The 134,485-nt window shown below is 31.6% G+C and overlaps 2 protein-coding genes across 11 annotated transcripts; one reads left to right on the top strand and one right to left on the bottom strand.

The window, feature by feature from the left end:
• The first annotated feature begins 63,771 nt into the window (after window positions 1-63,771).
• LOC124537936 (carbonic anhydrase-related protein 10) lies at window positions 63,772-129,044 on the top strand. Of its 2 annotated transcripts, XM_047114907.1 has the most exons (12): window positions 63,772-63,950; window positions 98,151-98,247; window positions 98,719-98,766; window positions 105,736-105,872; window positions 114,070-114,261; window positions 116,864-116,959; window positions 118,146-118,212; window positions 118,794-118,948; window positions 119,351-119,488; window positions 124,075-124,120; window positions 124,871-124,956; window positions 127,976-129,044. In XM_047114907.1, the coding sequence occupies exons 2-11, from the start codon at window positions 98,199-98,201 to the stop codon at window positions 124,954-124,956; spliced, it is 1,014 nt and encodes a 337-aa protein (XP_046970863.1). In that variant the 5' UTR covers window positions 63,772-63,950; window positions 98,151-98,198; the 3' UTR covers window positions 127,976-129,044. The 2 variants fall into 2 exon arrangements, with proteins under 2 accessions (XP_046970863.1, XP_046970864.1); XM_047114908.1 differs by lacking the exon at window positions 124,871-124,956.
• Window positions 64,939-76,693, bottom strand: LOC124537934 (GATA zinc finger domain-containing protein 15-like). Of its 9 annotated transcripts, XM_047114898.1 has the most exons (25): window positions 76,546-76,690; window positions 75,994-76,035; window positions 75,282-75,323; window positions 74,805-74,855; window positions 73,978-74,022; window positions 73,546-73,569; window positions 73,365-73,406; window positions 72,741-72,788; window positions 72,358-72,495; window positions 71,850-71,900; window positions 71,202-71,252; window positions 70,786-70,860; window positions 70,405-70,473; window positions 69,796-69,864; window positions 69,513-69,581; window positions 69,219-69,287; window positions 68,950-69,018; window positions 68,812-68,868; window positions 68,332-68,394; window positions 68,208-68,252; window positions 67,949-68,107; window positions 67,572-67,788; window positions 66,791-66,930; window positions 65,982-66,107; window positions 64,939-65,123 (listed from the first exon to the last, which is right to left on the bottom strand). In XM_047114898.1, exons 1-25 carry the CDS (start codon window positions 76,625-76,627, stop codon window positions 64,981-64,983), a joined length of 1,986 nt encoding a protein of 661 aa, XP_046970854.1. In that variant the 5' UTR covers window positions 76,628-76,690; the 3' UTR covers window positions 64,939-64,980. The 9 variants fall into 9 exon arrangements, with proteins under 9 accessions (XP_046970854.1, XP_046970855.1, XP_046970856.1 ...); XM_047114899.1 differs by lacking the exon at window positions 75,282-75,323 and having other exon boundaries at window positions 76,546-76,693; XM_047114900.1 differs by lacking the exon at window positions 68,950-69,018 and having other exon boundaries at window positions 76,546-76,689.
• Window positions 129,045-134,485: the final 5,441 nt, after the last annotated feature.

Genomic DNA, 134,485 nt, shown 5'->3' with positions numbered 1-134,485 from the left:
GATGGACTTATTTTACATGACTTTGTTGGTTTACGAAAACATTTTTAAGTGCCATTCTCGTGGCTTTCTTCTACTAGAACTGCCAATATAAGGATTGAATTCGTGGTTATTATCTGGAACCAAGGAGATTTAATAAAATCAAAAGCGATTATATTTCTGTATTGGTCGGAAAAGCGACTAAATTAAACATGCCGTATCATGAGTGATCTCTTGATGAGACTTTTTATACATAGTGATATTTTCGACTAATTATTCATATTTCAATGCTGCTTCAGTTAAAATAATATAAGCAGCTAGAAATGTATTACACTCATCGACCATCAAGTGGTAATACTTTTTGTGTTCCCGATTGGTGTACGAGACAATGTAATTACAGGCTTAGGGAATATACTATGTTTCCTAAAGTCGGTGACGCATTTGTGTTTTAAGAAGTGGTTAATATTTGCCAGTGCCATTTTGTGCCAGACCACAAATCAATCGACTGTTACCACGTCGCCTAACTATCATAAACGAATAGTACTATACTCATATCTTCTTAATAAATATTCAGCTGTCTATATATTTAAAAGCTTTAAATATGAAATATATGTTAGTATATTGGCAATGTTATATATTTCTCTTGAGTGCGGAAAATCCGCACTTGGCTATATTTTATAAAATAGAAGCAAGAATAATTTACGAGAAGTGACTTCCCGCCCAATAACATTGGATCGAATCGTTTTAATACTTTTACAAAGTTAAATAATCATTTAGTAAACAAAATAATGTAATCTGTTTTCTTTACATATAAAAATAGAGCTATATAATAAACGCTGTGTTTTTTTCAAAAGAGCAATCACTATTCAAAATACATTTTTTTGAATAAATTCAACAAATTATAACATGTATCAAAACGAGTTTATTTTCCCTATATTACATAATAATAAAATATTTATACATAATTTTATATACTGAAATTTGTAAATGCTGCGTACATTTTTAATTGGTATATATTTCAGTGAATGTTATGTACATGTTTTTTTTAATTTAGAATAAATTTATATAAACATTTTGTTAATGTTCTTTTTTAAATAAATTAAATTAAAAATCATTTTTGTATCTTCTTATAATATTAATACAGGTTTGACTAAATAATAATGATATATTAAATAATAGAGTTCTAACTAAATCAAAGTATTCATGATGACGAGAATTTTAATTAATTTATAATTAAATTTGATAATTTATATGAAATATAGTCGTTTCATTTTGTTTTCTATTGTAATTATAAATTTGTCGTTGTTCGTTGAAGGAAAACATCCTGAGGATGTGGCTAATTTCCAGCAATTCACATTGGAGCAACATGGTAAAATAAATCTCCAAAACTCCTTCTCAGAGGGAGAGTAGGACTTAGCAGTAGGAAATATACAGTATTATTCAGATATGTGTTATACTAAAATGATAAAAAAAAATCGTTGGGTGGGATTTTACAAAATTAAAACATTCGATTTTTTTTTAGTATCAATATCAAGTTAATAGTATCTATCAAACGTAATTAATGTGATGATTTTTATTTATGTTATTCTGATTTATAGATAATAGCACTGTTGCTTGGTTGGCTGGTAATGCGTTGTCACTGATGACCGCACACATTGTAAGGTGACAGGAGGAAAGGGAAGGAGAAGAAAGGAAAAAGAAAACGGAAGAGCAGACGGTGGTCAGAATCCGGTTTTGACGGGGTTATCTTAAAAATTAAGGGTGATTGATTCTACAACTTGGAATTGTGCCGATTGAACCTATGATGTTAAAATAAAAGTAAATATAAATATCTAATCGAACTGAGTTTGGATTTATAAAATTGGTAAATGAAAAAATATCAAATATCAAGAAATTTATTTGCTCTACATTCGACTGATATGCCTAACGTAGGCGGTCCGCGAGGCGAGATGAAAAATCACAGACGACTTTTTTTATTACACGACCACTAGGGGTGGAATGGGTGTAATTAGGTACAGAAGTGACTATCAAAAAAAAAGTTTTTAAATATGTTTTTGACCATTCAATTCGTTTTATTTTCACGATGTTATAGGATTAATTTTTACACAAATTAGCTTTTGCTTTTCACAGTACAAGTATTTAAAAAATAGAATGACTTAAAGTGATGCAGACGAAAGATTCAAATGTTCTTATCATTTATGCTGGCGACAGTACTTTTAAAATTATGTAAAGTTTTTTGTTCACTGGTAGAGCGTAGCTTTCAATAAAGTATTAATAAGTTTTTTTTTACTTAATACCAAAACACATATCTTACAATATCTTATAATATTTATAAACTAGTTCTCACACGTGACTTCGCCTGTAGCCTATGTCTTCTTGGGGTACTGGTTGTTTAGTTACCCACCATCTTTGTTGTTGAGGCTAAATGTTAGTGCTATTATTGGTTGCGTACAGGACTTAATTCTATGGGACTTATTATCATTATCATTTATATATGTAACGTTATTTTATGACAACGTTACAAATAACGAATCCATATTTTCGTTAAAGACATCCTATAGACACCGGGTGCCACGACACCTGTCACTTTTTTACTGTTTATAACTACTAAACAAAAATCATACCGATATGCCAACGCTTAATATAGTATAGCATGACGGGTTACATTCGAACGCCAGCATTACCACCTTGAGTACAGTTACAGTTCATTTATACAACTTTTCTTTTTAGTATCTGAGAAATGTCGCTTTTCAAATGTCATCGAACTGTGGACGTTTTGTGACAAATGTTGTCCTGATGACTATAAATTATTTCGGTAAGGATCGTTGCTTTGTTTTCTTTATTTTTGTGAATTTTAGCTTACTGTGTATGTCCGATAGAGCTGAGATGGCCCAGTGGTTAGAACGCGTGCATCTTAACCGATGATCGCGGGTTCAAACCCAGGCAAGCACCGCTGATACATGTACTTAATTTGTCTTTATAATACATCTCGTGCTCAGCGGTGAAGGAAAATATCGTGAGGAAATCTGCATGTGTCTAATTTTATCGACCCCGCATTGGAACAGCGTGGTGGAATATGTTCCAATATGTACACGGAGAGGGTTTAATGGAAGAGGTGGCTTTATCCCAGCAGTGGGAAATTTACAGGCTGTTGCTTACTTGCTTACGTTTGTCCGCGATATACACTAACAATATAATAAATTTATGTATACATGAATATAATATTAGCAATCAAAAGCGTTATTACTGAACCACAAAAAGTAGAGTATTGTATTTATGGAATGTGAAAAGCCCGAATTCTTTTAAATACTGTGTATCATTAACTTTATTTTTATTTTAGGATGCAAATAACTATTGGAAAGAGTTTAGCTGTAACATATGGCGGTCAAAGTATGGCGCAGTAAATATATAAATATATCTATCATATTTGACATATATGCTCACAATACGTCTATTTTATTACCTTCGGTCATACTCAAGCGAGGATATTTCTGCAATAAAAATGACATCGCTTGCTCGTCTCAAGAGCTATAACTCCGGCCCGACGATCGAAAACTAAAAGTTATTTGACTATTTGATTTTAAATATTTATACCACTTGATATTGTTTTAGTTACAGCTGTAGTTACTTCGTTTATAATTAAAATTTTATTTTAGTTCAGAACGAAATGAAAACTCGTATGCGCCTGATTTAATATTTAAAGCAATATATTTTATTGTTCAAATTTTAATTTTTTTTTATTGGAGTTAATAATAAATTCTTATCGTCTTTTTTAATATGTGGTTTTTATGAGTAAAGTTTAAATGTTTTATTTTAAAAGATGATTAAAAACATATATTAAAAAATTAAATAAAAGTAAATTCACAATATATCAACTTCCCATAGTTAGGTTAGGTCTGTTGTAAGGCCAGATAATTATATTGATAAACTAAAGTTATTAATTGCGGAATTTTATTCGGTGGAGCTCGATATTTCGACATTATCTACAAATGTCTTGTCCACGAGACTGAAGTTTTGTTTTAAACTATATTAAAAATAAAAAACATGTTAAATATCCCGCAATTAATAACTTTAGTAATAAAAATAACCATGTTAATTCAAAATCTAATATTGATTGAGTATTTAATCCGACACATACAAGTTTCAATTTTTTTCTTCACCGACGATGACTGAGAATTCAGTGATACTTGCCTGGATTTGAACCCAACACAACAACAACTACTACTACTACTACTACTACTACTACAGCCTGTAAATGTCCCACTGCTGGTCTATAGCCTCCTCACCCTTTGAGGAATAAGTTTAGAACATATTCCACCACGATGTTCTACTGCGGGTTGATGGAATACACATGTGGCAGAATTTCTGTGAAGTTAGACACATGCAGGTTTCCTTTTGATGATTTCCTACACCGCCGAGTATGACATTATGAACACAAATTATGCACATAAATATACAGTGGTGCTTGCTTGCCAAATCCATAGATTTGAAACCAACGATTCCCATATTCAAATACCAACATCGCATCCCGGTTTCGCCATATAATGTTCAAGTTGGTAAATTCGTTTCACAGTGTTCAGTGTGAAGGGTTCCAAATAATTCTATTTTATCACCCATGGTCACAGAAACCGGATTTTTCCGCAATAAACCTGACATCGGCTACTCGTCTCAAGAGCAATAACTCCAGTCAGCCGCACGCGGCGTGGACACTTGAAAATGAAAATATATAGCCACTCGGCTTGAGAACTCGACTCTATTTCAAAGAAATATGCAATTAATTTCCTTTATATTTTATTTTGCTTCAATATCGTTATTTTTAAGTTGTTAGCGTTGACATATATCGACTATGGGATGCTTTTAATCAATGGTAAAACTTTATATTAGGTACTACTAGCGTGTAGATAATTATTTATTTAGATTAATATTAGATTAATGTTATATTGCAAGACTTATCTTACACGTATGTAATGGGTACAACAGCATCAATACAAAAAAAAAATGATAATTTTTATGTGTCAAAAAGTTGGTAAATCCAAGTAAGGACTTCTTAGTTTCATGTGCTTTTGTTCTCCATATGCTTAAGTGCATAAAGTTCAATTCAGACGCTTCGCTTAAGTCTGATTGGTTGACGTGAGCTAATTTGAATTTTACGAATAAAATTCCAGCCATTGGTCACGGACAATTTTTTTTCAGTTCATCTCAACAGCCAGCATAAGGAATAAGGAATTATCCATGCTCCTTACCTACCTCCTCTTTATAAAACGTGTGTTAAAATTGGGAACGACAACATTTCAAGTGTTCAACATCGTACCTACACTTTTACATCGCTAGGCTTAAACCATTGCACTTATGGACGCTTCTTTTTTTACTATTTTTTTATTAATTTTTTAATAATGTGTAATTATTATCTATTAAAATGTTATAAATGTGAAAGTACCTCTGTTTGTCTGTCGCTCTTTCACAAACCGCTGAAGCGCATTTGATGAAATTTGGTATGAAGCAAACTCGAACGAAAAAAAAGGACATAGGCTACTTTTTTGCCTGACATATGACAATCAATACCCTAAAATGGGATGGAATCTGCGGACGACTTCTAATTATAACATATAAATGACTATAAACTCTCTCATTCAACTAAACGTTCGCATTACTGAATGTTCTAGTTTGTGAAACACGACGAATTCAAAATAATTTATTTCCCTTCGTAAGCACAAAGCGCCTCGCGTATTAAGTTTAATTTTTAATATTCGCGCTCAACCCGCGTAAAATTGCAATCCACCGCCGAAACAAGCGCAAGAATAAAAAAATACATTAGTGGCATTTATTCGTATATCATCTCGCTTAAGAAAAGGTGACATTATGATACGATTCTTATACCGGTCAATTCAAATTATTGACTACTAGCTGTGGCCGAGACCTTGTACGCGTTTAAATTAACAAAAAAAATAAATATTGTAGCCTAAGTTACTTCTTATTATATCAGTTATCTGTCAGTGAAATTCCCGTCAAAATTGGTCCAGCTGTTCCAGAGATTAGCCGGAACAAACAGACAGAGAGACAAAAATTGTAAAAATGTTATTTCGGTATATGTACCGTGTATACATATATATGCATTGAGTAAAAAGGGGTAAAAAGGGCTATTTTAATATTACAAATAGACACTCCAATTTTATTATGTGTATAGTTGTTATCGTACTTAATTTTTGATAGTAAAAAACCTATCTAGCCTGAGAATAATCTGCGAAGGGACTGAAATGAATTATTGAAACTTTACATTAATATAGTTTAGGCCAGTAGTTCCCAAACTTATTTTTCCCAAAATTTTATTGGTTTCGGTGGACCCCTGCTGCTACATTTCTACCACATTCTTAAAGTCGCCAATAAATAAAAATTGTGTCGCTTCTGTGTTCTGTCCCTATATTCCTATAAGTAAAATAAAAACGAAAAATAGTACAGTTTCTAACACTTTACTTATTAAAAGAAGAGAATTACAAGAAAAAATTAAAAAGGTAATATAACTATGCTTACATTTTTGTTCTTTAATATCAGAAACAGATAAATTTGTGTGGACCCCCATTAACATCTTGTGGACCCCCATTTTTTATTCACGCCTACGTAGACCCCCATCATGTCGCCCTTGGACACCTGGACCACTTTGGGAATCACTGGTTTAGACAATTATATAATTAAAATTAATACATAGAACAAAATTTAATTCTCTCTCGGGTTATTATATATAAAGGAGAAGCATGCCCGAGCCTGTTTTTAATAAACATGACGTCAGCATAGCTGACGTCACGAGTGTCAGGGTGGTATGAAATAAAACTCAGGAAATAATCCTCTCTGATTTATTCCAATATGAGACGGTCCGATCGCTCCGACGGCTCGACTAAGTCTGTCGATACCGGCGGGTGCTTGATATTTTATAACAAAAATAGGTGGGTAGACTTATTCACTCAGCATAACAGCTGTTTACCAATACTAAAATATTTCAGACTAATTTAACATTTCAAAATTCACTAAAAATTATTCATTTAACAATCAAACAGTTTTAAATTATTAAAATAATCATTTCTGGACACGTGTTTTTCTTAAATTCGTGGTTTCGCGCCGACATATATATACTTTCTATATACAATCTTTATTATCGGCAAAGAAATAAAAGTCAAGATAACAAGTTTCGGTTTGTGATTGATACGATTATGGCTTCCCTTATCATAGTAAATTAACTTTATTTACTCTATAATATTTTAAACAAGACGCGTTTATGTAATCCTTATATTACATATAACATCATATGTTTTTCTTGCATTGAGGTTGCTGAAAACCTGAGGTTTGAAGGATGAGTGAGCCAGTGTAACTACAGGCATAGGATCTTAGTTCAAGGTTGGTGGTGCATTGACGGTGTAAGGAATAGTTACTATTTCTTACAGCGTCATCGTCTATGGGTGACACACACACACACCCACACACACACACACAGACACCTGCTCACGCGTATATTGCTGTCTCATTTTGCACCAAACGCTGAGAAAATGTCGCTTAAAAAGTAAACTAGAATTTTATTTTTAACTAAATACATATATCTTCTATGCATGTAATAAAATTGCAGTGTTAGTTTGTAATATTAAAATAAACGCTTTTAATAATGCATTGAAATAATATTTTTTACAAGTTTTGTCTGTATGTATATACAGGTATCATGTTTCACCCTTTACCACCGACTATGAGACGAATTACAAGCACAAATTTAGCACTTATTGACACCGGTGTTTGCTTGGGTTTGAATCTGTTATAATCTATTCAGATGCATCAGTTCTAACCACTCGACCATCTCGTTTCATAATTTCAATAATATACAATTAAATAGTTCTTCATTCAACGAGCGGCTTTAAAACGTTCCGAGTTGAATACAAAAAATTGATTCGAAGGAAACGAAAGAAAAAAATTATACAGGCGTAATTTTTCCGATTCAATTTGCGCGCTTTGAATTAATCTCGAGTTCATTCAGCGCTGCATTAACCAAATGTATTCATGAGGTGTGTGTACACGAAAAAATGTACAATTTCTCACTTATTAATATATTTCCGTGACGAGAATGTCAACATGTTACTCGTGTATCTATGGTTTGGGTGAGAGACTTAAGTCATTTTGTATTTAGTGGGCTTAAAGCTATACCAGTAGTATTCAACAAAAGCAACAACAACATCCTGTAAATTCCCACTGCTGCGCTAAAGGCCTCCTCTCCTTTTGAGGAGAAGGTTTGGAACATATTCCACCACGCTGTTCCAATGCGGGTTAGTGGAATACACATGTGGCAGAATTTCTATGAAATTTGTCACATGCATGTTTCCTCACGATGTTTTTCTTCACCACTGAGCATGAGATGAATTATAAAGACAAATTAAGCACATGAATCAGCGGTGCTTCCCTGGGTTTGAACCCGCAATCATCGGTTAAGATGCATGCGTTCTAACCACTGGGCCATCTCGACTCCTCAATAGTATTCATTTATTTCGTATTTATATCTTTATTCGAAATCGGAAAGAATTTCTAAAAGAAAAATTGTATATGAAGATTCATATATATAGCGAGGAGTTTGGAATATATTTGTTTTCAGACACCATGATATTCCAAATATAAGGCTAGTTGTTTACTTTCGTAATCTTCTTTCAATATATTTTTAAAATTTGTCTTTCGGCTATATAAGATTTTAAATTAACATGGTTATTTTTATTATTACAGTTATTAATTACGGGATATTAACCATGTTTTTTATTTTTATCCGTTGGAGCCTGACATTTCGACAGTATCTACGAATGTCTTGTTCTCGTGAACAAGACATTCTAATAATCTTTCGGCTGTCATTTGTTCTATGTTATACTGACGTCACCAGCATGTGCGATAAAAAAAATCCTAAGTAAATTTGATGCTTCGACATATAAAAAAAATAAATTAAGCTTTTTAATATTGACTAACGAAAAGCTGTAACGATTAAGCAGTGTTTAAACTAACACACTTCGAAAAGACGATGGTCCTGTGTCCTGCGTTAGATCTGCCGTCCATTAATCTTATGAGAGAGAATAAGGAAGAGGAAAAGATATGTGTTCGTGCACAAACTCTCTGTGTACTGCACAGTCAGCTAGACTCGCTTGAAAGTAAAAATTAATAATGTTCTAGAGCTTATTTGGCAGTGTTGTCTTACACATAGTTGGCTATCTTAAAACCAGCGTATTGTGCATCGCTTAGTAAATAACTTATTATTTATGAAATAATCATTTAATGAAAATAGAAATTTGTTAAAAAATACTAGACGGAAGTTATGGAATATTGATAGCGTAATGAAATTCTTTTCATATCTCGACGGAGATAGTAAAATATTATTTTGCTCTGCATTAATGCGAAATCTGTGTATTGTGGTGTTCGTGATGGATCGGCTCCTCGGGCCCGCGAATAAGATGAAGTGATGGAAGATGATGTATCGTTCGTATTGATTTATTCTGATTTTTATTAAAAATATTTGTCAAATTTAACTAAGGTGTAATATGATTTTTATCGAACATAATTTCTTTATTACAAAGTAGAAGCGATATTTACATTCGTTGTTTATATTACTTGGTAGTAGGGCTTTGTGCAAGCCCGTCTGGGTAGGTACCACCCACTCATCAGTTATTCTACCGCTAAACAACAGTACGCAGTGTTGTTGTGTTCCGTTTTGAAGGGTGAGTGAGCCAGTGTAAATACAGGCACAAGGGACATAGCATCTTAGTTCTTAAGGTTGGTGGCGTATTGACGATGTAAGGAATAGTTAATATTTCTTACAGTGTCATTGTCTATGGGTGATGGTGACCACTTACTATCAGGTGGCCCATATGCTCGTCGGCCAACCTATTCCATAGAAAAAAAATGTTTATATATGTATGTAACTAGCGACTCACTCCGGTTTTGCCAATATACTGCAGAATTAAATCATTTGCAAGATCCCAACAGAAACTTTGAAAAATTATCAGTGTTTCTTTACTATATTGTCCATGTATTTAATACAAAAACCATCCTCTCGAATCACTCTATCTATTATAAAAAAACATCAAATGCCGTTGCGTAATTATAAAGATCTAAGAATACACAGACAGCGGTTACCGACTTTGTTTTATACTATGTCATGATAATTATAATGATTAAATAAGTGTAAGTAGTTATGTACCCAACAGTAGCTGGGTATGTGGGAACTACTTTATAGAATTTAATTTTATCTTTTGAGATTTAACATTTTTAACTTTGCCGTTTCGTAAATTCAAATCGTTTATAAAGAATACATTGGTAAAAAAGGCATATTATTCGATTTGATTCTGTAGCTGATAAAAAAGCGTGGAATTAATACCTGTTGACTTCCAGGCAGGATATATTAATTTAAATCATTGTATTAACTAACATGACTAACATGACTTAGTATCTTTTAAATGTTAAAAAGAGTAACTACTGAATTTCTTGCCGGTTCTTCTCGGTAGAATCTACTTTCCGAACCGATGGTAGCTTCACTTAATTGTTAAATGACGATTCAAAAGTGCTTGTAAAATCCTACTTGAATAAAGTTTATTTTGATTTTGAAATAAAGGCTCAAAGTTTCTTAAGCTATTTAATTTGATTGTGTTTCACTATTTTTGCAGTTGTAGCTTCATTTATAACTACTACTTAATCGATGGGACATTTGCAAGCTATAACATATTTGTGATTCATTTCAAGGTAACATTTCAAAGTAATAAAAACAACAGCATATTCGCATTCCATATCAATATAACATCAAACAGTTTGACTTGAAATTACACGTCATTAAATTCGGAATTCTTTATAAATTCTCCTCTCGTAACGCACAAAAGGTCGAAATAACGCTAAGTACGTAACGAGTTACAAAACAAACGCCTTTAATCCGTAAAACCGACAAAATATATTTCAGACTGATGATTAACAGCACTTCCCGCTTCATTTTTATTCATTTTTGTTCATTCTATATTCATGTCGACGCTTGCCGAATGTATTCATAGAGTTTTCCCTTCGAAACTCCGTTGGAAAATTTTTCAACAATTTCACTTGGAAATTTGGTTTGGACACGTCGATGAGCGGCAGCGGAATCGCTTGGAAATTAATTTTATTATGATAGAACATTCAATAATTAATAACTAATAAACTACAATGTATGTTTATTTTATTAGCATAATGTATTTTAGTATAATTAGAATGTTTTTTTTTTAAATATTCTTTTATTCATCACAAAAGTAATTTATAAATATGAACAATATAATATAAATATTAAGAAAATATATGTAGGTACCCATTTATGATGTTTATTAATACTACCAAATAAATAAGTATTTTTAAAAGTTATAATGAAACTGATAAACTATGTTTTAAAATAATATTTATGTACTAATCATAATGTAAAAAATAATATGCAAATATGAATATTGAATACAAATCCGCTTATGCTGTCTCTATAAACTCTGTGTAAGTATTTTCTGCTCTTTTGACACGGGGATGCTGCAGACACGGCTAATCTGTTGATATTGACACGACGACCGTGATAATTTGAGTATTTTTAACGAACATAGGATGTCTTTAACGAATATATGATTTCGTTTTTGTAACGTTATCATAAAATAACGTTACATATATTAATGATAATTAAAAATGAGACCCATTAATAGCACTAACATTTAGTGCGTTAACAACAATGATGGCGGGAATCTAAACTACCAGTATAAATTAAGAAGGTTTTCACAAATTTGAAAATCAGTAAATTATTTGTCCATTCATTTTAATGTACGGAACCAAAAGTAAATATATACATTACTCGGTTGGAACGTAGAGTCTTTATCTATATGTTATATATTAAGTATTATAATGAAATAAATTAGCAAAGTAAGAAAATATAAAAAAAACGACAAGAAGTAAAATTGTTATTAAAAATAACGTTATAAGAAATAACTTTAAATATTAGTATATAAAGCTTTTTATAATACAAAGAGAGACAGAAATAGAGAGAGAACGAGAGAGAAAGGTGGGTTTTTTAAAACGCGGGACGATTTCCAACAGTTTACACTCTGTAAGCCGCGTAAAATAACTTCATTCGAAAGGCTAAAGCAAGCGCAGATAACTTGGTTACAAAGATTGCTTCACATTTTTAATGAATAATAAAATAAAGAACCTTTCTACATGATTTTCCTCAAATGTCACAGTTTATCTTAATGCGATGTTGTGAAAAAGATGCAAGATGATATGAGTACGAAGAAAAAAGATAAAAAAATACAAATAATAATCACGGCACTTGGTGGTAGGTGGTGTGCAAGTCCGTCTGGGTAGGTAACATCCACTCATTAGTTATTCTACCGCCAAATAACAGTACTCAGTATTGTTGTGTTCCGGTTTGAAGGTTGAGTTCGCCAGTGTAACTACAGGCACAAGGGACATAACATCTTAGTTCCCAAGGTTGGTGGCACACTGACGATGGGAATAGTTAATATTTCTTACAGCGTCATTGTCTATGGGTGATGGTGAACACTTTCCATCAGGTGGCCCATATGCTCGTCCGCTAACCTATACCATAAAAAAAATAAAGTTCATATCACTGATGAATATATTCTAATACATACGTGTATACAAAATATATTTTAGGTTTTTATTATTATATTATTTCGCATAATTTTGAATTTCGAACATTATCTCGTTAATAATCAAATTCTAAATTTAAATATATCTCAATTAAAGACATACATTTATGTAACAATAAATGTCAACTGTAGGAATATTCTGTAACAAGAAACTCGAAACTCACCGCAGAGCATACGAGACTGACATTAATAATTATAAATGTATAGAATACACATATACGAATGGCGTATCAATGTAAATCGGTTTATAATATTTCATGAGTTGGGTACGAAGTGAGTTCGTACGTAATATTGGATTAAGATCACTGCTTTGCAAAGGTGTAACATTTTCACCTAATGAGAGACATAATACATTCTTATAATTTTATTTCTATATTAATAAACAAGATATAATGTTTAATCGTGGCTTGCGTTAGTGAGTCGAGATGGCCTAGTGGTTAGAACGCGTGCGTCTTAACCGAAGATTGCTGGTTGAAACCCAGTCAAGCACCGCTGATTTATGTACTTAAGTTGTCTTTATAATTCATCTCGTACTCGGCGATGAAGGAAAACATCGTGAGGAAACCTGCATGTGACAAATTTCATAGAAATTCTGCCACATGTGTATTCCACCAACCCGCATTGGAACAGCGTGGTGGAATATGTTCCAAATCTTCTCCTCTAAGGGAGAGGAGGCCTTTAGCCCAGCAGTGGGAATTTACAGGATGTTGTTCTTTGCGTAAGTGCTGCATATGGAGGATTTTGCCCATAATCACCACACTGGTCAGGCGGGTTGGCAATCGCAGGACGTAGCTTCTCGCACCGGTGACGCTGCTGCCCGTCACCGGCCTGTGGTATTTAGCTACGCCTATTATGTTGATGGTTATACCGCCATCAGTCGGTCGCCAGAGCCTCGTTTGCTTGTCAGCAGGATGCACCACAAGCAGGTGAGGTTGGCTTGGGGCACTAAGGTGTAGTTTGCGCCCCTTTACATCCCAACCACAGTGGCGTGCACTTGGAAAGGTTTATGTCCAGCTGTGGACAAAAACGGGCGGATGATGATGATGTGAATGTTTAATCAACTTAACGATAGATTATTGAATACATATTCTGCTTTCAGAACATCAATCGATGTAGGTTTCCGAAAGGTCAAAATGCAACTTTTACTTATGATATTATTATTTACTCCCGACACAAAGAGGTTATTACAAGTTTAACGCATGTCTGTCCGTGACATTATAACACGTAAGCGGACGAACTGACTTTGAATATTTTTTTTTTGGTTTGAAATTCGACTTGACGGAGGATTTGACTGAGTTCCTTTCGCCGGTTCTTCTCAGGTCAGGGTGTTCCTTTTTGCGAACCGGTGGTAGTGTTTATTTGACAAACAATAAGTAAGTGTAATGCTTCTATATTGAATAAAGGAATTTGAGTTTGAGTTGAGTTTGAGCTGAGGTCAATGACCTCTTCACTCGTTTTTTATTATTTAATTCCTTTGTAGTATTTGAATATATGATAATCTTCGTTTAACGTCTGCTATAAAATCAGCTTCAACTGTTTCAATAGATGATTACTGCAAAATATTCAGAAATAATTACACACTTGCAATTTGGAATACATATACTGCAATCCCAGACCACTGGAGTTTGGAGTGTGGTGGAACAAGTTTGAAATGTTTGAATTATTGAATTTACCAGGTCGGGGAAGTACGTCCCGCGGGCCGGCACTTGAGTAACAATATGCCGAAACTATATATAAAATTACAAATCTGTCTGTACGTGTGTGTTGAAAAACTGACAGTGATACATACATATCCATTTGAATTTAACGAAATGGGATTTATTTTTAAATGCAAAATTAATTGTGGATCATCTTTATGTTTATGTAAGATTTAATTACCTATTAATTTGTTAAGTTGTCTTTATAAAATTTATTTTCAGTAATATTATATTTTAGTTCAGTATCCCTGGTCCAATTTTTCACTTGATTACTCTCATGCTAATGCAAGTAGGGGAATCCTTGATAAAAATAAACATTTTGTAGGAAACATATTGAGATATTTATTTTGAAATTAAAAAAAAAAAACCATTCAGGCGAGAAGGTTTGTACCTTATTCAACCACGATGTTCCAATGCTGGTTTGTGGAATACACATGTGGCAGAATTTATATGAAATTAGACACATGCAGTTTGTTCACGACGTTTTCCTTGCCGAGCACGAGAGGAATTATAAAAATAAATTAAGCTCATGAATATTCAGTGGTGCTTTCCTGGGTTGAACCCGCAATCATAGGTTAATATGCACGCGTTTTAACCACTAGGCTAGCATGGCTCTCAAGTTAGTGATAATTTTTTGAGAATTATCAAATCGACATATACCACGGTGTCTCATCATAGTGACTACTAACGAAACATAAGCTTAATAGTAATCAAGTGGATGATCAATGGATGAATGGACACCGGACTATTTATATTTAATACTAAAAAATAACTATCATCAATTTTTCAACCGTTCGATTCTCTTAAGAAGAATGTTTGCAAATTATCCTACAACGCTGTTCCGATGCAAGTTGATACAACACGAGTATCTGAATTTAGTTTAGTATAATATGCAGACACATAAATAATATACGGGATTTTGCTTCACCGAACATGAGATTGATTATAATCATAATTGAGGTTTATATAAATTCAGCAATTTGTTCGTTTTGATGTTACATGTTCTTCAGATCATATCAGTATTCTGAGACCTTTGGCCCTTAAATATTAATAATATACCAAGGTTATAACAGTCAAATGTCATTGAATATAGCTTAATTATTTTAATATAGATAGTGGTAGTGTTTAATTTGACCATCAATAAGAAAGTGTAATTTGAGTTTGAGTTTGAATACCATTTAAGTACACCTTCTATTTAAAACTAGCTGTGACCGCGACTACGTGCGCTTTTGAATTTAACAAAAAGTTATTGTTTTACTTACATTACTCTTTATTACATAAGCTATCTAGCAATGAAAATCGGTCCAGCCGTTACAGAGATTAGCCGGAAAAAACAGACCGACTGATAAAAATTGAAAAATAAAAGTCTTTTTGGGTATACGTACTGTGTACATACATATTCATTTAGTATAAAGAGGTTATTATAATATTACAAACAGACACACCAATTTTATTATATGTATAGAGTTAAATTAGTACTTTGGAGTTCCATGTAATACTTTTAAAACTCAAGACTCAGTTCCTGTTACTTTTATCTGATCTCGCGGAAGCTGAGTGGCGCGCGATTTATAAGATTAAGCTTGACAAAAAGATACTAAAATTGGATAAAATATTACATTTTCCCTCGAGAATTATTTTATTTTTATTGATGGAGTCGAACAAGTACTTGATTTATATTTTTATTTATTTAATATAAATATTTCTGTTACATATCTAATCATCTGAGTATTATAAAACTAAAACATTTAAATTACACACAAAAAAATAATATTTTATTAAAATATTCAATGTGAGATAGTGGAGTAACTCTTGTGAAAGTTATTAATTTCGGTATATTTACCATGTTTTTTATTTTTGTTCGGTGGAGCTCGATATTTCGACATTGTCTACGAATGTCTTGTTCACGAGAACAGAGAACAGAACGAGATAAATTAATAACTTTAATAATAAAAATAACCATGTTAATTTAAAATCTTATATGGAGTAACTCTTATCATATAATAATTTAGAATTTTAAACTATGTAAGATTAAAGGGAATCAAACATGATAATTTTAAATGAAGACAAGCAGAAAGTGTCCCAAGGAACGAATAGCGAGATAGTGTGAAAATGTAAAAAAAAAGACAAAAAATGAGCCCTGAATCCCGAGTGAATCCGACGGGCGGGAATGAAAATTGGATTTGCCTCTGATTGGATTTTTATTTACTTAAGACAAGAAAAATTCGCTCTCGCGAGTCTACGGCGACGTCTTTATAAATGATTTAGAGATTCGTTCCGGCGTTTCGCTGATTAACGAGAGGGTTGTATCTTTTTGAAAACTTATCTCTATCCTAAAACGGATCGTTGTACTTATCATATAGTAATAAATAGTTTAAGTGCATTATACAATATAATATTAGGTACTATGCATAAGAGTTCTGCTACATGTAAATCCACTAATCCGCATTGGAGGACGGTGGTGGAATATGATCCATATTTTGGAGCTCAACAGGGATGGGTAGTCTTGACCCAGCAGTGGGGAATTGACGGGGTATTATTGTTGTATACATACGTTTTAAAAGATACTTAAGTTACGTTTTATTCTACTTATGCTTTATACGTATTGAAAAGATATGCCTTGCGTCGAAAATAAATAAAAAAAAAAAAAAACAAAACAATTATTTTCAATAAATTAAATATAAACTTTACGTCCTGATTTTCGAGTCTGATTAATTTGCATACATTTATATTAATATTATAAATGTAAAAGTAACTCTGACAGTCTGTCTGACACTCTTTAACGACCAAACCGCTGAACCGAAATTCATGAAATTTGGTATGAGGCACACACAACTCGAAGAAAGGACATAGGTTTCTTTTTTGCCTAACACATGACACTCTTAAAAGCAAGCGAAGCCGCTAGTTCAATAGTTAAAATATAAAACCATTTGCATTTATATTATCATAATAATATTAGCGTGGCTAACAAAGTCGAAATAAATAAATCGACTCTATTTAGTTTAAGAGACGTTAGATTTATATAAGAATATATTTTTAAATTCTCATAAATATACCTATGACAGATATTCGAACGAAGATTCTCAACTTTTCAATACGTATTTAAATAACAATAGGTGACCGGGCGCGGGGAGTGATATCATTTCATACCTAACAACACGGATGTATAAATAAAATGGATTGGTCAAATTAATGCGTTAATTTGTTTATAATTACTTTGGTTGAGATGACGTGTTTTTTCTTCAAGACTATTTTTTTATGACATAGGTGGCAAACGAGCACCTTATGGAAAGTAATTGCCACCGCCCATGGACTTGGTGGACTCATCTGCAACAGCAGGGCGATTGCATCATATTTTTCATTTGAAGTTATTAGTTATTTAATAAATCCCTTGTTAAATAACTGTAATCATTTTAAATAGTCTTGATTAATCATGTTTTTTACTTTTAGTTGGCGGAGCTCGATATTTCGACATTATCTACGAATGTGTTGCCGGCCTTTATGTTATTAGTTATTTTTCATTTGAAGTTAGTAGTTATTTAATACATCCCTTATGAAATAACTGTAATCATTTTAAATATGCATGACTTATCATGTTCTTTACTTTTAGTTGGCGGAGCTCGATATTTCGACATTATCTACGAACTTCGTAAATAAAATATCGCGTAATAAATAACTGTAATAATAAAAATAACCATGTTAATTTAAAATCGTATATTTGAAGTTACTCCCCAATTTGTCAAATTTTCCACCGTGGTGGAAAGTTATTACCAGCCAACGTTGAAACATTAACTATGCTAATAATAATTTGTAGCTGTAGTTACATTAACAATATTAAATATTGTCGATTGGCGGTGGAATAAGTGATGAGTAGGTGGTACCTACAGATGGGCTTGCACAAAGCTCAACTACCATTTTTAATGAGTGGACCAATCTGTATGAAGGATAAACAAACATTAGCGAATAACTATTTCCGGCTACAGGTCAAAATTAAGTTTGAATTCATTATTGTTTCGAAAGAAAATACATATGTACTCGACTATACAAATTGTGTACTATTTTGTTTATTTAATTCTAATTCATACGTATAAATATACGAAAAGTATGAAGCCGTCATTTTGCCTTACACTGGAACTGAGTCGATGTAGTGTGTTTGTTTTAAAATAAATATTTAACAAAAGTAGAAGTTGTGTAAAAATCTTCTAAAAATACTGCCCTTTATTTGCAAATATATTTTTTTCAATCTTATATATTTGAATGTGTTTAGCAGGCGCCAGGCCGACTGTCATTTATATATAAAATAATAATAAATATGAGACAACATCACATACATTACTCTGATCCCAATGTAAGTAGCTAAAGCACTTGTGTTATGGAAAATCAGAAATAACGACGGTACCACAAACACCCAGACACAAGACAACATAGAAAACTAATGATAATCTACATCGAATCGAACCCGGGACCACGGAGTGGCGTAGCCATGAAAACCGGTGCACACACCAATCTCTCTATTCAGCTGTCATTGCTTGCTTTAATTTATTTGACTCATCTGTCACAAGTTTCGACAGCAATAAAAAAGCAACTTTAAAATAAAAACAAATAATGAACATCCAGGGGTAAAGCATCTTTGTCGTCTCACCATAAGCCGCGACGGAATGAGAATCCATTTTGGGTTATTTATTGAGTGCCGCAAAATATTTATCTGCGTCTATAATGCCGCGTGCGCCGGAAATGAAATCGGCCTCCTTACTAAACATTTTTTTTATCGAATTGATAAATTGTTTTTTTATGAATATTGATCGAACTTAAAAAATGTAATTTCTGTTGGCATTGTTACTGAAACATAGGACGCTTTAATACAGTAGCATACACTTTATTCATAGTTAGAATATGATACTATTAATATTAGATATTCATATTATTCTATAATGCATCTATGCATGCATTTTTTATGTCGTGTAATGATAACGATGGGTATATGGACTAGCTTATATGTTATCTGATGTGTGATGTGAATATCCATGATATTGGGACTGTAAGAAATATTGCGAGTAGCCGGAGAAAGACCACAGTGGTGTGCACTTGGTGAGGATTTCCAGCGGTGGACGAAAACGGACTGATGATGATGATGATGATGAAGAAGAAATATTAACCATTCCTTAAATATCCAAGGCGCCACCAACTTCGGGAACTAATGTGTCATGTCGCTTGTACCTGAAACCCACTCAAATCGCACAAATCGCAACACCTAAATATTTATATATATTTTTCAATAATTATTATTTCGTCATTTATAATCTGAATTTTTTTTAAATATATATAATAAAACGTCGAAAAACAATATTTTATTTAATGTATATTACTAACGTAGCCCCATTTAGTAGGGTTTTTATGATTTTGATATATTTAAACCGCACGAGAGCATGATATAGATTCCATATCGGCATTACAGCAGGAAATTAATTCGCTATCTATCGCCTATAAAGCTTTTATGTTGAACACTATCATTTGGCTACGGAGTTTCAAAACCTAGTAGCTGCCATTTACGTCTTTTTTGTTGTGTGTTTTTGTGTTATCAGTAATAAGACACAAAACACACTAGACATATGCATTTACATATTCAAATTCATATAATCCGATGTCTACTTATCACATACTCTATCGTCAATCAGCAAATACTTACAGATCTCATCAATAGCAACACATCAATGTTGGTGACACATTGGTTATGTACGAAATTATTAAAAAAATGACAGTGCCAATCTCTATATACATATATAGACGATTGTTTGACCATTCACTATATAAGTTTTTTTACTAGAGAAACTGATGATTTTCAACCGACTTCCAAAAGGAGGAGGTTATAGACATTTCTAATGTGATATAAAAAACGCAGATATATGTGTGAACTTACTTTACAAACGCTGGCTAAACCCTACAAGATAGATGAAAATAATGCACTGTAGTATTATTCACTTTTAATGGATCTACAAACTTCGTGATGGTATATGTTTATCTATTAAACATAACCCATAATAATATTTTTTATTCCTTACTTTGTACGTGAAATAATGGCTTATTTACGAATAGATTTTAAGTAATAAAATTCTATTTAATATCAGCATTAAATCCGAAAATGGGGCGGGTCGCTAGTATAACTTATACATTTAGTTTAGTTTGTATATTTTAACACATTAATGCAGTAATAAAAACTGTGTAAAGGGTAAATATATCGAAAATAAATCCAGTTACCAGGTTTTTAAGCTGTTCATACCCATTGTTTGGTATAGAGTAATTCGATTAGGTTTTTTAGTCTATTATGATAAAGGTGAATATTCTAATTTAATTTTAATAGTGAAGTATGGGAAACACATTTGTCACTGTCATGCATAATAAGTTATTTATTAAGCGAGAATGAGACAGCACTGCACTCCGTATAAGTATTATTTTATTACAGTAACAGCCCGAAATTACCCACTGCTGGGCCAAGGCCTCCTCTTACATTAAGGAGAGGGTTTGGAACATACATATTTGACCACGCTGTTCCAATGCGGGTTGGTGGAATGCACATGTGACAGATTTTCGATGAAATTAGACATATGCAGGTTTCCTCACGATGTTTTCCTTCACCGCCGAGAACGAGATGAATTATAAACACAAATTAAGCACATATATGTAGTGGTGCTTGATATGATTGATAAAATTATTTTTATAAAACTAGTAACAATTGTCACTAGAATCGAAATTTCAAATCTCTTATCGATAAACGAAATAGTTCACTAGTCATAATGAGGAAACCTGCACGTTTGACACTTTGCCACAGGTGTAACCAACCACAAAGAAAAACTAACCAAGCCATTATAAGAAGAAGAAGTATTTAACCTAAAGGGGATTGGGTAATATTCTCTACGTTATGACACATTTTTGACAATTTAATGGTCAACCGAACCATCTTACACTGAAGTTCCCAGAAGTACAAAAATTCCGTACACCAACAATGCTCCACCAATCACGTCATGACACTTGTGTGTAATTACACCGCCTATTTCACCCTTTAATTACACTGTACGTCGGTCATGTGTATATTTACAATATGTTTAATCATCGGTAACTATAATAATAGCAATTAGTATCCTCTGTGGTCTGGTTTGAATGCAATTGGGGCAATAATACCATTAGAAAGAGGTTTCGTTTCTTTTATAAGGAACTAGGTATGGGTGATATTCGATGTGTCACAAATATTTGGACTTGTTGTTCAACTTTACATCGTTTGATATGTGATATCGAAATCAGTTTATCATTCGCTATACCTATCTCTTTCTGACTTATGGGTTACTTTAAGGAGAGACAGGGCAAATAGATACTTTGCTTTGACGTACCAGAACGATGTTCATTATAATTTTTGAGATGCGGTCATTCGTCAATATTGAATCGATGACATCTGACATTCTGACGTTATCGGATTTCAGATGTGTTTCGATGTATCAACACAATACAATACATGCGACTAAGAAACAAATTAACAGTTCAGGCTTCGCTCCGATTCAATAAGGCTCTAAAAATCTATATTAATCCTCATATAAACAAATAAAAAATACTTATAAATTATTCCACCTATTGTTGAAACCGCATAAAATCGGTAGTTTTATCGCGTACACACAGATTGCAGTGGGATAACTTTATTTCATAATATGAAGTAAATATTATTTAGTAAACAATTCGTCAGTCAATGTAAACAAATATAAACAATATACAATTAAACCTTCTCCAAAATACGTTTTTATCTCCTACAAGTTTTATATATAAAAGTTTGCTACTTAGTATAGATATTATTTTAACGACTTATGCACACAAATCTTATGTAGATTATTAAAGAAAAATCGATCTCCATACTCGTATTAGCCATGACGTAATTTACGAACAAAGGCCATTGATTCTAATATGTATAATAAGATAATGCTTTCAAACAGAATACCTAATATCCTACAGCAACCAATAATGGCATTAAGCTGTTCAATACATGCAGTTGGTAGGTAACAGATAGCGTTTTCATTTCCGGACGCCTGACTGGACATGTAATGCATGGAATCTGCTTAACTTGCCCGATTACGTACAAGTAGGTTACTATGTATTAAAATTATCAAGAGCTTTGTTTGTGGATCAAAATGGTAATTCTTTTTTCAAATAGGCTGATAAAAGACGACCTCCTTCGAGTAGTGTGTACACCGGTTTTTATGGGTACGCCACTCCGAGGGGACGGGTTCGGTTCCCGGGCGAGTCGATGTAGAAAATTTACTAGTTTTCAATTAAGCACATTTAAAATCATTGTGCTTTACCCGTGTTTGAACTTAGAATCATAATTTACGAATTGCTTTTTTTAACCATTGGGCCAACTGCCAAGGCGGATCTACCCATAATTTATATATTTAACAAACAACAACAACAACATCCTGTAAATTTCCCACCTCTGGGCTAAAGCCTCCTCTCCCTTTGAGGAGAAGGTTTGGAACATATACTATCAGACTATTCTAATGCGGGTAGGTGGAAATCACATGTGACAGAATTTCTATGAAATTAGACATATACAAGTTTCCTCACGTTTCCTTCACCGCCGAGGACGAAGTGAATTAAAAACACCAATTAAGCACGTGAATGTGGTGAAGTTAAGTGGTGCTTGCCTGGATTTGAACCCGCAATCATTGGTTAAGATGCACGGGTTCTAACCGCTGGGTCATCTCGGCTCTTTATACATTTAATTAAAACAAACTTTGGATCGAAAATATTTAGATTAATAGCATACATGAAGCGTAATTTTTATCCAATCTCTTTAGCTTGTTAGCGAATGAAATATAACAGTGTTGGGAGAAAATTGGACCAGCGGTTTGAAAGTGGCTCTTAAATTAAACCACTGATTAAACATGGTCAGTCGACTAAGACCGATTGAAAGGTTGATAGCTTGAGAATAAAGCTCGTGTAATTCTAAGCATCTCTTTTTTATTCAAAGTTGTTTCAATTTATACATATAATAAAATTGGAGTGTGTGTTTTGTTATATCAAAAAGCCCTTTTTTACTATGTATACACGGTACTCGTACCAAAATAACATTTTTTACAATTTTTCTGTCCGTCTGTTTGTTCCGGCTAATCTCTGGAACGGCTGGACCGATTTTGACGGGACTTTCACTGGCAGATAACTGATATAATAAGAAGTAACTTAGGCTACAATAATATTTTTTGTTGTTAAATTCAATCGCGTACAATGTCGAGGGCACAGCTAATTTGAAACTAATTCTGTCATTTAATAAATATTTTTGTATATGTTTTTTTATGAATAAAAATATAATCAGGATGATAATTTTTGTATAATCTGAAGGTTCTATTGGCTTAATTGATGGAATACACATGCCAACAAATATATTTTGTCAAATTTTCGTTAGGAAATTTTGTCTTTATTCTTTGTATTTATTTGTTCTCTCTATTTTTTTATACAATCGATGTCCTTTCCGGCCAAACGGCAACAGCTATGTATGTATGAATGGCTACCACCAAATATTCTACTGGAAGGTTCACAAGTGCATTGCCCTTTAAAATAACGGTGTACTTAGGCACTTTTCTTGAAGGTTTCCAAGTCGTATCGGAAAAACCGATGGCGACGCTCTTTAATATTAATATATAAATGAATTAGCGTCCCGGTTTCGCACGGGTACAATACTGATACTAAATATAATACAGAATTTGTTTATTCACGACATCACATTACAAGCTACTAAAATTATCAGTATTTCTTTACTATATTGTCCATGTATTATACATAAAAACATTCCTCTCAAATCACTCTATCTATTAAATAAAAACCGCATCAAAATGCGTTTCGTAGTTTTATAGATTTAGGGATACAAAGGGACAAAGAAAGTGACTTCTAAAAAAATTGAAATGAAAATGAATATTTTATAAATATAAAACAAATTAACACGCCCTAAAACAATACACGAACTTTTAAACGTAATTTTAGTTAGTTATACGGGCATACACAAGACTCTAATGGATAGTAAAGTTGACAAGCACAACATGAAGTAACTTTAACTCATTTTGCTGCTAAGAGGGCAAGGGTCCGGCTAACTGCTCCAGACTTACTAAGATATAATGTCGTTATATAAATGGATTCAATGTCTTGTTTATGCATGCGGATCTTGGCGGCAACGTTATGTAAACGAATGCAATTTCCCTACTGATTTTGATTCTAGTTTACATTCATATGTACTTAATCAATAATATTTGAAGTAAACATTTTTAGGTGGAAAAAATTGAAAACATTTTTTCCAATATCTAAAAAAAAAGAGTAAAGTAACAGCCTGTAAATTTCCCACTGGTGGGATAATGCCTCCTCTTCCATTAAGGAGAGGGTTTGAAACATATTCCACCACGCTGTTCCAATGCGGGTTGGTGAAATGCACATGTGGCAGAATTTCGATTATATTAGACATATGCAGGTTTCCTCACGATGTTTTCCATCACAGCCGAGCACGAGATGTATTATAAACACAAATTAAGCACATATATATACAGTGGTGCTTGCCTGGGTTTGAACCCGTAATCATCGGTTAAGATGCACGCGTTCTAACTACTGGGCCATCTCGACTCATAAATCAATAATATATGTTTACAATAAAAAATATTGATCAATTATTTTTGTCTTCTAATCTTAAATTAAAAAACCGTTAAGCGGATTTTCCTGCACTTAAAATTGGACTGATGATCGTTGCACTGTGGTACATTTGTAATATATCTTAGAAGAGAGTCAAGTAACTTACCTGATACTTTAAAAGGTGAATGCTATATCTTGCAAAGACAGATGAAGTACAATATTAAACAAAAAAACAGATAATATTATATCAACCCAAACAAAAAACAGTTCATTTAGAAAACGCATAAAATATTTATATTTTATTTTTTATTCAACGATGAAAAATAACTTTTGAAATCAAGTCACATTTCTCCGTTTTCACAGCGCCCCTTTTATTTAAAACTCAAAGATAACATTTGCCCTCAACGCAAATGTATGGCGCCGACATAGGAATAACTGCATGTGACGTTATCTAGGTTTCATAAAATGCCTGTGTTTTAGCGTAAATAAAAAACGTCTCTAACATTTCATACGCCGGTTCACTGTGAACTGAGCCACAAATATCTCATAGTGGTTCATTGTAAGTTTAGTTCCATTGTATACAATGGAACGTCATCAGTGTTATAATGAATATCATAAACAGTTACCTCAGTATGATAAACAGTAATGTAACATACATTTATCTTTTAAATTATATCAAAATCAAATAAAGATATCTTTTATTCCAGCTCACTCTTCCATTTATTTTTCAATCAATATATAAGCAAGCATCGTTTCGAAATAGTTTTCAAAATTTTGAAAATTCCGTTGTAATTACATAAGTATTTTTAATGGTATATGTTGGTGGACGAGCATATAGGCCACCTGTGGTCACCATCACCCATAGACAATGAAACTGTAAGAAATATTAACTATTCCTCACATCGTCAATGTGCCACCAACCTTGGGAACTAAGATGTTATGTCTCTTGTGCCTGTAGTTACAGGCAGGTATTTTAAATTGTGCAAATCCTAACGATTATCGTTTTCTTTAATTTTTAAACTGGTAATACTGATAAACGTGTAAATATGTTTTAATTGCTGGATGATAATCTACATACATGTAAACCAAGTGACCGAGGATGAAAAGCTGAAATTAATTTTATAAATATTAATTAATAATTAGAATTATTTATATAATATCAGATAAAAAGGTTGTTTCAGATTTTTTTTGATAATGATTATATTATTATGCAAATGTTTTTTTATTGTATTGGATCATTACCGCGTAAATAATTCAGACGCATCAATGTTCTTATTTTATTATTATTATAAAAATGATACTTTCAGCACAGAATATGTTTTTACAACTAACGAATGAATGCTCGTATATTTTTCTCATGAAAGTACACCCTAACGAGCATGTAGTTGTTAGAAACAGGGAAAATTGGTGGAGACTATTGACTACATCTTACGGAATAGTTTAAAGCGTTGTTTCAATATTTTTAGCAAACCATCCTTAACCTATAAAATATTTATAACAATATCTTGTCGATTACATAATACATAGTCAAGGCAAAATTATATTATTTACTAGCGACCAGCCGGCTTTGCACGGTTGCAATGCTGATATTAAATATACTGCAGTATGTCTTACAATATTCAGTTTTTCAACCGTTATCTACTATATTGTGCATGTATTATACATTTAAACCTTCCCCTTGAAACTAATCTATCTATTAAAAAAAAAAAACGTTTCAAAAACCGTTGCGCAATTTTAAAGATCTAAGCATACATAGGGACAGACAGCAGTAAGCGACATTGTTTTATTACATAATGATGATGATTCAACTTATATTTTTTACATTATATAAGCATATTAATTTTGTAGAGTTGTTTTATGTTTGAAATAGATTTATTTTTAATTATTATGGGAATATAACATAACTATAAACACAAGAAACACGTAACATATTATATTATGTCACGTTACTTATTATACTATAATTATAGTTGTAAAACTTTTATATATTTCAATTAATCTATAAATTCTATAACAAAAATTTTAAGAACTTTTAATTATCTTAACTATTATTCCTTTTAGTAGTAACATGGTCATAATCACTGAAATGTTATATAACTAGCTTACATACCAATTGCTGAAATTATTTTTGCATTTTGATACAAATATTCAAGAAATTATACACTTTTTTAAAATCAATTTACTAATAATTAACAACCACTTCTATAAAATTCAAATTGTTATATATGTACACAGATATTATAAGTTTTTGGTGAACTAGAGTAAAGTAAAAAAGAACTTAAGAAATAAATCTTCATATAAGTTCACTGTTTCCGAAAAAATTTTGATAGCGGTATGAATGATAAAATTTGTATAACTGCACTATCCGCAATCGTAAAGCCTTATCACTGAAGGTTGTATACGTGACGTAATGATACATGTATTAGTTACTATATTTAGGTAAGATTTCTCTAATACCTACAATGATCAATGCAAGGATTAGTCTGAACCGGTATCGAATATTCCAAACGTAGCTTTGACTGGATATTATCAGCGATTAGTGCTCGCATTTGCCTAAAATAGATTTTATTGAAGTTACTGTGATGGGTAATCGTATTTTACAATTTTACTACTGAGATGTAAACAAATTTCAGATTTACAATTTTGGTAATTAATTCGATGACGTAAATAAAATTTGCGATGAGAATTCCGCCAAGAGTGGATGGGACTCTAAACTTTAAAAAAACACATTTGTGTTGTATCGAAGTCCCCTTAAATATTTAGTATTGTTGTTATAGCAGCGAGCTGAGATGGCCCAGTGGTTAGAACTCGTGCATCTTAACCGATGATTCAAACCCAGGCAAGCACCGTAGATACATGTGCTTAATTTGTCTTTATAATTCATCTCGTGCTCAGCGGTGAAGGAAAACATCGCGGGAAAACCTGCATGCGACAAATTTCATAGAAATTCTGCAACATGTGTATTCCACCAACCCGCATTGGAACAGCGTGGTGGAATATGTTCCTAACCTTCTCCTCAAAGGGAGAGGAGGCTTTTAGCCCAGCAGTGGGAATTTACAGGCTGTTGTTGTTGTTGTTATAGTAGGAATAGAAACAAAGCATATGGGAAAATTACAATTGTCTTACTATCACAGTTCAGGAGATACATCCATGTAACAGACGTACGAACGGACTGACGGACTTACACCTGAGTCTTATTAATATGGTTCGTTCGTCACTGTGTAAAGTGAGCACGGAACCCTAAAAACCTTAACTTATATGTAAATGAAATAATTAAACTCCAGTTAACTTAGGTTATTGATTCAAGCTTTATAGCGAGTAAATGAATTAAGAAAGTTTAAGTCGGTTTACACGCGATAGGAAATAACTTACCGAGAAATTCACATCAACTTTGTAGTTTAAAATTTAACGTTCACAATTTATAGAAATTATCTTCGATAAAGTTATAGAATACACTTTAAGATCAACCGTTGAGAGGTTAATAACCTGTAAATAAAATATCATTTAGATAAGAAAATGTTGGGGGAGATTATCGTTTCATCTTATATACAACCCTTATACTGGTATTTGTGGACACAGAATTATAAAGAGGATGTTTTCACATAGCTTGTAGACTAGTGCGGTCTTTAGAAGATAATTCCTCTGTAATCCACCCCATATTATATTCTATTCTGATTTGATGATATGGATTAACTGTACATATATTAAAACTAGAAACTTCGTGCTTGGACCGAATGTATAGCAATTAAGAATGAACATTTTTTTAGTATTTTCTACCTTACATTACATGATTGTTGTTCTGAAACCATCTAAGCTCAACAAAAATGTTATACTTACCTTAAATTAAACCAACCTACACTAGTCCTCAAATTTGACCTCTTTTCCATTTAATAAAGAAAAAAAGTAAAGTAACAGCCTGTAAATTACCCACTGCTGAGCTAAGGCCTCCTCTCCCATTAAGGAGAGGGTTTGGAACATATTCCACCACGCTGTTCCAATGCGGGTCGGTGGAATGCACATGTGGCAGAATTTCAATGAAATTAGACACATACAGGTTCCCTCACGATGTTTTCCTTCACTGCTGTGCACGAGATGAATTATAAACACAAATTAAGCACATATACATATATATAGTGGTGCTTGTACGCGTTCTAACCACTGGGCCATCTGAGCTCTCGGCTGTTTAATAAAGAAGTTAAGGAATAATACAAAGTATACCGAATAATACAATGACTTATTTAACGGAGAAAACTCCGTAATCGTTGATATAATTTGCAATGTTTATTTTATTTACTTTTATCTTCTTACTGTAATCGCTAAAATTTAAGATTTTAAGTACTATCTTCTATTAATATCTGTATGATTTATTTAAAAAAAAAGGTATCATCGCGGAAAAAACAATTATAGCAATTATTTCAGTACAATTATTAAAATTGTTCTTTCAAGACTTAAAAGAAGCCTGTTCCGTTGAGGTTTACTTTGATTGATTGTTAAAGGCGGCTTCGGTAAAGCCTTTCGGACTTTTCACTGATCAAAGAATATAAAGATTGTTTAAAATTATAGTCATTATTAATTTTATATATCTTAAGAACTAAATAAGAATAAATTATTTCCTAGATGATAGGGATTTGTCCAATCCTCCTTGGGAACCAATCACTCGTCAGATATTCTACCGCCATATATTGGTGGTGTGGGTTAAAGGGTATAAAAAAATATGGCTAAGGTTGGAAGCACATTGACTTCTTGTAAGGAATATTTAATAATAATTACAGCTCCAATATCTTGGCCAAGGCCTTTGTAATCATTTACCATCAAATGGCTGATTATACCGTCCTCCTAACTATAAAGAGTAACTACTGATTTCTTGCTGGTTCTTCTTGGTTGAATCTAAATTCCGAACACTTAATATAGGTTATCAAAAGTGCTTGTAAAAGCCTACTTGAATAAAATATATTTTGATTTTTTGATTACAAAAAAAATGACTTTTATTTGAACTATCTTAATCTTCCCTGTATTGTACATAAGTATTTTTGTAATAACTTCCCCGACCTATAATATACCACACAAGAGCCTCAGGCTGGGAAATATTCTCGCTAACTTCGTGTCCATAATTTAATATATCTCATAATATACACAATACACAAACAAACGAAATGAACTACAATCTAGAAATATTAGCTAGCATGAAACGTTTACGAGTTGAAGTTCTTTTCATTGATCAAACAAATAATTTTTAACGCAATTTAATAAAAAATAATGAATCATTAATATCACAATTCAAATAATTGATATGCTAATTGTTTGTAGGGCTATGTACAAGTACGTCTAGATGTTACCTACTCATTATGTATGTCAATTAAAAAATAAATACAACAAGAGTTAAAAGTATTAATAACATCATAATTATTACAGAAATAGTTGTGTTTTGGTTTGAATTGAGAGTGTACCAGTTTGACAACAGGCACAGAGGATGTCTAAGTTTCCAAGTTTAGATGCACATTGGTGATAAGAATAATAATTAATATTCTTATCAATATTTGCCCAGCAGTGGTAAACACTTAAAGTTAGATTCTGCGTTTGCAATATCGTCTAAGCATTTCTACTTATTTTTAGTAGAAGTAGTAGTATAAGATTAAGCTTGAACACTATCTAACGATATTAATTTATCAAATCAAATCAAAATAAACTTTATTCAACAAGCACAAGCACTTTTGAATCGTCATTTTACAATAAATTGAAGTTACCACCGGTTCGGAAAGTAGATTCTACCGAGAAGAACCGGCAAGAAATTCAGTAGTTACTCTTTTTTAACATTTAAAAAATACAAAGTCATGTTAGTTAAATACAATTATTTAAACTAATATATCCTGCTTGGACGCCAACTCCACGTTTTATTATCATCTATAAAAACTTAAATTACGATTTAATTTTTTTAATCGACGCTCAGATATATATTATGAAGACAAACATAAAATCATGCTGATTTGTGTCTGATTAACATACAGGAACAGAGTAATATAAAAAGTTCAAAAACACATTTCTCAAGAGAAGACCTTCGCTCAGCACTCCAGACCACTTTAATCTATTCTCAAGATCTTTTAGTTGTAATATTAAATATTATATAATAAGTACACTATGCGGTATGTCTGTCCGATACAGGATTGTTCTTTGCTAAAACCGCTCGAGGCTGAGCAATTACAGAGCATCGGGACTGTAAGCCGTACTTACTTATAGATGTTTTTCCCTTATTTGTACTCCTTTTGTTCTACGGAACCCGAGTACGGTATCTCAGTTACTAATTGGTCGTTCGAGACTTTATAAACCGTTGAAGGATTGTAATTTAGTTATAAAGCTGTCGTAAATATATTGTTTATTGTTATAATTTTCGATCCATTGTTCAAATAACATTTTGTGACACTTGAAATGATTAATTTAGAATGAACGTTACGATAGAAGATGACGATGTTTTCAATCTATTGTGTGTTCAATATAATTTATAAGTTAAGTTTTATTTATAGATAACTGATTATTCTTAATACAGGTTATTGAATTAGCCTAGCTAGGAATGTCAGTGCCTGTATTTCGTTTGGTGACTATGTTATTATACACTGAGATCTATATTGTCCTAGATTAATCGGTTAATTTTATCAACTATGTGTACTGATTGTTTTAAGTTCTAAGTCAAAATTAGAAAATAAAAACTTAATTTTTTTTTTATTAATTATGAAATGTTTAACAAAATCTAGTTTATGTTAAAACTACTCTACTGTTAGCTGGTATGGAGGGAAACCTCGAGGCTCGCTAACAACTGACTAAAGACCAGTAAGAACAAACATCACTCTCTTTAGGTACGCATATAAAATAACCTATAGCAGACTAAATTTAATCAAATTTAGTTCAGTGATTAGGACGTGGAAGAGCGTTAAACAGATGTAATAAATATGTTCGTATGGATTGCACAATTTGTCACAAGCGTTCCTAAAATATTTTTTTATTTTTTTTCGTTGGTAAATTAATCGTTTCATGCCGGCAAAAATAACCACATATAAAAATAGAAAGAGTTTTTTGGCTTGTGATATGTCTGGTTACAGTTTATAACGTACAAATAAGTTAGCCACAGCCGGGAGCATCTGAAACGTCAGCGAGAGCGATGCTCGTTTCGGAACACTCATTAGGGTGTACAGTTCACAGGGAATATAAAACCTTAACGAATCGCCTACGATCGTCTCGGAAGATGTATAAAATATCCGGTTACGAAATTATTTTGAGTCATTATGAAAATGTTTGAAATAAAATATTCGTTTTCGTTTCTTTTTATCTCAAAAATGTTTTGATTTTATTTTAATGTTTTTTGTCATTCTTTAGGCCTTAGCCCTGAAATGGGACAGTCGTAAGTTGTAAATTTTAAGCCAGTCGGCGTAGATACCAGCCACTGATCAGATATCATACAGCACAAAACCATTAGTGTTATTTTGTTATTTTTTTAGCATTTGAAAATCAAGATAGTTCATTTCTGAATATTTTTTTTAAATACACGACCTTGGGTTGGGTTAAAGGTGTATTGTATTTAAAGTGACGTCACAAACCCTTTAACTAGCAGATTATCAAGATATAATCTCATTCTAAAGTAGTTTAGAAATTCAGCGGAAACTCATGGACACACTTTCACTGGCTATAGTCAAAATATCTGACTACCTAATAATAGTATCAAATTCTACTAAGATAAAAAACCTTCAGCATTCTTAATTTATTTAAATATCCAAATAACGAAGGTGGCTTTTTGTATAGAACGGGTTAATCTTGATCGAAGATTCCGGGTTCAAATACTAGGAAGAATAAACGCCTCGTAACTAAAACTGCAATATGAATTAACGTTGAAGAAATGTGTGTTATGGAATAAGATGTAAAACCTTTTATAAAGAAGTACTTGTCCAGGTGTGGGATATTTAATCCAAATGAGATTTAAAAAGTAGATTCAATTTTGATTTTAGGTTTTTTTTTTAACATAAGCCACTGAGGCTTTAATAATTTCGTTAATAAATTAGTATATTACTTCATGTCAAATCTTCATGTGTTCAAAATTTTCATGTGTTTAATTTGTGTTTATGAATAATAAACACAAATTAAACACATGAAAATTTTCTACTTGGCGAGTACGCAAACATTGTAAAGAAACATTCATGTGTCTATTTTCTAGAAAAAATTGTCTCATGCAAATATTTTAAATTAATTTTACTTTTGTTTTAATTACCGTGCAAATATTTTACTTGTACTTATAGTCTACTTGATATTTGAAATTACTTAAATTTAAAAAAATATTTTAATAAATGAGTATGTTAGTAAATAAATAAAAGGAGTAAACATAAACCAAACTAAACATAAATATCGCATATCGCTAGAAGCTAGGAATGAGAGACTATCGGAGAACGAGCGAACCTTCCGTCGCCGGAAGTGACGTCACGGGATGCACTCCCACCGGAAGCCGTCTAAAAGCCTCCACTTGCATTTATCCAGCAGTTGAGGTCGATAACGTAATATACCATATTATGTGGTGTTGAATACACATACATTTATTTCGAGCAAGATATCGATAATTTAGGAACTACAATTAATATTAGATTTACATTAGTTTTTAAATTATGAATTGTATTAATTTACAAAATTCTTTCTAAGTTTATGTATTTTTAATAGTAATCTCACTATACTTTTAGGGTAAGTAATCCTAATCTCTGGCATATGTTGATATATTTTTCTAATGTAAATAACTGCCTGATGATGAATGGCTGTATTTTTGATAGTAAATCTTTAAAACTAAACCTAGAAAGTTGATATTAAGAATGAGTATCGTGTGAACAGATAAAGCACAATGACCACTCGGTCATTCAATATTATTTAAATATGATTATTTTCTAAGAAGCGTTTACATCTTTACTGACATTAACTATTACTTAATGTGAGAAATATTCTACCTTTTTTGGGTCAGGAACACACGTGCACTAAATAATTCATCAAATTTTCTTCCCAATCAAATCAATTTCATACAAACAGTAAACTAACATAATTTTTTATTCGCATAGATTAGTAAAGTAAACAGTACTAACAGTAACAGCCTGTACATTTCCCACTGCTGAGATAAGGCCTCTGCTTCCATTAAAGTATAAATTAGGGTTTGGAACATATTCCACCACGCTGTTCCAATGCGGGTTGGTGGAATGCACATGTGGCAGAATTTCGATGAAATTAGACACATGCAGGTTTCCTCACGATGTTTTCCTTCACCACCGAGCACGAGATGAATATATAAAACACATATATAAAGTGGTGCTTGCCTGGGTTTAACAATAATGCCTTAAATTAATTTCGTATGTAATCTGTATTAAAATTATAAATGCGAAAGTAACTCTGGTTTTTACTATTTGACGTCTAAATCGAATTTGATGAAATTTGAGATTAAGCAAGAAAAACTAAAGAAGATTATTAGACTATTTTTATGCTTAACATTTGACAACTAACAGCTAAAAGGCGAGCGAGCCCCGAATGAACAAGTACAATAACAGCCTGTAAACTCACTGCTGGAATAAGACCTATCACTATTTGAAGATAATTTGTAGTTTATTCCATCACGCTGCTACAAAGCTGATTGGTGCATACCACGTGATCGTTTCATCCGAAATGTGTGGATTTCCTCGTATTCACCATTAGCAACTAATCGGTGCCTGTCCGAGTTTGAAGGAGGCACTTCCCTAGCCAAGTCCAGTCACTGAGCTATCTCAGCTCATATTGTATATTTCATTTAAATACAAAAACGTCAACTTCCAGCAAAGTTTTATTTCATAATAAACCATTAGGACCCATTAGCTTAATATAAGCTAATAAGGAAACAGAGGTATAATATAATATTTATATTTACAAATGTACTGCACATATATTACACATAATAAAATTTCGTTCTATAAAAGTTTATATTCGCTTAATAAAAAAACGACGAGTAAATTTTTGTTGTTAGTTACGACCGGCTTTTATTTTATAGAGGTTTACTCGTAAAAAGAAGGGTTGACGGGTTTGGAAGCATTCGCGCGAGTATGACGTCTGTCTAACGCAATACGTTTAAAATTCTATACGCTTTTTGAACTTGATTCATTGCTTAGAATATATTTCATTAGAAACTAGTTAGAATTGATTTCATTATATAACTGAACTGATGCTGTGGCTAGACTGATGTCTGAAAATTCGTAAGCGGTCTGGAAAATAGGCTTGATGGTAAGTGGTGACCACTTTAATTAATAACCGACTTAAACTACTCGTCTAATAAAATAATTTAAAGTTACAAATATCCACTCAATAATAATAATAATACTCAATAATCTCGACTCTCACCTTTGAAATAACACTAGGTATTGCCTTTTGGAGGAACATAATTAATAATAATATAAGTACATATAACTACCCAGAAGAACTTGCACATACCTACCAAGTAAGTATTTAAATAAACATTGTGTCGACAATTGTAAATAGTGAGAAAATATTTAATTTAATTAGTGCAATGACAGTAAAATACAGCAAATAATTACACAAGTAATTAAACACCGGGGAAACAGCGTATAGTAATAATTTTAGCTCTATATAGTACTTATAATAGTTTTACTTTTATTTATAATACCCTATTACGTTGTTGAGTTAATAAAATAAAGCCGAGATGGCCCAGTGGTTAGAACGCGTGCATCTTAACCGATGATTGCGGGTTCAAACCCCACCAACCAACACAGAATATTCAAATGCTTAAATTGTGTTTATAATTCATCTCGTGCTTGGCGGTGAAGTAAAAAATCGTGAGGAAACCTGCATGTGTCTAATTACATAGAAATGTCACATGTGTATTCAACCAACTATTATTATTTTATTACACCCCCTCGAGGGGTGGAGTAAAAAAGTATTTGTCCTCATGACTCGAACTATCTATCCACGTCAAATTTCATCTATTTCTGTTCAGTGATTTAAGCGTGATGATGAAACAGACGGATTTACTTTCGCATATATAATATTAGTACTGATTTTAATCATCATAAGAATCATTACGAAACATGGTTAAAAGTATATTTGTAAAGGTCAATGGCCTTGTTGCATACGCAGCTAGTAAATGAAGTGTTTAATGCATTAGGAGGTGAAAACACTATCTATTCTCAGCAACGATAACATCTTGTTAACGAGGAACTGCACGCGAACTTTGAATCTGTTTTGTTGTGATTTTCTATTCAAGAAATTTTATTTAAAATACGTATCGTAAAGTTAATTACGTCACAGAATTAAAAAGACATCAAAACTATATTAACAAACTTAAATTTATTACATTTTATTGTAAAATAAATGTGTAATATTTTTATATAACAAAACAAAATCCATATAAAGTGCTTGCACATAGCCCTAAACAAGTAAATTATTTCCTGAATTTAATTACTACTTTACAATTTTAAAGAGCCAATGTAAAAGAAATTTATATTCATATGTACGATATGTACTTAAATGCAGGTGTAGATAATGCTCAATATTTATTAGGCTCTGAGTATATCTAATATAATTTAGGTATATCCAATAAATTAAATTAATAGGCTGAGTTTGAATTAAGCAGTTGTATAAATGCTTCATGCGACATTGCATTGTTTTACATTTTATTGAATAATAACAGAACCAGTAGGCCTATTCTAGTAACATATAACGGTTAAGAAAAGAAAAAACTTCGTCATCATCGTAATTTAGGGCTAACTCTACTTACGGAATCAATATGACTAGAAAACCTTCAAGTTATAAGCCGGCAAAGCATCTGCAAGCACCCAGTGTTGCGAATGTCCATAGGCGGTGATAGATCTGTGATGATCGAATTTGCCATAGCATAAAATATACCTCTTTACTGTTAATATCGATTATGATACGATTCCAATTGTATACCGATTAAATTTCGATCGATTGATTTTGTTGCAACAAATTGATAATTTATTATTAGAATTGACGCGCTTTACGCATGAATCTTAAACAAAGATTGCCGATTCAAACCTTGGTATAATAAATAAAAATCACGCAAGACTCTCTCAAACTGTAAAAACAAATGAACTTTAAGGAAGATTCAAATTCCACACCTTTTTTTTAAACTCTAACGCTGAGTGTATGAATATTTCAATCTCATTTGAAACAGAATTTAGCTATATTTATAGCTCACAGTGAAATTGAGCGCATCAAAGCTAAAAATATTCTACAATTTACAGATTGTAGCCATATAAAAAATTCAGCGATGACAAATAGCGCAGTCCGGCGACCGAGTGCGGGACATCTATCGTCGACCTCGCGAATTTGTAAGATTTTTATATGGAAGTCACGATATTTCAGGTCCACGGCAAACTTTCGACTTGGATTTACATACAATTACAAAAAAAAGTATTAATATGTAACCTCCTTGTTACAACAACAACAACAACAGCCTATAAATTCCCACTGCTGGGCTAAAGGCCTCTTCTCCCTTTGAGGAGAAGGTTTGGAACATATTCCACCATGCTGTTCCAATGGGTTGGTGGAATACACATGTGGCAGAATTTCTATGAGATTTGTCACATGCAGGTTTCCTCACGATGTTTTTCCATCACCGCTGAGGACGAGATGAATTATAAAGACAAATTAAGTACATGAATCAGCGGTGCTTGCCTGGGTTTGAACCCGCAATCATCGGTTAAGATGCACGCGCTCTAACCACTGGGCCATCTCGACTCACCTTCTAGTAAAGAGACGTTTTTGGTATGACTGTGATAAAAACTGTTACAATACTTTTTGGTAATTAAAGAATATTTAAATTACAAGAAATGTCATATTTTATCGTCAACAATTTTAATATATTTCACGTATAATAATAATCAAGAAGGTATTTAATAATGTTTATATATCTGTCATGATTTTTTAAATATACTTAAATATAATATGAATGGCAATAATAATATTTAGTACGGCTTTAATTTTTAAATACGTTTTTATTTGAAATAACGTTTATTAGTATAATTATTGATTCGGTTATCGACACCGTATTGTGAGACTCCCGTCACATTCTCTCGTGGCGTGGTGCGGCGACTGGTACAGCCTGGCACGAGAAAAACAAAATGCTGTGGATTTTGAACGGGCAGGGCAGAAGAGAGCTAGATTCGTGGATGGGCGGTAAAAGGATATAATTAATATACAATAAGCGGATAAATAACATATGTATCGATTGGTAAATATAGAGATATAAATTAAACTTTTGTGAGTAGTTTTATTACATATCGGTGGAAATAAAAAAACGAAGCCTTAGGAAAATGCAACTTAAATGTCATTAGAAAATATATTAAACTGAGAATTCATATATTAGTCAACTACTAAACTCTTCGACTCAAAAAGAAAATCAAGAATATTCGAAACCTGAATTTACATAGGTATATGTAAATTCAGGTTAACAAAACTGATATTGTGATTTCGCCCCTTGGATAATTACCTTGACTGTTCTAAAGAAATTAAATATTTTACAACTGTATATATATAAATAACCATCTAGAATATTATAAAGTGGGTACGCCACTCTGAGGTCCCGGGTTCGATTCCCGGCCGAGTCGATGTAGAAAATTCATTAGTTTTCTTTGTTGTCTTGGGTCTGGGTGTATGTGGTACCGTCGTTACTTCTGATTATCCATAACACTACTTTAGCTATTTACATTGAGATCAAAGTAATGTATGTGATGTTGACCAATATTTATATTTATGTATTCATAAGATTATTCAAACAAAATCGTTGCCGCAAGTCTACTCTACGCCAAGGTAATACTTTTTCATTTCGCGGCTGTTTTTTCTCTTCTGAGCAAGGACATTTTTTGTGGGTATTTCGAAATATATTACCTCCACTCAAGATTTATTTAGAAAGGTGAAAGTGAAGTACTCTATTGAGACGTTGGAGATATGAAACAGCTACGTAGTTCTTTAATTAATTTATATGTAATCTTTTTGGACCAAAACTTTTTTCAATTTTTTTTTTAAATTATAATTTTGAGCGTTACATGATATTCGAACCTCAAGGTAGGATACATATACGTGTCACAAGCTTGTGCGCAAACACACACATTTACCTTTCACAGTCGGGGTTGTTACTGAAAATTTAACAATAACTATTTATCGGCTATTTATCGTTTGAGCACATTACTTGAGAATATGAAGGTCTTATATCTATTAACTAATCCAACAAGGCAGTCTTGGTATGTAATACATATAATTATACCGTTCGTATTACTTTATTTTATCCGCTTATATAAATAATGTATGCATCCGTAGTAATACAACAATACGATATTCAATTATAATTAGGATTATATGATAACCACAGTATCCTTTACATGCATAATATTTAAAATTAAAATAAAAGCACTTATTACCATATTTACGACCTCCCTGGTCGAGTGGTGTGTACACCGGTTTTCATGGATACGCCGCTCCGAGATCCCGGGTTCGATTCCCGGCCGAGTCGATGTAGATTACCACAAGTTTTCTATGTTGTCTTGGGTCTGGGTGTTTGTGATACCTTCGTTACTTCTGACTTTCCATAACACAAGTGCTTTAGCTACTTACATTGGGATCAGAGTAATGTATGTGATGTTGTCTCATATTTATTTATTTATTATAATAATAGCAATGTATTCATATAAAAACACAACAAAACAACCTAAGAAACAATTTCGAGATTATCATTATATATTATGTTTAAAAATTTGCGATGGAGACAGTCAGAAAAAACGTTGCTTGAAACTTTCCTTTCTTGGTGACTTTTGTTAAGTCACTCAACAGTCAGTCGATTAAAAATAGTCCGTTACAATAACAATAGGTATACATTTTTTTTTAAATTAAACCGTCTTTAAAATTAGAAACAGACTCTAAATAAAAAAAAAAATTAAAAATATCTTAAACTATCTTACACTGTTCACAAATTAAAGTGTACCTAAACTAGATTAAAAATGATCTACTCACAACGACTTTTAGATTTCGAGTAATTCGTCAACAAACATACAAAAACAGTATGTTACGTAATTAGGCATACGTGCGTGGAAGCCTGAATGGATCATCATACTCAAATATAATTAAATTCTAACAATGTTTCATACATACATGTCGAACTGATAACCTCCTTTTTTATTAGTCGACACATTCATTCCAAAAATTCTTATTACGTAAAATATTTCAATTTATAATTTATGTCTGTATGTTTGCGATAAACTCCAAAACTACTGCAAGGATTTTCATGCTGTTTTCACAAAAAGATAGAGGGATTCATGAGGAAGCTTTAGGTCATAATTTATTAAGGTTTTCGTGTAAATAAGTTGAAATAGAACGACAATTGTTACTTTGTGGTAGGGCTTTTTGCTAGCCCGTCTGGGTAGGTACCACCCATTCATCAGTTATTCTTCCCATTCATTAGTTATTTCTTACAGCGTCATTGTCTATGGATGATGGTGACCACTTACCATCAGGTGGCCCATATGCTTGTTCACCAACCTATAGCATAAAAAACACGGAAAAAATATTAGAAAATGGCCAGGCCCTGGTTCGCACGGGTGAACATAAAACTTATGTTCACCCGTGCGAACCAGGGCCTGGCCGCTAGTAGATTATAAGTTACATGACTTCCATGGTGTAGCGTAAACCGAAATCCCTGTGTGATGTATCCACACGTGCGCTGTGGTTTCGATTGGTTTTCAAATTTGTATAAATCTCACGCATGGTCGGGCAGCAGCACAATATGAGTGATTCGGGATAATAAAACCATTAACGCGTTAACGCGGATTCAGGATCTGGAATGATTTGTAGCGATGATCTAAATGAAATATAATTTATAATTTTCTATTAAAATTTTCTTAAAAAATACAAGCATTATCAAAACGCTTTCTACTACTGGTTCTAATGGGATTTATATCCTTTTTTTTATTTAATAACACAACGGCTAGACGACAGACAAGTCCCTTTGCATTGCACCAACCGAATTGGAACAGCGTGGTGGAATACGTTCCAAGCCCTCTCCTTAATGGAAGAGGCCTTATCTAGCAGTAGGGAATTTACAGTTAAATTTACTTTAATTTTAATTTATGAGAGTTACAATGTAAAGATCCATAAAGACATTTTTTTACAGTAATTAAAAAAAAGTTGATGATAAACCTAAATAAATTAAATAATTACACTGCGAGAAAATATGAGAGTAAGATAGAAATGATAACTATAGGTTATTACTAAATAAAATATATCTAGTAGGATTATTTTATTTATTATCATTAATACCGTCATTTTAAAATTATCTCCGTATGTTTGTCTGTCTATCTGTAACGCTTTCACAGACAAACCACTGAAGTAAACCACTAGGAAGAAGAACGAAGTCTTGATCTACAGCTAGTTAATTTTATAAAATTATGAATGAATTCTAAAATACAAATTTTCCAGAAATAATTATCACAGAAAGTAAAAGCCTAAAACAAAGTCGCTTATTGAATTAACTTTCATTCTTTTATCTGAAAATCGAAGACTTCGAATGAGCTGAAAATTAAAAATTTAAATTAACATTTAAAGTTCTTAATTCAAATTTTATTATTATTATATTCACGTGGATTTTGAAAAACCCGTCTAAATTATATCGATTTTAGGTTTTTAATTATACGATAATATCGCTAATTTTGAGGCTACAGCTTTACCACGTACTAATCAGTGGTTATATAATACGTGCTGAAAAGCCGAATCGTGCGATTATGAGTTATTCAAATAAATATAGTAATTTAAAAACGTTAAATTATATTAAAATTAAGCTACTAGTATTATTGCATCATTGTTGTGCTGATTTCATAACCCACAAAGTACTTATTTTTCACCCAAACACATGCATTGCACATAATATATTATGGATACGTCTTTTTAGCTATTCTATAATTAAACAAAAAAATCGAAATTCACATTCACTACAGGCAGTGAAGACAAGCCGAAATGCCAGACCGATTATAATAATTAAACCGTGTCGCGGGGACAAAAAAAACTTTGTTGGTTAAGCAATTTTTATTGAAAAAAAAAAAAATTATAAAATAATTTTATAAAAATTATTCTAATTTAAAAAAAAATAATCATCAGGGGGTGAGGTCGTTGACGGTATCTGGTCATGAACGATATGATTACGTATCAATACATAATGTATGTATGTATATCAACAATTTAAAGCTAATATTAATGAGTTGGCGTCTTAAAATTCAGAACGGATAAAGCAAGCAGGATAGCTCAAACCCACGAATGGAATGCATCAATAAAAGCCGTGCAACCAAAATAGCGGCAGCAGCAGAAGCAGCGGTAGCAGCACTGGACATGCAGCAATTCCTCCGACGGAGCAGATGCTCGAACTCAGCAACAATCCTCAGCTAAGTCCGCCCAGCAACACCGTAGTACTTCAGAATATACTTTATTTAAAAGTATATATGTATATAAATACATATAAAAAAAACACTCCCTGTGAACAAAACAACTTATTACCTATCTTGCATAAGCACTAAGAAGGTCCTAAGAATGCCTTAGACACAGGTACAAGCAATAAAGAGTTATTAAAATTCAGCAATAACTCATAAGATTGAAGCTATTGAATTGGATATTTAAAGTGTCAAAAATGTACAAATTATTGCTTAATTTGCAATAACACAAAAGCAAGCAACAAGAAAAGCAAGAACTATATTTATTTTAACGAAATAGTGCCTCTAAGTGATTTAAATCACTATAGGATTCGACTTAGGTTATCCAATACATGGACAAGGTCTATGTTCAGTTTTTGAGTAAAATATGAAGAAATTAATAGAAATAATTACTGAGCCATGTAGGATATTGATTAACAAAGGTAATTAATGCATGAACTCACCTCAGGAGTGTTTAAATAAATAAATATTCGGCAACGCCTGTCAAATAATGCACGTGGCCGGTATTGTAAGACGACTGGAATTTAACGAAAAAAAAGATTAAATATCATTCTAAAAACCAATAATATGCCCCGATTAAGCAAATATAAATTGTTTTACTTACGGATTAGTCGCCTAAACCTCTCAAATATATAGAATAATAGGTTGAAGACGTAGGTAACCCTCCGTTTATGTATGTATATAATTCGTGTATAATCTGAAACGAATGCAAAACCAATATATACGAAATGTAGAAACAATATATTGAATTCCAATATTCCAGAATATTCGCTGAATATACTCACGAGGAAAAAGAATATATCGTTTTAAAATACACAAGTGTCGGTATGCGACCGGCGCCTGCACAACGATTGAATGACGACGCAGAAAACGCAGTGTTGCCGTTACACGAAATTGACAGATAATAAAGACAACGACGGTTACGGTTCAAAAATCGAAGTTTTGTTATAAAACCGATAAATGTTTATAAAAATAAATACTATAATTTTAGTAGAAATAAATTATAGAAATAATAAAATTTTTAGGGTTACAGTACCCCCTTCCCCTGTTAAAGAATTCACGCAGGGAATTCGTCGGATGCCCTCATCCGCATCATCACCACAGAGTAAACTGAAAAAAAGAGAAAAAAAAACCACAACATCTACGAACATCGACATGGAATTAATAATTCCACAACATCAACCAACTGAAACAAGTATAAATTCGAACTAGTCTATACATGTAAACAGTTCAAAAGCAAAAATTACACTACAGCAAATACAACCTAAATTAAAAAAAAAAAAACAAATTAAAATATGCTAGTCTTCTACACTACAGCAATTTACTTATAAATCTAACAGTTCTACTGATGGTTCCATAACTCACTGCTAGTGAACCATAATCACTTAATTCAGAATACCCTAATAAAACAAAAAAACTTACTGCACTATATTCATAGTAACAAAACCTAAAAACAATTCAAACCATTCCAAGGAAACCATTCATCAGGGCAAATCTTACACACTAAAATAATCTTTACAGCCCGGATTAATTTTATAGTAACGAATCCTAAAGACAATTCAAACCATTCTAAAGACACAAAACGTCAGGGCAGATGTTACACACCAAAATAAACTCAGCGGCCCGGACTATTTTACACTAACGAAACCTAAAGACAATTTAAACCATTCTAAAGAAGCCAAACGTCAGGGCAGATGTTACACTCTGAATAAAACTCTGCGGCCCGGACTATTTTACACTAACGAAACCTAAAGACAATTCAAACCATTCTTAAGAAACCAATCGTCAGGGCAGATGTTACACTCTGAATAAAACTCTGCGGCCCGGACTATTTTTATAAATCAACTACTTAAAATAAAAAAAAACGAAACAACTATTCAACTACATCAGCACACTTAAAATCTTTTATATGCCACTTCCCAAGGTACTTTCCCTTATCATCTTCTAGCTCATACACTAAAGGAGATAATTTACGAATAACTTTACATCGTTCATATTTAGGAGCTAGCTTAGCGGAAAAATATTTCGGAGCTGAACTTTGTTTGTATGTTCGTTTCCAAACAAAATCACCAACCTTAAAACTAATATCCGTACGACGCTTATTATAATATTTAACATTTTTATCATGAGCTTTCTTCAACTCATTTTTAACATTAGCAAAAACATCTTTCAAACTACACAACTTATCAACATAATCGTTACGCGAACCAAACGTCAAACTGTCTAGTTCAGAAAAATCTGAATAAACTTGACCATCAACAATAGCTTCACGACCGTGAACTAACATAAATGGAGTAAGCGAAGTAACATCGTTCACTGAAGTATTAAGTAATCGAAAATTGAATTTTCGGTATATTGACATCCCATGTACGATGATCAGAACCAACCAAAGAAGAAACAGCAGTCATAACTGTACGGTTATAACGCTCAACAGTATTGTACTGTGGACAATACACAGGACCTAAATGAATTTGCGGAATATTATATTTATTAAGTAACGATTGTAATTCATTACCTACAAACTGCGAACCATTATCAGCAATTACTGTTTGGGGAATACCATGAACCAGGAAAACATGATCTTCAAGCCTTTGTGCTATAACTTTGCCCGAAGCTCGCCTCAAGGGGAAAAGTAAACAATATTTAGTAAAACAACAGACCACAACAAACAGAAAAGTATTTTGTTGTCGAGACATAGGCAGTGGACCAACTAAATCCATGCTGATACACTGAAAAGGACGACAAAAAACCTTAGGGCTACCAAGCAAACCCGGAGTAGCTTGATTGGAATATTTATAAGCTTTACAAATACTACAACGTGACACATAATCAGATACGTCCTGATACATACCAGGCCAATAAAAACGAAGTTTAACTTTTTTATAAGTCTTTTCTATGCCAGGATGAGAAGCTAAAGTCGAATCATGGTTAGAACGAATGACATCTTCTCTTAATTCTTTTGGTACTACCTCCTTCCAATTAAAATCACTACTAAGAGAAGTTTTACCTTTAGTGTAACGATAAATTTTTTTATTATTAATTTGAAAATTTGGACAAGTCTGAGGACGCTCCTTACAACGAATAAAAATATTATTATACCAAGAATCATTCGTGGAACCAGAAATAACACTAGAAACAGGAACAGAACGTGATAAAGCATCTGGTACAATATTTTCAGAACCACGACGGTGCTCAATTGAAAAATTATATGGAGATAAACGACATCCCCAACGCTCCAAACGACCAGTAGGATTCTTCAAATTTAAAAACCATTTTAAACTAGCATGATCCGTAATAATTTTAAAAGGTTTACTGCCTTCCAAATAAGGTCTAAAATGTTCCACAACATGAACGACTGCCAAAGCTTCACGTTCAGTAGCTGAATAATTTCGCTCTTGACTATTCAAAGACCGACTACAATATGCAATTGGATGTTCTTCGCCGTCAATATTTTGAGTTAACATGCCACCTATACCAAATTCAGAAGCATCCGTATGAACGATAAAAGGTTGAGAAAAATTAGGACAAGCTAAAACAGGTGCAGTTGTTAAAGCACTTTTTAACGCATTAAATGACTCTTCAGCTTTAGGTGACCAAGAAAAAGGTAATGCATCCTTACGAGTGGATGTTAAAGCATTAAGTGGACCTGCAATATTGCTAAAATTTCTTATAAACCGTCTATAATACGAAGCTGTTCCCAGAAATCTCTTAACATCTTTACGACAAGTAGGAGTTGGAAAATCTATAATTGACTTAATCTTCTCGGGATCAGTTCTTAAACCTTGTTCATCAACAACATAACCTAAATACTTTAATTTCTTACGAAAGAAACAACACTTGTTTAAATTTATGGTTAAATTACCAGATTTTAAACGATCAAAAACCTTTTTTAAAAGACTGATGTGTTCCTCAAACGTCCGACTAATAACAATAATATCATCTAAATAAATGAAAAGTTTACCATGAAGTTCTGGACCAAACAAACGATCCATTAATCTTTGCTGAGTAGCAGGAGCAGAAGTTAAACCAAAACACATAACTTTAAATTGAAACAATCCACGATTCGGGACAGTAAAAGCCGTTTTTTCTTTTGAGGCTAAATCTAGAGGAATCTGCCAGAAACTAGATTTTAAATCAATAGACGAAAGATAACGAGAATCGCGTAAATTATCTAAAATATATGTTATATAAGGAAGAGGATATGCATCATGCTTAGAAACAGCGTTCAACTTTCTACTGTCTAAACAAAAGCGTAATGTTCCATCAGATTTAGGAGCCATTGTAATTGGATTATTCCACGGACTGTTACTCCTTTCTACCACATCCATAGCTAGCATCTCATCTAATTGACGATTCAACTCGGCAAGCTTCTCTTGTGACATCATATAATATCGTTGCTTGATGGGCGCAGCGTCTCCTGTATCAATCGTATGAGTTATAAGATTTATTCTACCTAAACCCTTCTTCTCCGACGAAATATCTTCAAACATTTTATAAACCATATTGGCCTCATGCTTCTGTTCTTCAGACAAGGACTCAAACGGGTGTAAACAATTAACTGCAGACACAGCAAAATCCTTTGCAGCACAAAAAGAAACAAGACAGTCCTTCTCCAACAAAGCTAATACATCCGGCGCTATATTAAATACTTTCCAAAAATTAATTCCAAATATTAAAGAAGATGATACTTCGGGTATCACATAAAATTTAACAATATGTGTCACATTGTTAACGGTAACGGGCAAAAACATATAACCGGCAACATCTGAATTGGAACCATTTGCCGTAACAATACTCTGCAAATCATCTGAAGGATGTAAAGTACCTAAACCAGAAAAATAATCAACCGCACTACCTCCTATTATAGAAATTTCAGAACCTGAATCCAACAAACCAGAAACAGATAAGTCATAAATTTTAACTTTAAGATAAGGTCTAACGCTAGAATCATTGGGTAATGAATTAAGGACTGCCCGACACTTTAGTTCGATAAGAATTGAAAAATAATTTTACTACACTACACCAATCTTTCCAATCTTTTTCATCGAAATTGGGATGACAGCCCTTCCTTACAAGTTTTTTGAATTATTAGAATTACATTTGGGACAGGTCTTAATCTAAATAAGGGGGTTACGGTTCAAAAATCGAAGTTTTGTTATAAAACCGATAAATGTTTATAAAAATAAATACTATAATTTTAGTAGAAATAAATTATAGAAATAATAAAATTTTTAGGGTTACAACCGTTAAGAATATACACGTATAAAATTATATATCAACGTAATATGTCATTCTGAATTTTACTTGGAAGATACATACGAAAAGAAGAGATTCATAACATTTTTTTTACAATTCACTTAGTATATTCATGTCAAAGAAATACTAACGTAATTATTACCTTTTATTACAAGAATATGAGATTTTATGTTGCTTATGTTAATGAACAAAGTTATTAAACGTTTTGGGGTGCAAGTGTCAGTTTAAAATTGTAAAAATATTATTAATACTTACACAAAAATAGCATTTAACTTAATGAATTACCTTTTAAGTGATTGCACAATAAGAATGATATATTCAAAACATTTCCTTAAATGATCTTTTCCCCAAGGCGAGTTTTGCAAAGCCACGAGCGGAACACTAAGCTAAGCGGATGAATATGAAAACCCTCATCAGCTTCCAGGAACCGTATCCAGAACATCTTCGGGTTTCAGTAGGTAAGCATTGTTTTATACAACCCTAAATCCCAAGGGTCTATGTTGGCATTTTTACTTTATGTATTTTACAACCCAACAGCACAATTTTTAAGGCATCGCCTACCTTACACTACCCGATCCGAACCGATACGATTTGGGAATCTTCAATAGAAGAACGCACACATTTGTTAAATGCGGGCAAGGCACATGCAAACTCTAACGTGTTGTAGATGTCCTTGGGTAGAGGTAGTGAATTTCCATCAGGTGAGACTCCTGCTCGCTTGCTACCAACTGATGGTTAGGGCTCAAAAATATTAGGTATATAGTTGTATATAATATATCTTCACGACGCCAAAAAAAATGAACTCGCTTACTGATTTATCATATCACGTAGAATTTAAAACTGATCTGATGAAGGGTAAACAAATACTTCATGTGTGTCTGAAATGGGATAGTTTAAAGCAAAAATTTAGAAAAACTAAGAAAAAGCTAAAACTAATTTGTGAAATACAAACTTTAATATGTGTGGAAGAGAATAAATACATTTCTTATGTCTGTATGTATTTATTATAATCAAAGTTGTTAAAAATCGATTGATTTTCCGATTCATTTTAGATAATTTTCTTTGTGTTCAAATAATATGAGAACGTTATAGAACGCAGTGAGATGTGAAGCATTTTTATGTTCAAGAGGTGAATATAGCAGGCGAGTTACGAGATCTACCTCTACTGGAATATTAGTATTACCGCGTTGCAGCTCTTTGTCTCAAAGGAAGGTTTGAATACGAAATTTAATTATGCATTTCAAACTTGTCTACAATATTGGGATACCTGTCCAACTGTTATTGCTAATTGTTTTAGTTGCTCGGTTGACAGTTGATGATAGAATTCCTTTAGTAATTATGTATATTATCTCAAATACAGGTAACAGATACATGTTACGTCCTTACTATTTAAATCACTCAAACTTCACAACACTTTATTTTTTTACACTACATAGTTTATTACTCGATATTAGCATTTTAGTTATAGTCAAAAACACTTACTACTTTTATAATAGATATATTTTATAATCAGCACTCCTTTCTTGTCCGTGTCCAAGCGAATGGCTGGTTGTCCGACTTAAATTATAAGCTTAATTTCTAGTCAAAATAAAAACCATGTTATTAGTCAAAATAAATATTAATCTAAATGGAAAGAATGTATTGAAATACTACAATGTTTTAAGATATAGTTCATGCTTTATTTATTTTACCGTAATATATTTAAAGTAATATGAAGTCGGTAACATACACGAGTTGTTCCATAAATACTCACTTCACATCACGTTCGTGTAATGTTAAAAACCGTCTGATAGTGTTTAAGTGCTACAATCGTTATTAAAGTTAATGTCGCTTACGACTTTCCCATACTTTAACCCTATATTCTTGATTGTATTCTTAAAGAATTTGTGCTACATTATAGATATGTCAAATTACTATGTGTGCAAATTACTAAAGACACAATATACCTTTGTATCCATAGTTACAACGTATTAGTGTAGGAATATTTTTTTATCAATAAACATGGGAGTCTTCGCAGTGATAATAATCACTTATAGTGATTGTTTCAATTTATTGTTTCAAATGTATAAAAAAAGAATAATTACTATTGTAAGTCCCAGTCTTCTATTTTGGCGATCTGAATTAATGTTTTGTCATTACTTATTAAAACGTCAAGGTAATGTGTAAATTTAATTCATTGTATTTGCATCCGAAAAGCTAACCCGTTTATCTAAATATACATGTAATTCATTACGTTTTACTTATTTAAAATTAAATTTTGAAGTAACAGATTAATACCTATTCAATTCATTTAAATTAATCCAAAGCAATGAATACTTTCTTTACTCAAGAACAAACATTATTGATTCGTTATTTTATAATGTTGAATCAAATTTAAAAATAAGACAAGATTGAAAACCGAATCAAATCAAATCAAAAATCAATCTCTTGGTAGTTGCTTTGTACAAGCCCGTCTAAAGGGTGAGTGAGCCAGCGTAACTACAGGCACAAGGGACAAAGCATCTTAGTTCCCAAGGTTGGTGGCGCATTGACGATGTAAGGAATAGTTATTATTTCTTACAGCATCATTGTCTGTGATGGTGACCACTTACCATCAGGTGGTCCATATGCTGGTCCGCCAAACTATTCCATAAAAAAAAAAATCAACTCAGCTTATTTAATGTTTCGTTTTAGTCTTAACGCATGAACGTACAATTGTAACCTCAAATTCCGAAGCAGTGCTATCCTAAAATACATTCATAATTAATATTTTCTAATTTTGATACCAGTCACCTATGTATATGATAGAAAATATTTGCAGAAATCAAATTAAATTGTACTGCTTTATATCGGCTATAACTAAAGTCTAACTTAAACGGGAATTGTCTAGAAGTTTCAAAGCACAAAGGTATAGACAAAGACAGACAATAGACGAGCTGTATTTAATGTGTCCAATAGTCCAACCTCTTGCTGTACTCCCAATAGTACACAGATACTAGACGAAGTACTGACACAAAGTAACAACTTATCGTCTTGTTCACAGTACACATGTCTAAATCTATATTTTGAATGTATTCGATATTTGAAATCGTTTAACGGTTTTAGAATTGACGTTTAAAATATATGACCTTTTTTGAAATGCGAGCCATTGAAATTAAAAAGATTTTTGTCAGAATTTGAGTTGGAATTATTAGTCGTAAATTTGATATAATTCCTCATAGTGTTTGCAAATACATAGTTATTTTCATTTTTAACGTTTTTTTTTCTTTTTTAATTTTTTTTAACCTGGTTCATTGGCTTTTTTTACTGATACTTAGTTTTATATGTATTGTACAAAAATAATAACAACAAAAATAATAACAACAATGTTATTATTTTTGGTTTTTTCCTATTCTCAGTCTCTTGAATGTTATATGTGATAACTGTTATTTGCCTAATAGTTATTAAGTATTTGTTATTTTGTTTATCAACGGCTGAATGTTCTCCAATTAAATAAATAAATAAAATTATATATAGATATAAATAAAAATCTCCACTGATAATATATAATCTTAAGTGTATTTTACTAATTTTAACATTAAAAAACGCGGATGGAAACTGAGACCTCAGTATTGAGCTCAGGGCCTGCAAGATGACAGCAAGATAATGATGATGATTATCTTCAGAAGAGAGGACTTCACCTGGGACATTTAGTGGGCTTTATTTTCATTTTGGATCTATTTGTTGTTGTGGTTATCGTATCTTGTAAAAGTCATGTATTGTTATGACGTTATTCACTTAACGCATCTCCATTCCAGGCTAACTACAGTTTCAAATTACTCAAATTGATTACTTTTTAAAGACCTTCAAGATTTATAAAGATGTCTAAAGTATATGTCTAGTAAGCATGTTTCATTGATTATAGAAAGTTATTATAAAAGTTAAAAAAGTAACAGCCTGTAAATTTCCCAATGCTGGGATAAGGCCTCCTCTTCCATTAAGGAGACGGCTTGGAACATATAACCACGCTGTTCTAATGGGGATTGGTGGAATACACAGACATATACAGGTTTCCTCACGATGTTTTCCTTCACCGCCGAGCATGAGATTAATTATACAAAAACACACACATGTGTATATATATATATATATAGTGGTGCTTGCCTGAGTTTGAACCCGAAATCATCGGTTAAGATGCACGCGATCTAACCACTGGGTCATCTCAGCTTAAAGTTTTTATATAAAACTAAAATTCTGACACAACTGAAAAACTGACACAAAACGATAAACGGTGATGTTTTCGACGTCCTTTAAATTTAGACAATTTCGTATATCCTCTATCGAGACCAGCTCGACTCCAGCTTAATACAGATTCGTGAAATTCACGGAGACATGTGACAGAAGTTTCCCGATAGCAGAGCAGTTCTAACTGTGAAACAATTCAAATACCCGATCAGTATTCGGATGCAAGCAGATGATTCCAAAAGCCTCAAACATTCTTTTTTTGGATTTATCATAATTTCATAATATTCCTCGTCTTGTTACATGTTATGAATACAAAATATATTTTATTCGTAATCTTAGTGTGTTGGTCATGTTAGACAAAAAGTTGTGCATGTTCTTTCTTGGAATTCAAGTTTGCTTCATACCGATTTTCATCAAATTCGTTTCAACGGTTTGGTCGTGAAAGAGGGACAGACAGACAGACACAGTTACTTTCACATTTATAATATGAATAGCGACCCACTCCGGCTTCGCACATACGTGTTTCTTTATAATATTGTCCTGTCTCTTACACATACAAAAACCTTGCTCTCGAATCACTCCATCTATTAAAAAAAATGCATCGAAATACGTTGCGTAGTTTTAAAGATTTAAGCATACATATAAGCAGGGATATAGGGACAAAGAAAGCGACTTTGTTTTATTCTATGTAGTGAATATCGATTAAAATACATTTAAATGTTATTTATATTTGCTTGAATAAATATATATATTTATTTATTTATATGACGACCTCCGTGGTCGAGTAGTGTGTACACGGGTTTTCATTCTGAGGTCCCGGTTTCGATTCCCGGAGTCGATGTAGACTAGTATTAGTTTTCTATGTTGTCTTGGGTCTGGGTGTTTGTGGTACCGTCGTTACTTCTGATTTCCATAACACAAGTGCTTCAGCTACTTACATTGGGATCAGAGTAATGTATGTGATGTTGTCTCATATTTATTTATTTATTATTTATTTATTTAACATAAAATAAAAACAATGAAATAAACTGATAAGACGGATGAGAGCGTCTAAGTTGTCGGTAATTTATGGAGTCGCTATTGACACGCGTTTGCGATTGAATGGTTTTGTGAAACAATGCGATATATTCAGCTGCATTGCATCGCCCGTTGCCCGTTTCATGCAAAGGATGAGTGAATTACAAATAAAATCCAAAACAATATACATAAGCGTATAGGATTTAAAATTTACATGGTTATATTTATTATTACAGTTATTAATTATCTACGAAAGTCTCGTGAACAAGACATTCGTAGATAATGTCGAAATATCGAGTTACAGCGAATTAAAAAAACATGGTAAATATTTATTAATAACTACAATAATATATAAGCGTAGACCAAACTATATCGTATTGTCTTCTGATAGTCAACAAGTCTTAAGAGACCAGAAAAAAAATTGGACATTGTATGAAAAAAAGTCATACATGCAAATTCGTAACACACGTTTTCTAATAATTTCAAAATTGAATAAAAGCTGAAGCGCCAAAATAATAATTTTAGAAATGAGTTTCAAAGAAACAAATTTTCCAAAGTTCATTTTCCAAAAGCACAATTTTTGTGCTTCGGTTCTTTTTCCTTTCTAATGACTATATACTTCATTTGGAAACAAGAAGTAATAATTAAATCAAAATCAGATTAATACTATAATTATTGTGACATAAATATTCAACTAACATAACATTGACCATACAAATAATGAGCGCACCGTTTACGACATGACGAATTGTCCCCGAAATGGTACGCCATCATTATTTATAATGTTACCATTTGTAAAGATCCCTCGAGATGCAAGAGGTCCTTGTTAAGAGATGCGGGCTACATGAGCGAAACAGGTCAAGATAAGATGGTGTATCTTTTAAGAAACGCTGTGTATATTTCTGAAGCAAATTATATTATATGTATAACGTTAACGAGCATGAGGGTTAAGAACTTAGTAGACGTAGTATAATGGTGCAAGTTACATTTGGTACCATTTAAAAGGTACCATCTGTGGAAAGATCATGTTGGAAAAACAATAAGCAATTAATTATACACGCAAAGTTAATGTAGCTTATTTTTACATGAACAACAGTGACCTGTCACTATCAGCTGTAAAAAATAGACATAAATACAATATTTGGAGGGATATCTCCAAACTTCGGAGCAATAAAAGCCTACATGGATCGATAGGATGTCTAGGATGATGATTAAAATCCGGTCAAGTATCACGGTATTTTCCCATGCTTGAGCTCCAAATTTTCTTAAATAGTGCCCTCAGACCAGCAGTGTATTTTTTACATGCTGATAATTTACTTAACTTTTTTATATTCTTTATTCTTATATTCAGAAAGAAAAAGTATTTTTACACAACATGCAAGGTAACCATCGCGAACCTACATTACAAGATATTTTAGCGGCTACTTCTTTTACAAATCTTAACGTGAACCGGATAATTACATTCTTATTACACTTTTTAGCGAGAATTAATCATGTGGCCAGGATGGACGATTTAAGCGAGCTACCCAAGATCGGATGGTTGGCATTCTATAGGGGAAAATTCTTGTTCATCACCGAAGGTAGACCGCAAAATTTTCAAAAAATTCTACCTCATAATAAAATGTAGTTTGTTTTTTAATTTTTGCCCGAAAAAATCTCCTGTGTAAACTCCCTTGCCTCAGAAAGCACGTAAGTCAGATGGTTCCACGCCTTAACTCTTTCTAATCTTATCGGATTTTTTTACCTTACCGGATTATAATAAAATCAACTATATCCTACGAAATTGGGTAGTCCTCTATGAGATTGACCGCTGTCACCGATATTATTATTATCATATTAATTCAAATATTATTATTATAATACGAGTCGAGATGGCCCAGTGGTTAGAACGCACGCATCTTAACCGATGATTGCGGATTCGAACCCAGGCAAGCACCGCTGATTCATGTGCTTAATTTGTCTTTATAATTCATCTCGTGCTCAGCGGTGAAGGAAAACATCGTGAGGAAACCTGCATGTGACAAATTTCATAGAAATTCTGCCACATGTGTATTCTACCAACACGCATCGGAACAGCGTGGTGGAATATGTTCCAAACCTTCTCCTCAAAGGGAGATGATGCCTTTAGCCCAGCAGTGGGAATTTAAAGGCTGTTGATGATGAATTCAAATATAAATGTTGGTGTCCAGCAATAATTTAATCTTGAAATGTCATTGCCCCAGGTTATAAAGCGAATTTTAAAAATTTGTATTTTGTCTCCAAACACGATAGATTTTGTAGCTTTTGTATAATCGTTCATAGGATATTTTATTTGATTAAATAAAAGCATAAATAAATAATAATATAAATAAAAAAGGACCTGTTTTTCATTTTATACCTGGATCGATGAAAGTTATATTACACAGTGTAATTAATTTAAGTGTAAGAATATGGAAATTTGGAGAAATATACATCAAAATGAATGCATATCATATACGAGTATATTACCAACCATATTGTTATTATAATTTGATGACAATCAAAGCTACTCAACATTCGACTCAAACAGAAATTATGTAAATACCCACAATACCTCGTTTTCGTCAATATATTTAGCATTTGGAATGGAGTTGTAATGAAATAAATGGTTTACGCGGCACGTCCATTCGCTTTGCTCTCCACTCACGAACTGATTTAAATTTCGAATTTATTCGTTTCTTGCTTTAAACATATTAATATCTATTATGAAAAAAAAACATACAGTATACATATTGACATTTGACGACCTCCGTGGTCGAGTGGTCTGTACACCGGTTTTCATGGGTAAGTCACTCCGGGTTCGATTCCTGGCCGAGTCAATGTAGATTATCATTAGTTTTCTATGTTGTCTTGGGTCTGGGTGGTTGTGGTACCGTCGTTACTTCTGATTTTCAATAACACAAGTGCTTTAGCTACTTACATTGGGATCAGAGTAATGTATGTGATGTTGTCTCATATTTATTTATTTTATATTAAGTACATTATACTTATGAAGATTCCAAATTCTTCTTTAATTTGATTGAAATGTTAAAAACATTCTTACTGTATGTATGAATCAATATTGTTTATAAACTCGGAAAACCCTTGTTTACTTAGAAATGCAAAGCGGATTAAGTCGCGGCATGGCTAATGCCGTGACTGCCTTTATAAAATTAAAGCAAAAAATCAAATCATTCAAAAATAATTTTCAACTCTATTTCAATGCATTAGGGTCAAGATTCGAATGACAGAGTTCAAAATGATATGCGAAAAACAGACAAGGAATTATTGGTGCATATTCTTGTTGTTATTTTGTTGTTTAGAGCTTTTATCTACTTATAGAATGAACAGTTCTTGATCTCGCTAATGTATTGAAATATGAGTGAATTATTAAAACAAGTGGTTTTTATTTAAAATAAACTTAACAAAGTATAATAATTTAACTTTATGTCCGCCAAGTGGTCGACAAATCGATCATCATTTATATTAGGATTTGAGGAATTCATTATGAATGTTTTAAATATTTATATTATTTAAAAAATATATTAATGATTTTAAGACTGGTCAAGAATGAAAATGTCATATCGATTTTGACGGGACTTTTGCTCAGAGAAAGCTATCGTAATTAGGTGTACTCAGGTTATAACACTATAATAGGACACAGATTAGATGTAGCATCGGCAAAGTTCGTAAAACCGATTACTGGCGATTTACACAACCAATAGAAATAGCTCCCTATAGCGCCATTTGACGCTATTCGTCGCTATAGTTTCTCGTGTCAGTTCAACTCGAGAAAGCAAATTGACGAATACATTAGATCATATGATATTACACGTTGTTATGTTTGTGTAAAGATCATATTCACATAAGAAATAAATATTGATAATTTGGGATGGCGTACTTAATTCGGATGCGATCGGTTTTACAAATTTTGCCAATGCTACATCTAAGTTGTGTCGCACTATAGCTTTTTAATAAGTTAAAATGCGCATGAGGTCTACAGTCTAGATACAGCTGGTATAAAATATATAACTTTGAAAAATGATTCTAAACATGTGAGCAAATTTAAATTATTATTTACAAACATATGCAGAGCTATAACCGGTATGAAATGTGAATCGTACCGAAAAGTACCGGCAATTAATTCCGCGGTCAGTACTTCGCGAGAACTTTAATACCTATCATAATTATTTTCAATTAAATATCATTATTATATAACTAACGAATTTTCTAAATCATATGATATATATATATATACATATCATGTCGATTCTGGATTTTTTAAATATTTATTGTAAAGTAATATGGACGATTAAAAAAAATATATTTGTTGATTTTTTTCTTATTTGCGAACTGTGCTAACATATTGGTTGTAAGATTTCTTACATAACTGATGCTCTACCATCCTTGGGAAATTAGAAGCTATACTATCTATATATCTATCTATTATGTCCTATACTACTACTACTACTACCTGTAGTTATACTGAGTCACGTTGCAAACCGAAACACAACAATACTAAGTATCGTTTCTTGGTGGAAGAATATATGATGGGTAGTAAATAGTTTCCCAGATTGCTTGCCTAAATGAGAATAAAAAATATTTTAAAATATACATACACAGCTTTGAATATATATCGTGCTTTGTCATGCAACATCAATAAATTAATAAATTTTGCTTGATTCATTGATGCGGCATAATGTGGCATAATGTATTCATTAAATAGAAATACTTTGTATTTTTGATAAACTTTCTGCCATCATGGGTTACACCAGAAACAGCGCTTTCAAGTTTCATTCCTATAGTACGATGGAAAAGTATGAACACACGAATGGAAAGGGATCAAGACCAGCGGTTCTATTGGCTTCTTAAGTGGTGTAATGACTGGATAAAAACCTGCAAATCCTGAGTAGAAAGTGCATTTGTGGTCTCGACACACTTGTGTACTAAAATACGTCCAACGTAGTTGGCCGATCTGCTGTGTCAGGATGACGTCATCATAACCATCATCGATTCAGCAACACAAGCCAAATAGACTAACTTGACGAGTAAGGTATACAAATAATATTGATGGAATTCAAGGAACCTGAGAAATATAAGTTAAATTGCCCTAAATTGCACCACGAACGGTAACTTGAAAATAACTTTCCAGAGTTCCTTTCGTATTTTAGGGTTCTGTCTGTCTGATATTTTTTTTAAGTTATTTATTATAAAACATCTTTATTTTGCTCGACTTCTAGTAACGAAGTTACATGATAGAGCCTAAAAGCAATTTAATTACTTACTATTTATATTACGACATAACCTTAGTATACAGTATTTATGAATTGTGAACTTTTGACAGAGCTGAGATGGTGAGAACGCGTGCATCTTAACCGATGATTGGGGGTTCAAACCAGGCAAGCACCGCTGAATATTCATATGCTGAGGTATGAAGGTAAACATCGTGAGGAAACCTGCATATACATATCTAATTACATAGAAATTATATGTTAGTATTCCACCAAACCGCATTGGAACAGCGTGGTGGAATATATTCCAAACCTTCTCCTCAAAGGGAGAGGAAGTCTTAGCCCAGCAGTTTGTCACTTTAAAGACTTTGTTTTTATTTTAATCCAATAAATATTTCTGTTATTTCTATTATTATGTCATTTAAATTTAAATAGTTATAGTTTTGAATGGTCTACTCGTGACTGGTTCGGTTACGGATATTCTCAAGAGAGACTAAACAAATTGAGCAGAGCGTAATATAGTGCTCCTCGTGTGTGAACAAACACGGGTGAACTATCTATTCCTTTGCTCTGATAATCCAAGGGGACGGCATATGCTATCCAATGGAAAAGCCAAAAGCAGCCAACGACGATAAAAGGGAAAGGACACCATTATAATTTTATGGGTTTTCGAAATACCTGTGGACGGACGTATTATATATATCACCACACTTTTTTGTGTATGAAGTTTTTTCTTGATTGAATCGACTGATAATTTTGAATAATTTGAAAATGAGTTTGATTAGACAGTCACAAAACTATGCACAGATTCTTTAAAGGTCTATTCAATAAATTAAATATATATTTGGATATTTTATCTGTATAAATAAAAGTCACGACTAGGGTAGTCTTGTTTTGTTTTTCAAAGCACTTAAGTCCTTATTTTGTCGTCCGAGGCATGACAATGTGGACTAAGTCCTAGATTACCACTGAAATCGTTTCGATGAAGTACTTCAATATTGTAGTACTACACCAATGATTTTGTTAATATGAGTTCTATGAAAATATATTTTAGAACACTATAAACTTCTACACTCGTTAGTGACATAAAGGCATCTTTTATGATTTCAATCTATATACGAGTGAAAAGTAGGATAAGCTTTTTATTTGATTAAAATTCTACGAGACACTGTCTCGAAGTTGATTCCTTACTCTCTCAGTTCTTTCCTAGTTTTTATTAAGTTATAGTGAAACAAACTAGTGGGGAATTTTTCAAAGTTCCCGCGTCCGTGGGCGACGTCGCTTCCACCTTTAGAAAAGTTCCACCAATTCAATTAGCAGGAAACTTGGCCATACCGTCCGAGTAAATTAGTTCGTTTTATTTAAAACATCTTGTTTTTTAAAACGTTTTTATTCTATCATTAAAGTTATTAATTTCGGGATATTTACCATGTTTTTTATTTTTGTTCGGTGGAGCTCGATATTTTGGCATTGTCTACGAATGTCTTGTTCACGAGACTTTCGTGAATAAAAAGTTTTTATTCTAAACTTAAATATCATTTTCTATAAAGAAATGTTCGAATAATAAATCATTACAGATTCATTCCTAACGAGATATTGGCATATATTTTTTTGTCCTTAGATAAATTAATTGTATTAGTTATATGAATAAATAAATATGAGACAACAAAACATACATTACTCTGATCCCGATGTAAGTAGCTGAAGCACTTGTGTTATGGAAATCAGAAGTAACGATGGTACCCCAAACACCCAGACCCAAGACAACATAGAAAACATATAAAACATAGAATCTACATCGACTCGGCCGGGAATCGAACCCGGGACCTCAGAGTGGCGTACCCATGAAAACCGGTGTACACTCCACTCGACCATGGAGGTCGTCAAAAGTTATAGAAAGGCATAATTAGAGAATTTAGTATCAAAAGCATACTGTATCTACTATACCATTGGATATAGTTACATAAACTTTTAATTTATTATTATAGTGTGTGTATTTATATTTATTAATAGATATAAATACATATACTAATACGAATTGCGTCTAAAATGCATTACAATCTAAATAAGTTTGCCTGTTAGAGATTGCTATTAGCGATAGCGTTGCATACAATTTTATTTTCTCTTTTCCATAAAACTTATTAGTTTTTGAAATACAGATATTTTATCTATTAGTTTTACTATTATATGTTCTAATTAAATAAATATTTCGTTGTAACTAATTAAAACATAGCAAAGCAAATATTAATTTAATAGATTTTATTTCATAGGTATAATATTTGAATTAAATAGATATTATTGTAGTGAGAGGAAAATGGTATATTTATTATTTTAAAAATATGACGTGTTTAAGACAAGTATACGACTCTTGCACTATCGTTATTATTTTAAATACCCAATAATCTGTTAATTTGTGTTGTATACAATTGCGAATATTTTTCAATTATAATAATTATTCGTGATAACATTATGTCAACAAACACTGACTGGGTTTAAACCTTATATTCCATTTACCATTATTATACATATCATAACCATATCATAAATTTAAATGAGCCCATATGTATATGAGATGTGTTATTTAATGATAGAAACCTAACAAACCTCTAATTAAAAATTGAACATGAAAATTGCTACTTTAAACTCATTTTAAATCCCAGGTCAGTATTAGCGCTATTTTTATTTCTTTTCACGGTTTCCTCGAGACGCGATGAATACATCAAACGCGCTGAAGCCTTAATCGCTGCAAAACCACTGTTCCCGGGAGATCTCGGGTATACCTTTGATATTCTACGAACTCAAACTGAAATTACCGTGAAAATGTGAAAAGAAATTCCTGTTCAATTGATATTTGAAATATTCACAGTACAATGTTAAACTTTAATTTTTTTAAATTCTAAGAAAATCTACTTATAAAATTCTGTAACAAATAACAACAACAACAACAACAGCCTGTAAATTCCCACTGCTGGGCTAAAGGCCTCCTCTCTCTTTGAGGAGAAGGTTTGGAACATATTCCAAATAATAATATTGTAACAAATAAATGACAATATAATATAAAAATGTTAATTTAGAGAGCAGAGATAATAAAAGCTCATAAAATGGAATAACTAACTTGACAAGCACATTAGCCATTAGCAACAGCTACACGTGTTTTAAAGAAAACTGTCCCACGTTGGGCGCCAAAATGTCCGTGAGGCACAAATTGACAGCGCCACCTCGCGTCGAGCGCGCGAATTGTGCAACAGAGTGGTAGTCCGTGACTGTACTCAGTGATGAGCGGACGTGTGCGCTTGCAACGAAATACATTGAGAATTCGTTGCGAGTTCTCCTTTCTGAGACGCTAAATCTATTTCGATGCTTTATTCTCTAAAATAGCTTAGATATGGTGAAACATATTTTCTTTTCTTATTTAGATATTTCTATTCGTTCACTGATAAAAGTTGTTCTATCTATGTTCGAATATTATTTAAAAATCATCTACTTCCATCAAAATCTAAGCTTACAGAGAATATAATTTCGAGGGTACACTTTTACTATATCTATATTTAATTCATTCATTCATTTACTTGTCTTTGACCTTTATTTTAGATTCAAATCATTTACTTCGTGGTGTATTTTATTATGTAACGAGAATGTTATTTATAAACTCAGGACATATTTTATTTTAAAATATAAATTGTAATGAAAAAACACTTACACTTAAATTATTTATCTATTTATACAATAGCCTATATATAATATTTTTTTTATTTTAACATTATTTTTAACATGTTGTAGAACGATCGTATTTCTGTTTGATTTATTTTTTTTAAGCAGAAACTAATTTATTAGGCGTAAAATATAACGGATGGTAGTTTTAGAATTAATATAAATATTTTTATCATATGTTATGTAAAAAAAGTTTTAACACAGAATTAATTAAATGATAATTTGTCTTTTATTTAACTGCTCTCATACGTTCCTGCATTTTTTTATTTTGACAGAGTACATATAGAATTATTATAAAATAAATTAAAAACAATTGTAAGATCCTAGTAAGTCCTATCAGAGGGTATGAACGCTGATTGACAAAAATATCTTCATATAAATTCTACAAACTATTCTGTTAAAATTCTACAAACTATTTTGGATTGTATATACTTAATACTCCTATAAAAAAAAAAGTTTTCCCGTAATATTTCGTCTAAGTGTGTTTTTTAACATAATAATTGATAAATAATATATATTGTATTCATCCTCATCGTCATAATCAACAGCCTTTTTTCGTCCACTGGTGGACATAGGCCTCTCCAACAGAACGCCACTGTGATCGATCTTCGGCTAATCGCATCCAGCTTTTTATATTTATTTTATTTATAAATTATTATTTCAAGAAATTATAATATCACAAGAGTTCATTACCATTAGGATCATTGCAAGTACACGTGTATAAAATTTGGAATAAATTACAAAAAAAAGAATGTTAACATAAAAAAAAAACATACGCATTATCATGTTCAATAAATTAATATTAAATTCGACAAAAAAATCCATTTGGTTTTCGTATCAAGGCGACAAGCTGAAACTAAAACAACCCGTAATTTATACGATTACATAATATATTTTCCATACACAATCGAATAGTATATTTCTTTGAGTGAATTCTCAGATCTTATTCTTAAGATTCTACTCACGCATGCGCAGACCAAGCCACGCCTTTATCCGAGGGAGATAACAATTCATCTCATATTTCTTCTTAAATTTGATTTATTTTACATTTATTTCTTATTATATCTAATAATGAAATATTCATTCACTCGAAAAATACAATTGGTGTAAAAGCTTTCTGACTTTTTTTATTATTTGAATTTATATAATGCGAACTAAACGTGTTCCAATTTCAAAACTTATTTTTATAGACTATACTTTTTACTCCAAGTAAAAAGTTAATTTTAGTTATGCAATATGATACCTTATGTATTTTCGTATTCTAGTTAAAATGATTTTTGATTAAAAACTTTAATTTTAATCCAATATTAATAAACTCATATAAAGTAACACTGACTGTTATAATTGTGTATAGAATATTCTCAGTGATTTTATAACGCATAATGTTATTATAATCGCCTGTATTGCATACTTATCTCGAACGCCACACATAGTTTGAATATACTCAACATGATTAAATTAGCAAACAAGAGGCTTCCCTATACAGTGTAACCTCTGTTAATTAATTACCTCCGGAACCATAGCTCTTTTATATGTTTCAACATTATTTTTTTAATATTTTGATACCTCAATTCATTACACAAGAGCTAAATCTCTATTTTAATTAAAGATATTCTCCGAAAACCCGCCCCTGTAGCCTTAGCTCACTGAGACGTGGTTGGCTTATTTTTTTTTCAACACACTCATTCCCGCCTCTGCGGCCCTCCCAAACAAACAGTCGAGTACTTTAAAAACAAATTTTCAATCACATAAAACTAAGCTCTACCACCATAACTTAAGGTTAAATTGATATTGCAAGCGTTTGTCGTATATGTCATTTTGGATGTGAAAATTATGAGTTCATTTCATGAAAGCAGGGACAGAATGTCATGAAATTCAGTCAGTTGACCGCGAAGCTTCGCGAGAGTGGACGTGTTTGAGGAGCAGTATTGTCGCGCTGCCAATATCCGCGTAAAACTTTTCGCTTATTAAAGTTAACGTGGAAAGTTATTTAATTTAAATATATTTTAAAATTAGTGGTTAGAAAGTTGGAAGCGGGCAAAAATTGTATACTCGATATATTATAAGCAGGTAAGTTGATTAATTATTTATAATATTTATTATGAAAAGTGAAAAAATAAATAAAATAAAAATGATATCAAAATGAGTTTGAACACCAGCTATAAATATAATTTATTACATTAAAAAAATGGCCAATTTTTTTAATCATTAACATAAAATATTTTTATTACTAAATTTTTAATTAAGAAAATATTAAATCAAGTTTCTACTATAATTTGTCTAGCTTTTATTTCATTGATTTTTATATTAATGCAATAATCTTTAAACGTTTTATGTATTCATTATTATTTATGACTCTTATCAATTAAACCAAAAAGTTTTTAACCCTGTCATATTAAAATACTATTAAAATTATAATTAGACGTAAATATATAAAAGAAATTGTCATTAATAAATTATTATTCCATTTATAATAAGTATCGCTTTTAAAAACCTCCAATTATATATACTATTAATTATTTTTTTAATAATAAATAAAAAGTACGATTACATAGTTGTCTATAGTATTTAAAATTAAATCTACGTAATGAGGAAATTAAATTTTGTTTTAGAATAAAATAAAATTATCGTAATAATTTTATGCAAATTAAATACTTGTTTTATTAAATTGTTAAATGTTTAATGAAATATAATCTGTTTAATATGCTTTGGTATGTGTTTAAAAATATGTTGTAATACACAATATCATAAACGATGTGCATAATTTAAGAATAATTATTTTGATTATAGTACAAATTTCAATAATTTTAAAGTTAATAAAAATTTGGATTTGATTCCCATATATAAATAATAATAATAATTTAAAACTACAACTATTCCTTACATTAGTATTTTTGAAAATTATGATATATTTTAATATATTCTTAAAAGAGTCCCAATGATTTTATTTTCTATCAAAAAAGTACCGAAGAGCTACTCAATTATAAGCATTAAAAAGATCAACTTTTTATTAGTGATAAATCGTTTTAAGTTACTTTTTTAGTAAAACAATTTTTTGTATTAAAAAAAAGTGTATTTCAATTAAAATTCAATTGGGTCATTACAAGACTTTAAGACCAAAATCACAGATGCTGTACTGTATGAAGGTGGAAGCGTAGAATGCGCTTTCAGTCAGTTCCATTTCCTGTGCATCAGTTGAGATGTCAGTAAGAATTTGAGCCTTAGCTAGCTGAACTGTAGAATCTGAAAAAAAAAAACGATTAAAAATATAACACTTTACTAATGTCCCAGTACTGGGCTTATCATGCGAATATATGGGCTTATCTTTTGCAAAACGCTTCTTCAATGCGTATTGATGACATAATATATTCACGTGAAATATTTTTATTGCAAAGCACGAGATGAATTAAAAAAAAAAACAAATTAAGCACATTAAAATTAAAGTTCAGAGGTGCTTGCTCTAGTTTGAACTGGCGATCTTTGCTTAAACCTAATGAAAGTATGATGTTGATGATTTAGGGCATAGGTCCTCAACATAATATAAACTGTACAGGAGATATCATCGTGCAACAAAACAAACAAACACAACGCATGTAATGTTAATACCCTCTACCATGAGAGTGATCATATTCAATCTGAAAATAATTCTACCAGAAGGAGATCACATGAACGTAGAACCTATTGCAAGCCCGTCAACTACCAAACAATAATGCTCAGTATTTTTATTATTGGTATTGAAGTAATCACTAACAATCAGGCGTATTCGCTCCACTACATTATAAATAAAAAGTCTAAACTCACAGGGCACGATATTATATCAAGTCTTCGGACGTCTGGTTACAGTCTATATTAGACCCCACGCAAAATATTCCAAAATAAAAATAAAAATTTATATTTTTTATTATTGCGATCACTTTTGATTTTTGTCATTTTAACAAATTTATTTTACTTATCAAGATACTATCGATTCGGAATTTGATTGTACCGACAAGAAACGGCAAGTAACTAAATATTTTCACTTATTATTTTATGAAACAGTATAATAATTACACAAATTGTTATCTACACTTTCAATCATAGTGTATAAAATGTCGAGTTTACCTGGGTGATCGAAAGCGTTCCTTCCAATGCTAAACGATGGGACTTCGTTGACGTATGACACGGTTTCGCTCTTCTGTAGCTGAAGGTCTTTCCTGTTAGGAATAACGATGGTAGACACCACGGATTCTGGAAAAAAAACCGGTGATAAAGAAGCCTTAGAGACTGATTTCCGTCACGGTAGCTTTCTATCTCCTGCAGAGTTACAATACTAACCATAGTGCTCACGCAAAAGATTAGCCCTACTTGCTTGGGTAGTGGCTAATCACAGGCTGTTAATGAAAATACTTAGATGAAAATTACCAATAACCGTCATTATTGTCTTCTAAGGTGTAAGAACTTCGGAATTTGCATTAATAAGCACACCACCATATCAACAAATAAAAGATTGCTACCTGACTACGCTATGGTAGTTGCATTGTTAACCAAGAAAATATATATATATTATTTAAAACTTACTATCATAATTAATGATAAAAATAACGTTAAATAATGAAAATAGTTTAAACTTGTAAACAACTGGCAGAAATCTGCCCAAAAAATGCAGTTTTCTCAAGGCTCTTCATTTCTGAATACACGACATTTTATATACACAAGTATATATCTGTTAAAAATATTTTGAAAAAGGTTCTATGGAGATAAAAAAAAATTGTGTTGAATAGACAGATGGATTAATAAAAGGTAACTATCATAATTATTCCTATCATAAGCCGATGTGCTCCTTTTTCTACACTTGTTGTCAAAGACAAAATATATACAGGCATGTAAGATTAAAAACTATCTTTGTGTTAAAAGAAAAGAAAAATAATTACTGTAATTAACGTAGAGATAGTCCACGTTGACAATGGGTTCTCTTCCGCGACGATGGAACCGGAAGTAAGTGTCTTTCGAGTAGAAAGTTAAGTTACGGAATTCGATGGCCAGGACCAATTTATCAGTTTCTTTGTTGATGCTGAAAAAAAATTTGATGTTTTTCATATTAGTGGTTTCAAAACACTCAGAAAAAAATAGTTGTATATAAATAACTGTATAGTATTTTATTAATTATCTTCGCTAATATTACAAAGAGGTCAAGTCCGTTTATATGTAGCGATAATCTCCGGATTTTAAGTATCAGTTCGGAAACTTTTTCACCAGCTAAAAGCTACATTGTACCTGAGTAGATAGCAATAAATTGATATATACTATTTTTTTCTGTGTAATCAATTAAACCTCAAAATCTAGAGCAGGTCACTGGCATATACGAATATATATTTTCTGTTTACTTCGAGTGACAATAAGTGTGCGTTCACCGATTTTCAAAAAAATTGTTACCACGACCTTCACTGATGATAAGTCACTTCCACTGTAAAAAACATTTCCTTTCATCGTCAATGCACCTTCAACCAAAAACAAATATTATGTCAACCGTACCTTTTAGTTGCATTGGTTCACTCACCCTTCAAATTCAATGCAACAATAAGATATGCTGTTTTGTGGTAGAATATTTGATATGAGAGTACCTTATTTTATTTTATTTGTACTTCCCTAGGCAGTTTTGTACAAAAACCTACCCCCAATTAAAATTTAAAGTATAATAATAATTAAACTTACTAGAACTCCTCAATTCTGCCATTAAGTCCACTGTATAAAGCATCATGGGATGTCATCGTTATATTAACTCTTGGAAGGAACGACGTGGACTGGGTTCTGTACATTGGGTCTGGTACTGGGCCTTGGGACTCCTTGCACTTGGAGTTCTCCGCAAAGTACTTTCTGATACAGTAAGTGTCGAAGACTTGACAAGGCCGTTCGATGTTTCTATCCTCGCCTTAAAGAAAAAACACTTTTCTTAATATTGGAAACTATATTTAAATGCCTACGATATAATAAATTTAAAGAAATTTATTTGAAAATTATTTCGCGAGGGAGTGAATGAAGTTGATAGATTATGTTAGGGTACTTAAACAGAGTTACAAAATAAATCTTACCATAATTATTGTTGTTATTGTAATTATTGTTGTTATTATAATACATGTTGTTGTCGTAATTAAATCTGTTGTTGTAGTTGTTATTGTTGTTGTAATTATTTTTATTATTATAATAATTGTTGTTGTCGTAGTTATTGTATCCTCTACCGTATGAATAATCTGCAAGAATAATCTTGTATAAAACACAACTCAAATCATATTTAATTTAAAAAAAAAGGATTTAAATTTGGAACATATATACATATATTCTTGTACTTACAGTTCTGACCATTGCCGTACAAATAGTTAAGAATGGCTGCAAGATCTATAAAAAAGATAGATGAAAGTTTTAATACTTGAATAAGTTTAGAAATATTTGAACAAAATATTAACTATGTACTTACTGCTCTGCCCGATGTTAGCAACGTTACCGATATTACCAGAAGGACCCAGAAGTCCACCAATGTCTGTAATTTTTCAATAAAAACATTAAATTCATTTTAAATAATATTCATAGACTCATAATAAGGTTCATTTTAATAAAGTATATTATCACAAAAAGTAAACGCTTTTCAAACGCTACTAATAGTTCCTATAAATGGTATCATATTTGAAAGATATTGTCTTGTGTAATATACCTATTAAACTATTTTAATAAACTCTTTATTCCTTCGAAATACAGTATAATTAATTACTCGTATCTGCTTATTTTGTATTTCAGCTATTCGACGTTACTGAAGAGAGTTCCGACCAGTACCAACTTTAAATGCCTTCCGAGGCGAATTAATACACTGAGAGTTTCTGGGCAGAAATGTCTAATATTATTATCATTCATTGCTTTGTACCAAGGATCTAGATTATGACTATAATAATCAAATACTCACTACTTTGTCCGACGTTAGCGATGTTGCCGATACCCAAGCCTTGTTGTCCATTAATATCTGCAGATAGACATTTGTGTGTCAATAAAATATTATTCATAATTTATGTCAAGAAATATGGTAATAATAAGTATTACTTACTGCTTTGTCCGACGTTGGCAATGTTACCAATGCTACCCAGAAGGCCTTGTCCTTGTGATCCTCCGGCATCTAATAAAAAACGATTAAAATTATATCAACAACAACAATAACAGCCTGTAAATTTCCCACTGCCAGGCTAAGGCCTCCTCTACCTTTGAGGAGAAGATTTGGAACATATTACACCGCGCTGTTCCAATGTGGGTTGGGAGAATGCACATGAGGCAGCATAACTTATATAAAGAAATAAAGTAATAATAAATATTACTTACTGCTTTGTCCGACGTTGGCAATGTTACCAATGCTACCAAGAAGACCTTGTATTTGTGATCCTCCGACATCTAATAAAAACGATTGATATTATGACGTCGATCAATACACAGAAGTTTACTTATCTTCTATCTTGTGTTTAAGAGAAGAATAGAAGATTGATCCACCGAACTGAGTCCAGTGGCTTTAATCTCGATTAATTCTAAGAGTTTTCTCAGTTTTATACATGTTAATGTATCGTTTACATTTGGTAATATTCGCAATCAAAAAATATGGTAATAATAAATATTACTCACTGCTTTGTCCGACGTTGGCAATGTTACCAATGCTACCAATAAGACCTTGTCCTTGTGATCCACCGACATCTAATAAAAAAACAATTGATCAATACACAGAAGATTACGAATCTTCTATTTTGTGTTTAAAAGAAGAATAGAAGATTGATCCACCGAACTGAGTCCAGTGGCTTTAATCTCGATTGAATTCTACGAGTCTTCACAGTTTTATACATATTCATGTATTGTATAAATTTGGTAATAATCACAATCAAGAGATATGGTAATAATAAATATTACTAACTGCTTTGTCCGACGTTAGCAATGTTGCCAATGCTACCAAGAAGACCTTGTCCCTGTGATCCTCCGACATCTGAGAAAAAAACGATTGAAATGATGACGATGATCAACTAAGAAGATTACTTATCTTCTATCTTATGTTTAAAAGAAGAACAGAAGCATTATCCACCGAACGGAATCCAGTGGTTTTAGTCTCTATTAATTTTACGAGTCTTCTCAGTTTTATACATATTAATGTGTCGTATAAACAACACCAACGACAGTCTGTAAATTTCCCACTGCTGGGCTAAGGCCTTTTCTCCCTTTTTGGGAGAAGTTTTTTAGAACATATTAAATCGCACTGTTCCAATGCGCGTTGGTGTAAAACATATGTGGCATAATTTGTATGAAATTAGACACGTGCAGGTTTCCTCACGATGTTTTCCTTCACCGCCCATCACGAGATGAATTATAAACAATTAAGCACAAGAATATTCAGTGGTTTTGCTTGGGTTTGAACTCGCAATCATAGGTTAAGATGCACGCGTTCTAATGACTGGGCTATCTCGGCTCAGTCGTATAAATTTGGTTACAATCGCAATCAAGAGATATCGTAATAATAAACATTACTTACTGCTTTGTCCGACGTTGGCAATGTTACCAATGCTACCCAGAAGGCCTTGTCCTTGTGATCCTCCAACATCTGATACAAAAACGTTTCAATTAATTTTTTTTTATGGTATAGGTTGACGGACGAGCATATGGGTCACCTGATGGTAAGTGGTCGCCATCGCCCATAGACAATGACGCTGTAAGAAATATTAAACTGATGAGTGGGTGGTACCTACCCTGACTGGCTTGCATAAAGCCCTACCACCAAGTAAATTATGACGATAATCAATACATGGAAGATTATTAATCTTCATCATCATCCACCAAGCGCATCCGGTGGCTTTAGTCTCGTTTAAGTTGTACGTATAAATTTGATACAAATTTTGACTAAAATAATACTTACTGCTTTGAGCGATGTTTCCAACGTTACCGATTGAGTTTGAGTTCGAGTTTGAATTTGACTGACCGGTATTGACGTCTGAAACAAAATCGCTTTATTTGTATTCGATACTGATAATATTACTAGAATTCATTAATTACTTTATTGATCCAAAACGATACGCCCAATTAATTCTGTCCAAAAACATACAGTTCTTAAGTGACAGCCTGTAAAATGTATCACTTTTGGCAATATGTAGTCTTCCTTAGAAAGTTTTAGGCATGATTTCATCTTATATGTGTAGGTTTTCTCACGATGCTTTCCTTTATCCCCGTGAATCGGAAGGGTATTATAAAAATGCAATACTTGCTTGTATACAAGCCACATAGTAGACGGTTAAAAGGATATTTCGATTTATTAAAAAATATTTATTAACTCACTAGCTTGAACCACGGTAGCAATGTTACCAAGTAATCCCTGTCCTTGAGCATCTGTAAAAAACAAAAATAATATATAACAATGCTCTTTTGGCTGCATATCGGCATTAAAGAGAAATTTTATATACTAGTCAATAATCCAGCAGATATTTTAACGCACAAGTGCACATAACGCGACATAATTTGCTTCCGTATTATCTGTCTCTCATTATCCAACGGCCTGGTAATCGGTTACGACCGAAAGATCAGATGTAAAACCAACGGCTCGAAAACTCACTAAAGTTTAAGAATATCAATTAAAAGGACCTTACTTTATAATATATCTTAAAAGCAACTGCTTACTTATAGTATTGTTATGAAAAATTATTATTTCGTATCGTCACCAATACGTCACCGAACTTGGAAACTAAGATGTTGTATTCCTTGTGCCACGCTCGCGTTTTAGGGGGGTTGATTATTATATGTCAGGCAAAAATAGCTCTTGCCCTTTCTTGGAGTTCCAGTATGCTTCACAGCAAATTACATCAAATTTTGTTCATTGGTGATCGTGAAAGAGAGTCAGATGGACTGACAGAGTTACTTTCACATTCATAATACTAGTATATCAAATCAAATCTGATAATAAAATAAAATAAAATATGATATACTTACTACTTTGAGCAACGTTAGCTACGTTGCCTACATTGCCCTGGGATCCATTACCTGTAATAATATAACCTAATTAATAATAAAGAAAAAAATATCGTATAATATCTGTAAGTTAGCTACCGATTTAAATATAACTTATTGCACTTGACAGCTTAGTTTTTGGAAAAGGTGGCAGTAATAAATATTGAGCTTGTGTTTTACAACTTTAAGTTTTTTTTTAAAAATACAAAAAAGTTACGCCGTCTACATTAACTTAAAAATTAACCTTTTTTTACTTTTAATTACGTTCAAGAAACTGATAATGTTTTGTTAATTTATGATGTCATTTAACGTAAAGTATTATGTGTAATTATTCTAAGAAATCATGATATCTTTACTTTCTCACATCTCTTTTTAGCTTATCTTTTGTTGATAAACTAAAATTAAACCAATACCAAAAATTTAAAACAATAATAAAATCTAGTTCTTGCTTAGTTAAACCAATCATAATCAAATAATTACTCGTACTTACCATTTTGTTCGTTGTTGTTATTATTATTATTGTTGTTGTTGCTATTGTTATTGTTATTGTTGCTATTGTTATTATTATTGTTGTTACTGTTGTTGTCTCCCGAGTTCGAGTTACCGTCAGAACCACTCGTGTCTACATCTGCAGCCACAATAATTTACGAATGAATCAAATTATTTAAAAAAAAATTAATGTTTTATGAAATGTGTCAATATTTTTAGTTAAAATATCGATGACGATGTTAATTTAATGATGAATTATTTTAGGAATATATAGATTTGTGAAATTCAAGTCCTCAATAAAACCGTTTCAAAATTAAATGTGTTATGTACATGTTCTTAACATAGTGAGTTCAAAAACAATATCCAAAGCATACGACGACTTACTTGCTTGAACAACCGTGGCGATATTACCAATAGAGGTAGATCCGAGATCTGCAAAACAAAGGTTATGTATAGAAAAGATGATACTGATAACGTATTATTATTTTGACAAGGTTTAGAGCTAGTTCTACGAGGCTTCTCCAATGCGTATTGGCGATTACACTTTGTAGATAAATTTCATTGAAATTAGATGAGACCAGGCTCACGGTGTTTTCCTTAACACAAATTAAACACATGGAAATTCAAAAATGCTTGTTTGGCTTAGAACTCGTGATCATCAGTTAAAATACATTGATTCCAGGTTATCGGCTATATCGGCTTTTAAATAATATATATTTTTTTCATATTTTTTTATTAAATATATTACTTTTTTTTAATACCTATCTAGGTAAGTGTCATTGCTCATGTGTTTAATTTTTGTTTTAAATTCATTCGATCGTTTACTAATCGTATTGTAATATTACGAAAAAAAATTTTGAAAGAACTTAGAGAGAACTTAGTTGAAAACTCTTATCTGTTAGAGAAAGAGAAAGCTTCAGAGAAAACTATAATCTCTTATAGACATAAATGATTTCTGCCGGAAGAGTGTAAGTTAAAGTATTATTTAAATATACATATACTACTTACTGCTCTGGGCAACGTTGGCAATGTTTCCAATAGAACCAAGATCTGTGAAAAAATATTATTATTAAAATCCATTTTAAGTCAATCATTGGATAGAGTTCCCCATTTATCAATCTTTCATTCATGCGTTCACATTCACACAGACATTCGTTCTTGACAAAATTATAAATAAACGAATACATACTACCGTTGTTTCCCTGACCGCCATCTGAAAAACAGATATTCTTTATGCAACATTTGAGGTGAACGTTTATCAAAAAAACGTTACTAGGTTTTGTTTTTGACTTTATTTGTTTAAATGATTATTAATTACAAAACTTAAATCAATTCTACGTTAAATAATTTAATTTAATAATTTTTTTAAATTTAATTTAATCTTCATTGAATTTAATATAAGAATTTAACATTAAGTGCTTAAATATATACAAATATGAATTAAACACAGTAACTGTATTAATTTTGAATAGTATTAGGTATAACAGTTACATATCAAAAAAATATTTTTCAAGTCAATGACGGAATATCTCATAAAAATAAAGTGCTACGATAATCATTTATTAATAATTTCGCCAGTGTTATTAACACCTTTTTTAATATAAATAATAATTAAACTTACTGTTCATACCGCCGAGGTTCGCTAAGGATCCCAGCGAACTGATATCTGTGGAAGACCATAATTATAATTTACACAAAGTAATAAAATGACCTTGTAATATTTCTGTTATTAAATAAATATGAAAGTGTAAGTATCAGAATCATGGATACTATGTATAAATGTAAGACTCGTGTTGTACAAGACTTTAGAAAATATATTTTGCAACGGCTAAAATCGTATTTACGAAGATGACCGACCGAACTAGACAGACTAAATTGTCTTTAAGATTCAATCCGAAAACTAAAAAAAATCAGATGTTACTTTGTCAAACTACAAACGCCCTATATGTGATACCAGTCGTAGTCTCATTAGTCTTCGCGTCGTAATTTACTACCCCTCCTACCTCCAGTGTTTTTACCAGTTGCCATCTTTAGGCCAAAAGGCCACGTATTAATTTGGAATAAAGTTCAAATTACAATGTTATTAGAGCCAAATTATTGTCAATCGATTATTTAAGTAAAATAGGCTTGCTAGGCGATAATTACAGTTGCACAAAATTTCTTCTGAAGTTGTGTACTTTAAAATAATATTGGCAATAAAAATAGATTTGAAAATTGTTTAACGTTATAAAAATTGAAAAAAACAAATCTTTATTTACACAAGAACATAATTTGCGTTCAGAAAAATGTATTTTTTTATTTTCTGTTTGAACAAAAATTTTAATCATGTCATGAATCTTTTTAAAAACGATAATGTATTTTTTTTTTTGCAAAAAAACTGTCGCTCATCTGATTTTTGACAGATGAGTTTCAAAATGCCATTAAAAATATTTAATAAATAAAACTTACATCCAAGAGCATTGTTGCCGAGATTTCCTATACCACCCAATGGTCCGATATCTGAAAAAATATTATAAAATGTATCTTCTAAAATAAAATATATCTTCTTTACTTCACTCATTGCTGGACTATAGCCTCCCCTTTCTAAATAGAAACATATTCCCACACACTACTCCGATGCGGGATTCACAAATGATATATTTTCAGCAACACATTCAAGCATATTCACGAGATTTTCCTTCAAAATCACAAGGTGATACATAAACAGATAAAAATTCAGCCTATACAGGATTTGAACCCACAATTATCGGTACACATATCACCATTGGGCTAGTCTGGGAAAAATATTATTTCGTAAGATCTTTCTGAGTATGGATACCATATAGAATATTGTATTTATTATGATATGTTAAATCCTTTAAATATATTTTTATATCGGCTTAGTAAATTATATACTATCAAATAAAACCGACAAAATATACTTACTAGCTTGTGCGATGTTAGCAATATTACCGATTGAGCCTCCACCTTAAAAAAAACATAAACGAATACATTGTCATAGTTTTTTTTTATCACCGAAATAGGCAACGGCATGTGACGATACAACCTAAAATTTTGTGAATCAGTATATTCTTATCAGAAAATACAAAGACTTTTAGAGCTGTTCATAATGAAATATATTATAAATTAAATTTTACGTGTTATGTTATGAAAAAATATTAAATTATATATAAAATAAATAGACTATTGTTATTAGTTATCGAGGAAACAAAGCTACATAAAAAAAAATTATCAAAATCGGGCCACCCAGTGAAAAGTTATGCGGTAACAAACATAAAAAAAAATACAGACGAATTGATAAACTCCTCCTTTTTGAAGTCGGTTGAAAACAATATCATTTTTAGGTTCAATAGAAAAATTATGCTAGGTCGCTAATAGTCGAGTTAGTAATGTCTGCGGACTACTTACGCAGGTATGGACATTGCATACAGTCTACCTTCAGTTCCTCAAGATTAACGGTTGTTATCAAACTATACATAAATATTATCAGTGATACAGACAAGGAAATATCCCTAGCCTTTTTATATCGTTTTTTTTTTAATTAGAATTGAAATAGGTTCTCACCAATTTTGGGTACGTTGACTATAAAAAAAAATTTAATCTTTAAATTGTATCAATTAATACTTAAAGTACTTACCGATGTTTCCTACAGATCCATCTGAATTATTAAGATCAGCAACTACAAAGAAATAAAACTGTTATACATAACCACACAAATTATCCTTTTAGAAAATCTATAAAATTCAACCGTATTTATAGTCAGCGAATAAAAAAATGCATCACTTAGGTTCTTATTAAAATTGAACACAATATTATTAAATAATTAAAGAAGTTCCAATATGTGCTATTAATAATAATTAATGTTTTAATGAGAGAACTTTAATTAGGCTTAATAATAGCAATTTTCTTAGAAAGTATTTCAGGAAGGACGAACGAATCTTATTAAATAATTATTAAATCACTTTAACCAATACATATAAACACGCTTGTGAGTATTTACACTGTGTATACACACACTATGTATGTGATTGTGTCTATACAGACATACAAAGAGTCGTGATGACGAAAGTGTTACACTTTTCAGCCTAATTATTATTCGGAAAGTGTCTGTATTGATTGTTTTTTTTTTTATATATACGACGACATAAAAAAAATATAACAATTATTATTAATGATCACAAAGAATTACCACTAGGTATCCTCAAGTCATTTTTTGATTTGCTACACGAACAATACACGAACAAGAGCGCAAAACACAAGGCCTTAGTCATTTTGACCACAGTTGGTTAAATCGAAATACACATTGCGATTGATTGATTAATTTGTATATTTATATTCACTGTTGTTTGTAATCGCGTGATTCGTTTTTGGTTCAATAGTAAATATATTTGATGATAACATAAAAAAAAATCATATAGATACAGGTTGATGCTTAAGTTCAGTATTTTATTTTTTAAATATACATATGTTTGTATGATATATCGTTCCGTTAACATGTAAACAATTATTCGGTTCAGTAAAGCCTGTAATTATACGGCTGCGTTTGTCGATGTTTTTCATGTTGCAAATACGAATACCTTCTTAATATGCATACATAAGTAGATTTATTAGTTCTTCCATCTTTGTAACGACGTGTTTTGTTTTGACTAAGTTCAATGACCGAATGACATAAGATAATTTTTTTACTGGAAATATGCAAGAGTGCCAAATCACGTAGAAAAAGTTTACATGCTGTTATTTTTTTTTTAATTACTTCATAGTTAATGTACTAGTATATCATAATTTGTATGACATATATCTTTATAAAGTAGTTAATATTCCTAACACCGTCAACGCTTATGAGCGGTGATGACCACTTTCATGTGGCAGTGTGTTATTGTACAAAAAATAAAAATATAGTAATTATTATTATTTTTTTTAATTTTTTATGTTTTCTTTGAACCCCTGTATAATATATGCATATGTATATCGTAACAATTAATCGCATTGTTAGGTCTAATCTGACACGCGTTTATATGCAAAGTGATTTCATGCCTAAGTACATTATTTGGGCAAACGCTAGGGATGCCAATTATTTTGTATTTTATGGACACGATTGATTATTATTAGCAAGAGATGTGTGTTAAAACTGCTTGGATTTTATTTGATAAAAAAATCGTCATACAAACGGATAGGCTACTGAGATCTAGTGTTCATTGCATATACTCAAAAAGTCAGGTGCCTCAGAAGGTGCCTCTTTCAATGGGGGAATATTGAAGTACTTGGCCTTCAATATTCCCCCATTGAAAGATATCACCTATAATTTCGTATACCCTCTTGCGTTATAATAATTCAGGGCGATATTTTTTATAGCTGTATGTAGTTTATAAGCTACGATCTGTTGGTAGTTTTTGTTTAAAAAATGATAATTAATGTAATTTAGCAAAATATATAATGAGTTGTTTGTATCGTTGCCAACAATTGCAATAAATAACGCACAATAATTATATTAATTAACAAAATTCAACTATTTAAATTAAACTAAAATATTTAAGATTGATGGCGGGATCGTCCTGTGTTCAACCCGTTAATATGGTTACTCTATCACACGCTCGTTTCAGATCAAGGCTCAATAGATCGAGATTAATAGATTTAATTAACCTACCCAAATCTTTGTTTTTGTAAAGTTAATTATAAAAGGCACTTTTAACCTGTCGAAGTTGCAGTAACTTCATGCTTAATATACTACTACATGTATACATACATATGATACATACATGTATACTACATATATATTTTAAAAACTACCTTCTTCAACGTTTTAACCTTTATTCTAATTTTATTATAGTTATTTTGTTTTGGGAAATCTAAAGGAGATAAACTTTTTTTGGATAAAGTTGTCGGCTTCAAATTAAGAAACTTATATTTTGTAAATATCTTTTATATTTATGCTCATTATGTACTCATAAAATGATAGCTAATGGATAGAATTGAATTAAACAGTTTTTTATTTATTATTATATTATTTTCCACTTTTAGCGAAAAAATTAAGGCAATGATATACATCGCGAATATATTAAAATTTCAAGGAATAATATGTTAATTTTTTAAAAGGTAAAATATTTTAAAACGTAAAGCATTAATTTGAACGATTGCATTCATTAGGTTTTACGTTACGTATTAAAATCGTAACTTACTGTAACTTTATTTTCATTTAATGTTTAGTGGTTAGTATATAGGAGGTTAGCGATAAGTAGAAAAAAATAAAGACAATTTGAGTAAGAAAGTTGCCAGTGTTTAATTCCTATGAATGGGTCGAAATTACCCCACTTCGATTTTAAATCAACATTGAAATATATTCTTCTAATGTATTTATAAAAAAATGGGCACGTGTACTTATGTACGCGCGTGAGATGTAATACTTATTTAATTACAAATAGTTTTTTAATTGCATGCAAACAATTAATTACAATAAATAATAATCTTATAAATAATAAAATGTGTTACGATACATGTATATTTTTAATACTACTATAAGTGTTACTGATAAAATTCACAATATTAACGTGTAATAAAATCTGCATTTTAAAATAACATAAGTAAAAGCGTGCAGTTGTTTAGTTAGTTGCTCAGCACTTTTGTTAAAAAATGCTAAGTAGGTAAGTGATCTATCTACCTATTGCTTATTTACATATCAATTTGAATTTATTACACTAAATAGAAGACCATCATATTTTCGTGATAATCACTCCTTCATAACACACACGTTAATACAAATCGTTAATCTCCTAAAGCAATGAATCAATCCTAAAAAAACATTGATATTTAGCTACATAATTTCTGGGTTCTAAATTATATTTATGCCACACATACTAAGCAAACAAAATATTTGTTTGTTAAGTCAGAAATAAATACCTGATTGCAAAATAGGCGTTGGTTAACTTGCTTGAACAATAATATGAATGACGAGATGGCATTAGTAAAAAGAAAAACAATTAAGAAATATAAAAAAGTCAATGAATTTAAAGCATCTTCAGGCACAGGTGTCAAAGGACGGAAAAATGTTTCCCGCAGACATTGTTACGAAACCCCTAACAGCTTCTAACCGAGGGACTATTCAGATTAGCATATTTTAAAACGCACCTGTCATTAGTCTGAAGTTCCCACAAGGTGTTAATTTCGAAGTCGTCCCTCTAATCCTTGTCTGTCCGGTTTCCGATTTAGAACATTTAATTAAAGACTTTGTAATATCGCGAAACATTTAATCCTCGATCGAGAAAACTAACTTACTCGATAAAAACTTAGTTTTAGTAATAATCAATTTGCTGATGATCGGAATGGTTTGGAAGAAAAGTTCGGTAGAGTTTAGTTTAATTTACGAATTTTACTGGAATATAATAATTCTTTTTATCATATATTTACATGAACTGAGTATTAGGTTCTCAGGATCCCGGCTTCTTTAAGGTACAATATAAATAATAAATAAAAATGAGACAACATCACATACATTACTCTGATCCCAATGTAAGTAGCTAAAGCACTTGTGCTATGGAACATCAGATGTAAAGACAATCACACAAACATTCAGACTCAAGACAAAATAGAAAACTATTGATAATCTACATCGATTCGGCCGGGAATCGAAACCGGGACCTCAGAGTGGCGTACCCATGAAAACCGGTGTACACACCACTCGAACACGGAGGTCGTCTTCATATTTTGATGAAGAAAATGTTATGATATACCAGAAATAATGTAGCTTTCTAACAATCACAAAAAAGGATCATAAATTCCTTAGATTTACCCCAACATACAAACAAGTTTTATATCTTTATAATATTGTCAAAGCATTTCAAGATTACGATGGAAGCAGCTCCAAAACCTTCCTCTCAAACACAGACGAGACCTTATTCCAGCAGTGGAACATTAATAGGCTGATATGAATAATGCTTAAAATGTAATGAAACTTAAATTTAAAGCTAATGTGTTTTTTTTCATAATAGTTTAGGTTTAAATATTAGAATAAGTAAAATATCAGATAATACCACGAAATCGGCCAGTTTGTGAAGTGAGATCCAAATTAATGATCGTATAAGCATTGCGGATATATGAACAAGATATTTCTACTGTTTCACTTAAACTAAAACAAGATTTATAAAAATAAATTAGTCGTAAACTTTGCCCAGATTTATTCAATGTAGGGTACATTGTACTGTGTCGATTTGGTCTTTTGATCGTGAGGTTTAAAAAGTAACAAGAACTTGCTGAAATACAAACACCATTACTACCAAAGGGCGGCAATAAAAAACGATCTATCCGAAATGTAAAAAGTTGACGTGTGAAAGTTCGGCATATTGTTGGGAATGGATGAGTCGTTATATTAAACCGCGGGGCGCCGCAGTCAATTTCATAAAAAAAAAAACTGGAGTGACAAAATGTTGAGCGGTTTTAATTTGGATACGGTATTTGTGGACTCTTTTCAGGTGACTTTTATTTTTCTGTGCTATATTTTTGTTTCTTTCGTTTAGTTTTATGGTAAATGAAAAATAAAACCTACTATCCACTAAAGTGCACATGCTTATCCACTAATCCGCATTAGGGCAGTGTGGTGGAATAAAGTCCAAAATCTTCTTCTCGAGGGGAGAGCCAGTGCATAGTGCTGATTAACTTTTTTTTTACTTTACTCGCTTACTTCATAGACTCAATATATTAGAAGCATTATAAAAAATGTCTAGGGGAAATTAGGGCCTTTGTATATTACATTCATTACGTTTTCTGTCTCGTTTACCAAGTTGCATAATTGCTCAGCTATACAAATAGCTGTACAGTGTACGATAACACTATAGAGGGAATAGCTACTATATGTTATTAACTTATTAATAAACGTTGTAAAGTAAACACGTAAAGATGCTAAACAGATTTTTTTTAACTAAGACATATATTGCGTACTACTAATTACAAAATTCTAATAACATTTTTGAAGTATAAATTGATTAAGATGTAACATTTGAAAATAGAACATTATAATATAATTACTGTAAGTATGACAAAGTTAATATAAGCTAATATTTCCATATATTGTATATATATATAGTCAAACAATAAGCGGACTGATACATTATTATTTATTTTTTTTTAATAAAAAAATGCCGCGTCTGAATTTATTTAATCAATGTTTAGATAGGAGAAGTTTTTGACTCAGTCATGGTAAAGAGGCTCTTTGTATAAGAGTGCTCTTTTTACGAAGTTATGGCTTCTGAATTAAATTCGCTTTTCTTTAACACCACTTCATCGCGAGGTAACTTTATTGAAGGGTACAAATAAACAAAGTTTAGTTATTTGATCTTTGTGACGACGATTTCTTTTAAACTTCGAGAAATATTTTGGATATTACCCAAATTTATTTTTTATATTAAAGCTTGAGTAATCATAACTATTTATAATACAAAATACCTATTATGATAGTTTTTCGTGTATCAAGATTGTTTACTAAGAATTTTACTCAATAAAATATATGTTGCAGTTTTAGGCAGAAGCTCATCCCCTCTTAAGGAGAAAGTTCTAAAGCTTATGAATTCTACCATGCGGGTGGAATAAGCTTTAAGACTAACAACATAACTAACAATCCTTCCCGACTTCGTACGTTTAGTTCATGCAAAGTTACCCCGAAGTTTACCCCTCCCATTTAAAATTGACATTTCCAAAAATCATTCCTTAATGAGTGTGTAAATAAAATTAGTAAATACACGAAAATTTAAGTCAGTCGGACATTTAGGTTCGGAGATCACATGATAAGTGGTATTTAGTTCAGAAATAGATAAATTGAATTATAATTTAGAATGTTGAATGTTGAAAAAATGATTTGACATTAAATATAACAGGTTATAAAAGACCGCCTTATCGCTAAGAGTGATCGGTGACATAATTACATTATGATAATATTTTCTATATCATCGTCATACAAAATAACGCATTTTTTTATATCGTGCGATGCACTTATTAAGAAATAGTGTTATTTTTAAAACTAATTTTAATGACGTTTTAATGCATTCTAAATTCAAATTTTTTAGGTGCACACTTATTATGGGAGTGTAAACTGCTTCGTTACGTAACGCGTTACGCCAGGCTGTCTGGCATCCCTTTACACATATTAGTTGACAGCATTTTATTCTTGCCACCATTTCACGCAATCAATATTTATATAGTAACTAGTTTTAGTTCATATTTGTATATATTTAAGCATTTAATGCTATTAATTCTTATGTTAATAAATTATATTTTATAAGTTAATAATAATTCAAACCCAAGTATTTTAATACCAACAAATAAAAATTGGTCAAGGTTCCAGCGATTCTTAACGTGTAATTTCAAGTTAACATTACATTACTAATGGAGCGCGAACGGAAGAATTAAAAAGATTTAAAAGTCTACCCTTAACACTTTTTATTACGAACCTTGGAAAAACAATAAAAACGCACGTTAATGTACCGCAGGGTTTTGTTCATTACTGGTTTTAACGTCAGAGATAAAAATATTATAAAGAAATGTCACATCCTGTAAATGCACAACAGCTGAGCTAAGACCTACTCCGCCTTTGAAGAGAAATGTTGGAGTTTATTCCACTATGCTGCCCCAATACGAAATGGTGAATAAACATATGGCCGAATTTTATTGAAACTAGACACATGCAGATTTCATCACGATTGATTTTGGATAGCGTTTATTTTTTAGTGTTGGTTTTTTCCCCAATCGAATAATGAGAGTGAAGGTGTAGAGAATTAACTTGCGCTTGTACTTGGCACCATAATATGCTCTGCGTATTAATTCATGCTGGTTGATCACCCTTAAGGTTGGCTATCCCGTCCCGTCCCATTGCGTCCCGTAGCCGAAGCCGGCCAGAAAAACGTAGAGAAGGACAGTCCTGTCCTAAAATAACAAAACCAAAAGAAGCATTATATCTATTAGAAATTAGAAATCCAGATGGACGAACAGCGAAAAGACCATTTAAGCCTTCACTTGTATAATATTTTTTTATTTATTTATAATGACGATTAACGACAAAATATTTTCGAGTTAAATTAATTACCGTCCAATGATCCAGCAAATCCGACGTGTTCCAAAGCTAAAGGCATTAATTAGCCTCTGTAATTAATTCTTATTAACTCGGACAAAGCGTTTAATGAGAAAGCATGACTCGTGTTAACATTATGTTATCTTTTAAAGATAAGCTGAATTGGAATCGCTTGTTTATATCAACTATTTATCTAGTAAGCTTTTAGTTTAATATTTCACTATCCGTTTCACAGACTCTTTTTTAATGTGACGACGAATATTATTGCATGAGCCGAGATGTCCCAGTGGTTAGAACGCGTGCATCTTAACCTATGATTGCCGGTGCAAAATTAGTGATTTTTTTTTGCACTAATAGACAGAAGGGTTAATAAAGGTTTAGGTAAACGATTAATTAAGGTTTTTGTGTAAATAAGTTGTAAAAAACAACCATAGTTTAACATGTCGGAAAAAGCAACAACAAAATATATAAGAAAAAACTTGTGTCCACCCTTGCGAATCCGGGAGTGCCTGATAGTATTTGTTAATAATATAAGAACTGCATTTTTAATTTGATACGCTACTATATTTCTCAATAAATTATTGTTATTATTATTATAAAGATAATATATCCGTTACCGAAACATTACTTCGACATGCATATTATACTCCCAAAGAAACTTTTATTCTTTATAAAAAAATATATTATTTCGATCCAGACCGTGTAACTACATCTGACAGACGGATATCCTCGGACAGACCGTAAAGCTCGGTGTAAATACTTGAAATTTTAACAAAGGCTCGTATAATGTAGATGAGTACGAAATAAAAATCAACCCTGTCAGAATTCAAAGTGTTCAAAATTATTATGAAAGAAAAATATCGTATGATATCTCTTTATAAAAATAAATATTATACGAAAACTTTTTCCAAATCCAAATGTTTATTTATTGAAATCATTATGAATACACTTGCTTGTTGATTGTTACAAATATTTTAATTGTGGTCAGCTAAAGGTAAGTGGAAGTATAGTATGTAGTGCTTAATTTGTGTTCATAATTCATCTCGTGCTCGGCGGTGAAGGAAAACATCGTGAGGTCTAATTTGAGTGTCTAATTTCATAGAAATTCTGCCACATGTGTATTCCGAACCCGCATTGGAACCGCGTGGTGGAATATGTTCCGTACCTTCTCCTCAAAGGGAGAGCCTTAACCCAGCAGTGGGAAATTTACAGGCTGTTGTTGTTGGTAGAGTATATAATGAGTGGGTGTTACTTACGCTAGCGGACTTACACAGAGTTCTACGTACCATCAAGTAAGAGGTACCTTCCTCACCAACAAATCAGACCAAAAAAAACTCCAGCAAAAGAAACTCGGTAAATTCTGCAATATTTATTTATGTTTTAGTCTAATATTCTAGTATAGTGTTATATACCAGCACTCCTGGTTATAAGTAGGTACATAGTGATGTGATTACTCACGGCGAGGCGTGTCGAGCCGCGGGACGCAATTATATTTATTATTTAAGCGACAGCCATTGCAGCCGGATTGTCTCGTTGTATATTTAACACAGCTGTTTTCATGCTCATTGCTCAATGTTGAACATTTCGTCGGGTAATTTGTTATGTTTAAAATTATAAACGAATTTATTTCACTAAACGTTTAATCCTTAGTTCTGTGATAAGACCTGATATTCATGATAGCAGTGTAATTGACTGTTTAAGCTCAATCATATAGATCTTCATTTATTTCAAAAATTGTTTATTTATTTTGTATTAATTGGTGACTGATTTTATTACGTCGCATTGAACTTATTTTCAAAAGACCTTTACTTTTCTACAAAACACGATTTTCCACTACATGTTTTATAAGGGTATTTAAAAATATTATAAGATTTTGAATTACAATGATGAAATCTATATTTAATATTATAAATGTGAACTTACTCTGTCTGTCTGTCTGTCGATCTTTCACGAGTAAACAGCTGAACCGATTTTGATGAAATTTGGTATGAAGCAAACTTGAACTAGACAAGAACAAGAAAGGACATAGACTACTTTTTTTGGACAAGGACGATTACTAATGGAAGATATTTCGAAGTCAGAATTATGAAAGAAATAAAATACATGAATTAGTTTACTCAAAATATTTAATTGTAATTTTAATTGATTAATTTATCACACAAAACACCCACAAAGTTACAAATTTACAAATATTCGAAAAGGTCTACAAAGTGTTTAAGCAAATACATTATTAATATATTAAAATAATAGTTCGTTTGTTCCGTTGTACAGGTCTTTGATGTGGTAAGAATATGGAATATATTTGTTTTGGAATGTTTTATAACTTTTCAATTCGTTTGATAAAGTTTCTTATTTATTTCAACGTTCAATATTACATAGAAAACGTTTGAAATTTCCTATGGCGTTATATAAGATAAAATCGGATATTTGCATGGTTAATGTAATTAAGGATTAAACGTATAGCATGCTTACAATATAATATCACATAAGCTATAATAGTATCGTGTAAATATTGTGAAATTAAATTACATATACATACACATTGATGGAAAATAGTTTCAATTTTCTTGTTGGGAGGGCTTTGTCTATGTAAACAACAGTACAGTATTGCTGTGTTTCGAATTGCAGGATGAGTGAGCCAGTGTAACTTAAATACATCATAGATTATTTCTCAAGGTTTTTGGTGTATTAGCGTCAGGAATGGTCATTTACCTGTATCATAATAAAAAAATATAATTTCTATATCTTTCAGCCTTTACTGAGTATTTAGTTATTGCTAAACTATCTGATTTGTAATTTTGAGAGCAATTTAAATTATTTTTGTTATTTCATAGAATACATTTTTTTTTCAATATTTTAGTCTTAAGAATTAAAGTATTGTAACTAATATTTGATAAGGTCTGAGTATCTAAACTTACATTGATCGCGTCAATTTCACTGGGCGAGAAAGCATTCAGGCATTAAGACCTTTTGTTTCAACTGAATAATTTGGTTTGTAAATATTTCAAAAATAAAACTTACACATTAAGTAAATTTATATGAGGATCTGTTCCGCTTATTTAAAAAAAAATGCTTGTATAAATAATACGTAGCACAAGAACTTTTGAATGGTCATTAAAAAGATTATTTTTAATTCATATTTATAAATACTTCAAAATTTTGATTCTACGAGACCCGACAACTCACTTCTTTGCTATATTGTAGTATCATATAATTGTATACAATTCAATTGTTATCTACACCGAATGAAAACCTGAACTACCAAATGTTCGCATTGAATTCAGCTTGTCACGAAAATCTATTTCCATCATGATATTTAATGCTTTAATAATATTCCAATAATAATACATATTTGATATATAGATGTAATAATAATTATTAGGAAACAGCATGATATTATTGAGATTATTGGACTGCAGCGCGAAGAATCGATCCAGTATCCCTTTTACTATTTTTGATTTTCTGCCTTCTGATCACCAGCAATGGGTCAGCGTGGTGGGCTATGACACCACTTTCTAATATATATACCAAGGACATGTTTACTACTTATGTATTATCATCCATTATAATAGTTTTTTTTTATTTTATTAGCCTACACATATACATTCGAAATTCAAAAGCATTACATTTAATTCGTAAATCCGAATTAAAAAAAAAAACAACTTTTGCCGTGAAATCGTAACAGTTAGACGGAAAGTAAAGACGGAAAGTAATTTTTAATTTATTAATTGACAAGAAAAGTAACACACAGCAACACAATGTGCGTATAACATGCATTATAGAATAATGTATGTACAGAGGCCGTATTTCAATTATGCAGTAGAACAATTTCTATCATTCTATGCATGTCCTTGTTGTTTCAGAGCCAAGGTGTTGAATAATAAACTAGTGTACTGAACTTAATATTGTATACTCTAATTATATGGGATTACATCGGACCGAGAACGTCTTGAGGTACTCGGCTGAGATTAACCGCCGTTACTATGAGAGGCTAATGTTTTGTTGAGAAAAATACATGATAATTTATAATATTAAATAAATAAAAATAATACCGCGCTTGTTTTTTTATGGTATAGGTTGGCGGACGAGCATATGGGCCACCTGATGCTAAGTGGTCACCATCACCCATAGACAATGACGCTGTAAGAAATATTAACTATTCCTTACTTACTTATCGTCAATGTGCCACCAACCTTGGGAACTAAGATGTTATGTCCCTTGTGCCTGTAGTTACACTGGCTCACTCACCCTTCAAACCGGAACAAAACAATACTGAGAACTGTTATTTGACTAACGAATAACTAACCTAACCAGACGGGCTTGCACAAAGCCCTACCACCTAGTAAATTTATTTTACGATTATGTTTACTGTATGACGTAACGAAATATAAACGTGATATTTGAAAACAATAAAGAAGGACATCTTATTTCATTTGAAATAAAAACAACCATCATTTGATTACAGTTATTAAATACAGAATATTTACCATGTCTTTTATTTACAGTTGATGGAGTCTCGTTGACAAGACATTCGTAGATAATGTCGAAATATCGAACTCCACCAATTAAAAATAAACAATGGTAAATATCCCGTATTTAATAACTGCAATAATAAAAATAAACATGTCAATTTAAAATCTTATATAACCATCATATTATTATTTCTTAAATCAAAACATACATTACGAATTAATGATTTTATAAGTTAACATTATTAAATGTTTCGTAATCTAAACATTGCGTAAAAGGAAACGGTTCATTAAGCCATGCCGTTACAAAAAAGGAATTCAACGAAATGCCTGTTTTATAACAATAAAGGAAATTAAATGGCGCCGGCCGGATGACGCGTCGTTACGAAAAAACAGACCGAAACATACGAAAAACGTTTAAAGAACACAATTACACATTTTAAATTTTACTACGTAATGTCACATGTACTTAAAAAATGAAATAATTAGTTATAGTACGACACAAATTAGGTGTAGCGTCGGAAAATGCAATGGAATGAAAATAAAACCGATTACTGCCGATTTACACGACCAATAGAAATAGCTCCCTATCGCGTCATTCGACGCTATTCGTCGCTTAAGATCAACGCGTCAGAGAAAGCAAGTACATGTAAATATAATAGGTCATATAATATTACAAGTTATTACTTTTGTGCAAAGATCATATTCGCATGAGTAATAAATATTGATAATTTGGGATAGCGTACTCAATTCGGATGTGATCGGTTTTGCGAATTTTGCCGATGCGACATCTAAGTTGTGTTGTACTATATATTTATTTATTAACCATAAATAAGTGGTAACTACAATAACAATCATACCTTTTGTAAAAGTCACAGCTGAACTATAAAAATGAAAACATGCTTTATTATACTGCCATACAATTACATATTATTTAAATTTAAATTCATTATTATCACTACATACTATAAAACAAAGTCGCTTTCTCTGTCCCTAAATCCCTATGTATGTATGCTTGAATAAACGGATTTTGATGAGTTTTTTTAGATAGAGTGATTCGAGAGGTAGGTTTTGTATGTGTAGTACATATAAAAAAGTTAAGAAACACTAATAATTTTAGAAGTTTCTAATGTGATGTCGTAAATAAACAAATTCTGTATTATATTAAGTATCAGTATTCCAGCAGTGTGAAGTCGAAGTCCGGGTCGCTAGTTAAGAATGTAACGGTAAAAGATCAATATGATCAAAACAAAAATGAAATTTAAAAACATTCAAAAAGAAGAAATGTATAAAAATAAAACCATAAAACAAGGGCGACAGAAACTAGAGCGCTTTACTATTTTTCATACGTCGTTTAATTTAATTTATTTAATATTTAAATATATAAATAAATTTAAATAATACATACTAAAACTACAGACTGACACTGAAAACATATACATACATATGTCTGTGCTTTGATTGTTAACGTTAAAACTATAATATGTAAAATATTTTAATAAATTCGGATAAAGCTATTAAATAAATTTAATCTCTTATTTCAAACAGTCAATTATATTATCATACCAAAGAATATATTTTGCAGATAAAACAAATCATGAATAAAACTTGCAACTGATTCCAGTTAATTGAGTAATTTTGCTTCGTAAAGTTTTTTTTTTTTTAATTTGAAATAAATTAAATATAAATCAAACTATAACATGGAATAATATATTCATTTGAAAATTATATTTCCAAAATCGATTCATACTTATATGTTTATAACATTAAACGTAAAACGTATAATATTTTAAGCAATAGGATGTTTCAACATTATTTCATATTAACCGGCCAAAAATATTTAAAATCATATCTAATTTTGTACTAGTAATCATTATTAACTAAAAATTACATAAAATATATTACAATCCATCGTTCAACTGGTGATATTATGTATAGTGCTTTCACCCAATCCAGTTAAATAGTGCGATAGCGTTACACAAGGGTTTTTATTTCTGAGAACCTTGCTTTGACAGCGCATTGACTTTTAACCAATTTCACTGTTATTTTTCTTTTTTTATTGTCTATGACTACAGTGCAACACTGGCTGACAATTTGTACATCTGCCACAAATTAAAAAAAAAAAAACAGATTACAACACTGGCTGACAATTTGTACAACTGTCACAAATAAAAAAAACCTAAAAATTTCAAGGCTCATATTATATAGTTTCCCTTACATGAATACGTCAACATTTGATATTTCATAATCAAAGTCGCTAGTAAAAAAACATTCTCGAACCTTGAACATTCTGAATACAATAATCCAAACCTTAATACCATTAACTCGGCTGCTTGTGTGACGATAAACAAGCGATGACAGTGCAGGACAAATCCACTCAACTAAATTAACTCGCATACTTGCTACTGCATTAGGCTGTCGGTTACAATGACGCGTAACTTAGAAATAAAATGTTGCCTTATAAAAAAATATTCTAGACTATTTTTATACTTAGACATAAGCTGTTCAGTGAATTTTTGTATATTGCAAATTCAATCTAAGGTGATCATCTCTGAGTATGACTCAGTCACTCACTCTATTTAAAATTAATCCTGTGTTCGATGATAAAATTCTGCCATACGTATTGGCCAATCCGCATTGGTGTGGATAAATTCTAAACGGTTTCTTAAAAAGTAAGGAGGTCTTATTCCATTAGTGAAATAAGGGAGATTTACTGTGTTACTTTACTTTTACTTAATCATTCATTACATTCCTTTATCGGAGTTGGTGAGTTCGTGATAATGAGTACATTTTGGACCGTGCAACAATAAGGAGTGAGGGAGCATACGAGTATTAAGTAATTGTAGAATATTTTAAAAGCGATTTTTTTTGCTGTCTGTGCTGATGTGATGTGACGTGTGTTGCCATTTTTTATATCACCACAAGCTTTGTTTTATTTAGACCTTGCAAGTTGAAATATAACCTCTTTTCCTATGGAGTTGAAATTGCTTGTCAACAAACCAATTTGATTTAGTTCCGATGAAAATGCAATTTTATGGTAACCTCTAAACCTGGTTTAGTTCCAGACCATAGAAGTTTTCAACGATCAACAGACTGGACAAAATATGTTGTTGATTAAACAATTATTAATTGAGTAGCTGCCCGTCCCGGCTTCGCGCGGGTGGACATGAGTTTTTTTTTTATATATTTTTACCTTTTATTTATGTTTTTTTGTTGCTTTTTCCGACATGTTGAACAATTGTCGTTCAAATATAACTTATTTACACAAAAATCTTAATACATTATATACCTAAACCTTCCTTATAAATCTCTCTATGTATTAATGAAAACCGCATGAAAATCCTTTCAGTAGTTTTTAAGTTTAACGCGAATTTACAATTCGTTCGTCTTTATGGTATCTTCCACAAAAAATACGTAAATGTAATACAAAACATTTTAATCATAAAGCATAACCAACAGATTCAAGCATATAATATTACATAATATAATATATTTAGTAAACAAAGCCAAAACCTTTAACATATAATCAAACTATTGTGTATTCTGTTTTCAACATTGATCACGTCTGTAATAATATACTAAAAAGGTTGAATTAGTATTAAAAATTCTTCTGTCAGTTAGTTTGACGGGTTTATTTAATTAGTCACCTCTTAATATAATTTACCGATTTTTCTAATATGACACCGATATCGCGAACAATATATTCAAAGTTAGACGTATGGCCAACAAAGAACAGTTGGTCTGTAGTCGTCGGTGTGATAGACATCCACATGTTTTATTTGTATTTTGTATGGGGGAATCCGATACGGTTCTTTAGTGTAAACCGACAAATGTATTGGATCCTCAGACATATAAGTTATTGGAAGTGCTATTGCTATATCTATTGGAACACTGCGACACCTGCTCGTAAAATGACTTCAAAATATATTCTGTGATAGAAACTGCATCCAGATAAAGACTTTAACTGTATGAATAAAATAATATGACAAAAATTATGAATTAATTAAATAAATACAGATCATTTTATAGCTATATGTGTTGCAACTACTAAATATTCATTTTACAACAAAACGGAATACTATTTAATTTATACTATAAAAATTATATTTCTGTGTTTTCATTTAAAGAGACAGCCTCTGTTATAACAGATACGATCATCTTATATGCTATGTTTACGGACGTATGTTGACGATGACGATATTGTTCGTTGATTTTAAAATCATCATATACTTTCTGTATAAAACTAAACTCCTAAACAATTGGATCAGTTTTGTTGTTTTCTTGTTTGGCAAGTCGATTTCGAATTAGGGCGAGCAGCTAGTAAATCACTTATAGAATACGACATATAAGTATATTACATATATTATGACAACATCATTCATAAACATTTGGAATTTTACCAACTTTAATAGAATCACAGATTTTAATTTATGGTACACTACTCTTGGCTGACCTTCCAAATTTTAATTTTAAAAACAGATTGTTATTTTGTTTCAATGATAAATTTTATGTATTAAAAAAATACATTTTCTGATATATTTTTTATTCTAAGTGTTCTATCTATTGTGTATTGTTATTTATTTAAATATTTTGTTTCATCCTGTCCGATTAATTCGAATCGACTTTTATCAATCGCACTGATCACATTGCGTGGTATTACTTGTAATATTAATACAAGAAACGTTTGTTAAAAACGTTAATTAAATTATAATTAATAATTTAAATAATAGTTTTATAACTATTATTTATCCAAATATGTCACTTATGTCCAAATATTTTACGTTAAAAAGCTTTGACCGGAAGTCTTATCAATTAAAAATCTCTACAAAAACAAAAGAAAAGTCACTTTAATTGAAGATTATTCGTTGTCTTATCAACAATACGATTTACCTTTTTATATGCTGTTATATTATTTAGATTTTTACGTCCAGTATTTTAAATCGTTTCAAGTCGAAACTCCTGCTCTAAATAATAATTTTAAAAAGTGCGTTTAATCCCGGTCGACGGAACGGCGCCACGGCGTCGCGACGCACCGTCTCAGCCCGACGACTGTGTATCTATTAAATAAGAAAGCATTAGGAGTTGTTTACACATTCAATATATATAATATATCTGTCTGTCTGTCTATTGAACTGTTATTATCACTTTCGTAGAGTATTATTAGGTTATAATAGTATTATTAATTAAAGAAGTACATTCATTTTAATATTAATGCAAAAATATTACTATTTTTAAAAAATAAGAAATTGAAAGTACTAAGTGTAATTAAAGATTTTCTATTACACTATTAACGTGTCTTGTATATTAAGGTACGACTATGTAAACATTAATTTCGTCAATGAATAACAACTTAAGACCTTTTTTTCATTTTGGAAAATATATATTAAGGAAAATATATATATTTTGGAAAATATATATTGAGGAAAATATATATAATAAATTTAAAAATAGAAAAAAAAGAATTATATTTGCATTAATAGTCTGAAAATAACAACTACCTTATCAGTTTGTACGTAGATACACCCACATCCGGCAAAGAACGAGCTTTGTCTACGAACCGCTGTTAACTTCCTGTTTGAATGGGTACGCTTTTAACGACTACAGTCATCAGAGGATTTTAGTCTTTATTCCCTTTGTAAAAAGATTAATATCGCGTATATAGACACATTAAGATTTATGCCTTTACAAATGTTTCATAATACTTCTGTTATGGAAAAGTTGAATTAATGAGCCATTTGTTATTTTGTTATGATGGCACGGAAAATATTACGCACGAAAGAAAAAAAGTTACGGTTTTTTTTCGTTACAAGGTACATTAACTATATTTCTTAATTTAACATATAGTAAATAATGAATACTTTTTATATATATCATATAACAGTTCGAATTCGATTGAGATTAAAAATGATGCACATAACTTGTATATAGATCTACACTGGCTCACTACAATTCTGTTTGTCAGTACAATATCTTATGAGTAGATGATACCTACCAAGGCGGGCGTACAAAAAGCCCTAAAACCAAGAAATCAAAAAAAAAATCTAAAGAAAACTAAACGATTCCATAACAATTGAAAATTCGAATACTTCCAATCGAATCATTAGAAAATTGTTATATAAAACAAATAGATAAACTTTATGTATATGGTTGTAATGTTATTTTTCATAAGACTATTAACAATAAATTTAATAAGCTGTCCTAACAACTAAGCGTTAAGTCTATCTACCAACTCCAGCAGAGCTAAAGTATAATGCCATAATCGAATTTAAAACGCTTGAAACGATCGTGAAATGTTGAAAATCGACTTGCAATGATACGCTATTTTGATGCTTATATACTTTAAATATTGAAAATATTGTGGTCATTTTTGAATATCTGAGATAGCACGAAAGAGCTCTACGTGAGGCGAGTTTTAAAATTGTTTCTAGAAAATAGTTTCACGAATACGGAAATAATCCACGGGCAGATTTTTTTTAAATGAAAATCTAAGTGAGAAAGATGAATCAATTAAAACATGCTGTTTTAAATGAATATAGAAACAATATTAAATAACACTAAATTATAATTCGCACATGAAGATAAAACACGTGTAGTGTTCAATGCAAAATAATATCTTTTTACTAAAGACCTCCTTGAAGAGCGATCTCCTTCGAACCAATAGCTATACCATTTCTCTATCTCAAGGGTATCGCACAGTAACGGTATAAGAATTAAAAGTATAAGAGTACAAGTTTAAAAAGACACGACCGAAATAAAAATATACATGTATATGTACATATATATACAAAACACTTTACCATTTATGCAACTTTACTTATAGCAAACAAACCGTCATCCCCCATTTTTCCCTATCGAGGGGTGAATAAAAAAAGCCAGTATCCTTCCTCGGAACTCAAACCAACTGCCTACCAAATTTCATCTCATTCAGTTCAATCATTAAATGGTAACAGACAGAGTTACGTTCAAATTTATAACATACAAGCAATCCGCCCTGGCTTCGCACAGGTGCAAGGTTGATATTATATATAGTACCTACAGAATTTGTATATTTACGACATTACAATTTCTAATTCTTAATACTTCTAAAATTATCAGTGTGTCTTTACTATATTGTCCATATATTATAATATACACAAACCTTCCTCTCGAATCATTCTATTTATTTGAAAAAAATACATAAAAATCTGTTGCGTAATGTTAAAGATATATAGGGACAGACACTGGTAAGCGACTTTGATTTATACTATGTAATTACAATAATAATGAAATAAAGATATAATAATAGAACAAACAAGTAAAGTAATAGGTCTGTAGTCCACAATGTAATGTCTAAAATATATCTAAGTTAGATCTGAAGTATACACGTAGACTTGTATTCAAATTTCGAATGATTAGTTTTAGCAATTCGTACTCATAGAATAATACAATTTGAGTAAAATAATGCAGTCTATATGTGTGTTTATCGAAAGGCAGAGTTGCAGACTCCCTGGCGCCCGCCACTCCGTCGCCGAGGGGCGTCTGATACTTAGATACAGAGGGTGTTCGTGAATCGAAAATGCTATAGTCATCACTATTTTATACTGACTGATATTTGGGATACTAAAATATTTTTTAAAAATGCATTATGAATTCTACTCATTTTTTTCATTTTTGAATTGAATGAACACATCATGAAATTCGTTTTATTTTTGATTTTCGCATAATGTCTATTGTTGTATTCATCGTCGTGTTTATGAATTATTATATGTGTTAGTTGAAAATTATTTTTATATATAAATAAATTGCTAAATCAAATAAATCATAATCATCAAAGTATTGTTTTTTATCGACAAGCACACAGTACTTTTGTATTAACATCAAGGTCAAATCATCATTATTAAGTAAACAACAATAATTCGTTTTAAATAAAAATAAATTAAAAAAAACTGTCTAAAAGTAATAATAACAAATAAATATTTTTTTTATTTTTTTATTTATTCCGAAATCCGAAGGATTTTAATGTGAGCTCTAAGTTAGAAGGTACAAGTTAGAACACATTGTTCTAACTTGTACCTTTCAATCGTCCGATTTTCTGTATGAGACTTAAAGGCACATATCTGAATTTACAGTAGAACTATTCTGAAAGAACAAAGTCGAAACTCACCGCAGAACACGATTGTTAAAATATAGAAAATTATATACAACATTGATTATAATTATTGTTATTAAATTTAAGCGTAGGCTTTCAAAGATCTCATAGTATAGCACATCTGATGATTGAATATAAATTATAAATTATACACACATTTCAAAAGATACCATGAGCATTATTGGTGCAAAGAACAAGGAACCTTGTAAGTTAATATACACGAATAAATAAAAAATAATCGACTAACATAATCTTTTCAAATACACCTATAGATTACAAGATTACGCGAAGCATTACATAATTGTATAAAACAATAACACAAATTGGAAATGTATTATGTAATATTTTTATCACGCCTTATATGAACGAATAAGAAATATATTTATTGGAAATAAACAACTCATAGCAGAAGCTAAATAGTTACAGACAGACACCGAGGCGCTCGCCATTTTGGCGACAAGCCGAAAATAGAGGGTGGAATACTGTGAAACGATATTTGTAGCTTATACGTCTTGTCGTAATGTGTTATAATAATGTAAAAAATAGTCTCAACATATAGCAATTTTAATGAGCTGTGGGTAATTGCTGATTAGATATTTTTTCTTTTTCCAAAACACTTAATTTTGTACTATATAGATTGTATTTACGTTGACAAAACAAATATTAGGATGATATATTTTTGTTCACTCGGTGGTAAGTATTTGGGTAGGAACTACCCACTCAAAGAAAGAAATTGGTGTAATTGTTATATGGAAAAAAAATCCAGAACAGCTTATTTACATACTATTATTACGAAAAACTAAAATGAACTTGTAACCCCTGCTTTCCGCTTACATACGCTATATACAATGAGAAATATATATGATTTGATTTCATAATCGAAGGCTGCTAATGTTAAATGTTAAATCAACTTCTGCAAATATCTATGCCCATGTCAACTGGTTGGTTATGATTATCACTGCCCAATGGTAACCATAATGTTACTTTAGTTTAGTTGATAGTCTATCATCCTATATCAACTAATTAAAGAAAATGCCCAGCGATTACGTTATAAAATAAGATCTCTAGTACAAGTGGGTCATGGATACAAAAAGTCAGAACCTATAACAATGGTAATTTATCACGAACTTTTGTGACCTAACAACGGACATTACAAGGCAGATAAGCCTACACCCAACAAGGCTCATAAAACAAGGATCTTCCAAAAGAAGGAAACATCTTATCTGAACGCCGACCGCTATCTGCAACAGATACTGTAATGCTGGATAATTACTGTTTCTTTATTGTATAATTTCTTAAGAAAATTCCATTATATAGTTTTTTTTCTTTTTTTTTTAGTTACCACAGAGCTCTTATATCAAACCTCTGTGGTAAAAGATTCTTAGTAAAAGTGTTTCTTTCTGTATAAACTAAAAAAATCAGCTTAATATTTTATACAAGAATTATTTAATTTTTAATAAAATATTATATGATCTTTAAGGTACTTCATATATATTTCATTCGTAATGTAAAGTAAAGAAGTAAGTAAAGTATTCACGAATTTTTTTTCTCATTACGTAATATAAAATTAATTTTGAAATCTGACAAAAAGAAACAAAATATGCTCCATTTAGCGTACCACAGAATTTTATTACAAGCAAACTATGCTTTTAACCGAATTATTTAAAGCTTTTTATTTGTTATTGTAGAACTAGGAATTTGAAGCCAGTCGGTTTTTATAAATTTGCCTGAATTTTTGCGCATTTTGGGTACTGTTGGCAAAACAGTTGTTTTTAATTAAAATTCGATTTATTTAGTACCGTTTACAAAATAAAAAAAATACATTTTTTCTTCGAATCTACAATCCGCCCTGCTTCGCGCGGGTGCAATACTGTTACTAAATATACTTAGAATTGAATTTGTTTATTTATGACATCACATTATAAACTTCTAAAAGTATCAGAGTTACTTTACTATATTGTCCATGTGTTATATACAAAAAACGTTCCTCTCGAATCACTCTATTAAAATCTGCATTAAAATCCGTTGCGTGGTTTTAAAGATATACGAGATAGTGACAGAAAAAATAACTTTGTATTATACTATGTAGTGATAGGTTGTGGTTTTAGTTCGTATAAGAAGTTTAATTGAATTTATTTCTCTTCCAGACGTGATATTCCCAATGCGGGGCGCTGCGTGACGGCAGCATCGTCACGATGCGAGAATGTTCGCTCACGCTCATACTGCTATGTATCTCCGTCAGAGGTATTTATATTCATATTATATCGAAAGCTACATTTATGGAGTTTATCAGTGATAATCCTAAAAAAAGTTGATAATATATTTGTAGTACTTCGTGTATTGTTGGTTCGCCTAAAGGTATCTACTGCTAGTGTATCTTCAAACATTTAGTTTTTTTGGCTTCTATTTGAAAATATTTTCATTTGAATTCTAAATATCGAAAATTCATTATACCTTTGTTTTGCAAATCGAATTTTGAAAAATAATTGTAGTAGAAATTACAAGATGTTTCTTAAAATCGTAGAAAGAGTATTTATGTACGATGAGAAACAGTTCGAATCAACAATCTTTAGAATATTTAGACTTAATTGCAATAAAATTATACAATTCAATCACAGTTCATTTAATAAGTACTACACACAACATACTATATTTATATACACATGTATTTTTGACAACACTATTATATGATAATATTAATATAATTTCTTTCAGATATAACAGGTAGCTGGGAGGAATGGTGGACCTACGATGGTATTTCAGGTAATCACATGTATTTATTACTTTCTTAATTTATTTAATAATGATAACTACAACGCCAACAATAAATTTATACATGTGTGTGTAATTCATGTCACGAGGGTCATTAACCCCGCGATCTAGGCGTACATCTATTTACACATTATCCTACCAAAAATATTGTTCCTTAAATTGTATAAATATGATGAGACAGCACTATCTCTACAGACACGTTTAAACTGGTATAGGACTGTTTTCGCCTTATATAGTAACGTCAAATGCTTTACATTTTCTTTGCTTTGCTATTTTTATTTAAAATCCGGTCAAACAGTAACCATTTATTTTAGACCCTCTGACGTTGATAGGACATTAAATGCGATTATAACAGACAACAGCTCAACATCTCAATTGATTAAACATTCAAACTAGTGAATAGTATTCGTACGAGTTTCGTAACAGATAATCGGATTTAATTATAGTATACTAGCAATCGCCCTCGACTTGGCTGATGTTTTAGGGTGTCACTTGTCATGTGTCAGGCAAAAAAGTATCCTATGTCAATTCTTGGAGTTCAAGTTTGCTTGCACACCAATTTCATCAAATTCGGTTCAACGGTTTGGGAGTGAAAGAGACAGATAGTATTGCTTTCACATTTATAATATTTATACAGATTTGACTATAGTTTAGCTAGTACTCTAGATAGCTCATTAATCTAATTAATTGTTCATTGAAAATTGAAAACGTTCCTTAAAATTTGACAGCTTCATACATATGATACTATATTTCATGCTATACAGATTATATACAAACGTGCTTTAATTCGTGACCAGCCGTGTATAAATTTTATTTTAAACTAGTGACTCGCCCCGGCTTCGCACACTTCTTTATATGTATCGTTATGTTATAACCAAATTAGATAAAATGATTATAAATTGTAGCCTATGTATTATCTATAACCTATATAACTGTAAAATTTTATAGAAATCCATTTAGTTTTTTCGTGAAAGAGTAACAAACATACATACATCCTTTCAAACTTACGCATTTATAATATTAGTAGGATTTTGTTTAACTTAGAGGTAATATGCATTATTGTTATTGTTATAAGTTTACCAGAGATTTGGAATGAAAAACTTTAGACCTGAAAACGAAATCGAAAGAATCACAGCATGAAAAAAATGGCGTCAAATATTTGTGATTTAAATCATAAATTATTGGTCTATGAAACGGTATGGATGCGACCGTGTCATTCCCAAGTGTGATATCATATATGAAGTCGTTAATGTTTAAAAAGTCGTTCGGCAGTGAAGGAAAACATCATAAGGAGACCTACATAATATGTCTAATTTCATAAACATTCTGCCACATGTTTATTCCAATAACTCGTATTGGAACAGCGTGGTGGTATATGTTACAAACCTTCTCCACAAAGGAAGAGGTTTTGGCCTAGCAGTGGAATTTTACAGGCTGTTGTTGTTGTTGATGTTTAAAATGAAAAAAAGTATGGTCGAGATATATGTTGGTATATGTATAATGACTACATAGGAAATATTGAATATGTAGGTGTCGCCTACTTAGACAAGGTTGCAAAAAGTCGTGCCAGTAAATCTACCTCGTAATTGTACCTTGATCTCCGGGTACTTGAAATGAATTATCATAGATAGTTGAAAACAAATGAGGACTGAGTAGTTTTGTTATACTGGCTTATTATGTTATATAGTTAAAACACATCATGGCGAACTGATTTAGCGATACTTCTACATTATATATAACAACATCGTATGAACCTTCGTATAAAAGTCGCTTTTTAATAATTATTAAGGCATGGTAAGAAGACAAATAAACCTTTTACAATATAATTCAAGTAAATTAAACGACAGTACGAAGTATTGTTGTGTTCCGGTTTAAAGGGTGAGTGAGCCAGTGTAACTACAGACACAAGGGACATATCATCTTAGTTCCCAAGGTTGGTGGCGCATTGACGATGTAAGTAGTTAATATTTCTTATAGCGACATTGCCTATGGGTGATGGTGACCACTTACCATCAGGTGGCCCATATGCTAGTCCGCCAAGGTATGCCATAAAAAAAATTCGCTAGCCTTCTCTCCTTTTGAGTTGAAATGCACAAATTACTGATTTTCAACACACATTAAGCACATGAATACTCAGTACTTACCTTGCATATGAATTCGCAATTTTCCATAAGATTCACATGTCCTAACCACCGAACCATTACGTTTAAGATATTATATAGATATTTTAGAAAATGTACTCGAAAAATCGTGGCGCGCGAAATAGAGGGGTAATGACACCGCAATGATCGCGATAGAATCTTAATGATAGTTCGTTCGCCCGTATCATTATATTGAATAGACGGTTATAATGATTCCACCTCACTTAGATACCGATTTTGGTATAAAATTTTAGATAGTAATTTGTAAACGAACAAGTTATATATTTATCTTTATGATTATACTGAAATTCAGTTGTATTCAAGAACTATTTGTAATATAAAGCTGTTTGATAACTTTGAAGATAATTATAATTTTCTATTTTAAATCGTAGAAGTACATTATATATAGAAACATATTTGACGATTTTTTGTCAAATAGTTCATTGCATGTTTACAAAGTTCGTCTTTTTTGTTTCTCTATACACATGTATTGCTAAAGTATCTGTGGGATGTTAATTTCATTAAATACTTAATAAAATACTACAAATTGGAAATAAAATTCGAAAACTAGTTTCAATGGAAGAATTTAATTGACATAATATTCGATTCAAAAATCGAACGCCGATTCACATCCAATCCTAGGCCTGATAAAAACAATAAAAATAAACCAAAGATTTCATTTACACATTTCATTATTAATTTTGGTTCAGTGGTTTGATAATGAAAAAGAGACATACAGAGTCACTTTCGCATATTAGCATATATTATTAATTTAATAATAATAATTAGCATAGATTATTAATTTGCATCATAATATTTTATTTGACACAGTATAATCGTTTCATTCCTAAAGTGCATTATCGCGTTAAACCTTATTTACTGTATAATAAACTTTTGTACACACATTACTTAATATAACAAGTTTTCTGGTTTCCTGCGCTAAAACAAAATTTAGATTATGTGATGAGGTCCAACAAATTATTAAGGAGTTTTAATTAAAGTTATTTAGGCGGAAAATAGAAGTAACTAAAAAGTGCTTGTTCCTGGTAAATTTCAATATTTACGTACTAGAAATAGATTGTTATAACGAACGTAAAATAATTTTATAAGTAATTTATATTATTAATTTTATTAGTATTTATATTCCATTTTTGTAATTTAAAAAATATGCCATTATTTTTATCTTTAAATGTTGATAATAAATTTAAATCATTTGTAAAAAATTACATTGGTAAAGAAGGCATATTATGCAATACAGGATTATGCAGATAAAAAGCGTGGAATTAATACTTGTTGAGGATATATTACATGCATATATAACTGTCATTAACTGTATTGTTAAATTTTGAAAAAAGTAACTACTGAGTTTCTTGTCGGTTCTTCTCGGTAGAATCTACTTTCCGAACCGGTGGTCGCATCACTTGATATAGTTGTTAAATGACGATTTAAAAGTGCTTGTTCGAAGTATATTTTGATTTTTGATTTTAATTTCAGCTCAAAACATAAAAGTTACGACGACGGTTTAGAAATGATGACTAAATGTAGTAATATATCTTATCCGTTATATAAGAGTCGAGATGGCCCAGTGGTTAGAACGCGCGCATCTTAACCGATGATTGCGGGTTCAAACCCAGGCAAGCACCGCTGTTTCATGTGCTTAATTTGTCTTTATAATTCATCTCGTGCTCAGCGGTGAAGGAAAACATCGTGAGGAAAACTGCATGTGACAAATTTCATAGAAATTCTGCCACATGTGAATTCCACCAATCCGCATTGGAACATCGTGGTGGAATATGTTCCAAAACCTTCTCCTCAAAGGGAAAGGACGCGTTTAGCCCAGCAGTGGGAATTTACATAAATTTATATAAATTAAATTTTAATAATGTAAATAGTTTTCCGCTTAATATTACATTTCAAAACATCCAATTCACATTACCGAGTCAATGACAAAAATTCGGCTAATGTAATGGTAATGATCGTCCGGGCATATCCGATAGTGCTCGCCAATGGTACCCTAACATTACATTAAGTACGTGTTTCCATTATACTGCGATACACGGCTTCCAATTTTGTATACTTCCTTAACCGTTATTTCCTTATTTAAATAAATAAATTCAATACACATTTCTTACTTGGTGGCAGAGCTTTGTGTATGCACGTCTGAGTAGGTACCATCCACCGTTCGGATATTCCACGGCCAAACTGTAACCTGTAGTGTTATATTCTGCTTTGAAAGCTAAGCGAGTCAGAACAGGCATAATGGATATAACATCTTAGTTTCCAAGATTGGTGGTACATTATTGATGTACTTTACTTGACTTTAGGACTGGTTATATTTTTTTTATGGTGCCAGGGTCTATGGCTGGTGATCACTTACCATCAGATAGCCCATTGGTCTACCCTACATCTACATAAACGACCAAAAACACAACTGTCAAAGATTTAATGAATAAAATTAACGATACTCACACTCAAAAGTCTCGGAATGTATAATCAAGTCTATTATTTTCTATAACCGTCAATGTAGTTAAATTCAATATCATATATATTTAAAAATGGAATAAAATATTGACCATCTTCAAAAAAACGTTAAATTTTTAAAAAAGGAATTCATTGTGTTTATAAAAACGTCCGCGTTCTATATAATCTGTTGTCTAATGTATACGGACGCCAACATTACATTACATGCGACTCAGTGCGCTATGATGGGCAAATTTCGCGGTATCCCAAATTCCCATTCAATGCGATATCAGTGTAACGGTATTGAATAGGTTTTTATATTTGAGTAACGAGAATTTCGACTCGTCATCGCTTAAAACTATCCTAGTGGCACAAAGTTATTCGGGTATGAAATTTGATGTGTATTGTGTAACACATAATTGCGTTTAATGTATAACATTTTTATTATGAGCAACATTTTGAACTGTCCAACTATATTACTGGTTTGAAATTTGGCTGTATAGCTTTGAACCGATAAGAACGTCCGAAAGTATTTGCCGCTTTATATAAAAAAAAAAATTGGAATAAATCTTAATTATTCAATTTCAATTCTTATTTAATTAGTAGTTAGTCAATACTTTGACTTTTAGTTGTGCTGACAGGGCACAGATTGTTTCGCCAATGTCACGTAGGATGTAACTTATGTATAGAGTTCATCATTTTTTATCAAAAAGTTAAGTACAGTTAAACTTTATATTATCTGTATTTAGTATACGGCAAAAGGTTAGAAAGATAAAATAGAAGGTGGATGCGTATCCCAGTAAATCCCAAAAATAAATTAATAACCTTAAGAAGACAAACGCTCGGAGCGGTAAGCAATTTATGTCAATACAATTAATTCTTGAATAGAATATAATTTTTCAGCAACATCGTTATTCTAATTATACTCCAAATTGAATATTTTTTTCTCTGACCTTTATGAAAATGGAATCGAAAAAAATGAATGATATTAAAACTTTTTACTGTTAATGATTGTATAACATTCTACTATGGATCAATGTTAACAGTGATCATTAGTCTTTAAAAAACAAAACGTATGAAAGAATTTATTTTCTAAAAATCTGTAATTTTAAAATTAATTAAATTCATTTCTTTTATTCATTATAACAAAACAAAGATTTTTAAATATAATCCAGTTTTGTCGATAAACAGATAATCTAAAATCAATTTTATTTTTTTTAATTTGAAAACAATTTTATGAGTTCTAAATTTAAACGTACTATTTAAAAAAAGAACAAGTTCTAATATTATCATCATTTCAATGATTATCTTTAAATATAGTCACGTAAGTACATTGAGTTAGTACCACTAACGATTACGTTCGTTAAGATTTCATGACAGTCATTATCATTCAGTCGTTGACTAACGACTGTCAGTTCACACACCATTTGTAACTATCTCGGTCATTATCCTAATGTACATCAATGCTGTGTTGAATGATAGTGTGACATGCTCAGCTTGATTTGTATATTTATTGAATTGATTTATGTATATGTAAAGCTAGCTATGCTGGTTTCTACTGGTTGATTCTTTGTGCATATTCGATTGGTTAGGTGCTGAATCATCCGGTTTGAACTGGTTTAGTATAATTACGGACTTGTGGGATTTCATTGACATCAAATAGATCGTCTAAGAAATATTTTTTCTACAAAATTCTTATAACATAGTACTCGTGTTTAAGGTTGCCTTATTCTAACACAATAATAAAAAATATGTTATCCCGATACCAATATGTTAAATACGTTTTGTAGATTACTTTTTTATTATGCCTGTATTTAATCTAGCAACCGAATTCTAGATGAAAATTAATATAAGTTTAAGATAACCTAAAATAAACCTAAAAATGCCACAAAAAAAGTTACAATATTACAGTTTAAGATTGTTATGAAATCAAAAATTATCAGAAAATAACAAATGTAAATACTAGATGCTTATATACTACGATCCTTTCTTCAATATTGTTTTCTTCTTGAAATTTTTAAATAGAGAATTACGAAAGGGGATGTACTGAGTCAGATCAGTCTGTTCTTCTTAGTATGTATGTAACTAATACCAATAATTAATAATATCAACTAAGCGAACTTAATATTTAAAAACGTGTTAAACTATTTTTTACTTAAAATATTGTACATCAGCTTTCGTATTTGATACACGAGTAACAAAGCATAAAAGTCGTTTTGGAATTTAAATCAAATACATTATGATAATATTTTAGTTTAACCTATTATGAAATTCAAGCCATGAAAACTGTATTCAGTCGTAATGTAGTCGTAAGTCTCGTTTTATTTTCTTGAGTTACATTGATCATCATTCATTCTAGGTCCCGGATTCTGGGGTCTGATCAACCCGCAATGGAGCATGTGCAACAAGGGTCGTCGACAGAGCCCCGTCAACATCGAGCCGGACAAGCTGCTCTTTGACCCCTGGCTTAGAGACATACAGTTTGACAAGCATAAGGTAAGATATATTTTAAAACATTTTTTAATGTCATTGAATGAATACTATATTTACAGATTTTATGAAAAAGGCGTCGTTCTCATTGCTCCAGTGGCTTTATAAGAGAGAAGGATTTGAACTAAAACTATTGTTTAATTTCCTATACAACGTGTATAGCCTGAGAATATCTGGGCAAAGGCCTCCTCTCGCTTTGTGAAGAAGCTTAGGAGCCACGATTCCACCATGCCGCTCCAGTTGGTGGATTTATATATGGCACAGTTTTGTTGAAATTAGACGCAAACAGGTTTTCTCGCGATATTTTCCTTTATCACCAAGCACGAGATAAATTATAAAGACTAATTAAGCAATGAAAATTCAATGGTAATTGCGTCGATATGAACCCACATTCATCGGTTATGATGTGTACTACCAATGGGCCATTTCGGCTCTCATGTCACAATAATTTTCTATATATATAATTATATATACAAAATTATCATAAAATATATTTTAATGCTTTCGGAGCAGAATATTAACTAAGTATTGCTGCTTGACAGTAGAATATATGATGAATAAGTTAATGTTTATTCTCCTAAAGTTATTATTGTTTTCTTTAACGTACAATGTATCGTTTTTCAGCACATCGTGATAAACCATGTCTAGACTACCATCGATGTATTTCGTTTTATTTTTCAATAACGTACCGAACAAATGGCACCGACTTTAGACATCTTTCTAGTTCATATAAAACATTTTAATAAAAAATCCAATCGCGTTATTGTTCACGATTTCATATAAACTGCTATTTTAATAATGTTTCGTTTCAAACATTTATTATATATCTGATAGATTAAAATGGGTAAATAACGCATTTCCTAATTTCACCGCAACGTTTTTGTTCAATCTGGTCGTTATGTTTGAAATCAGAGCTTCAGTGAGCTAATTAACATTGCAGCATCCCGCTGGTAATCCCGCGCTAAAGCATTGTAAGCTGCTATAGCTACGACAAGCTGTTTTCAAACACCCGCAGCGAGAGAAAATAAATGCAATACAGTATACCAGAACGAATTCAACCGTGCAATTCTTATTTTCAAATTTCGAAACGATATTCTACGTTCAAATCATTTATTATTTATCTAAATTGTAATTGGTCGATTGGTGGCGATGACGTTATAAAGGACCAATGAGCGTTTAATATTTAGCCAGACTAATAAATCTGACATTTATCATTTGTTTCCGCAGCTTGAGGTTACTAAACCATTTTATACCTTCTGACGTGATTTATTTTGACATAATACACTGTTGTTATATATTATTTTGGTTATTTTATTTGAAGCTCAGTGTTGCATTATTTCTCGACTTAAATTGCTGATAGTAAAACCTTAATTTAAAAAACACTAAAAGCCGTACAGCCATAATAATAACAGATAATCGTTAGAAAAATTTTACTTAAATTATACCGTTTTGTTTATCACTTGCATTGGGTTTTATTATTATAAGATATGAAACAGCTTTTAATTCTGATAAGCGACATAATGTTATGGGCTGTGATAGATCAGTGGTTAAAACTCGTAAATCAATCGATTTTTCGTGCTTAGTGTGTGTTTATAATTAAGCTCGCGAGAATCGACGAAGACATCGCGAGGTTATGTGCATAACGTAACAAAAAATCGATCATATTCATCAACGAAAATTTCTAGACATTTTCTGTCATATTCGTAGCGCGGTTTAATAGGCCAATCCAAGCCATTTCCTCAAAAATAAAGAAGGCCTTTAGCCCGTAGCGAGACATGCACAGTTATATTTTTGTTTTTTGTGTTTTCTTTTTGTTCGGTTTGTGATATTTTCTATATAATCGAATCTCATTCCTCGACATTTGTCTCATTAAACGCGCCCTTTTCTTTACACCTTGACCATCGAGATGAGTTGATAAAGATCTCGGACAAAGACAATACATATTTATATCGCTAAATGCCTTATCGGTAACTAAAGCAATAATTAGTAGTCTGATATCACACATAGAGTACCTCTATTCTATTAATTAAAAACATAGTTTAAGCACTATTCTTAGTTTAGAAATAAATTACAGCAGTCGAAATAAATCTGAACATTGAAATTTAGTATGACAATAAATATACCTAAACCGCAAGTCCACAGCGCAAACGTTTGTAGCAAAAACTGACCGGATGTAGATAGGCTATCGCTGGAATATATTAGCATGGCTACACTGTTTCAGACTTAATGAATTTGCATGCGAAACATAATATTCATATAAAACACTGACGTTATTTAAAAGATAAACGTTCGCCTTTAATAATTTTAACACATTACGTAACACATCACAAAGATAAAAAAAAATTGTTAAAATAAAACTAAGTAATGAAGTCAAAGATCAGTTTACTTGAGAAGGAATCAATGATGAAAGATTACAAGAAAATTTGATACATACAGTTTTGTAATATGTGCATGCGAGATATATCGTAGTCAATTTGTAAGGAGTTACAGCCAAAAGTACAAACTCACAAAGTCAAACCCTGGACAATAAACAGCTATTATATTTATTATTAGATTTTCTGTCAATATAAATAAAATTTTAACAAAAAGAAAAACCGACTTCAAACAAAACACTATTTTAAAACAAATGAATATGCACGAAAAAGTAATAAAAATAATTGCGTATTCAACATATTTTTTAGTCTTCCTAAGTTAAATGAAATGAAAAATATTAGACTACTTAAAAGTCGATTAACGATTACATCATGTAGTTATAGTTATTGGTATATTTGGAGCCGGTGTCAGCCACGGTGCCCTTGCCCCAACAATCAAAAGAAAGAAGCGATACGAGCCCCTTGATTGATCCAGTATATTATTGTGTAAAAGGTAATTTGTAAAAAACATATTTGTTAAAGTATTCTCGTATTGTTTTTTGATAGATATACTGTAGGGTTTTATTGGCTGACACCGACTCCAAATATAACAATAATTATAACTACATGATGTAATCGTTAATCGACTTTTAAGTAGTCTAATATTTTTCATTTCATTTAACTTAGGAAGACTAAAAAATATGTTGAATACGCAATTATTTTTATTACTTTTTCGTGCATATTCATTTGTTTTAAAATAGTGTTTTGTTTGAAGTCGGTTTTTCTTTTTGTTAAAATTTTATTTATTTTTTGATTTTAAGTGAAGCTGATGTTGACTAACTAATTTTTTTTTAATATGGATAGATTAAGCGTTCCGTTTATATGAGTCAGAAACTACTTCGAGGACAATTTCAAAGGAAACTTGCGAATAAAGCAAAAATAGACTTTCGAAAATGCGGATTTAATACGTCACGCGGCGTAAACTACAAGGATCCCTCGAAAGAGCTGTAATCGAACTCAGCAAGAAAACTTTGAAAAAGACCAACTATATTTCGTACATCATATGACATCACATCACATACACAAAATTTGATTAAAGATAGTAAGAAATTCTGCCCCATATCGCACCCTAACTGCGAGCCGTATAGGAGTTCCATCACTACATGGTATAAAACAAAGTCGCTTTCTCTGTCCCTATATCTTTAAATCTACGCAACGGATTTTGATGCGGTTTTTTTTAAAAGATAGTGTGATTCAAGGGCAAGGTTTGTGTATATAATACATGAACAATATAGTAAAGAAACACTGATAATTTTAGAAGTTTGCGATGTGATGTCGTAAATAAACAAATTCTGTAGTATATTTAGTATCAGTATTGCACCCGTGCGAAGCCGGGGTGGGTAGCTAGTTGATTATAATATTCGACAATGATAATTACATAAACATAACCGCGTTACGGAAGGTGACTCAAATATCCAAATAACCTATAAATAAAAGATTCGACCGAGTATCGCTAACGTGCTCCTCAGAATTGTTCCGTTCCATTCCGTTCCGTTACTTTGTCATGGATCCTGTGCTCCGAACCTTACCAAACTTTCACCAAATTACCCTTGAAGTATATATTTTATAATAAAAAAAGAATTATCAAAATTGGTTTACGTGATTTTCAGTTATTCACCTATTTGTCGCGCATATACATAATGCAAATTTAAGACTTATGTCGTTTTCACATGGATACCATCATCGGAAAAAAAAATAAAAAAAATGGGACCCCACGGGAAGCACTACCTTTCAAACAAAAAAAAAATGATCAAAATCGGTCCACCCAGTAAAAAGTTATGAGGTAACAAACATAAAAAAAAAAAAAAAAAAAAAAAAAAAAAAAAAAAAAAAAAAATACAGACGAATTGATAACCTCCTCCTTTTGGAAGTCGGTTGAAAATTAAAAGTGCACTGCTGATTTTGGAATTTGGCGCTATTTAAACTCCTGTATCTCAGAGAACACTTAAAACCTTTGGTTATGTACCAGAATTGTCTCCAGCCACGTTGGAGCCAGGTCATATTGGATTATGAGATTGGGAAAAGAGTACAACTGTATATCTGGCACAGTTGACAAGTATGTATTGACAATCACCACCATCAAATCAGTTAGTAGGTCATACTTATAATACCACAAGGTCCATAAAGTACAGATAGATATTATTCTTGAATAAACGAGAATATTTCAGAAATCGAGATAAATAATTGAAAGAGATGATTTTGAGCGTTGAATAAATAAATTATTGAATATTTAATAGATACCTCGTTACGGTCTTATCAGATGGATCATGTTTGATACAAAACAGCTTGTGTCTAGTTATACAACCGTATAATCAGTTATCAACAACTTCTAACATAAACAGTTTCAGAATTAAACAAGGGCATTCCACGCCTATTTCGACGTCCATATAAATTTTATGGATATGACGTGATATGATGTGAAATTATAATCATCAATTATTGTGCAAATATTTCTTAAGTGTCTCAATTAAGCAATATTATTGATTATGGTATCCTTCTATGATGTTCAGCGGTGACAGCTAATCTCAAAAGAAAGAAAGAAAGGAAGGATACGGAACAATTAAATACGTATAGAAACCTACCTACCTAAGTAGCAACTTAATCTACAAAAACACAACAAAATAGGAATTATTAATTAATAGTAATCGTGTCCTAAATAGATGTACCATTTAGCTTCCAAGATGGTTTCCAAAACCCGAAGTTGATTTGACCAACACGAGACAGGCCAACTTTGCAGGACAAATTATATGTGCACAGGTTTCTGAGCAAACATAAAGGTAATCTGAAACCTTCATAATCAAACAAGTGATTAAATTCGTCCCGACTCAAAACAGTTCAGGCGCATAACCAATCAATAGACGTGCTATCTGAGGCACGGTGAGAGTATTCATAATGTTGTTACCTCAATTAGAACCTCTTGATAGAATGCTAAGAAAAGTCAGTCCAGCAGTACCAATCTTTAAGTTGAAATAAATGTTGAGAATGAACATACGGTGATACGCTTTTTTGAAACGTGTATCCTTTAAATGCTATAATTATTATAATGTTGCATATCGCTTATTGATAAAATCAATCGTTTTCTGTAATAGGTTTTTTATAACCTTTAGATACTCAATCTTTCACGCTTTATATTTATATATCATTTGACATTAATATTGGACAGCTCCACCAATTACGTTTGTACGAGGAAATGGGCCAACTGATCGTAAGTGATCACGACTACCCATAGCTTTTGGCTTTGCCATTAACTTTTGCGCTTAAAGAAATATTGACCATTCATACATCGCCACTGCACCACCAACTTTACTTGGTGGTAGTGCTTTGAGGAAGCCCGCTTGGGTAGGTACCACCCACTCATCAGATATTCTACCGTTAAACAACAGTACGCAGTATTGTTGTATTCCGGTTTGAAGGGTGAGTTAGCCAGTGTAACTACAGGCACAAAGAACAGAGCATCTTAGTTCCCAAGGTTGGTGGCGCATAGACGATGTAAGGAATAGTTAATGTTTCTTACAGCGTCATTATCTATGGGTGATGGTGAACACTTACCATCAGGTCTTCCATATGCTCGTCCGCCAACCTATTACATAAAAAAAAACAACCTTGGGCATCAAGTTGTTATGTGGTTTATGCCTGTACTTATATTGGTTCATTCAACCTTAAAACCAGAATACACGCTGTTTTGCAACATCATATACGATAAATAGGTGATACCTACCTAGATAGACTTGCTCAAAGTCCTATTACCACGTACACGAACGAGTTCTCATTAATATTTTGTCTGTATATTTATGTTATATTTTTAATTATTATAAAATTTTGACTAGAATTAATTAAAGTATGCACGGATACGATGTCACTTCCAGCTAACGATACATCAAACGGCTTACCGCTTGCGTGTTATCAAGCAATATGTCATCTCGACTCAAAGCGCAAAAGTTGCCAGGTTTTAATCAAGGTGTGCCCATTGATTGATAGGATCTGCCACCTTTCCCCCGCGACGATTGTAATTCGCCCTCGATACAAATTCAATTTCCTACAGATAACAAATTGTAAATGATGATCTAGCTACGGAAAGAAAATGACGTAAACCATTTTAGAACTATATTGTTGGAATCCATTTATATGCAATTAGATGTCTAATGATAAAAGACATGGTTTTTAGCTTTTTTACAATTCCAAGGTAAATTTGAATGCGCTAGGGCATGCTTATAATTTTGCTTACAAGTTGAATTTAGTTGTATATAATAATTATCCATGAATATTTACGTGGAAAGTACAACGTTCATTAAATAATATATATTAATCGTGGATATTTTATTTGATTTTACTCTATGTTTTTTGAGAGTATTTCTTTTTAACTAAGTTACTTTACATTTTTGATTTCCTTTATTGTTTTTTGACTTCTCATTACGTTAGCTATTTACACATATAATAAAATTGGAGTCTCTGTTTTTTTTTTATGCTTGACTATGTCATTTATTATTAACATAAGAATTAACAACATTAAATGCTTAAATATATATATATACAAATATGAACTAAAACTAGTTACTGTATAAATCTTGACCGCGTGGAATGGTGGCAAGAATGCTAGCAGCATTTCCCCGTTGAAGTCTCTGTTTGTAATATTGAAATACGCTCTTTTTACTTAATGCATATGTGTACGCGGTTGGTACATATACCAACATATTTTTTTTATATTTTCGTCTGTGTGTCTGTCTATTGGTTCAGTCTTATTTCTGAAACGGCTTTCTTTTTAAGGCCGCTGAGTCATGTCTCCCCAATATATAAGCTGTCCTGTGTCTCTGCCAAGATATTCTCATTAATAGTCCCGAGTGACATAGTCAAACCATGCCTAAGAATGCATATCAAGACACAGTTTACAGTATTCAGTAGTTACAGTTGGAATAAAGGAGCGAAGTAATTGTAGGTCATAATATTGTAGGTCATTTATAAACAAAAAGTTATACGGTGATGATGTTTTCAACAACTTAATAGATATGAGATAACATCACATACACCCAGACCCAAGGCAATATAGAAAACTTATGATAATCTACATCGACTCGGCCGGGAATCGAACCCTGGACCTCGGAGTGGCGTACCCAAGAAAACCGGTATTCACGCCACTTGACCACGGAGGTCGTCAAATTATGAAAGCCAAGTTCCTTTGAGCATAATCATATTATAAACTAGTAGTGACCCGCGGCTTCCCTCGCGTTTTAGGGTGTTGGTTGTCATGTGTCAGGCAAAAAGGTAGAGGTTAGAGGTACCTTTCTTAGAGTTCAAGTTTGCTTCACACCAAATTACATCAAATTCGGTTCAACGGTTTGGTCGCGAAAGAGTGACAAACAATCAAACAAAGTTACTTTCACATTTCTTATATTAATATAGATTATAATATAATGTACGAATTGGCTTTTGAGTTCATACTAGGTATTATGTCAATAGAATAGAGCTGAGATGGTCCAGTGGTTAGAACGGGTGCTTTTTAACCGATGATTACGGGTTCAAACCCAAGCACCCCTATATACGTGCTTAATTTGTGTTTATAATTCTTCTCGTGCTCGGTGGTGAAGGATAACATCGTAAAGAAACCTGCATGTGTCTAATTTTATAAAATTGTGCCATATTATGTGCATTTCACCAACCCGCATTGGAACAACGTGGTGGAATATGTTCCAAACTCTCTCCTTAATAAAAGAGGAGGCCTTACCCCAGCAGTGGGAAATTTACAGGGTGTTACTTTACTTTTATGTCAATAAATTTTTTTTAATTTTATTTGTCAGGTCAGTGGTGTTCTTCAGAACACTGGTCAATCGCTCGTGTTCAGAGTCGAGAAGGACAGCAAGCATCAAGTCAACATCAGCGGGGGTCCGCTCTCCTATAGATACCAGTTCGAAGAAATTTACTTTCACTATGGACTGGATGACAACAGAGGTTCCGAACATCAGATCGACCATCATACCTTTCCCGGAGAAGTGAGTATCTAAAACCTGGGTTATATTTCATTATAATTTACCTCTCTCTTGATTTTAGTAATTGTGATCACTATAATCGTATGGTGTTCCGATACCCTAGTCTTTATCAAGTATAAGATGACAAAAGGTTACTTTTAATAAACTAATTTTGACATATAATTGATCGGATTTAGTTGGTCGAGTGCTTGAACTATTTATAGCATCTTTATGGATTTGCGAAAATCACTTTTTCACAAATTTTGAACTTCGAAGAAGCTGTTTATTAATTTTGGAAGTTGATTTAATTAATAAGTAATTAAGTAGTGCAAAAATGGGTGAGCAATTATTAATCAATGATTTTTTAATTATCATTTCTTTTATTGATTGAAAAAGGCTAAACATAAAAATATGATCAATTTGAAATGACAAATAACTTTTTAACATAACGCGTATACTAGTTTAAGCTTATCTTATATTTTCCGGATGCGCTTATGCTCTTTTTTAAACAAGGACAACGAACGATTTGATTGATAAAACATAATCATTAATTTAGAAGTTTGAAGTCTGGGCTGAATCGTATCGCTCTAAAAAAAGTTCATTAACCTTCCATAGATGTTCTGATATCTGATATAATTTGTAGAAATATTAACTACTAGCGTCCGTCCCAGCTTCGCACATAAGACATAAGTTTTTATACACCTTTAGTTACATAAGTTTTAGTAAGGATTCCGTATTTAGCAATAAATATAGCCTATGTTACTCTTGGATAATGTAGCTTTTTTATGCTGTAGGTTGGTGGACGACCATATGGGCCACCTGATGGTAAGTGGTCACCATCACCCATAGACAAGGACGCTGTATGAAAAAATATTAACTACTCCTTACATCGTAAATGTGCCACCAACCTTGGGAACTAAGATATTACGTCTCTTGTGCCTGTAGTTACACTGGCTCACTCACCCTTCAAACTAGAACACAACAATACTGAGTACTGTTATTTGGCGGTAGAAAACTGATGAGTGGGTAGTACCTACCCAGACGGGCTTGCACAAAGACCTACCAACATGGTAAAAGATTTTTTTTGAATCGTTCCAGTAGTTTTTGAGCGTATTAATTTACAAACAAACAAACTTTTCCTCTTTATAATATCAGTATAGATCTGAAACATGATCGTAGAGATTATGAAAATATCGTTATATTCTAAACGAATTCTAGGTTTCAAATCAGTTTTATCGCAAATTATCACTTCAAAGTAACTGTCATTACGGACTCGTTATTGATCTCCGGGGAGATAAACTTGCTAACTTCAGTCTATTTAAACCAACTTGTTTCAACACGATTGTTCTCGAGAAATCTAATTTAAGATAGTCCTAAGTTACAACATCCTAATTCGGTATCTTAGGTTTTAATATTAAATGTGAATTTGAACATTTTCGAAATCGTTATTTCATCTGTGTTCGTTAATCGGTTTAGATACATATTGTTTATACTTTAATAATATTTTATCTGCATAATATTTTCTAAAATAAATTATTAGATAAATAAATATTTTAACAAAATAAAAACCGACTTCAAACAAAACAATATTTTAAAACAAATGAATATGCACTAAAAAGTAATAATCCTTTCCTTTGAAGTCGGTTGAAAAGTAACAAAAAGTTATTCAAAGTTATCTCAATAACGTTACAAAAGATTATCTTACTTACAAGGCAATATCTTTTATATTTACTGTGTAAGAAAGACAGACAGTCATGCCTTTACTATTTATTGTATTGACTGACAAGTATAATTTTTACTGCGGTTTTATTTAAATAGTAACTCAGTAACAGGGCTATAGGATATAATGTCCTCTAGAACCACCCAGTGATACGTAGAACTTTAATTGTGTACCAATTATAGTAAATATTTAACCAACAGGAATAAGGATTACGACATCTTAAATTACATGTTACAGTGTCTATGTGCATTGGTAAATAAGACCATTTAGCATACCTTTATATTATATACTATCTAACCGCTCCGGCTTCGCACGGGTGGAATAATTATATTAAATATACTACAGAATTTGTTTATTTATGACATCACATTAAAATTCTTAAAAAAATCAGTGTTTCTTAACTATATTCTCCATTTATTATATGCAAAAACCTTCCTCTCGAATCATACTATCTATTAAAAATAACCGCTTCAAAATCCGTTGCGTAATTTTAAAGATTTAAAACTACGCAACATATGGATATATGGACTGATAAAGCTACTTTTCTTTATAATATGTAGCGATTGGCATTCTAGATTAATTCTAATAAAAAAGAATATAAGGCAGCGAATATATCGATATCAAATTTCATAGGAAGGAAAATACTGACTCAAAAATGTATACTAATATAAGTGAGAAAGAAAATCTCTGTGTCACGTTTAAACCGCTGATATGATTTTAATAGTCTAGAGATAGTTTTAGTCCCGTATAAGGAAAGCTATTGTTTTTAATTCACCCCTCGAGGGGTTACAGCCAGGGGACAATATCTTTGCTATAGTTCTAATTTTCGAGGCCATAGTCATAGTTTCAGATTTCATCATATTTAAAATAAAATAAGATTATTTATCGAGTGATTTGATTCAACAGATTCAACTGTATGGCTTCAATAAGGAACTGTATCACAATATGTCAGAAGCGCAACACAAATCGCAGGGAGTGGTGGGCATTTCACTAATGGTTCAAGTGAGTAATAAAAATAATAATTTTTATTTAATTGTAAATAAGAATTAAATTAAAAACCGAAATATTAACTGGTAAATTAATATAATAATAAAATATAATATAATAATAAATGTTTATTAACAGATAAATATCCATAGTGTTAATTACAGGCTTAAAAAACTATGTTAGTAGATATTTTAACTATTATTTAGCATACATAAGGGGTCTAAAACAACGAGAAAATGGACTATCCATTTTCAGCATCAATGCATTCAGGATACCGTTTGGAACTCTGCGCATCCTAGCCATTATAGATGCTGCTCTCTTTCTATAAATTATTTTTTTTTTTTAAATTAAATAATTAAATTAATACTGGGCGCATTGTTTCCATTCCACTCGGTCATAATAAGAACAGTAGATAGTAGTATTTAAGCAGCAATATTGATTTTTTTTCATTATTTTTATAAACTTATTTCAATCTTAAATAGGAAGACTATCTAATTCCGTTATTTAAACCAAAATGGACGTTATTTAAACCAGCACGTGCGTCACAGAAGACTGCTATCAGTTGAATGAAAGAGTATTATGTAACTCATAGCTAACTTCTCTCAGTGTCGACCGTCACCGTACACCGTACATTAAGTCAAATCAAAGTTAATTTAGGAATACGTTTCTATTCTCATTACAATAAAACAACTGTCCTAATCCTGTCCACGTGGAATAAAATTAATTATATCACAAGCAATTCTATCTTACAAATTTGTTTAATCTTTTAATAACTTAGAGTATATTTTTAGAATTAAATTAATTTCATTTTTTACTATACTAAGTATTACTCAAATTTTAAATTAAAATTAAATGAATATCATTTTTTACTAGACTAAATATTACTCAAATTTAAATGCTGGCTTGTATTATGTGCTTATATATAGTAGGACAATTAATGTTTCTATTATCCTGTGCAAACCATAAATGTACAGCAAACATATAAATTTTCAAATACTTAATTCGTATTTATAATTCATCTCGTTCTGTCTTACTAGAAGGATGAAGGAAAACATCACATTGTGTATCAGAAATTCTATATATGAATAAATCAGTCTACAATCTAGCAACGTGGTGACATGAGCTCTAATCGCTCTACGGCATGATGTAACCATTTTAATAAACAACCTCTCCAAGAATTATATACAAGATTTGTTTCTAGATCGGCGAACCAACGAACAAGGAATTACGCCTTATAACCAGCGCCTTCAACAAAGTAACGTTCAGAGGTAATTGGAAAAAGATCTTTAATGATTATTAATATTAGGAGATTACGAGTATTAATTATTTTTTATCATTTATTTTCAAATCATCACATAATAATTGTTTTCAATATTGCCTAGATGAAGTTTTGCGTATACGCAAAAACGAAATCGTATTTGAATCATGATAAAAAATATTCATCGTGTGCTATTATCCTGCAAACAATAATTGTATTGAAATAAATTAATATATTATAATAACATTTCATACATAGGTGTATGTATGTACACATGATATTTTGTCAGTGTGGACGAAACGGTCTAAGCACTTAAGAAGAAGTTTTGTTGATTTTTTTATTACTATTAAAGTTATTAATTTCGGGATATTTACCATGGTTTTTTATAATTGTTCGTTAGAGCTCGGTATTTCGACATTATCTACGAATGTCTTGTTCGCGAGACTGAATGAGCGAATCGAGCTCCACGGAACAAAAATAAAAAACATAGTTAATATCCCAGAATTAATAATAAAAATAACCATGTTAACTTACAATCTTATATTTATTATTACTTTTTTAAAAGTTTCAATTTATTGCGACTGATTTCAGGTAGTTCATACCCGATCAAGCATCTACCTCTCAGTTCCTTACTACCCAATACCCAGCAGTATTTGACATATGAAGGTTCTACAACTCATCCGGGTTGTTGGGAGACAGCCGTTTGGATTATATTTAATAAACCTATCTATATATCTAAACAAGAGGTTAGTTTCGTTGTATTCTTAACATACACTTTAGAAGAAATATTATATTTTATTCTATGTATATTATATTGAGTATTCAATGGTTAGACTGCGTGCATCTTAACCAATGATTGCGGGTTCAAACCCAAGCAAGCACCACTGAATATTCATGTGTTATGATTCATCTCGGGCTCGGTGGTGAAGGAATTCATCATGTGACGTTTTCAACGAAATTCAGACACATGTGTAAACACGAAAATGCACCAAACCATCTCCTCAAATTCACTCAGTGGGAAATTTACAGGCTGTTACTATACTATACTGTACTCAATCTTGTTCATTATTTTATCAAATCTGTAATTAACGTTTTATTTACATATGACAAGTAAAGCAATTGAAATTATATAAGTATTATTTGTTTAGATGTACGCAATACGGCGACTGATGCAAGGTTCCCAGCTGACTCCGAAGGCGCCGCTCGGCAACAACGCCAGGCCGGTGCAGCCGCTTCACCACCGCACCGTCCGCACCAACATTAATTTCAACAAGCAGGGAATGCCGGTTTGTAGCTGTCATGATTACTTCCTCCTAACCGATACTCATCCCCATTAAATATATCCTCTTATGCTTGAATAAAAAGTATGTTTGTAAATGGTAGAAATAGATACTTGGTGGTAGGGCTTTGTGCAAACCCGTCTGGGTAGGTATCACCCACTCATCAGTTATTCTACCTCAAATAACAGTACTCAGTATTGTTGTGTTCCGGTTTGAAGGGTGAGTGAGCCAGTGTAACTACTGGTACAAGGGACATTGTATCTTAGTAGATTTAGGGAATAGTTAATATTTCTTACAGGCGTCATTGTCTATGGGTGATGGTGACAACTTACCATCAGGTGGCCCCTATGCCTGCCTGCCTGCCTGCCTGCCTGTTTAAGATTAAGTTTTACACGGTTTTTTTCATAGATATTTCTATCCCGACATATGTACGTTATATACGATTATGATGGTGGGCGGGCATATAAGCCTGATGGTAAGTCACCACCACCTAAAAGCATCGAAGTTGCAATAATTATTCACCAAACTCCACAACACCAAACAACACCAATCTTGGGAACTAAAATGCATCCGTAATGCATATTGTCAAAGTAATATTTTATTGAGTAATACTTATTAATTAATAACATTTTATTAATTTATAAAAGTTTTTTCAATTGAATTTAATTAATAATACTACGAAGTATTACTACTATATAGTAGAAAAACTTTGGAAAAAAGCTTGAGAACGTTAGAAAGAGAGTTAGCAAGATAAAATGATTTCCCCTTTGTAGTGTATCTGAGAGCCTGGGCCGATCGGTAATGGTTTAATGGATAACGCTCAAAGACGCCTCAAGATTCAAGAATATCATTACAATATTTATGTTCGTTTATTGTTTATTAGAAACAGAATAAGAAAATCAATAATGTTGGATACATTTTTGTTTTAAGAGCCGATATGGTCTAGTGATAATAGCGGGTTCAAACCCAGATAAGTACCATGTGCATAATTTGTGTTTATGATTAATCTCGTGCTCGACGGTGAAGGAAAACATCATAAGAAAACCTGCATGTTTCTAATTTCAATGAAATTTTGCCACATGTGAATCCATCATAGCGCATTGGAGCAGCGAGGTGGAATATGTTCCAAACTTTCTCCTCATAGGCAAAGGAAGCCAGTGGAAAATTTACAGGCAGACAGTTGTTGTTGTTGTTTTGCACAAATATGAATTTTTGACGACCTCCTCGACCTGGTCGAGTGATGTGTACACCGGTTTTCATGGGTACGCCACTCTGAGGTCCTGGGTTCGATTCCCGGCCGAGTCGATGTATTGTCATTAGTTTTCTATGTTGTCTTGGGTCTGGGTGTTCGTGTTACCGTCGTTACGTCTGATTTTCCATAACACAAGTGCTTTAGCTACTTTCATTGGGCTCAGAGTAATGTATGTGATGATGTCTCATATATATTATTATTTATTTAAATTTTTTAAAAGTTTATTCAAGTCCGTCTGGGTAGGTACCCACTCATCGCCAAATAACTGTACTCAGTATTCAAACTCAAACTACTAATATTTCTTACAGAGTCATTGTCTGTGGGCGATGGTGACCACTTACCAACAGGTGGCCCATATGCTCGTCCGCCAACCTATACCATAAAAAAAATAGTTTTTACCACTTTTTAACGCTATAACATAACATATATTCCAAATCTTATATCTGACTTCATTGTTATTAAGTCGAATACACAATAGTAGTTCGTTTCCTTGTTTATAAGATTGATGGACCATAAAAACTTCTAACCTGTTATCAGCTAGTTGAACGAGTAGGTTCAAACCGATCCCCGCATTGTGTTTATTTGTGTTTAGTAACACCCATTCATTCAGTTCTAGATAACGTTGGGGTTTTGAGAAATTAAGTGGAACGCTACGTAAAGCTATCAGCGGAGGTGATATTTAATTTCCTCGTATATTACTTAGGCTTAGGGGATTATATTGTTTATCTATTACATATATGCTTAAGAATAATACTTAAGCCTTCTATTGATTTTTTACTATTGCATTGAACACCGTTCACGAATTTCTTTATGAAAGTTGGTACAAGAGTTTCCTCAAAGGCGTAGTTCTTATATTGTCATCTATCTTTCTTCGTTATAACTCTTTGTTATAACTCACTATTAGATGGCGTTTCAGTTTTTCAACCCGATTATCCTACCAGTTTTAATTTACATCTCTTATCAAAAACAAAACGTCGAGTTTTGCTAGTAACAGTAGCTACTCAGTATTGTTGTGTTCCGGTTTGAAGGGTGAGTGAGCCAGTGTAACTACAGGCACAAGGGACATAGCATCTTAGTTCCCAAGGTTGGTGGCACATTGACGATGTTAGGAATAGTTAATATTTCTTACAGATTCATTGACTATGGGTGACAACTTTCCATCGGGTGGCCCATAAGCTCGTCCGCCAACCTATACCATAAAAAAATATAGTTATAGCAGAAAATAAGTTCGTTAATCCAGTAAGCAGCTTACATTAGCCATTTGTTGTTTTTTGTTTTGTTTCTTTATTACCATTAACTGTCTTGTAATGTGTTGTGCAATAAAGTATTATAAATAAAATAAAAATTCAAATTTGAACCCAGAACTTTGGAATCTGCGGCCATTTATCCACAAAACCAACGAGATAGTGGATAAACGAATATAATCCGACTTAGACCGTCAAAAGTTATTCCTTTTTTTGGTCAATAGTAAACTCTTATTTACATGTACTCTTCTTTACTTGCATGGTCAAGTTTTGTAGGCATTTTATAAACAATGACAGACGTATATTTATGCGGTACTATATATTATGCGTAGCTGGCTGGAAATGGTTAACGTTATAATTAATACAATATTTATTAAAAAAAAGAACTGTTTTTTTTCTCGACGGTATTCGGTTACTGGTTGATGCATATAAACAAGTAGTTCTATTATATCTTCGCTTGACAAATATTTTATTTTTCATTATATTGTCCTTTGTAATGTATCCAGCTCACGACATAGTGTCTTAAAGATTTTGTCCCAGCTTTGTTACAATTTTTTAATTAGCGTTTGCAGGATAAAAGGCCTTCGTGCTAATTACTTTAGTACTAACTTTAATTCATAATGCGTTGTAGTATCTCATTATCTTTCAGATTCTTCCACCTTTGCCTTTATTACGATTTCCATGTGGTTTTATTTTATAGTTAGTTTTTCAATTTTATTTTTTTACTGGTTTGATATCTGGATTTTTCTTTGGATTCTTTGGATTATGAAAGTTGGTGAATAGAGTGAGTCTCTGTTGGCATATACTCTTGTGTATATGGCCCAAGCAATTAGATAGTATATCTTGGCAATGATTGCTGTAAAGGAAATCGGTTTCAAGGAGTTGATTACATAAGATGGTGATGAATCGGAGAGCTTGACCAGGATTTTGGATTTTGTCTTGGATAATAATTTTATCTATAAGTTGGGAAATGTCAACGAGTGTAAAAAAAAAGAAATTCAAAAATAGAAAATTATCACAATGTATGTCTAACGATACACGTAATTGTTTGTTTAAAAATAATAAGTATGAAATAGATATTTTAACATTGTCTTTTGTTTCAAAATGACCATTTGTCGTTCACATAAGGACCCCAATATAAATGAAAATAAAATGAATTAATTTTAAAACTAATAAAGATATTAATAAATATTGAAATGTTTGTAATAACACAAAAAATAAAAACAAAGTTCTTTAAGTGTATCAAATTGCTTTTAATGTTGTATTTTGTGTAAATTGCCAGCGTCTCAGGCTTAGTTCCTTCGTTGTTACGACACAAAATATAATTTGGGAGACTCAATTAATTAACTTAACACGGCGCTGTGCGGCTCCTACCTACCATTCCGCTAGACACAGCCACTTGTAAATAAATTCTTCTTTGCTTACAAGATGCTTCTACATTTAAAACGGAATAAAATGTCGTTAATAATAATAAAATAAATTATAATATTACATTTTTATTCTTAATTATATTTTAATAAGGCAGCTTAAAAACATTTTTTTAAATAATAATTGTATATTTGGACGGATTGGATGTTTATTTTGTCTGGGAAGGTATAAGTTATACCGTCCACTGTAGTGAGTATTGTGTCTCGGTTATTTATAGTATATAAAAGAATATGTAGGTAAAAGAATATGAAGGTATATAAAAGAAATAGTTGCTAAGGTTAGTGGTATATTGTTGATGTAAGGAATGGTTGCCAATTCTATGGACTGTGATGACAACTTTCAATCAGCTGCTTAAACCGCCGTCTGCCTTCCTATATTTAAAAAAATATATTTATATGTTTTATCAATTAAAATTTCAAGATTGTATCAACATTATTTACAAAAGGTAGTTGATCTATGATTTTTACAAAACCTTTACGAGAAGATTCTGAATACACTTGTACACATGTATATTCAATAACCCGACATAGAAGAATTGGTAAGGCAACGAGATATAATAATTAAGGGACCTCTTACAGAAAAAAGGAGGTTTGACCAAAATTGGAACATCTGGACTCAGATACAATTTTTTTCGTACAACTTTTAATATCATTTTATTCTTTTTACAGGTTTCAAGCAATTGCCCCGACATGTATCGCAACATGCACTATACAGGTATTTAAAGCAACACCTCATTTGTACCCTATAACATGCACGTTAATAATTAGCATGAATTTAAATTTCTTATTAGTCTTAACGAACTGGAATCTTAAATGTACAATATACGAGAATGTGGAATGATTTTTATCGCATTTTAATGTTTCACTTTTGCACGATACTTAGATAAAAAAAAACAACAGTTGATCCACCGACAAAGTTTACATCATTATCTATAACTTTTCTTACTGTATATATAATCAATAATCATCAATCAATGTATTAAATTATTGTAGGCACGAGTCGTAATATCTTGAGATTAAATCGCTGTATAATATTATCCTGGTGGTAAAATACTCAGCTCGATTGTCAGATGTCCTATAGATATTTTTGTCATTGTTATTATTGTATTTGGTTTCTTCACAGACATGTCTGTGCCTTTGGTAAATTAGACTTTCATTTGTTTTTGTTTTTTTTTTTAATTTAAATTTGGTTGTTTATAAATAACATTATTTTAATGATATATTGTATTATAAGCAATATAAATGTCTCTCTTTAAAAGACGAACATTCGGAATTAATAAAAAGACAATTTTCTGTCTAAATTAAGAAACATCTAAGTTTCAGTGATATTGGATAATGAAACTACTTTCTACTCTCAATCATTTTCTACACACAATTTAAACCATTTATAGATTTTTCGTGTTTTATCTTCTAGCAGTAATTGTTTCTTTCAAATAACCATGTGTTAACTAACTTTCACTTTCAGCACGTTATTCCCGCAAAGCACGTTCGAAAAAAAGCCTTGCATGCAAACGAAAGGGTGCACCAAAGAGAGCATGTCACAAAAAATAGGTATCTCTAAGCACGTGCAAATTATTTCGCGGCTTTTTTGACTAACCAGTTCGCGCCGTTCAGTGCTTGGGACTGAATAAAATGCATCAGTGCATAATCGTTATTAATACCAAAGCCATTTTTTGCATGATTGTACACTTAGCAATAAAGAGCTTGTATCCCAACAGTATGCCCAAAGTACGTAATCACTTTTGTAGATATGTGTGGACAGCGGTATATGTAAGTATTGTATGTCTGTAGTAGAACCTGTTTATCAATTATATTTGTAATAAATTTTAAAAAATAAATGTTGCATTTATTTTCAAGTTTAATGCAAGTTTAATGTAAATGTTTTTTTGCTTACAATATAAATACCTAGCAATTGCAACCGAAGAAAGAATAAAGATGAACGAACCTTAGATGGGATGCTGATGCTGGGCCGAGATGGTCCAGTGGTAAGATCGCGTACATCTTAACCGATGATTGCAGGTTCCAATTCAGGCAAGCACCAGTGAATTTTCAAATGATTAATTTGTGTATATAGTTCATCTCGTACTCGGAGAAGGAAGACATCGTGAGGAAACCTGAATTTGTCTATTTTTAACGATATTTTGCCACACGTGAATCCACCAGCACGCCTTAGACTAGCATGGTGGAATATGCTCCTAATCTTCTCCTCAATGGGAGCGTGGGTCTTAGCTCAGCAATGGGAAGTTTATAGGCTGCGCATGTTATGTGTTATTCCAAGCCTCAGATTAACGTATTTCGCGCGTTTTCCTATTAGCTATTTTATGCACTACAAGCAGTTCTTAATTGATATATCTTCATTTATACTACAATACTATTCCTATAAACTGCTTAAATCCACTTTAATTTTATTTCCAAATTTCGTTGACCTTTTAAACGCCATCTTATCTCAAAACCATAACAAATATCATGTATTATTCATTCCCTCGCTGATATCGCATCAGTTCGATTTCAAATGCTTTTTATTCGGCTTTTGTTCTCTTGTGGTTGAAAATAGACTATATATACATAAGCTGATAAAATGATTTAATTAAATAATAGCATTTGTTTAATCGATCACTGTAGCGATATTAAATTCCATGAAATATAATTTTGTAACAATAAAGCGCGATCCGTTTTCACAAATACTGAAACCGGATTACGAAATTAACACTTTAAAAACAACGGCAACGTTACTCAGAATTAAAGCATGTTTTGAAATTATAAATTAATCCGAATACCATTGTTGTGCGTATTATAATTTCGTGTGAAATTATTGTTTAAAAAATTTTAATATCGCCGGCAAACGTCGATGATTTCACAAATTAGTTTCGGCTGTCAAAATATTATTAATCACGATGGAATATTTTCGTGCGTATCAAAATTATGCAATTAATATGTACGCTGTTTCAAAGATAACATTGAAATTTTTTATACGCCCGTGCTAGTACTGCATACAACCTACCTTTTATAGTTATTGTTTTGCTAAGTCGCTTACTACGATGATCTTGCTAGGACTAAATCTAATGTAATGTTAGCTTGGCTGTAGGGCCGGCTAGTCAAGGTATGTTGGTTCGTGTAGGTAAGGAATGAAATATTTCTTATAGCGTCAGTATCTATCTATATATAATATATATATTATCTATCTATCTTGGCGATGATCACCAGGTGGTCGACTTGCCAGTCTTGCAACCTATATCATAAAAAAATATGTAAACAATATAATTATTTTAAGGATTCAAACAAGGTAATGTCTTTTACTTGGTGGTAGGGCTTTGTGCAAGCCCGTCTTAGTCTTAGTTGCTAAGATTGGTGGAACGTTGACGATGTAAGAAATAGTTAATATTTCTTACATCGTCTTTCTCTCCTCGAGCTTCATTGTCTACTGGTGATGGTGACGACTTACCATCAGGTGGCCCATATGCTCGTCCGCCAACATATACAAAAAAAATGGAATAAATTTAACCTCAAATATATATGTATATACTTCGTAGGAAGGTTTGATAATTCAAAAACCTTGGAATATTGAATAATTAGGCATAGTTGATATAGACAAAAACCTAGCTTGAAATTTGGTCGTTTATGATGATTTAGAACTAGACAGTTTCATCTTTTCCCTTCTTAACAAAGACGTCACTGTTCTATGAACAAGTGGTGGTACTTTTGCATCTAGGGTAATTAAAGATCCATGTAAATCCATGTACAATATAATTAACAGATGTTCTTTAATTTTACTCAAAAAAAAACACGCAGACTTGAAAAAAGTATTCATCGTTGTCTAAATATGCGTATTTTCGCAATATTTCTAGGTTTATTATCAGAATAGAAGGATTTTATCATATAAGTGTATGTATGATTGCTTTCATTTGTGTGTTTGTGTTGGAAAATTATAGAACTACAAGTTAACCTTTTCACTTCTCTCATAATTTTTTCTCAGAAGCCATTATGATACTCGACAACTGTGATATTTTAATATTTTCCATATGACAAGAATGTACAGTCAGAGTAATAAAACCTTCGTCAGTTTTCAAATTCAATCCTTTATCAAGTTTAAGACTCTTAGTACCTTTTACATCTAAACATCAAATCATTGCGACGCAATATGTCATTCTCGATCGGTAAAGCAGATTTTATCGCTCACACGGAGCACACGAAAATAGATCTTAAGTTGACGTACCTTTTCTTACCCCGACTGTACCATAGCCATTGAAGATTGCTTTAAAATTAAGCTAAAATAATGTAAATTAGGTTTGATCAATAAATAGAAAAAATCTGAATATTCATTTCGAAATTTAAAATTAAAACTCCATTGTGAACTGTCAAATCGCCTGCATATTATAAACGGTTATCTTAATGTTAAAATACGTTGTTATTTAAAATTTATTTTAGTTTCAATAAATATTTATGTAAATATGACACCAAGTGGCTTATCATATTATTTTAGCAATAGATATAATATATGTTATTTTGCGCTTCGAATTATTATTTTTTTCTACTGTCATTGTTATGTTATTTATTTTTATTCAATCCACAGCGACTCAGTGGCCAAGGGAACACAGTATGCGGTATAGAAGTGCGGAAGACTTGGCGATGCTCTCATTGAACTAACTAAACTACTTGGTCTCCTCAGTCAGAATAATCGAAGACCTTTAAACATGTACTCATTATATTAATTTCAAATTAAAAAAAAAACTTTATAGAAACCTATGTTATTTCTAAACGATTGTTGCATTTGTAAAATTATATGTGTTCTATTTTTAAATTTATTTCTATCTAAATGATTTAAAATGTTACAAGAACGTTATTTTTTAGAGTCTAATAAAGTTTTAAAATGTTTCGACTGTATTAATACGCAGTAGAGAACGCTTTTGAGTAGTTGTAAAACGTCAATTGTATAGACAATATCTCCACTAATAATATAAACAAATTACGTGACCTATTGATTTATGAAAAAAAAAAAAGTTACAATAGACAAATGTTGTCATAGTAAAAAAAAGCTTATTAATAATCTAAAAAAATCTTCGCTAAATTTACTTGTAAATGTTATATATAATGAGAATGTATATACATGTAATATATAGTTAAAAGAATATCGTAATTCGTCCACAAAATTGGAATGTATTTAACGCAAATAAATTTAGCCCTTAAATGAATCGCTTAAGAGTTTATTTCGAGTATCAGAATAAATTAGACGTTGACGCAAAAATCTCAAAAGAAAATTAGTTTAAATTGATAGTATACGTAAAATATAGTGTAGTTTTTCAACGTTTATAATATACTGTCAATTGTTTAAGCAATTATAAATAAGCGTGAAGTATACAAAGTAAAGCTTATGAATAAATTGGTATCTTATATTAGAAAGTAAATAAAATAATATACTCTTTATATCAAAACTCCGGTTGAGAAAGAAAGGATTTTGTAAAATTTTATTTTTTAATATTATCGTTAAATAAGCTGCTTGTATGCGTTTAAATAAACATAGTATTAATGTATAATGTAGTGAATGTTACCAGTAATGTACTTTATGGAATTTCATGTTGTAGTATAGAAGCTGTGTTGTCATTGCGTAATGAGTTATGAAAATAAAATATTTATCATGAGATATTAAATTTTGTTTTATTTTAAAACAATTAAGCGCTTTTTGCGCTGGAAAAACCGATTTACGCTGATACCTACTGGCGCTTGAATACACTATAATAAAGCAGCAGTACCAACTTCCTGTCTTCAGGGCTTCACGGTATCCAGATTTCGATTGAAATTTAATTTTAAATTTAGAATATAAATAACAGTTTTTTGTTTGAATAAATTGTAATAGCTCCTGTTATTTGGTAGTAGGGCTTTGTGCAAGCCCCTTTGGGTAGTGGGTAGGTACAACCCGTTCATCAGATATGCAACCGCCAAACTGTAGTACTCAGTATTTTTGTGTTTCGGTTTGAAGGGTGATTGAGCCAGTGTAACTATAGATAGGGACATAACATCTTATTTTCCATGGTTGATGGCGCATTGGCTATATAAGGAATGAACAATATTTTACAAGGTCGTTGTCTATAGGCGGCGGTATGCACTTACCATCAGGTGGTCTATTAACCCACCTACATATATCATTAATAAACTATTTTCACGTCTTTTCTGATTCATCCAACTGGCTGACTTATATCCATATTGATGATGTATGACTCAAATCAATATATGGAATATATTTATACATGTGTAATATAATTTATATTATTGTGGTGTGATTTACATAATACTCATTATAATACTTCGTTGATTTTTTTTTCTATCATGGTTTTAATTTTAATGTGCCTACATAATACAAACATATAAAATATATATAATCAGTTTTTCCGCTTAATCAGGTATTAGTGTTTTCTTTTTAAATTAAATATAATAAATTCGTAATCTTTTAATTCACATTATTGGACGTAATATTCAAAACAAAATTAACATTTCGTGTAAAATTTTAATATTACTTTGAAATTTATAATGAAATAAAACTTTATTGGGTAAAATTACTATAATAATATAGGGTTGTTATTTTTCGTATTGAGTAAGTTGAACCGTTCTTTATTCGATTGTGTTGTGTGAACAATGCATACTGGAAAATCTAATGTTTTAAACATAAAAAAATTTATATTTTAATTTTATGAATGAAAAAATAAAAGCTTTAACTTATGCTACGTGATACGCCATTATTCGGCTCACTAATTTAGCCTTTAGGCTTTTACATAACATATAATTAGTATTGTATGAAACGTACAGTAATCACCGGCTCAGAATACAGATTCTACCGAGAAGAATCAACACGAAACGTACACACTAAAACTTACATTTCTAATCACTTTGCACAACCATTCTGAACCAGCTTACGACAGCGATTTTTCCGAACCGATACGACTTGGGAACCTTCAAGAAGTAAACCTTCCTTAAAGGCTGGCAACGCATCTGCAAGCCCCCGGTGTTGCAGATATCCATGGACGGTGATAATTACTTTACGTCAGGTAAGCCTCCTATTCGTTTGCCTTGTATAACATAAAAAAACTTTAAATAACAATACTATGCTATTATAAAAATATGCTATTGCTTTTGGTTGGCGGACGAGCATATGGGCCACCTGATGGTAAGTGGTCACAACCGCCCATAGACAATGGCGCTGTAAGAAACATTAACCAACCAAACATTAGGTGCCTAAGTGCTTATTAAATTAAAATTACATTTAAATAGACCATAGAGTATTTATATAATAATTAAAATGAAATAATTATTAGCCTTATTTAATTTAAAGAGAGATAAACGCGTTGATATCCAGTGCCTCGTATAATGTCGTAATTCAATAGCATATGCACAGACGAAGCCGGATGTTCGGCCATGTTCCACACCGTCGGTTTCCTTCGGAACTACGCTTCGCCATGCGCCGTTGATACTATTAAATCAATGATGTTTGTAGACATTTATCGATATATATTTCATGGCTTTAAGGAGTACCAACCAACTGTACTGCTCGATGTACTGTGAATTTTCTAGAAGGTTTTTTAATCAAATATAGATATTAAAGAAAACAATAAGTATATATATTTAAGAAAACTAAACATGTAAGTGAGAAATAAAGAAAACACTTTGATAAAGTATATGAAAAATTATATCTAATGGATTTCTATGACAGCAGTATGGAGACTGATTTCAATAATTATGAAGAAGCTATAATTAAATTTTAAATTCGATTTTTATTTATTATGATTGATGATATTCCAATAGCATTGCCAAAGTGCCGTGTCGGGTTCATATTCTTTCAGTGTCCGCAGCTTTTGCGCATAAGTCATGCGCAGGCGCAAGAAAGTACGTGTGACATATGTATCTTCTTTGTAACATTTAAAATAAGGTATAAAACAATATATTAAGATCGATTTTGGTCTCGGCAACTCGGTTTTAGAGAGATAAGCCAATTGCGCAAGAGCACGCTATAGTGCACATATGTGTTTCCAACCAACTTTACTCTCTATCCCCTCACTTCAATAATCCGATGAAATAGTAAATGTGTCAAATTGCTCTCTGAGATACTATATATATAATCTTGTTGGAATAAACAAGCTACATCTGCGTCAAGTCACACAACTTCCCTTTAAAAAAAAGGCGGGAGATTCGTAGCTGACACATTGAGATCGCGATTATAATTACTTATTACGGTGAGAGTATTGATGGTTATTTGTGTTGTAGACTAAATGTTTTTCTTTTGTGGTAGATTGATTATTTTTATTTTAAATTAAATATAATTGTTTTAGAGGCTAACCAACTTCCTACATCTGGTTCTAAAAATATCTATTTCCAGAATCGATTTTATTCTGAGAAAAATCTAATGTTATTGTTTGTTCCGATCCGGGAGTTGAACCCTGATCCTCGAGAACTCGGGAGTCTGTAGCCTTTTAAGTTACCTATTAGACCTACAAGTATAATAAGTAAAATTATTTCTTTAATATAAAAAATAAAATATTCACTACTAATTGAACAATTGTTTAAATCAATAAAGAACGAAAACCACTTAAAATATTGTAATATTTTTCAATCTCAGTTTCTTAATTTTGTTTTTTTATGGTATAGAATGGCGGACGAGCATATGGGCCATCTGATGGTAAGTGGTCACCATCACCCATAGACAATGACGCTGTAAGACATATTAACTATTCCTTACATCGTCAATGTGCCACCAACCTTGGGAACTAAGATGTTACGTCCCTTGTGCCTGTAGTTACACTGGCTCACTCACCCTTCAAACCGGAACACAACAATACTGAGTACTGTTATTTGGCGGTAGAATAACTGATGATTGGGTGATACCTACCCAGACGGGCTTGCACAAAGCCCTACCACCAAGTAAGTAATTAATTTACCACTGTCGTAATTGGCTTAGACAATTATATGAAACATGCGTTTTTCCTTGAATACTTTCACTTTATAATGATTCCTTTATAATTTGTCTAAAAAAATCCTTTCAAAACATCTTATCCAGTATTATATAGGCCAAAGTGTGCAAAAACTAGTAGCAAATAAATACTAAATTTCTATTGGAATAGTCCTTGTACGTAGATAAACACAAAGTCGAAGCAAGCGTGCTTATTATCAAAAGCAGTTAATATTAATAATCGCCTCTACATCATGTTGTGATGCACAGAAGTTTACCTTGCAGTTCGAGTATTAAAATATGCACATAAATTTGACTTAGCTGACTATGTAGTGGCATACAGTCATTATCTTGTTCGTACTTTGATTTATGAAACGCTACTGTTTTGCGGTACTTTGTCAAGTCTAGCTGATTTGACATTATAAAATTTGCAAAGTCGTTTATAAAAAAAAAATTACAATTTAACTGAACATAAGCCAACAAATTTCGTTCCCATTACTTTCTATTGTAAATAGACAACCTCTGTGGTCGGGTGGTGTGTACACCGGTTTTCATGGGTACGGCACTCCGAGGTCCCGGGTTCGATTCCTGGCCGAGTCGATGTACCACGAGTTTTCTATGTTGTCTCGGGTCAGTGTGTTTGTGGTACTGTCGTTACTTCTGATTTTCCATAACACAAGTGCTTAAGCTACTTACATTACGATCAGAGTAATGTATGTGATGTTGTCTCATATTTATATGTATATACATTGTACATACGTGTATATATACATACTAAGTGATTTATGTGTCGATTCTTCGTCTCATAAGAAAATAAATAAAGGAATTTTTAAAATAAACGTTGATTAAAGTACTTTTTAATAAAATGGCAAACGATAATAGTATGTTTTATCATTTTCATACAATTATTGTGGCGTATGGCATGTCGACGAGAACCGAGAAAGCACAGTGGTTAGAGTGCGTTCATCTTAACCTACGATTGCGCGTTCAAATCCAGGCAAGCACTACTTAATTTTCATGTGCTTAATTTGTGTGAAAACATCCTGAGGAAACCAGAAAGTTTCTATATATCTACCACATTTGAATCTACCAATCCGATTTGGAGCAGCGTAGTGGACATACTGGACATACTCTTAACCTTCTCTTCAAAAGGCGAGGAGACCAGCTGTTGGAAATTTATAGCCGGTTACTAATTTACTTTATATTTAATATATGACATATTACTTGTTATTAATTGGTACTTCGGATTAATCAAAAGTGAAACTACTTATTAATACGTCATGGCATGGGTATTTATAGTAAAATTATTTAAATTTTATAATAATATAAATTACTTCAACAGAATCATTAACATTCACTGTAAGTAATTAAAAACTAAAAGCAAAAGTTATGACACCAAGTTTTCTACTTTGCTAAGTTAGTAAATACTTCCTAGGGCAAGGCATTCTTTCTATAATAAATAATAAATATAGCTATTTAACAAACTTATTTTCCTGTAAATGACCGTATGTGCTACCGACCGTTTCTGGTAGCTTCACTTAATTGTAAAATGAGAATTCAAAAGTGCTTGTAAAACCTACTTATATGAATAAAGTTTATTTTGATTTTGACTTTTGTGGATCTTAATTAAAATACCAACCATTTACGTCTCCTAGAATGTCAATACGATATATCTTATCTTACTTATAAAATTTTAGACGATGAAAAAATATAACTACTAGCTTTCTTGTCTCAGAAAAATCTATATTGTCTTAGTATTAAAAACATCCTGTGGGATTTTTTAATGACCAATTATTATACACCTTTTATTGTGCTATATAGTATATCTTTTATCATATATATATATATATATATATATATACATATATTAGTAAAAAAAGGAATGGTTGACATCCTTTACCGTTCTTCTCGGTAATAATGAATATAGAGTATTATGATGATAAATTATTAAATGATTAATTTATAAGTGCGTAATATTCCTAGCTTTACCTTTATTCCTTGAAATAATACTTACCTGCAAGAGATCGCAGGGAACGATAAAGCCTTTGCATGCTTTATACCTATTTTGGATATTAGTTATTCTTAACATAAGTTTTGGAGAAGACATGAATAACAAGGGGTTATTATATAAAATCTGTTTAATGTTTT

This window comes from Vanessa cardui, chromosome 19 (assembly GCF_905220365.1).
Source record: "Vanessa cardui chromosome 19, ilVanCard2.1, whole genome shotgun sequence".
NCBI lineage: Eukaryota > Metazoa > Arthropoda > Insecta > Lepidoptera > Nymphalidae > Vanessa > Vanessa cardui.
The sequence above is the reverse complement of the archived record's forward strand: the minus strand, read 5'-3'. Positions and strand labels throughout refer to the sequence as shown.

What these genes read in the sequence shown, in the direction of transcription:
- LOC124537936 (XM_047114907.1), top strand. Translation starts at nt 98,199, where the DNA reads ATGCGAGAATGTTCGCTCACGCTCATACTGCTATGTATCTCCGTCAGA. An exon ending in GACCTACGATGGTATTTCAG is followed by an intron (nt 98,767 to 105,735) that starts GTAATCACATGT and finishes CATTCATTCTAG; the next exon opens with GTCCCGGATTCTGGGGTCTG. An exon ending in GCATTTCACTAATGGTTCAA is followed by an intron (nt 116,960 to 118,145) that starts GTGAGTAATAAA and finishes ATTTGTTTCTAG; the next exon opens with ATCGGCGAACCAACGAACAA.
- LOC124537934 (XM_047114898.1), bottom strand. Translation starts at nt 76,627, where the DNA reads ATGACTAAGGCCTTGTGTTTTGCGCTCTTGTTCGTGTATTGTTCGTGT. An exon ending in TGACTTGAGGATACCTAGTG is followed by an intron (nt 76,036 to 76,545) that starts GTAATTCTTTGT and finishes ATTTCTTTGTAG; the next exon opens with TTGCTGATCTTAATAATTCA. An exon ending in GAACGCTTTCGATCACCCAG is followed by an intron (nt 65,124 to 65,981) that starts GTAAACTCGACA and finishes TTTTTTTTTCAG; the next exon opens with ATTCTACAGTTCAGCTAGCT.